Source organism: Acomys russatus, chromosome 26 (genome assembly GCF_903995435.1).
Source record: "Acomys russatus chromosome 26, mAcoRus1.1, whole genome shotgun sequence".
Lineage (NCBI taxonomy): Eukaryota > Metazoa > Chordata > Mammalia > Rodentia > Muridae > Acomys > Acomys russatus.
In genome coordinates, this window is record NC_067162.1 from 46,658,545 (window position 1) to 46,799,862 (window position 141,318).

Here is a 141,318-nt window from a genome sequence, read left to right on the forward strand (position 1 = left end):
GGGCTGGCACCCCACGTCTTCAGGAGGCCCACATGCTCCTCCTGATCTTGACCCCAGGGTCCCGCCTATGGCAGGGCATGTGAGGACAGTGACACGACGGTCTCTGTCTGGCAGCTCAGCCCTCCTGACCAGGGGCTATCGAGATGGCTGCTAATGAGAAGAGCAAGTGGGAATTCAGAGAGGTTGCTGATTTCCCCCAAGGACACAGAGCTGGCAGGAAGTGGGGGTTGGGAGGTGGGGGAAGCGTGGAGCCAGGGCCTCTAGTGAACTCTCTGGATGGCTACAGACCTGAACTTCCGAACGTACCAGTGGGATCCACAGACACTGGCTGTGCTCCTACTGGTGCACGTGAGTCTGCTTCCCTTCGGCCCCACAGATGTTCCACTCGGCACCTGGCCTGGTGGTGGTTCCTAGAGATCCTCCTCATGAGGAACAGGCCCAAGACAGAGAGTGTGCATCCACCTAGGCATGCACCCCATGAGGTAGGAGTGCAGGACAGAGAGTGTGCATCCACCTAGGCATGCACCCCATGAGGTAGGAGTGCAGGACAGAGAGTGTGCATCCACCTAGGCATGCACCCCATGAGGTAGGAGTGCCACTGTCCCTGTGGCTTCTCTGCTACCTGAGGTGCTCAGCTGGCCAAGGCAAGGGAGCTTGACCCCAAGCCTAGGGCCCAGGCTGTTCCCAATCTACCCTGGCCTCGGTGAGGAGGCAAGACAGGTAAAATAGTGTAATGGTTGTGCCCAGTGTGCTCCACCCACCTCCCATGCCTCTTTCTGCGTAGGCTGGTTGCCTCGTCCAGCCTCAGTTTCTCCACTCTAGTAACTGGCTTCAAAAATTCTGGGAGGATTCCAAAGGGCCTACAGTTGCTCAAGTCCCCCTGTTTGGGGCTGGTCTATGGGTGGAGCTATCATCACTTATTGCAATGCTTGGTGTCCTGATGCCCCCAAATATGTCTGGTGCAAGCATGTAGGGCAGGGCGAGACCTGACCTTCAAGGTGTGTGTGTGTGTGTGTGTGTGTGTGTGTGTGTGTGTGTGTGTGTGACATTTGACCACAGGCTGAGGTAGCTAGGGTCAAGCTTGCTGGCGGGTGACAATGTGGTCCTGGAATCTGCCAGAGGCGTCTACTCCTCCTCCCCCTGCCCTGTGCTGGCACTGTGGTTTGTTTCTGCATCATGAAGAAGTCAAGGCGATGACTCAGGAGTAGTGCTGGCTCCCAGAGCCAGGAAGCCTCTGCCAGAGGGTGGCCAGAGCTGGTTTTCAGTGCTAGGTTAAGTAGGGGCTTGGTCAGGGCCAGAGACCCGGACTTTACCAACGTGACTGGACAAATCAAGTTAGCCACTCTGGCTGGGCCATGATTGCCCTGGAGAACAGAGGCTCAGAACTCCCATCCCTTCCCAAACACTTCATGCTCGGGTAGAAGGCAGGAACAGAAAGGCCCATGCTCTGCAGAGCCTCTTTTCTGCCCCTCAGGTATATGTGTGTTCCCAGCCTCTTCTCCCACTGTCAGGAACCCTGGCCCTTGTTCGGAACTGACAGGAGGAGGTAAAGCTACTAGAGAGGGGCCCAAGACATCCATGAGGACCCCATCACCCTGAAAAGCCCCATAACTGTATTACTGTGCTCACATGACTGATGTGTAGAGCCAGAGGAGACCTTGCCCCAGCCATCCCATGCACACTGAGGCCTCACAGCATCATTATGGCCCCATTGTGCCAACCTGAACATCACCAGTCAGTCACAGGTAGGTGTGGAAGAGGGTGCAGGCTTCCTCCAGAGGACTAAAGACAGCACAGGAGCCTGGAAAGAGCCAGCAGCTGGCAGCGCAGAGGAGCCCTACCTTGCTTATGGCCTCCTGGGCAGTAGAGCAGAGTCATAGGCCTCACATCTGCCTGGCTCCAGGAAACACAGGGCCCATCCACTAGTATGGCTGTGGCAACAGATGTAGGCACCAGTGACCTTGTCTACTGTGTCTGTAGCCTTTCACACATATATATGCACACACATGTATATGTGCACACATACACACACATATGTATGCACAGATACACATACACACGCACAGGCATATGCCCGTGCACACACAACCCTGCTCGTGTATTTTGAAATCCTGGTCTTTCTTAAAGTCAAAACAGACACCAAAGGGAAAAGAAAGTAATGTTTTCCAAGGTCTCCAGGGTAGGGACTCCAGCAGTTGGACTGGAAAGCCCAGGTGCTGGGGCACCCCCTCTCTCACAGTTGCTCAGACCCTTCCTGGGTGTTTTCTGAGGAGCAGGAGATCCGGAGTCCCCAGGCCCAGAACGATACTGCAGAAATGTGATCAGAGTCCAAGAGCTGGGGTACAGGGCAAGGTGGGGGCCTCCATTCACATTTGGAGCCATTTGTGGCTCACTCTCACGTGCCAGGCTGAGCAGTCCCAGGAAGATCAACTTTGCTCTGCAGTTCACTGCAGCTCAGAGCAGATCACAGGTGAGTTGTTCAGCTTCCCAGGAAGCAGCCTTGCTTTGCATGATAAAGGTGTTCCCAGGAGCAGTGAAACAGGAACTTCAGAGTAGCCCGTAGACCCACTGTGGGGGGGTGGGGGGGGATGGCCGGTGGAAGGGTTCACTCTGACAGGGCCTCTTTCCGTGAAGGGCCTTCACTTGGTCCTTTACAGTTGAGAAGCCCACACACCCGTGGTCAGTGACCTGGTCCATCTCAAGTGGGGAATGGACCCAATGATCCTATCTCTCTGTGGACCTGGGTCTGTGAGCTCACGTCTCTGCATGTGCATGCCTATGGAGGCCAGAGATCGGCCGCAAGTGTCATTTATCAAATGCTGTCTGCTTCATTTTGGGAGACCGGGTCTCTGGTTCGCCCTGGAATTCACCAAGTGGGCTATGCTGCCTGGCCAGCCAGGCCCAGGGATATTCCTGGCTCTGCTTCCCTAGCGCTGGGGTTTCAAATGCACCCCATATCTTGCTTTTTACCCAGTGTTGGGCTGTCAAACTCAGGCCCTCGGGTAGAGCTCAACATATTTTTCTTTTTTGTTGTTGTTGTTGTTGTTTTGTTTTGTTTGTTTGATTTTTCAAGACAGGGTTTCTCTGTGTAGCCTTGTCTGTCCTGGTCTCACTTTGTAGACCAAGCTGGCCTCGAACTCACAGAGCTCCGCCTGCCTCTGCCTCCAGAGTGCTGGGATTACAGGTGTGTAGACAGAACCTGGCTGAGCTCAACAACATAACCTCTTCCAGTTTGGGGGGCCTCTGGCAGGTCCCTAATCGTTGAAGCTTAGGTTCATATGTTGAATGCAGCACTTGGTCAGGAGATCTGAAAGGAGCCTCTCCCTCTCTAGGGACCTAAATGGCTCTGTCCCTCCTCACTGTGTTTCAGTGAGGCCAGTCCCAGGCTGGATGGCGGCCCAGCAGGAAGCCACCAGGGTGTGTGACTGCAAGCTCCGCTTCCATGACAAGAGCCCCCTGGACATCCACTCCATCAGCGCCTTGGAATGTCAGATTTGTGCATATTGTTGCGGTGTAGGGTAGGGGGGCACTCAAGCTAGTTTCCCCTAAACAGGTGCCACTTGTGACCCCGGCCCTGACCTTCTGGGCCAGAAGCCAGAGGAAGAGGTTTAGATGCTTTTGGTGTCCCAGAGACTGGGAGGAGCGAGGGACGGATAGAGCTGCGACTGGAAGCCACACGGTGGAATGGTAGCAGCCTGTTCCAAAGTTGCGCCAAAGCCAGGCTTTCCGCCCAGCGGCGTGCCAGCTGCAGGACTGGCCAAGGAACGTGGAGGGGGGTTGGTGGCCGGGGAGAGAGTTTCCCACCAGGCCGGCGTGGCTAGGTGGATCCCATGAAACCAACACCTAGGAAAAGCCGTGCTAAAAATAGCCGGGGCGGGGCGGGGGGCAAGCGTGTAACCCAAGCCGGGCGCTGCTGTCGGGCTGCGCGTCCAGCCTCCGCGCGAGCGCTGCCCGCGGACCGGCCCGGGAGGCGGCCCTCTGCTCGCACCCCGCCCCAGGCGCAGCGCGGCGGCTCGGTGCCCGGCGGGCGGGCGGCCGGGGCGCTGCGGGCGGGGATGAGCGCTGGGGCTACGCGGGCCGGGCGCGGGCGCCCCGCGCGTCCCGGGAACTGGAGCTACGCGCGTCCGGGGCGGAGGTGAGTGCGCGGAGCTGGGGTGTGCGGGACGGGTGCGGTCACCGAGCTGCACCCAGGGCACACGGCCGGCCTCGGGTTCCCACTCACAGACGAGTTGCAAGCGCCAAGCACCGAACTCGGGGCGGCCCGACTGGGGCTGAGAGAGTGGTTGGCGATGTCGCCAGTCGCTTTACGAAGCGCAGAGCAGGCGTCGCCAGAGCCCCGGGGAGTCGGAGCCACGGGGCTGCGGGAGGTAGCTCATTCATTGCGACTTGGAGGCGTTCGTCTGCTACCCACCCGCCGGTCGCTCAGGACACCCTAAGGTCCAATGCTGAGGGCAGGATGGGGTCCTGCTAGGGGATTTGAGGGTCGTCACGATGTTGCTTCCGCCAGGAGGCCCATCGCGCCCCCACCCACCCTGTGCTTTGGGGTAGCTCCGCTGGAGGAGTCCACGGACTTAAGCTAAGCGGACCGCGGGGACACTGCGCCCCTCGTGGCGATGGCGGGAAAGGGAGGGTATCGGGATTCATCCGGACTTGCTGTGGCCGCCCAGACCCCGTCCTGCACCCTGGACCCTGGGATGGAAACAGCGATGCACACAGGACACAGTGGAAATGAAACGGGGCAGCTGGGCTGCTAGTGGGGCTCCGCTCCAGCAGAGGCAATTGACTGTTTCCCTGCGGGGCCCTTGTGAACGGACTGTGTGGGGACTGTGCCACGTGTTACTACTGCGTTTAATCTTCAGTCGCAAGATGGGTGGAACCCCATGCTCTATATGAAGAAAGTGAGGGTCAGAGTGGCCTGTGTTGCACAGCTGGAAAGCAGCGGAGGTGCTGACAGTATGTACCCAAACTGCCAATTGACTCTGGTCCAGTTGTGCTTGGTAGAGGGACAAAGGTGTGTCGAGGCCTCCGTGTCCTCCACTGTCCCATCTGTCTTGACTCAGCCAACACCCAAGTCCGGAAAATAACAAGCCAAGCAAGTAAAACGCATGGGCGTATTGACAGGGCTAGTCGGGGAGAGCAGGAGCTGGCCACGAGTCCCTTTAGGATGGCAGCTTTCTGCCACAAGCTTGGCCTGGCCGCTCCCAAACAGCTGGGCAGAGCCAAGAGAGCGTGTCTTCCTTATTGTGAGCCAGAGAAGGGCAGCAAAGGACAGCTCAGGGTCCCTGCGAGGTTCAGCCTGCGAGAGCAAGTGAGTGAGTGGGCTCCGGTCTGGTAGTATCCCGGAACACTGTGGAGGCCATCAAGTTCCAAGATTTCAGAGCCAAAGAGGGCTCTGAGGTCATGAACTTACAGCCCTTATCAATGCTCCAATCTCCACAAGGCTACACCCTCCAGGTCATTGGCTGCCTGTATGCCTGTGTGCCTCCAGCGATGGAGCCAGAGCCAGCTGTCCTGCCACTAGTGGAGGATCTGTTTCAGTGCAGCCCAGAGCTCTCAGCTGTCAGTCATCTGGAGTGACAGGCAGCACATTAATCTAACTCACACATCTGCCACTTCCCACCAAGTCTTTAGAGCGTACTTTTTTCAACTTGGCACTGCAGGCCAGGAAGCGCCCTGCCCCCCTGCTCTGAGAAACATGGCCTGGCTCTTGCTCTGCGTGCCCCTCACCCTTGCTAAGTACCAGCGTGGCCTGGAAGCAGAGGCCAAGCCCCACACTAAAACTCTTCTGCAGCCTGGGCTTCTGGGCCAGCCCCTCCCACCTCTCTTGGGAAGAATTCCATTTCCGTGTCTGCTTCCTCCTCTAGAGCTATAGTAGAAGTACCTCCACACAAGGGGACCCAGGCTGTGTGGCCTAGGGGACGTCACTAAACCTCTCTGGGTCTGGGTAGCAGAAAAATGGGAAAGACTTGGGAGGTGTAAGGTTCCAGCTGATGGCCTACGTGGAGACAGGTAACCAGGGATGCTCTCGCACCATCCACTTTTTCTCTTCCTCAGCAGCCTTCCACCCGCCACCTTCTCCTATTTCCTCCTGGAACTCCTAGGCAAACAAGAATGGTAAAGAGAGGCCTCGGTGCAGCCCTGCGTCCCACCCCTGCCCAGGACACTCCCTTCCCTTTCCTCTCGACATACACCTCATTCTGTCCCTGTCCTCAGTGGCCATCACCAGAGCACGTGACACTGTATCCCCTCCCCCCAAGGGAATGGCTCTCCCAACATGGTCCAGCACATCTCTAAATGACACTCTGCCCCTCCTATGACGCCCTCAGGCAGGAGGAAGATTCCAAGTGGGCTCTAGGTGTTGTGTTGGGGTGAGATAGCCATACCATGACCAGGAAAGGTTTCTTGGGCCTCTTCCTTTCTATTCACCCCGGAGGCAGCTGACGATATCTAGTGTTATCTTGCAGTCCTGTCATGAAGTCTGCCAACGCTCCACCGTTTCCAGTGGTAGAGAACTAGGGCAGTACGGGTGCGTAGGGGTTCGCCGCACTCGGGTCCTTTGCTCACCAAGCCCCCAGGGCACCTCATCTTATAGATCAAAGCCTCCACGTTGGCCCCATAATGTCTGTGATAATATGCGAGCTGCCCTTTCTGTTTCCAAGGACTGTACTCAAACTAGTCAAACTAGTCACTGCCCAGAGACCCAAGAAGCCAAGGCAGCCATCATTTCTGACTTGGGAACCCCTCCTCAGGCATTGTCTGTTAGCTACAGGGTCCCACCATGGAGGTACCTGGCCTAGCTGTGGTCAGCTTTGAGTTCCTATCTCCAGATGTTTGTCAGCACTGATCTCTGCTTTTGTCTCTGTCTGTCTGTCTGTCTGTCTGTCTGTCATCTGTCTGTCTCTGCCTCTGTCTTTGTTTCTCTCGCCTGCTGCTGCAGCAGCAAAAGCTTGTACTGAGTCCAAACTGGAGCAAGTGTGGCTGGCAGAGCGGAGCTGGGGCTGTGACCTGTCTTTAAACCATATGCTTCCATGTCCAGCCTGGCAGGATTGAAGTGGTCTCTGGGAATTACACTGTTGTTTAGGTGGAGCCTGCTCTAGGGAGGCAACGCCCAAGCTAAGCTCTGCTTACGAGCGAGCATGGAGCGGCTAAGGGAGGCTTATCTGAGGACACTGGCCATGCACCCAACACTCAGCCATCCTAGACGTCTCCCCTGCACCCCCGACACACACACACACACACACACACACACACACACACACACACACACACACAGTCTTTCCCATCGCCAAGCACTTAAAGGAAGAGGCATCCACTATCTGCTGGGAGCTGGCATCCGTGTTCTCTTCTTTTCCTCTATGTGACTTTGACCCCACCTCCACCCCATCCACTCAGTCCTGTTTCTTCCAGATCAGAAGCACAAGCCCATGGGTGAAAAGCATATGAGCTTAGGGGCCTCCAAGCCCCGGGCCTACTTTCATCTCTCCTGGCCTTTGCAGTGTAAAAAGATAAGGACAGGCTTGGAGCCACGGTCAGCATCAAAGTGACCAGGAATGGAAAGCTACCCTGCCTACCCCCTCCCTGACCTAGGTAGGACCCAGAGTTACTGAACAAGCTATGCAGCTGACTGAGAGACCAAAGACAGGTGATAGCTACGGTGACTGGCCACACATCAGAGTCACCGGAGGCGATGCCCAGGAGAAGGCTGAGGAAGCTCCCTCCTCCTATCCCGACTCCTCCTGCCAGTGCCGGTGCCAGTGGCAGAACAGAACGGGGGACATTCTGTCCCCTGGCTGCCTCTCATAGCGTCTGTCCTGTCTTTGGCTGCTCTAGGGCTGACATGTCAGCCAGCCACCTAACAGAGTCAACATTCATGAGCAGCCCTCAAGGCCCTAGCCAGCTGGGGCACTGCATAATGTGACCGTTAGGAGCGCCCCTGAGCGGCATTTTCCACATTCCTCGGGGGCCACCCAGCCAATGTGGCCTTAGCCCTGTGTAAACAGGCTGCTCTGCAGGACCTGGATGTGGCCACTGGGCACCACAGGGCCAGAAGCATGGAGTATTAAGACCATGGCTGCCCAGGCCAGGAGCCAGGCTGCTGGTCTGGTCTTGGAAGAAACAGTTCTTTTGGCAGAGGCTGGGGTGGAGGCTGGGGTGGAGGCCGGGGTGGGCACCATCACTGTCCACTGCAGCCTACAAGGCAGGGGAGTTTTTTTTTCCCAGTTACCACACAGCATCCTTTCAAAGTGTAAAGATCTGTGGGCTTTACTATGCTCACAGAGCTGTACAATCGCGATCGAGTTCTAGAATGTTCTACCCCTCCCTCAGCTCCCCCCAGCCTCCAGCAACTGCTAATCTCCTCTCTCTACCTCTGTATTTGCTTATTCTGGACATTTCATGTACATACCCTCATGCTCTGTGGCTTTCTCTGTCTGGCTTCTCTCACTGGATGTCACGTGTTCAGGGCTTGAGGGGGCGCCTCTGTTTGAGCTCTGGGCTGTGCCTGGCTGGACAGTGTCCTGAAGTGGGCTTCACGTATCCATCACTGCAGTAGATGTGTGGTCATTATGCATCCTGCTGCTGTGGATATTTGTGTTCAGGTGTTTGTGTGGGCGTATGTTTTCATTTTTCTTGGGTGCTCTTTAGTGCAGGCGCTGAGCCCGTGGCCGCTCACGAAGAGCCACCAAACTTTGTTCTCCATCGTGCCTGAGCCATGTCACACCCCACAAGTTGGTGATCAGCAGGAGCCATTTACCCCTCCTGAGGTTGAGGGCCATGGACTCCATTGGGTAATGCATTGTTCAGCCTTGGCTTCACACTCAGCCCCAGATAGAGACATCGGGACAAACAGAGCAGTAGTCAGGACCCTGAACCATGTCTAGGGGACAATTCTGTCCTGCAGGAGACTCCGTCCTGTCCCTCCTGAGATGCTAGAGCCTCTACTTTCTCACTTCATGTGGGGCTGCGCTCTGTGCAAAGCATGCAGTGTCTTGCTCGTGGGACCCTAAACTACCCAGAGTCCTGCAGGAGCCTGGCTAGAACATGATCAAAACCCACATCTTGCAAATCTTTCTTGCAGCCTTCTTCAAGGGAGCTGGCTGCTGACTAGGGTCACTGTGAGTTAAAGACCGGGACATGTCAGACCCTTGGGGAGCCCCTTGATACTGGTTCTGAGTTCCCTATTGAGTGTGGGAGATCGTCTTGCCCTGCACCTAGAAAGAGGCTTTCAGAGGTCAAATGAGCCATTCAAGCCTGTCTCAACCCCAGTGGGCCCCTCCTCCCAACTTGCAGACCTCGCCCTGGCCCTGGAATGCAATCAGGAGAGGCAGACCAAGTGGACAGGATTCCTACAGCTGTTGGTGGGACACTTGTCCCAAGCTACCCAGTGATAAGTAATGGTGGTCAGAGGGACCAGGCCAGGATGCCCAAACCCCTGTGGGCTCTGGACAGGAGGCTGCCACCGTATCATGTATTCCTACTGATGTGGCCAGCACAGCATCTCAGGTGGATGGGAACTTGACAGAGGGAGGGCTGGCCTTGCATGACAGGGCCCTAATGATCCAGAAAGAACCTGGGAGCCAGGCTGCACCACAGGGACAAGTGCTGTGACAGTTCACTGTGCCAGGGACACAGGCTGGCGGACGGGGGGGTGGGGGCATGGGACCAGCACCACAGTGGGCAAGATGAAACGTACTCCAAGGTATTCCTGGGAAATGCAGGGAGAACATGGACAGCCTGCCTTGCTGCCTGTGCCAGCGCACACCAAGTAGCCCAGCGACTTCCTTAGCTTGAGGACTCAGAGAGTGGCCAAGGGAAGGTGCTCAGGCCAAGGTCTGCAGTAGTGGCGAGCCTCTACCTGAGATGGTTGTCTTCCCCAGAGCAGGCTGCTGTTGTCCTGTTTCATAGGTGAGGAAACTGAGGAAGAGAAGGTGAAGGGACTTGCCAGGAGAGTCGTGTCTGCCATCAGGAGCCCGGGGGCCTGTGCGTGCTGCACACGAAGCTCACACGTAAAAATTACTCTACAAAGTGCTGTTCCAGCAGGTACTGGCCCAGTGTGAGGCTACCAGGCCTGTGTTGGGGTTTACCACACAGTGCTTGCTCTGAGGACATCAGGTCAGGCCTATGGTAATTGTACTGCTCTGGCCTGAGAATAGGACATGGCTGAAGCTGGGACATACTTTTTCCAAAAAATATGAATGTCTATTTACTGTGGGGGCTGTGTGTGTGTGTGTGTGTGTGTGTGTGCGCGCGCACTCGCGCACGCACGCGCATGCACACATGCACATGTGGGTAGTCAGACGGAGGTCAACATCAGGTATTATTCCTCAGTCACCATCCACCTTGCTTTTTTGAGACAGGGGCTCTCACTGGCCTAGATTTGTCAGCCCAGCTAGGCTTGCTGGCAGGGACTCCACCTGTCACTGCATCACCTGTGCTGGAATTCCAAGCATGTGCCACCATGCCTGACTCTTCTTGTGGGCCCTAGGGGTAGAAGTCAAGCTCTCAGACTCACACAGTAAGCGCCTTTCTGACCGAGTCATCGTCCCAGCCCTGGCCGTTCATTCTGCCTGCTGTACATAGAACAGGGTCTTGTTTTGTGAGTTGGTGCTGGATGATACACTCTCCTTATTCGTCTGTGATTTCCCCTTGCCGTTCTATCCGCTCGGCTCATGGCTGTGCACTGAGAGCTTCCAGTGCCTTCCCCGGCTGACTAACATCCTCAGGGTTCGCTCAGGAAACGCCTGAGCGGCTGGTTGACCAGGAGCAGGCTGAGGTGTATCCCTGGCCTTTTGGGCAGGGAGCTAACAGAGACCAAGAAGACAGTTCAGCACCTGAGGACCCAGGACAGCCTCATGGAGCTGTAGGTCTCTGAGCTGGGTCTTGAAGGAGGACTGAAAGTTTGTCAGGCATTCATAACAGGACAGAGGAATCCAAGCAAAGGAAGCAGCACGTGCAAAGGGCCACATGTCCCTATGGCTCACCCCGAACCCCCGGTGTCCTTGTCCACAGCTCCCATCTGTGTCAGCCCCACAGGCGCTGGATTCTTGGTGTTACGAATCAGCAAATGGATTGGAGCTGTGGGCTCCCGATTGCCCGCTGTCTGTGAAGCCCCAGCAAAGTCATACCTGTTGAGAACCTAGTTCCTCAGTTTCCCAATAGAGAGACAGGATGTAGCAACTCTGGCAGAGAGGTGTCCAGAGTAATTCTGAGTTCCAAGGGGATAGCACTGGCACCAGGGGAAGGGAGGGACTCAGAAGTGTTGGAGATCAAGGTCAAGTCACTCCAGGGGAATTTAGGGAGCATGTGTTAGGAATGTGGCCATCTTAGCCCTGGCATCCCTGGTTCGGGTCTGCCTCTGGGTAGAGCCCTTGGAATAGCATGCCTAGGTGTCTGTGGACTGAGAAAAACCTCCTGGGTTGTGCTGTCTCCCTTGCCGTCCTTGGAACATCATGATCAGCCTTGGGTCACCCTACCAAATGAAGGAAGCCAGGCCCTGCCTCTCATGCTGACCGGTACTACTGCAGAGAAGGGTTAGGAAGGAAGCCAGGCCCTGCCTCTCATGCTGACCGGTACTACTGCAGAGAAGGTTTCCAGGTCTGTATCTAATCTACAAGTCTCACCTAGAAGGAGGAGAGGCTTATTACAGCCACCTCGGAGGCTTTCCTGTGATCTGGGAATTCTTAGAATATCCAAACACTGTGAAGGCTCTGCTCAGAGCTGCTCAAAACACAGCATAGTATGCTCAGACGACCCAAAGGCAGAAGTCGTGGGTAACCTGGACATGACTGAGCTAGCATGGTGCCTTTGTTATTCTTTTGATTTTTCTCCCCCGCCCCCTTTCTCAAGTTCCCAGACTATGACACCAGTTGAGGGCTGTCACTCTTCAGAGTTAAGGACCCAACCAAGGCCCGGTGCAGAAAGACTTTTGGGCGTGGATGTGGGATGAGCCGGGAAGTGGGTGGACAAGTTGGTCCCTACAATCTCAGTAAACATCTGGCCACAGGGCCCAGCAGGAACCTGACCTTGTGGGCACCACTCGGCTGGCAGCTGTGACCAGTCTATAAATATATTCTGAACTACACCAGCCCACATGCATTCCTGCCTCTGCACCCCCAAGTGCCCTCCCAGCGGAAGACAGGCCGCCAGGAGCCTTGTGCCTGGCCAGGCAGTCACTCCTGGGGAGTCGGAATATGTCCACCCTGGGGTCAGCTCAGGGCTCGCAGCATCCGATTGTTATCGGAGTACCCACAGCCTGCCCAGCACCGGCGTCTGCATTTAGCTTGAGGAAAGGCTCCCGTGCCGGCAGCCTGCTTTTCTTGGATGTCTAGGCTGTGTTTATGCCAGGCTGGAGCCTGGGGAGTAATTAGAGTCTCCAAGGGACCTGCCTGCTCTGGGTGGCCGGGGTCTGGGCACCAGTGCTGGCAAAGCCAGGGACTCTCTTGAGGAAAGGAAGGGTAGGCTGAACAGCCAGCATTCGACAGGAGGAGCCTTGAAGTGGGGTCAGCCCTGAAGCTGTAGGCTTTGTTGACGTATATTACCTCTTGGCGCCTCCTGATTCTCCCATTCATCCAGAGGTCACAGGCCCAGCCTTTTTGAACAGGGTGAGGCTGGCAACTCTTCTGAAAGCCTGTGCACCCTGTGGCCTGGTCCTAGAACCCCATGTTATTGTCCCCACACACACAAAAAATAGATCTGGCACTCTGTTACCAAAGTCTCCCTCAGGGTTATCTTAGGTACATGTGTCTAGCCAAGGTGAGCAGGGATCCCAAAACGTGGACAGTGCTGGCCTCGGCCAGGAAGGGTTACAAGCTCACTCTCACCAACTAGGCAAGATGGATGTGAGATCCAGTATTCTTTCTGAAGTTTGAGTCGCCGCCTGAGGAAAAGAAGTAGGTGGTAGGGCCTTGACATATGTGATCTTTAACCAAAAACTACTATATTTCACATGAAACCTGTATTTTTCAATATCTGAGATATATTTTCTGAGTTTTTGTTTGTTTGTTGGGTTTTCAAGACAGGGTCTCTCTGTGTAGCCTTGGCTGTCCTGGACTCACTCTGTAGACCAGGTTGACCTCGAACTCACAGTGATCTGCTTGCCTCTGCCTCCCGAGTGCTGGGATTAAAGGCGTGTGCCACCACTGCCCGGCCCATGTTTTCTGTTGTTTAACTCCCAGCTTCAACGGCAAGGATGTGTTTGTGTGTGCTGCATCTTGGGGGCCAAGGCATGATAGAGGCAGCAATGAGGAGCAGACCTGGGGCACACAGAATAGATAGCTCAACACTGGCCCTTTGGGCCGTTGCTAGAGTTGTCCCTGTACAGTATCCCCAAGACACCGGCTGTGCATTGTCGCTGAGTTGGTTCTGAAGACCAGGGGACTCAGGTGTTCAGAGTCAGAGGACTCTCCATCTCCCAGAGGGTGACTGTGATATCTAGAGCACTGAACACACTAGAGTCTGCTCAGTGCGGTTCCTCTTGCAGTCGGTGGTCACTGCAGACATCCATGTGTACCTCGGCCTTGGCCCTCTCCGCAGACGGCCCGCCCTCCCATTCTCCAGGCGCCTTTACTTTGCCTCATCCTCTGCAGCAGCTTCGCCTGGGGCAGCTTCTCTATTCTGAGATCTGGACTTTACTGTCACCTTGCTTCATGCAGCTTTGAGGTTCCCTCCCATGGTTCCCCTGGGAATGAGCTGTCCCCAGGAACCTTTCACCTGGAGGGAGTTTTAGAAAGGAGAAAGTTTCTCTTATGATTATGGTAAGCCTCTTGGGGAGCTTCCTGGGTGGGTAGAGACATACACCTCATACATCCTTGTAAACATGTGTAATCATGTAGCTATGTGTCATGCATGTTATTACATAACATGTAACCATATGTGCATGTATACACTGTCACACATTTGTTCTATACATTTATTTGTTTAGTTTTGGTTTCTCAAGACAGGGTTTCTCTGTGTAGTCCTGGCCGTCCTGGACTCACTTTTTGTAGACCAGGCTGGCCTTGAACTCACAGTGATCTGCCTGCCTCTGCCTCCTGAGTGCTGGGATTAAAGGAGTGCGCCACAACAGCCGGCTTACATTATTATTATTACTGTGTTACTGAGTGTGCCATTCTTGGCTATACCAAACATTGTGTAGGACTTTGCCCTGATTTTTGGTGTCTGTCCCCTCATAGTCACCCTGTGGCAGATGATAGAAATAACGTGTCAATTCCCACTTGGGAAACAGAGGCTGAAGTGAGATGCTCCAGGTTGTGTGACCCGCAGGCAGCAGGGTGGCTACCAATGCATAAACTCTAATGTGAGTCTCCTGCACTCTGCACTGGGTTAGCTGCAACCCTGCAATGCTACTGGTGTGCAGCACCTGGGGCAGACTGCAAGCACATCAGCTGCCGTCATTGGCCTGGGTCGGCTAAAAGCCGGTGCCACATCAAGAGATCTCTTGCTTTGTCTTCAGCACTGTGCCCGAATGCCACAGCCCTGGCTATGCAGGTGGACTTGGCATGGCAGAGTGAGGCCCTCCACTGAGGGCAGAGCAGAGTGAGGTCACCTGCTGCATGGGGTCAGGTTCCCGCATTTGGCATGTGGAGGTTCACACCAAGCTCATCTGTCATTTCTAGGTCCTGCTGTACATGTGACCCTGTTTTCTTTCTCTCTGTGACCCTGCCCTTTAGTTGGCTCTCCTTGTACTCAGGGCTCAATTCTGCACCATAGAAATACAATCCAGACACCAGAGAAGGGCAGAGACTCTTTTGAGAGCCCAAGACTCATGCGCTGAGTGGGTTTCACACAGAGGGACATCCAGGCTCCCTGGCACCAGACTCAGCCACATCCGTTGCCTCTTCTTGTACCTCTTTCTGCCTCTAGTTTCCAGGGACCCTCTTCAGAGTAGCTCAGCGACCACATGCCAATCACCTAGTCTCCAACACGCATGCTTTTCCACAGCGGCTCTAGGCCATTCTATCCCTGAGACCTGCAGTGTGATCCAGGGTGGGTGTGTCCCCACATCTCTAAGGCTGTTGTCTTGACTAATATGGCTGCCAGGGAAGAGGCAGTGGTGGGGAAGAAAGGCTGGGTGGTGAACCTCAATCTGGGGGCGTGAGGCAAGGGCGTGCCTCTGCCAAAATGACCACCCTGTGTGCATGAATCTTGCATGAATACACATGGGAGTGTGAGGTAGATGAATGGAAGGATGGCAGTGAGGAAGACCGACAGGTGATAAGACATAAGTGAGGGCACACATTATTACATAGACAGCAGAGAGATAGATGATTTTTTTTTTTTTTTAATGTTTAGTAGTGGGCTCCTCTCTGTGAGACTCGGGAGATTTGAACAAAGGTTTCATGGCCTGAGAGTTGAGTTCCCACCGGAGAGGCCTGGGCCTGCACCGCAGACCTGTGGGAGCTGTGTGGACATGGGCACCAAACTCAACAGTGGTACAGGTGCCTGCCAGAGGCTGCTGCAGGGGCCACAGGGTTCCCAGCAGCTGGATGGGCAGAGGCCTCCATTAGGCAGATAGACAAAGCCTGTTAGAAAAGATGAAACAGGAGCCATAGGGTTTCTGTCTGTAAAGAGAACACACAGGAAGAGGGCCCTGTACTCATTGAGGCCTTTGACCCTAGCACCTATGGGTGATGCTGCGACCAGCAGCCTAGCTCTGTAGCCTCCAGCTCTTTGTTGTATTTTTGTTTTGTTTTGTTGGTTTTTTGAGACAGAGTTTCTCTGTGTAGCCTTCGCCGTCCTGGACTTGCATTATAGACCAGGCTGGCCTCGAACTCACATTGATCCACCTGCCCTGCCACCACAGCCGGCACTAGCCTCCAGCTCTTTGAAGTGGCAATGGGTCCTGGGTCCTCCTCAGTACCATCCCTGTGTTCACGCCCTGGAGGAAGGGCCTCTGAGTGGGCCAGGCGTGGGTACGGAGCCTGCAGCACACTAGCATTTGGCGTGGGTTCTGAGCCCTGTGGCCAGGTTGGCTCCCATCGCGTCCCCACTGGCCATCGTTCTAAAGAGTGCAGGGACTGAGAAGATGTCCAGAGTCTGTTTGTCCTCTATGCATAGATGCATAAATAGCATGTGACCATCAGTCTCCCGTGTCCGTTGGGCCCACGGGAGAGCAGCCATGTGCTGCGCCACTGCCCCTCACTTATGCTCGTGTGTGCTGCACTCTCTGGCCGTCTATGGCCCGCAGATGTAGAGAGCCCCTCACCCTCTAATATACCATCTTCAAGGGACCATCTTTCATCATCAGAGATGTGTTTAGTGTTATTCTCCTGTCACAGGCAGGAAGCTGCTGTAAAGGGACACAGTACAGCCATCGGCAGCTCCTCGTTCTCTGCAGTTTTGGGTTTCTCTGCTCTTGCCCAGACACACATGGGGGCTGCTTGCAGTTGCCAACTGGCTGGGTTCAACTCCCTGGGGGGCATTTGGGGGACTGCCAGGACCATCCACACCGCCCCCCTCCCTCTAGATGAGAGCAGGAAGAGCAAAGCCCCAAGGCCCAGGCTCTGATGATATCACTTCCTCCTGTTTATGTTGGTCAAAACAGGTCAGGGACCAGCCTGGGTCCTGGGAAGGGGACACAGTCCCTGTCTTGATGCGAGGTGCCACTCACCCTTGGTGTCCCTCAGTTCAAAGATGGGCCGGGCAGTGGTGGCGCACACCTTGAATCCCAGCACTCGGGAGGCAGAGGCAGGCAGATCTCTGTGAGTTCAAGGCCAGCCTGGTCTACAAAGCCAGTCCAGGACAGTCAAGGCTACACAGAGAAACCCTGTCTTGAAAAACCAAAAACAAACAAAAAAAGAAGATGGAAGCAATAGATTGAAACATGGTTAGGTAAGGAGCTCTCTACAGCAGTCTGGGGGCCACTGATGGCCATGCACATATGTAAGGTGCAGCAGCATGGCAGATGCCCCCCCATAGACATGGGAACCTGATATCCACCTTGTCCATGATGGCTGTACTGCCCCATATCTGTGCATCTAACAGTCAGTGCCTTGGTGGGGGTAACTACAGCAGCAGCCCTTCACCCTTCCCCTCACTGAAGCCTCAGGATGGGTAAGTGGAAGCTAGGACCCTGGGCAGCAGCCCCCTCCTTCACTGCCCTTCCCCAGGGCTCTGCCATGCTGGGCTCGGCAGATGGGCAGATGGGCCCCTTCTGGTCCCTGCTTTGGCCTCAGGTGGCAGAAGCAGGGTAGCGCTGCCCCAGGGAGCTGGGTACTGTGGTGACCTGCTCCTGTACTTCTCTAGACATGGACTCTTCTCCAAGGAACCCAGAGATTATGTCATCGCTGCCTCAGCAGGGATTAAGGCAAGAGTCTGCCCAGGTATGGCAGTGGATTATGGGGACAGGGTAGCATCTGGGGGGCATCCTTTTTGTGGGGTCAGGAGGCATCTAGACAAGCCCTCCTGTCACTGTGTTCCAGGGCCATCACTGAGGCTCAGAGTCCACAGAGAGCCTGACTTGTGGGCTTGAGAACCTCAGCTAGACTCTGGTTCTCTTCCCAAGCCAGGGAGGGACCCTGAACCTCCGCCCCTTGATAGGATGGATGGATGATGTGACCCTGAGACACAGCCTTTGAGATCTTGCACCTTCCAGCCCCACCACCAGCACTCCAGAAAAAGCTGCATACACCCAGGACAGCAGCTCACAGTGTGGCTGAGGAACGAGCCAGCCGGGCAGCTGCCGCTCTTTCAGATGGAAGAGTGAGATACAGCGCAGACAGGCCAGGGCCCAGCCTCAGCCTCTGACTCCCTGGGTTACCTTCCTGTCAGCCTGCCAGTCCAGGAAGGAGCTTCATCTGGGCTGCTGCTGGTCATGGAACCTCCAGCCCAGTGGCCTCCTTGGAGCCTGAGATCCAGCTATGTCAGGGCAGTCCCTCCTCTCAGCTGTGAAAACAGCCAGGGCATCAGGAGGGAAAAATCATTCCAGCCCTGCACAACCTCTAAAAAGAGGAGCCGGGCTTGGTGACACACACCTTTAATCCCAGCACTTGGGAGGCAGAGGTAGGTGGGTCTCTGTGAGTTCGAGGCCAGCCTGGTCTACTGAGCTGGTACTAGAACAGCCAGGGCAGATGGAGAAAACCTGTCTCAAAAGAAACAAAAAACAAACTAACAAACAAATGTGTATGTGGTGTGGTATAGTGTGTACATGCAAGTGTGTGTGTGTGTGTGTGTGTGTGTGTGTGTGTGTGTGTGGTATAGTGTGTGTATGCGTGTATATGTGTGTGGTGTAGTGAATGTGTGTAGTGTGTGTATGGTGTAGTGTGTGTGTGTAGTGTGTGTGTATATGTGTGTGATGTACATGTGTGTAGTGTCTATGTAAGCGTGTGCATGTATGTAGGCATAGACGTAGAACATGTAAGTAGGTGACCACCATCTGCTGGGCACTGTGCCAAGCACAGCAGTGACCCCGTCCCTACCTCCTGGAGCTTCCTGCTGATGCAAACTCACCCTAGTCCCTGTGAACTAAGGACTTGCTCCTCTCCATGCTGAGGCCTTTGCGTTGTGAGGAGACATTGCAGCAAGACTGCAGACTCACAGATGCACAAGAGGACTTTGGGGTGCCTGTTGGGAGAGGGTGCTATGTAGCCATGTTGTATCTGAAGAACCTCATGGAGATGGATGTGTCCCTGCCTCAGTTTACCCTATGTAAGTCTATATTTACCCCAGCTTTAACTCCTTGGCAGTTGGCGGAGTCCGTGCCTGCACCAAGCTGGGCTCATCTCTCAACGGGCTCCCCTAACCACTTCATTTTACCAGAGGGGAAACTGAGGCTAGAAGGCCAGCCCAAGGACACTGATTCTGTTAGGCTCTGCTGACCAGTGGCTGTCTGGGAACGGGAACGGGAAGCCCTTCCCTCCAGGGAGACAGCAGCAGAGACTACCAGCCACACACATCAAAACGCAAAACTATGGCGATAAGAGCGGAGACAAAAGCTGGAGATCACGGAGGAGAAGCCAAGGGAGGACCAGAGAGGACCCAGGGCCCGCGCCCCCCCAGTTTCCTGCCTGGTATAGATCTATGGCGAGCCAAGGATCCACTCCTAAATGTGAAGTGAATGTCTCCTCTGTCTGTCCAGCACATGCCATGGTTTCTCCAGAACAGTCCCTGAGGCCCCAACCTAACTGGCCAAGTCTTTGCTGTCTTAACTCAGTTTGATGGCTTCTAAACCGCTCTGGACTGGTGCATGGCCTGGACATGTCTTACACATGTCCCTGGAGATTCACTTGTCTTAACTGAGGTTAAATCAGGCAGGACGGTCATGGTGGCCACTGTCCCACACACTGCGGCCCCGCTGCTGTCTCAGGAGCGGTGGGAGACGGACTGGGAGATAATGCTGCCATCCACACCACTACAGTCCCAAACAGTGAGAATTGATTGCAGCAATTCCGAATCCTTCCAGAAACAGCCAGAGCTTTCCCCAGTAACGGTTGATCTCATGTTTTTACTGTAGGCCATTTTTAAACTTGCACAAAAGCAGCCATAAAGGTGTCACACGCCCCACACCCAGCCACCAGACAGGCAGGTAGCACAACCCAGGCATCTGACTCCATCAACCTGTGTTCCTGGCTCGCTCTATATTGTTAAAGAACATTAGAAATGCCGGGCTATCTGGCTGTAGGAAGGCTGTATCACTGTAGGCGCTCCTGCCAAGACAGCAGGCACCCTTCAGGGCACAATGGGCATGGGAGATGGGGCTGATGGGTGCGCTGACAAGCCACCAGTGGGAGTTAGTCATCTGAGCAATTTCAACTAGAGCAGTTTCGTAGTGACTCTGTCCTGGGACCCTTTCCTCAGCCTTTTGGAGAGAGGGGGGACCACGAGAAGACCCTACCCCAGCCACAAGGGCACTCACACATGTCCAAAGCATAGCCGAATGCACTTACCAGGTGACTTGAGCCTTCCGGGTTTGTGACTGTGGGGTGCAGCACAGAGGGATGCGATGGAAAGGAGGTGCAGACCACCAAGGTGGGGCAAGCAGGTATCGAATGAGTGTGGTTGTGAGGCAGCCACATGGATCTGTGACACAGGCCAAGGACACAGCAGGACTGCCTGTGAATCCTCACACAGGTTCAGGTTAGTTAGACACAGGGAAAAAGAACCCAACTCTAAGTGGCTTAGAGGAAAGCATACCGTTGGCCCAGACAGCCTGGCCATGGGGGATTCCTTCAGGTGTAGCTAAATCCAGGCGCTCAAACATGGCCTGAGAGGAAGGATTGAGCCACTCCCCAGAGGAAACTAGAAGTGTTGCTGCCAGGAGTAAGAAGATGGGAGAGGGCACAGGGACAGATGTACACAGCAGAGGGCCTTTTACGGCCACAGGGATGTGCCAGGTTGCATGGAGCGCAGAGCAGTAGGGACCCCAGGCCAGAGCCTCGACTGCAGACTGGCAGCCTGAGCCACACTCACCCATCACGTGTTTGCTTTAGCCCCTGTAGAAGCCTCTGTAGAAGCAGGAGAGATGTGTCAAGCATGATGTGGGGCTAGGTACGGATGCCTGTCAGGTGGCCCGGGGTCACCAGCACTGTCTGGTCCACTCTCACCCAGCACCTAGGCACCCTGGCCCAGTGGACCTTGCTACAGAAGGCATCCAGGTCTGCAGTGAGACTGCTGACCATAATCAAGGCACATCTGGGCCTGCAGACTCGAAGGGATTTTTAGAGCCCCCCCCCCACCACCAAACATGTGCAGGAAATGCCAACAGATCTTGAGGTCTCCAGACCCCAAGGCCAACCCCTCTGCACCTCCATGGCAGGGAGCTACCTCATCTGTCCTGGCCCTGGCCCTGGCCCTTCCTTCTAGGGCCTTCCCTCACCCCTTGTCATTGCCCAGGCTAGACCGGCCCTCTCCCTTTGGCCCCAGAAGCAGAAAAGCCGTGCAGCTCCATGTGGCCCTGTGTTCCCCGACCCCCGCCCTGACACACCCCAGAGCTTTTGGCAGCTGGAGAGCGCTAACGTGGCTGCATGGCTTTGGGGGACTTTGAAGGAAACTAATTAAAACCAGCTGAGATGTGGGAACTGGGAGGTGGGGAGCCAGGGGCGCTTTCCACAGGATGTGGAGGGTACAAAGGCCCTCGCCATGGCTCATTGCCTCTATGTTGTGGTCAGGGAGCCTTGCTGGACAGATGACCCACCTAGTCCACCTCAGCCTAGCTAGGGGTGAAACTGGCAGGGATTTTCCTTGTCTGAGGTAGGAGGCTGACTACAGGAAACGGGCAGTTGTGTGGTATGTTTTAAGGGCCATTGCGCATGTATGTGCATATGTGTCTCATGCGACTGTGTTCCTAAGTATACTCTTGGGGTGTGTGACTCTCAGAGTGGTCCTGTGTGTGTGCCTCAGTTTACCTTCTATCCAAGGGTGCCCTTGCTGCATTTGCTCAACTGTGTGCTGCCCTCCTTCCTGAAAGGATCTGTCTCCAGGATCAAGGCAAGCCTCTCAGCTTTGTCAGCCAGCACTGTGTTCGCAGGGCTCTGTGGAACATTTGGCCCTTGGACTTTAAGTTATTCAAGTGTTCCCTGCTGTGTGCCTGATGTCCAGGGAGGGTGATGTGATGAGAAGACCTCCCCCTCCCCCAGTGATCACCTCCACAGGCACTGACTGTCCCCTCCCTAACTGTGCACACCTGGGCAGCAGAGAGCTCTGACCGGCTTTCGTGGCCGGGGTCAGAAGTGGTGTCCGTGTTGGTTACACTGCCACTTCACTGACCACGGAATCTGACAGAAGAAAAAATTTCAGGAAGGAATGGTTTCTTTTGATTTACCCTTGCGAACGGTCCCCTTCTATGGTGGTGGGAGAGCCTGGCAGACGGCTCTGTTCTTGCGGTGGGAATATGCAGAAGAGGCTGTCCACACCCGCCATGGGCCCGGAAGCAGAAAGCACAAGAACCAGGGGCAGAGACAGCCAGCCTGGCCTGCTTTGGAGATCCACTTCTACTAGCCAGGCCCCACCTCTCGGAGTTCCCAGAACCTCCCAAAAGAGCTGGACCGAGCACGCAAAGCATGATTCTATGATGGAGTTTCAGATGCAAGCCACAGCAGCTTCCCTCTGTGTCAACCCTGGTGGGTCTCCCCTTAGTGCAATGTGGTGTGCACCCCACCAAGCCAAGAGGAGACTGGCTGCCTCCTCAGAGCCCCAGGTGTAAGAAAGGCAGTGCTGAGCAGGCCTCAGCTTCACAGCCAGGTCCAGACTGGCCAGAGCCAGGGCGATCTGACATACCCATGTCCCTGATGGGAAAATGGAGGGTTGAAAGGAAGTTTTGTCATTGTTGTTTTAACTTGAGCTAGGCATGGTAGCACACACCTATAATCCCAGCACCCAGGAGGCTAAGGCAAAGAGAGTTCCATGTCAGCTCTAGGATTTAATGAGACTGTCTTGAGAGTGTGCAAGTGTGCATGCCCATGACTGTGTGTGTGTATGTGTGTGTATGTGTGTGTGTGAGAGAGAAAGAGAGAGAGAGAGAGAGAGAGAGAGAGAGAGAGAGAGAGAGAGAGAGAGAGAGAGAGAGCGTGCGGGTGGGGGGTCAGAGGGGGAAGGGGGAGGGAGGGAGAGGGAATCTCATGTAGCCGAGAAAGACCTTGAACTTCTGATCCAGCAGCTTCCAGTGAGTGCAGGGATTAGAGATGTGCACCACCACAACTGGGGTTTCTTTGGGGGTGTTTTTTAAATGTGGTTCTGAGACTCAGACCCAAGGCTTCATGTCCGCAAGGCAAGCACTCTACCAACAGTGCCCCAACCACAGCCCTCCACTGTTTTAAAATCACCCCTTTTGTTTCCCTCTAGTGCTGGGCATGGGACCCAGGTCCTCACTCATGTGAGGCAGACACTTTACTACTACACCCTGGCCCCCAAATCACTTTCCACTCTGTTTTCAGGCCCATTTCTGCCACCCTAGGCCAATTGGGATAGATGACTATGCAGACCGTGGCGAAGCCACAGCCAGCATCAGTGAGAACTGTGACCTGCTCAATGATGTAGTCCCACAAACTCTCTAAGAGGCAGGACACTTTTCAGACGTGCTTGCAGGTGGCACATGAGGCTCAGGGAAGCTGAGTGGGTTTTCTGTGGTCACAGATCAAGAAAATGCAGGGCCTTCTTTAACCAACACCTACCAAGAAGGGTTGATGGCACAAGTGCATGGGGCCAGGACTCTCTTCTTCGGATTTTCTATACTCAGTGCCCTGAGCGACAGAGATTAGACATCAGGTTGTTACTGCACCTGTAATGATCGGCTGCTCTTGGTGTTGGCATGCGTGTGTGTGTGTGCACGCTCGCGTGTACACATATGCGTGTGTGCATGTATGTATGTATGTATGTATGTATGTATGTATGTGTGTCTGTCTGTGTGATACTCTGCCTCTTCTATACCACATGCTGTGAGGCCACCATTGGTTAGAAGAGTTCTCAGAGGGCATCCTGCCTCCCTCCTGTACTCACACCCCCTTGGACAGAGAGTGCCAGAGACAAGCTCAGTGGCTCACTCCCTTTTTCCATGGTTGTCAGAAAGCTCCTCCCGTAAAGCTTACTCTTCCAGTTCATGTCCTAAGCACCTTGTGTTGGTCCTCATGAAACTTGCTTTGGCATCTTTTGGACAGAGAGTGTGAGGATTTTAAAGAAACAGTTGGAATGAAAGGATTAAGGAGTAGGGGGTAAAGTTGCCACAGAGGGCTGTTGTGAGGGCAAGCCTCAAAGTGGCCAGCTGACTAGACATCCATCCTGCAGTCACTTATAAAGCACCGATGTGTATTCACAGAGGTAAACCATAAACTCCCCGCTCTTTCATCTGCCTCTCTGCAGCCTCCTCCTCCTGTTCACGGGTTTCCAGGATTGCCCTGTCCTTTGACTGGGTCCTTCCATGCGGGACTCAAGCTGGGCCCCATCCTCTTCACCCAGCTCCCAGGCCTCTGTGCACCCCAGCCCAGCAAACCCCCTCCAACTGGAACAGAGAAGAAAAGGAGGAGGAGAAGGAGCTGTTCTGGCTCCAGCCAACACAACCCTGCAGGCCATGGAGCTGCCTGGGAGATGAATGTTAGCCTTATCCAACAGCACCCCATTTCCCTCAACTGGGCCTCCCTGTAGCCTGCTGCTGGGAGCTGGGCTGAGCCTAGTGAAGGGCATCCCTGCGAGGGCCCTCTGCCTGAGTGGGTCACATGACCCATGACCACAGAGATGTGCCCTGGAGCTGGGGGCCCAGACTCAGGTCAGTGTGCTGGGTGAGGAAATTCCTGGCTCCACAGTGGCTCAGTTTCCTCGCTTACAAAAGTGGCAGGGCCTTGGAGAGCACCCCCCCTCAAGAGCGAGAGTGGGTGCGTGAGACCAGGGCTCAGCTATACATTCTGTGACTTCAACAAGACCCACAGCGGGCATGCAGGCTGGAGCACGCTAGGGCATGGGGAGACCCCAGTGGTGAGGAGTGGCCTTGTGGTAGGAATAAGACAGATGGAAACCCTGAGGAAGGGGTGGGGAAACCCCATGGTGTGGAGGGAGACTCACAGTGTGGATGACCACGCAGGTGCAGGAGAGGATTGCCGTAGGTTCTGTGTGTGCCGTGTGCGCATGTGCCATGCACCGTGTCTTGCATATGATCCCTGGGTACAGGGACAAAGCCAGCACCCTGGAGACAGATCTGGTTGAACAGGAGGAGCATGCACAGGCTGTGTGGCTCCACTTAGGGGTCTTCACTGTTCACTGGCTGTGTGAAAGGCCTTACGCAGCAGACAGCAGGGATAGCCTGAGCTGCCGGCAGCTTGACAAGACCCAGTCCCTGCCATATCCCCAGAGCTCACCCTTACAGGGCCTTTCCACAGCCTTCTGTGCATCCTTGGGCACATTGCGGGGCCTCTGTGAGCTCTGCTGCATGGGCAGCCTACAAGGTGCTTCTCCAATTAAGGACTTCCTGCACCAATAGTGGTTGTCAAAGTCCCTAGAACTTTCCAGGATGTGGCATCCTGTTTAAACACAGGAGGCCTCTGAGCCAGTGAGACTAATCTCAGCCGCAGCAATGTCCCATTACTGAGGCCGAGTGTATTGTGTGGGTGAATGAATGGGAGCGTGAGTGAGTGTGTAAATAAGTAGTGACTTTGTATGTGAATGAATAAGGGAGTGAGGTAGTGAATTAGTGCAAAAATAGAGTGAGTGTGTGAGCAAGCGAGTGAGCAGGTGAGCGTGTGAATAAATGAGTGAGTAAATACATGAGTGAGTGTGAACAAGCTAGTGAGCAGGTGAGCGTGTGAATACATGAGTGAGTAAATACATGAGTGAGTGTGAACAAGCTAGCGAGCAGGTGAGCGTGTGAAAACATGAGTGAGTAAATACATGAGTGAGTGTGAACAAGCGAGCGAGCAGGTGAGCGTGTGAATACATGAGTGAATAAATACATGAGTGAGTGTGAACAAGCGAGCGAGCAGGTGAGCGTGTGAATACATGAGTGAGTAAATACATGAGTGAGTGTGAACAAGCGAGCGAGCAGGTGAGCGTGTGAATACATGAGTGAGTAAATACATGAGTGAGTGTGAACAAGCTAGCGAGCAGGTGAGCGTGTGAATGAATGAGTGAGTAAATACATGAGTGAGTGTGAACAAGCTAGCGAGCAGGTGAGCGTGTGAATAAATGAATGAGTAAATACATGAGTGCGTGTGAACAAGCTAGCGAGCAGGTGAGCGTGTGAATACATGAGTGAGTAAATACATGAGTGCGTGTGAACAAGCTAGTGAGCAGGTGAGCGTGTGAATAAATGAGTGAGTAAATACATGAGTGAGTGTGAACAAGCTAGCAAGCAGGTGAGCGTGTGAATACATGAGTGAGTAAATACATGAGTGAGTGTGAACAAGCTAGCGAGCAGGTGAGCGTGTGAATACATGAGTGAGTAAATACATGAGTGGGTGTGAACAAGCTAGTGAGCAGGTGAGCGTGTGAATACATGAGTGAGTAAATACATGAGTGAGTGTGAACAAGCTAGTGAGCAGGTGAGCGTGTGAATGAATGAGTGAGTAAATACATGAGTGCGTGTGAACAAGCTAGTGAGCAGGTGAGCGTGTGAATACATGAGTGAGTAAATACATGAGTGAGTGTGAACAAGCTAGCGAGCAGGTGAACGTGTGAATAAATGAGTGAGTAAATACATGAGTGAGTGTGAACAAGCTAGCGAGCAGGTGAGCGTGTGAATGAATGAGTGGGTGAACACGTGAGAGAGTGTGAAAACGTGAGTGGCTGCATGGATGAGTGGGTACGTGTATCAATGAGTGGGTGAGGGTATGGGTGTGTGAATCGGCTTGGGTGAGGACAGCTGGACCTGTGTGCCCGACGAAGGTCACCCACAGCAAACCACAGGCTGAGCCCAGACAGACAGGTTCAGCCCACAGTGTTGTTTTGTTCTAGGTGAATTCATTGCCAGGCTTTAAAATGGGGAGGTTTCTCTTTAAAACTTGAACTTCAGACTTTTCCTGAAAAAACAGGATGCCTGCCCTGTCCTTAGCTTCCACCAGCAGCCAGGCTAGCACAGCACCTACTGACCCAGGAGGGCCTGGGAAGAGGGGGCCCAGGGTACAGAGAGCCTAACCTGTACATCCACAGACACAGTGGTAGGTGGGACATCCTCACACTCATTTCCTCCAGCAGATGCTGGCTATGTCCTTTGTCCCAAGGAGTGCCCCTGGCACGGGAAGACACAGCTGTGCCTGCTACACAAAAATGTCAACCCTCAGAATGCAGTGGCAGAACAAGTAGCCAGGCCAACAATTCTCTGTTGGCAAGAAAAGGACAGCAAAGGTCAGTCACCCAGAGAAGGCGAGTGGCAGGGAGGTGAGAGTTCCCGGAGATGCGTGGTCTCAGCTGGTGACTTGCACATAGGGACCCAAAGGTTAGCAGGAAGCAGGACACACCTGCAGCAAGGCAGGACACACCTGCAGCAAGGCAGGACACACCTGCAGCAAGGCAGGACACACCTGCAGCAAGGCAGGACACACCTGCAGCAAGGCAGGACACACCTGCAGCAAGGCAGGACACACCTGCAGACATACCAACACCCACAGCATCACCTTTCCTTCCTTCCCCAACAGTGGCCCCTTGGTGGCTCTTGGCATTACAAGCCTTGGTAGCTGGTATATCCAGCCTTCTCAGGGCGCAGGACACAGAGGAGCCACGCAGACAGCAAATTACAGGCTGGGTGGAGCAGCAGCACTGGGAAGGGCTGTGGTAAGACCGGAAGAGCTGGCACAGGGAGCTCTAGGCTGTGTGGAGCCTGCTTAGGCCTGGGAGAAAGGACGTGGTGACAGCTCACCCTGTCCACCTATAGGCCTGGGCCTCTGCAAAGTCATGTATGGAAGGGGTATCCGCAAGTAGTGGCATTTGTGCATGTGGTCAGGCTAGCAAACCCTTGCCTATGGGTGTTAGGAGCAAGCCAGTGTCAGGGCTATAATCATGGTAGTAGGCACCTAACATGGAGAGGACTGGGGGTAAGGAAAGGGGTTCAGAGTCAGTGACCCAGCTGAGGAGTGTGTCTGGGAGCAGAGGGCAGCCTTTTTGTTTTGGCTTTTTTGTTTTGTTTTGTTTGTTTGTTTGTTTTTGCTTTGTTTTGTTGCTGTGCAGTCAGAAAAGCCCTGACTATGAGGGAAGGAATCCCTGGGATCTCAGAGTCCTAGTGCCACCCTCACCCTGGCCCCCACACCCTGTGCCCTCAGATCCCTACACCCCACCCCAACACCCCATGCCCTCAGACCCCCGACAGGAATGGCAGAACCCCATGTGGTGGAACCCTACACATGAATGTGAGCTATCCAAGAGAGCGGGGCAGCCAGGGCAGCCATGGGTGAGAGGTGCGACTTCTGGAACAGAGTGAAGAGGCAGGTCTGGCAGCCAATAAGCAGGAGCACCTAGGGGTTTTAGGGACAGGCCCATGTGACTCAGCAGGATCAGAAGGCAAGAAGGCAGGCTGGAGAGATGGCTCAGTGGTTAAGAGCACTGTCTACTCTTTCAAAGGACCCTGGTTCAATTCCCAGCACCCACATGGCAACTCACTATATTTTTTTTCTTTTTCTTTTTCTTTTTTTTTTTTTTTAAGAAGGCAAGAAGGCCACTGGGAGAGGAGAATGGGAAGGCCCTGTAATAGGGATTCAATATGGGAGGCCGGAAGGTTTCCTCTGCTATCCCAGGTGGGGGCCTCCTGTCACCAGTGTTGGCCATCTGGGGAGGACATTCTGGTCAGAATCAGCTCTGGGCATGAGCTTCAGAGTTACAGTGTGCTGGACCACTCTTCCCCAGGCTAATATAGTCGGAGGGCCACATGTGACATCCCGGACCTTGAGACCAGTGCCCATTACAACTTAGCAGGAGCCTTGCTTGGAGTGGGCTTGTCGGCACACAGTCGGTCAGCGCTCAGAGGCTTCCTTCCTGGAGCCAGGGCACATAAGTAGCTCTAAACAGTGCCAGCCCTCCCACCTGGCCTCCACACAAACTCCTCCTCCATCTGCTGACCCTCTCATCCTCAGGCAACTAAATTATAATCACACTGGTTCCCCCCCCCCCCAAAAAAAGGGGTAGACAGGATCAGGCCTGAACCACAGGCAATCCCTGGGGGAGTGTTTTAGTCTCATTCCTTGGGACACATGTCCCTGCCCATGTGCTGCCAGTGTGAACCTCAGGACAGAGACAGGCACAGATGATTACCAGGTCACATTGTTCCAGAGGGGGGACTCTTAGGGACTGCAAATACTGTCTCCCGTCATTTACCACAGCCAGCCTCAGCCCCCTCACCAGTGACCTTGTTTGGCTACAACCCCAAGCCTGCAGGAAGGTCGAAAGGCAGCCCAGGCCACCTCATGCCCACCCTCTCGCCGTGTCACACACCAAATCATCATGCATGCTTCCTACTGCAAGCCCGGGCCCAGCCTAGGGCTCCAGTCTCATCACCCCAGATAAGGCCACTGAGAGAGGCAGCCAGTATGGTCATAGAAGACACCCTGGGGTGTTACCCTAGGTGCTGGAGCTGTGGAAGGCAGATGAGGCCTCCTCAGTGAACAGCTATCCATCCAGGTAGAACCCAGGCTGTAGGTGTCCTAGAGCAGGGTCCACGATGGCCCAGGACCACAGAGCCCAAGGATGCTCAAGATGGCTGTGGGAAATGGTACAGGGGCCAACCTTTGTATTGACAGGGAGAGATGTGCTTGCCATCGGGCACCTCTGGACACAGGATTAACCTCTGCTCCTTGATGCCTGAGAAGCATGGGTGACTGGCATGGGCCTTGGAGAGCCAAATCTTGAGGTTGGGCTGTTACAGCACTCACTGTGGACAGGAAGGACTCCCTAGACATGTTAGTGCCTCGTCTAAAGACTGCTCCTGGGAAGCTGTGGAGTTAGCTGAGGACCCTGGGTGCAGGTCACTGAGTAAGGTCCCAGCAGTCGTGGGTACAGCTGACATATGGAGTCTGGATGAACACCTCATCTCAAGACCAGCATCATGCCTCTGTAACACAAAGGGATGAGGAGAGGGTGGCCGATACCTGCCCTTGCCCTACACCAGCTCCCAGCTATCTGGGCAGGTGTGTAGCCCTGCCTTCAAGCGGGAATCCTGCCTTGCCCACTGCTCTACCTCCTTGTCATCTTGGACAACATTAATGTCTCCTCCCCACTTACTCCCTTATCTTCCTCCTGCTAAAGGATCTCAAATATGCACCCTGATAAGGCAGCACAGGCCTGGCTTCCCAGCCCCTTCCCAATGCCAGCCTCTACTTTCCCCCAGAGTAATTAAGATAAATGCAGCCGATAATGCGAGCCGTGTTCCTAAGCGCACCCTCTGGGCCACATCTCAGATATAATTTTACCTGCAGAGGTTTATCGGAGTGCTCCGGTAACAGTTTGTAAGGAAAGCGGCAGCGTTTGAAGAAACAGGAAAGGGGAATGGCTGAAAGAAACATCAAGGCACTGCAACTGCAGCCCCTCCCTGGGACGCTGGGCAGCCCCCGGGCAGCTCAGCTCTGAGAGAAAAGCCATGCCCCGCCCCTCCAGGGATGCTGGGGCCAGCTGGGGATCTGGGGTTTGGATCTCTCCTCTAGTTCAAAAGGGGTCCTGGCCTGCTGAAACCCACACCAATGCAACAGCACGGAGAGGCTTTTCCAAGAGCTCAGGCAGGGAGAGCCCTGTTCTTGCTGCCTTGTGGTCCTTATATCTGGACAGGGAGCCAGGGGCTGGTGCCCTAGGGTGCTGATGCAGGAATGTGGGTACAAAGACCAGGACAGGGCAGATGGGAGTACTTGCCACAGGCTGAACAAGGGACCAGCCAGGATGGAAAGGGTGAGAGAATCCAAGTGCTGAGCCAGAGACCCCAGGCGTTGCTGGGTGCCAGAGAGACAAGGCCACATGCTGCCTGCTTTTATATCACTGCTTGACAATGTTCCCAACTGAGTCACCTTGGCCAAGTCACGGGCCTCTCTCAGCCTTTGTTTCCAACATCTATAGCTGTTTGTTGCCTGTCTTTCCTGTAACCTGGAAGCCACAAATCAATCACACCTCATGCCTGCCTGGTACAGCATCTGGTCCAGATGGAGACTGGTGGATGGTGGATGCATGCATGGGTGGGTGGGTTGACGGTCCATGGTGGATGCATAGATGATGGATGGGTGGTAGATGGACGGGCGGGTGGGTGAATGATAAGTAGGGGGTGTAGATTTGTAGGTGGGTGATAGGTGGGTGGATGGGTGGTAGGTGATGGATGTTGGGTGGGTGAATGGAGTTCTCTGTGCCTCCTCGCCAGCCTCCACCTCTTCCAGCCTCTGCTGCCCATCTCAGAAAAAGACTTTGGCCAAGCTGTCTAGAGCCTAAGGCTGTGAGATGCATTTGTCCCTCCTGGGCATGTACCACAGAGCAGCTGTCCGCTCAGCAACAACAGTCTGAAACAGGTCCTTAGGGTCTGGTCAACCCTAGGATCAGGAGTGTAAGTGTGGCCAGTGTCCCACAAGGTTGCAACCCAATGTTCTTGGTGACAGTCTCATCAGAGGCTCACCTGGGGCCCCACTACCGAGGCGATTCCTCACGTGTCAGACCTCAACTCCTTGCCGTGTTTTCTCTCCAGACACTCTCTCTGTCAATTCCTCAAGTGTGCAGTCAGAGAGCTGGGCTACGGCCTGCACAGGGAAGCCCAGTACCCTCACTGCGACAGGACCTGTCCCTTAGCCAGCTGCTGTGTTCAGGCAGCGGGGATGAGGTCAAAAGATAGTTAACTACTACATTTTTTTTTTTTTTTTTTTACGTTTATGCCTTTAGCTTGTTTGTTTGGGGAGGAACACATGCCACAGTACACATGTGAAGGTGAGAGGAAAAATTTTGTAGGAGTTCACTCCTTCCACCCTGTGCGTTCCAGGGATCACACTTGGGTCACCAGGTGTGGTGGCAAGTGCCCTTACTTGCAGCCGTCTTGGCAGCCCCTGTCTGTATTTACAAATGTATATCTCTCCAAATTGGTAGTCCCGCAAGCCACCTCCATTCAGGTCACCTTCGTCATGTGCAGCGGCTGCCCTGCATCCCTGAAAGCTCTGGACCTGGGGGGGCCATGAGGGGTACTGATAAGTAAACTAATATGAGATTGTGAGTGCTGTGGGGTAAGTGGGCACCAAGGCTCACGTGCAGTGACAGCGAGTAAGGGGCAAAGCGCCACTTGGAGACTTGCTCAGGAGCTGCGCACACTGGCTGACAGCTAGCTGAAACCACGGCACTGGGCAGGCTGGGATGCTCAGTAGCTGGAGTGCAGCTGCAGCAGAGTAGTTTGCACCACCCACTGCCGTTTACTCTCCCTGTTTCAAGACACATCAGAGAGAAGCAATACGCTCCCTTGGGGCTCCCAGCTTATGCAGGACCACGTAAGAGTCCTCTGGAGAAAACAGAACGCCTCAAATTCTAACACACTGTCCTCTCTCTTTGCAGCCAAGAAGGTTCCGTCCTCCAGGCGATTGTTCAGAAACCCAGTGAGGGGCCCCAGATCCCCAGGTATGTGATGCTTATGGCTAGAGTGGGTATGGCCAGCCACCGCTGACTGGAGGCGGTACGTGTCCCCAGCACACCCGCTCCTGTCTCCTGCTCAGACAATAACTGCGGGTGCTAACTGGATCCCCCAAGAGTCTTCTCCTGAGCCAGGCTGCCTGGAGCTAACAGGCAGTTTGACACTATAGCTCTGAGCAGGGTAGAAGGTGGCATCACCTGAGGGACCCTGGAACCTAGCAGACCTTCAGCTCTGACAGCTCCTGGGGAGCCACCTGTGGAGCTCAGTTCTTCCCTAGAATGCCTTCTTGAAGCTAAGAGGTTCACTAGGAGCCCCAGCTCCTCCTCAGCCCTCTACAAGGGCTCCTATTCTTAGGTGACAGTGTCACCCATCAGGTAGGGACTTCCTGACAGACCCTGGATGCTTATGTCCCCGCATCTGCCACCTAACCGCTGGGAGTTTCTGGACCCAGTGTGATATGGCTAAGTTCTACAAAAGATTAGGAGGTGCCCTTTCACTAGCAGTGAGGCCTTAGGAAAATTACCTAAGCCCCTCACCCATCATCAGAGGTGACAGAGCAGTTTTGACTGACTGAGTCGCTGTGAGGACTCAGTACAGGGTGCAGTACAGTGCTGGTATCACCATCATCAGCCCGTTACATAACTGGTCAACAAACAAGCCCTTCCCAAGGCCCCAGTTGTCCATGCCACTGAGGACCAGAGAAGGGGAGGAGAGCCTCCTCCAGGTAGGTAGGCTGGAAAGGAGCCTAGATGTGGCAGAGTATGAAGTCCTGTGCTGTGACCTCGTCATCTCCTCCATCCAACCCCCCCCCCCCCCCCCCCCCCCCCCCCACAACCAAGAAAGAGTACCAGGCACTCTGGGCTTCTGTGGTTGCTACCCAGCATGAGGGGTATGCTGCCCACTGCTGGTGGACAGTAGAATTGCATCTACCCTGCAGCTCTGGGACAGGCCTGCCCTAAATTAGTGGGGGCCTTTCATTCCCAGCAGGTAGCTGTTGGGACTCCTCTGCAAAAGCAAGTTGTCTTCTCTGATATTCAGACCCCTCTCCCTTTCTCATTCTGTCCCTCCACTTTTCTCTATACCACCCGAGTATTCCTGACTCTGTTTCTCAGAGATCCTGCTGCCCAAGCCAGTCAGCCTCTTTTCTGAGATGGGGTCTTCTGTTACAGCCACCACAAGTGACTGCTGCTTCTGGCCTCCACAGGAGGCTACAAAGTCCAGCATGGGACCCCTGCCCCTCCCCACAGCAGATCCAGCCACCACGAACCTGTAACCTGTTTGTTACCTCTTCTTGCAGGCGCCACACAAAACCATGAGGATAGGCTTCCGTGAGCCCCGACAAGGGGTGAGGATGGCCACCCAGCCCATTACCGGGGCCCCTCCTCCTACCACTGCATCCTCCTAGCACCCAGAACAGCGGGGCCATGCCAGGAGAGCGGCCCCCGACTTTGCCCAGAGACTTACAGCCCTGCCAAGTTGCCAGGAGCCTAGGGTGCCCCTCTCAGCACCCCCTCAAGGACCATGGTTCTGCCAGCAGGACCACCCAGGGCATGAGAGATGATGGCAACAAAGCCCAAGGTTCCCCTGAGGCCCAGCTGAGTCAGGCCAAAGAGGTGGAGCAAGAGGACCTGCTACTGAGGAGGCAGGCCCCAGCAGCACGGAGCTGTGCACAAGCATACTCATGGCTGCCCAGCCGGATGGAGAACATTCACCCACAGCTGCACAGCCTAAGCACTTCAAGGATCAGGTGCGTCCTGGATGAACCACCTAAGGACCTGCAGCCTGAAGGTCCCCAGGTGTCAGAGACCAAGGCCTCCCGGGGCCAAAAGACCAGAGCCCGCCGCAGGCCCAGTATCCCAAGGGCTGAAGCCCTGCCCTCCCCAGAAGAGAATGGCTCCCAAAGGTGCTTTCAGGAGGCCCCTTCCAGCTTTACCTCCACCAACTGTACCTCACCAAGTGCCACCCCTGGGCCTTTGCCCCGGCGGGCCCCCCAGAGCAGTGGCACCAGCCCCCATAGGCCTGCTTCTGGCACTAACCTCCAGGCCATTGGGACCAACCCCTGGCCTCCTGCTGCTGAAAACAGCTTCCCAGGTGCTAATTTTGGGGTCCCCTCTGCAGAGCCCAAGCCCTTCCCTGAAGGCAGCAGGCCTAGCAGCCCTCAGGGGGTCTCTGTCCCCTACCCTTTCTCTGTGGAAACAGCCCGTGCAGCTGGGACAGTGTTGTTCACCTTCCAGCAGCCCCTGGTAGCATGGTCTGAGGAGGCCCTGGGTACAAACCCTGCCTATCCATCCCTGCCCTGCAACCCAGGCCAATCCAGGGGTACCAGCACTCCCAGTGATATTAGAGGTGCCCTCTCCCCACCCGGTGCTGCTCACTTGGTCCCAAGCCCCTTCCATGATAGTTTGCACAGAAACCTGACCAAAGGCCTTCCTGAAGGTTCCCCTCCCACTCATGATGGACTGGGGAGCCCCAGGGCCCCCCCAAATCCTCCACCTCAGAGGCACTTTCCAGGGCAGGGGTATGGAACTAATGGGGTTGGCACCAGCCCAGCGCCTCTGGACACAGAGATGCCCACCACCCCTGGGCCACCACCCACACATCTGCCCCAGCTGTGGGATTCCACGTCAGTCCCTTACCCAACATCTACCCTGGGCCCTGCAGCTGCTGCCAGGACTTCCTTCTTCGAAGGCCAACAGCTCTGCCTCTCCCAGAGTCCTCCCTTGCCCTGGTCCCCGGTGCTTGCGACCCCTGGGCCAAATTCCCACCAAATGGGGGCACTGAACCGCCTGACATTCCCCAGAGGGTCTTCTGAGTGGCAGGGGGACAGCCAGGGAGCCCTAGGTGCTTTGAACACAATCCCCAGGCCTGGGGAGACACTGTCAGCTCTCAGGAGCAGCCCGGTTCAGCCAAGCAGTTCCCCAAGGCTGCTAGCCTATGGTGGGATGAAGGACCCTGGGACCCAGCCTCTGTTTTTTGGGGGAACCCAACCCCAGGTGTCTCCCCAGGGGGCCCTCAGCCTGCCCCCACCCAGGGTGGTGGGAGCCTCTCCCAGTGAGTCTCCTCTTCCCTCACCTGCAACCAACACAGCCAGCAGCAGCACCTGTTCGTCCCTGTCACCACCATCCAGTAGCCCAGCCAATCCCAGCTCTGAGGATAGCCAGCAACCTGCACCCCTCAGGCCCTCAGCCTACTTCCTGCCCCCCACCCAATCCCAGGAGACCAGCAGCCCCTTCCCTTCTCCAGAGCCCACACACGCCCTCGCCACATGCTATCAGTCAGAGTCTGCCAAAGCCTTCCCTGTCCCCACAGAGGGGCCAAGAGCGGAGGATGCCTTCAAGGGCCTGGAGGGAGCCCCACTCCCCCACAAGAGCCCCTCATTGGGCAGAGACAGATTACAGGGCTTTCCTCCAGAGCCACCACCATACTCTGCCCAGCACTTCTCCCTGAGCAGTGCCAGCCTGGACCAGCTAGATGTACTGCTGACCTGCAGACAGTGTGACCGCAACTACAGCAGCCTCGCAGCCTTCCTGGAACACAGGCCACTCTGCAGCCTGCTGCTAGCCAAGACCAAGGATGGCTCCCTGCAGCCTTCAGGGCTGCCCACACCCGCTACCACCTCAAAGGCGTCCACCGATGCACACCTAGCCTTGCCTGAACAAAGCCAGGCTACCCCTTTCCTACTAACCAGAGATGACCAGGGGGACAGCAAAGATGACTCCCTGAGAACAAGCTTCCTGCCTGGTCTGGCTGTTACTCCCTTCCCACTCCCCAGCTCAGACCTTGACATGGAAGATGATGTCAAGCTGGACAGGCTGATCACTGAAGCACTCAACGGTATGGAGTACCACTCAGACAACCCTGAGATAGACAGCAGCTTCATTGATGTCTTTGCTGATGAGGAGCCTTCAGGCTCCAAGGGACCCAGTTCTGGGCACCCCCTCAATGCCCAAGTGGGACCAACTCCCAAGAATGGTACCGACCCCCATCTCCCATCCAAAGCTGCTATGCCAGAACCCCACACTCTCCGCGCTGGAGACAGGGCCTGCCCAGCCCGAAACAGGCCCAAAACCCGCTCCCTGGGCCTGGCATCTGCAGAAGCTGATGCAACCACCCTCGTCAGGCCTCAGAGGAGAGGAAAGCAATTCAAGTTGTTCCGGAAAGAGCCAGGTGTGGGCAAGGTCACTGACAATCCCACCAGAGCCGTCTGCCTAAGGCCAAGAAAAAAGAGCCACTGTGCTGAGCGACCCAGGCTCCAGGGTCAGAGAAGTCGGGCTCGCAAAGGCCATGCGCACGCAGACCACGGCATCCCCAGCATCCCCAGAGCCACCTCTAAGGAGACCAGGAGCTCCAAGTACCTGCAACTGCCTGCTGGGAAGGACCCCAGGAAAAGGAGGGGGCGGGGCGGCTCCTGGAGCAAGGAGCTCATCCACAAGATAGTACAGCAGAAAAACGGGTGCCACAGGCGGCAGGCACCACGTAGCCAGGTCTCCCATGGCCCACTGCTGCCTGCCAGACCACCCACCACCCAGGAGGGCAGGCTCGAGGGTCACAGCTGTGCCTCTGAATCCGAGGAGGAGGAGGAGGAGGAGGAGGAGGAGGGTGGCGAGCAGCAGCAGGATTTGGGGGCGCCTGCCCGAGGCTGTTCCCGCCACAGCCGCCAACGGTGGCGCCAGGGCAAGAAGAGGAAGAAAGAAGATTTGCCCCAGAACCCAAGAAAGGTCATGAGGCAGGAGGGTGGTGAGAACAAGGGTTCTCCTACTCCAAGAAGGATGCACAGCCTATTGCAGAACTTGGATGTTAGCGAAGACCCAGACCCTGTGGAGAGAGGCCCTGAGCATGCCGATCACCCCACAGAAGCCCCGAAACACCCTCTAACCCAGGAGGAAAAGCGTGCAGTTCCAGGCTTCCCCCAGGAGGCCAAGGAGCCTAAAGTTGCTGCAGAGTTACACCCCGATACCACAGAGCTCGGAGAGAGGTCCAGTTCCCCAGCCAGTTGTGGTGGAAAGAGCCCCAGACCCAACGTTCCAGTGCCAGCACAGGTCGGCAGCCCTAAGTCATCAGTGAGCCACCCTGAAACACTACCGGGGAAGAGCGTGCCAGAGCCAGATGCCGGCTGTCTGCAGGGTGCATCTGGATGCGTGAGATCCCCCGGGATGCATACTAGTGAGAACTCCTCCGCTTGCCAGCCTGGAGGGGGCCTGGTACCCATCGATAAGATGGCAGATGCTTTCTACACCGAATCCAGCATCCCAGCTTTCAAGAACTCTAGCCCTGGCTATGACTCTGACCACTGTGACAGGCGCTCTGTAGGGTGTTCAGCTGCCAAAAGGGGACCCCTGCCTAACAATGACACCCTCTGTGAATTGCTCCTTGGACCCAAGGACCTAGCCAACTGCTTCCCTGAAGACATGTACGCCAAGCCCTTACCTGTGGACACACAGCCTGCCCGCAGCTGCTACCTTAGCCAGGACAGTATGGAGACCCTTGAGTCTGCACCACCAAAGAATCCACCCTACCCAGCTGAAACAGACCCAGGCAAGGTACATTCGCCACTGACCCTGGAGTCCATGTCTCTGTTCGCAGGGCTGCCTGAGGATGGATTCGACCCACCACTCTACGACAGTTTGTCTGCAGACAGGGTCACCCATGTGCCGCTGGTGTGTACTGACCCTCTCCCCAAGAAACCTCTGGCAGATCCTCTCTATCCCCCATTCTTGCTGCTGGAGGAAGTTTCTCCGGTGCTGCCTGGCCCCCTCCCTAGCCTCTCCAAGGGAAAAGCACTCAGCAAGAAGTGTCCCTTTGAACAGATGGTGCTTCCCAGCCCCGCCCCTGCGCCTGAAAAGGGAAGCGAATGCAGTGTTATCCTTATGAGCAATCTGTGCGGGGATGAACTGGAGATCAAAAGATTGGTAACTGAACTAGAAAGCCAACTGCAAGGGAAAGGGGGTGCACAGGGGCCCTTGGGAGAGCCCGAGGTATCTGCACCTGAAGGCAAGATGGACCCAAGCCCAAAGCAGGCCTCCCTGCTGCCCACACCTCAGCCCACCTCACTCCAGAGGGAGCCAGCAGCCAACTTTACAGGTCTTGAGGGATCAAGTTCACGGCGGGAAGAGGCCCTGAGGAACCCCCAGAAACAGTGGTCCTACCCAGCCTCCTGCCACACAGAAAAAGCAGCACCTCCCCCAGACACCCAGGAAGACCTGGGTTCTGGGGCTCCGCTCAGCCCTGCAGGCTTCACACTCAGTTTTCAGGAGGCCATCACCTCCAACACAGACAGTCAGGTCCCCCTAAGTGACCATCTGCCTGCCTCCAACAAGCAACGGGCATCCATGCTCCATGCTGAGAGCTTGGCCAAGAACGGCCCAGACCATGAGCTTTTGTTTTCTAAAAGTAATGACGCCTCTGGGACGCAGGAGAATGCCCCACTGCTGCTCACTGGTAAACATACAAGAGGACGTTCTCCAGAACCCTGCAAGGCCCAGGGGCCCTGCCCAAGTTCTGCTGCACCAGGATTCAACAGCCCCAATCCCCAGCTGGCCCTAGAACCCAACTTGATGTTTACAGATGATGAGGACGTCACCTCGCCTCCAAGCGCCAGTCTCAGCCATGACTCTAAGGGACACTTTGAAGACCCAGCAGGGAGTCCCACAGGAGCTGTGCTTACCAACCCTATTGCAAAGGCTCCTGGCTTTAAGGGTGAGTCTGCATCTGCAGGGGCCTCTCCACTGTGTACGCTCCAAAGTGGCAGGGCTTGGGTTCATCCCATGCCAGAGCCTCCCTGGGTGCCCAGTGTCCCCCTGGGACAGAGGCTCCAGGAACCAGCCTGCTGCCCCTTCCCTCTGCTCCAGGGCCTGGAACCTAGAGGCAAGAGTGAAAACCTTCGGCCTGCTAACCCCGCTGCAACAGAAGGGGCCAGTGGGAAGGAGGGCTCCTCGGGAGCTGTAAAAATGCCAGCTCTTCCTGCAGGCATCCGAAAGCAGCTGAGACCCAAGGCAAGAAGACATCTGGGTTCACCAGGTCAACCTAAAAAGACCAAAGGCCAGAATCAAGCCAACAGGCTTCGGACTAATAGCTGGGGGAGCCTGGGGGACCCAGGCACACTCACCAAGGTCAGTGCCTGTTTGGAAGCTAGGCCGGCCAGGAGCAGAGGTCCATGTCAGGGGAACAGAGCAGCCCAGGGGCTTAGGAAACAAGCGCTGCCCTCCACAAGCCCCTCCCATCCTGATGGCACATCTTTGGTTTGCATCCTGACAGCATTCCCTCCCCAGATGGGACCTGCAGAGAGAAGCCCAGAGGAGGCAGCCAGCCCACAGCTGTTTAGCCAGGAGAATCCAGCTCCCCGCAACAGGAACCTGGCCATTTCCCCAGCCACACATACTCCACTTGAGTGTGAACTTGAGCAGGAAGACCCTGGTGGCAGAGCCAAGCCTACTGGGCCACTAGCACCTTCCTCTCACAGAGACCTACCCAGCCCCTACCATCAGCCAGTCTGTCCTGTCTTGGTGCCTCTGGGAACGGCCAGTCATAGCCAAGCCACCAAAGATGCTGGGCCCCCACCAACCCCTACATCATTGATGACAAGCAGCTGTGGCTCTGAAGAGACTTTATCCCACTACTCTCTGCTGGGGACTAGCAGTCCCAGAGGCCCTCCCTTGGGCCTACTTGGCTCCATCAGTTCTTCAGCCTCTGTAATGCTTAAGAAGGACAGCCCCAAAGGCATCACAGTAAGAACATTAGATGATTCTGGAAAAGAGGAGCTGAGGACATCTCCTGCCCATGCCACTGCTCCTCCCCCAGGGGTTCCCAGCTCCCCAAAAATGACTATCAAAGCTGCTCCTCTGACCAGCACTCCCCCCAAAGATGACCTAGATTCAGGTGAGACACTTGACGTGTCAGACCTGCACTGCATGGGAGTCCCGTCCCTCAACAGCTCAGAAAGGATGTACTCCTCAGACCCTTCTTTAGGGCCCCAGGGCAGAACACCCTGCTCTAGCCACAGGGAAGAAGACCACAGCACTGGAGCTGTGCCCATAGAACTTGCCACACTGGGGACTACAGGACCAGATTCCCAAATCCACCAAGAAGATGAGGCAGGAGCCGGCAGCGAGCAACAGGACAACCCAGGAACACCTGGGACAAGACACTGCGATGTGACAAAGGTACCCAGAGCCGGTGCCCAAGGTGTGCCCATGGGCCTCCACTTGGCTCTAGCAACTTCTGTGAGGTGCACATCCAGTGATTTCAGGCCTGACGCTCCTCAATGCCATATCAGTATCTCTCATCGCCCTCCCCAAAGGGGCCCCTTCAGTCCCCAAGACCATAAACGGAGGAGGCCTCGTGGCTTGAAAAGAAAGCCCGAGGCCACAGAGAAGACCCCAGCTGGGCTACCCATGACCTGCGAGCTCTGCTCAGCCTCCTTCCGCTCCAGAGCAGGCCTAAGCCGGCACAAAGCCAGGAAGCACCGGCCACAGAGGGAGCCTGGATCCCTGCTGGGCCCCATGATCCTGCCAGCTTGCCAGCCTCCAGATCCCATGACCCAAGCATGCCAGACTCCTGGGAAGAAGAGCCACAAAGTGTCTTGGAAAGAAAGACTAAATGACTCAGCCCTGGGCCCCGGCCACTCTTCTGGACCACCTCCCCTCCAGGCCTCGACAACACCTAGAGACACCATGGGTTCTGATCCTGAGCTATTGAAAAGGACCAGTGAGAAATCTGAGGGAGCTGGGACACCAGGCACTCCCCTCAACCAGCAACCACCTGCCCCATGCCTGATTGAGCAAGGAAAGAGTGCAAAGGTTCCAGCCTCAAAGCCCAGGAGACCAGACCAGCTCCAGCCCAAACAGGCAGAGATGAGGGACCAGAGGCAAGGTGGAGAGCCTGCTAATTCCCCCAGCCGCCCAGAGAGGAAATCAAACGGGAAAGGGGGGGTGAGAGTGAGGAGGAAGAAACATAGTTCTGGAGACACTACTCACGTGACTTCAGACAAGCAGCGCTCAGATCCATCATCCGCAGATGGCCATCATCTCATCCCTCCAAGCCTCTCACCTGAGAGAGGATGCGGGGCAGCTGACAGGTCACCACCTCCTCCCCTGACAGTAGCACCCAGAGCACTGGAGGTGGCTGATGACATGAGCCCAGGGGCCCTGTGTACAGAGGAGTTGCCAGCACAGAAGGTCCCCCAAGAGTGGCGAGACTGTCAACAGATGATACAGCAGGAACATCCAGTGGAGCGGAAGGCAGCCTGGACACAGTGGCTATGGGGACCAGGAGAGACCGGGGCACTGGACATTGGTGGAGAACCATCACGGGCTGTGGAGAGCCATCCTGTGGGGGACAACAGAGGAGCCACAGGCAGCTCAGATGGAGGTACTGGGAAAGGGACATCTGACTTACCTGACAGCACACACAGTCCTGAAGTGGACAGCACCATCAGCAGCTCCCCTCAGGGTCCTACCAGTGACCCGGAAGCCCAGAGCGGAGTCCAGGGGTCCAAGGGCACCTCTCCCGAAACCCCCAGCCCAGGTCAAAGGGAACCTCCAGACTTGTTTGACGATGAGGTATCCTTCTCTCAGCTTTTCCCCCTGGACGGCCGCCTCACTCAGAAGAACCTACGAGTCTATGGGAAGCGCTGTAAAAGACCAAAGAGTCCACCACCAAAGGAGCCCGGCCCCGAGGTGGTAAATAGCGCCTTGCTGTGCTCCACACGCCTGCCCACAGACCTCAGCGACTCGGGCTCTCTCTGCCTGTCCCGCGAGGAAGAAGACCTGTGGGATGACGAGCCCGAGTCCCTCCTCCTAGACGGGCTCCTGAGCAGTAAGCCACCTGGCCTTGAACCCTGGACCCCCAGCCTCAGCCTGTGGGCCCTGGAACCCAACAGGGAGGTCAGCTCCATGGAGGAGGAGCCCTCCTGCCTCACCACCGAAAACCAAGATGAGTGGTCAGAGGCCATCCCTCAGCTGCACATGGTCCCAGAAGCCTGGCGAGACCTGGCGCTGTGTAGCCCTGCCTGTGAAACAGCCTCTTCCCTTGGAGACAGGAGCCCAGAGCCCCCCAACCTGGAAAGAGAAGATGATGACAGGCTCCCCGGGAATGACAGCCCACCCTCACTTTACATGAAAGACTTTGAGGTTCTCAGCAGCCAGCTGGAAATACAAGACCTGTGCTTTCTGGGACCCTGTGATGACCTCGCCGACCTCCCCAGCCCAGGGGTCCTAGACTTCCCAGCCATGGCAAATTCACAGAGGCCTCCAAACAAAAGAATGGCCAAGCGAGCCAAAGGCAGAGCCCTGCCAGCAAAGGGCAGGAAGGCTTCCTACAAGTGCAAGGCATGCTTCCAGCGTTTCCACAGCCTGGGCGAACTGGATCTTCACAAGCTGGCACACAGCCCCTCACCGCCCCCAACATGCTACATGTGTGTGGAGCGCAGATTCAGCTCCCGGGAGCTTCTGCGGGAGCACCTGTGGGAGAAACACGTGCAGGGCAAAGCTGGGCCATGGGCCTGCGGCATGTGCCTGAAGGAGGTGGCCGATGTCTGGATGTACAACCAGCACCTTCGAGAGCACGCAGCGCGCTTCGCCCGAAACGGACAGGCGAGGCGAGCCTTGGGCGGGGAAGGCACTCTCACACACTTCCTGAACAGCATTGTGGAGCAAGCAGCCAAACCCCAGAAGACCAAGCGCTCAACTGGGGAGGTTTTGGAACAGGAAGGAGAAGCTGGGAAGAAAATCCCAGGGAGAAGGGTAAAGCACAAGATGCTAACCTCAGCAACCCCCAGCCAAGATGGTGCCTCGGTGTCACTCAGTGAGTCAACAGAAGGAGGCAGCCAGTCCAGTCTGACCAGCAGCCCTGCTACCTCCTCTGGCTCCGCCAAGACACCCCCCACTCCATCCCCAGACCTTTGGTCCCACAGTGAGTCGCTGCCCCAAGCTGTCCCTGTACACGAGGACTGCAAGGACCCCTCCCGTGACTGCCACCACTGTGGAAAGCAGTTCCCCAAGCCCTTCAAGCTGCAGCGACACCTGGCGGTGCACAGCCCACAGCGTGTCTACCTGTGTCCCCGGTGCCCGCAGGTCTACCCTGAACACTGGGAGCTGAGGGCGCACCTGGGCCTGACCCACGGGGTGACAGAGGAGAGGGAGCTACCACACGTGCCTCTCTATGCCTGTGAGCTCTGCGCCAACGTCATGCATGTCATCAGGAGGTCCTTTGTCTGCAGCTCCTGCAACTACACCTTTGCCAAGAAGGAACAATTTCACAGACACATGGACAAGCACCTGAGGAGCGGCCAGCAGCCCTTCACACTCCGAAGTGTTAGGCGGCCCGGGGTTCCTAGGAGAAAGACCCAGGTCCCTCAGGATGCCAGTGAGAGGCACAGGGTGGTGGTGCCCTCCAGCCCCCATGAGCTCAGCACTGACAGAATCCTACCCACAAGAAGCATGACTCCAAGTGAGGGGGAGGGCTCCCTTCCTGCGGTGCCTCTGCTCTGTTCAGAGACAGCTCCTAGCCTCACCCCGAAGCAGCCCAGTTCTCAAGAGAGGCCTGTGGACCAGGAAGACCACTCACCCAGAGGGGACAACCCACCGTTGAATGGCCAGGACCTCCCACCTCCATCTCTGTCTCCTTTCTCAGTTGCCTCAGCTGAAGGTACAGGTGGCTGCAAGCTGGAGAGAGCCGTGGAGAAACCAGAACATGAGGCTTCCTCACACAGTCTTGAGCCATGCAAGTGGCAGACTGTGGTGGGGAAAAAGAGGGCCCTTCGCCTCTTCTCAGGAAAACAAAAGAACACAGACACCCAAAGCAAGTGTGCCCCTGGATATCCCCCGGGAGACCCCTCCCCGCTCCTGAAGGAGAGGCTAGTGACCACATACCACATAGTGCCTGAGGGGAGAATAGAGGGTCCCTCCCAGAAGGGCAGTGCCACCAAATCAGGAGCCTGCTCCAGTACTCCCAAGCACAGATCAGCAGCAGCCCCCGGCAAAGCACCAAAACTCCCAACACCACCCAGGAAACCTATAGGGATGGCGAGCCCGGTGTCTGGAGAGCTGGCCTTGAGTCCTGAGGACAAGGTAAAAACTGGCACTTCTAAAGCTAAACTGAGGCCCAGCTCTCAGAACACTGGGGGGCTACAGCCTGGTACTCAGACAGGGGGTGGCAGCCAGCCCCAGCCAACCAGTGGGCAGCTCCAAAGCGAGATGGCCTCCACCCCGACTGAGCCCAGCTCTGGTAGCTGGGGGAGCTCCACCCCTGACCAGCCCCCACCTCCAGCCCACACCAAGGGCAGCACCAGGGAGCCCGGAGAAGCTGATCATCAGGTGGGCCAGGTACATTCAGGTCCCAGGGAGAAAAGAGAAAACAATGAAAAAAAGAAGAAGCCCCAGGCCCTTGGACTGGCTAGACATGGAAATACAGGGAATACCGGGAGAGGTCCTTCAGTCCCTGACAAGTCATCCAGGGCTCCCCGAAAGCAAGCAACTCCCAGCCGAGTTCCCCCTGTCAAGTCCAGACCCAGTGGCCAGCTGGGCAGGACGAGGCCACAGCCATCAACACAGCGGAAAGGGGACTTGGGCCACACTCCAGAAAAGGGCTCCTTCTCCCAGGCGAGACCCCTGTGCAGGCCCTACAAAAGAGTCAGAGCTGCCCACGGGGTTCAACCCAGGGAGCCCCGAGACCACCGGACTGCAGAAGCCCAGAGTGACCTCCTTAGCCAGCTGTTTGGGCAGAAACTGACCAGCTTCAAAATCCCTCTGAAGAAAGACAATTCCCAGTGACCTACAGGAGAGGACCAAGGGAATGCAGCTGGTGGCCTCTCTCCAGGCCTCCAGCGTCAGGAACAGCTTGGTTTGAGACCATGTGTTTGTTCTCTGCTCCTGACTTCCATTGGAGAGCGGAGCGTGTGCTGGGGGACCAGGGCTTTCTGCTGGAAGGATGGGATTGAGGGGAGGACCAGCCGCGTGCATCTGCTTCCTTGGTACCAAGTGCGTGAAGAAAGTGGCACATGCCATCACTGCCACCATACCCTGTTGGCCAGGTGCCTCAATACTATAAGACTCGCGTTTTGAAGGTTTGCACAGGGCATTCAGACAGACAGTGGCCTTGCTGCCATTGCTAAGATTCCAAAGTGACCTTAGAAATCACATGGGAGAGGACCGCGCTCTCTACTTGGGCCATTTTTGAGCCACCTGGTCTTTGAGAGCATGGCAGGACCATCCCCCCCACCCCCCCAACCACAGAGTCACGATGGCCTCCAACTGCACTGCTAGTGTTTCCAGCACCTGGCCCCTATGGGGATCCAGAGAACACCGCTCCTTGGGCAGTGCCTCACCCCACGGCCCCTCACTAGTGCCTTCCTCCCTGCCCCATGGGGCTCCGACTCTAGGTCCCAGAAAGCCTGATCCAAAGGTTCTGGTGCTATTCCCATGATGTAATGTGAATCCAGGCTCCCTGGTCTTATTTAAACCATGGGATGACTAGGGTGGGGAGACCTAGCCAGAGAGGCTGCAACCCAGGACTTGAGAGAGCCTCGCCTGTCTCCCCAGTTAAGCTCCAGCCCCAGGGTCCCAGCAGTGAAGGGACCCTCAAGGCTGGGGCTGTGGGTATGGTATGTGCACTGGCACGAGAGCCTGCCAACTGCACACCTGCCGACATAGCGTTGTGTATCAAGTGGGCGGAGGGAGAGGCTCCCTGTTTCTCCTAGGAGTCTCAGAGATTCCTGGCTTATTTTGTTGTGTGGTTTTTAGCTTGGGTGCAATGTGAGTGTCAAAAGGTTCTATTTTGACATTTTAAACAAGACCAAATCAGGCCCAAACTGCCTCCGTAGAAGGTGCTGGGGTCTTTCAGAATGCCTCTTTCAAATGGCTAAAGACGTGGGCAGGGGGCCCCTGAGGTCGTACTGTAAAAGTCACAGCTAACTCGTCTTTTCAAATATATTCCCACTATTTTCGCAGAAACCTCTTGGCCGTGTGGTGTCTGTCCTTGTTCCTGCTTCTCCCTGGAGCCCAGGTGTGGCCCAAGAAGCATGTGTTTTGATGGGCATCTCCCAGGGCCACTGTGTGCTATGACTCAAGCCAAAGTTGTGGGGACACTCAGGATCCAATATGGATTGAAGAGAGACGGGAATCCTCTATCTAAAATGCATTTAGGAAGCCAGGACAGTGGGTGAGGTGGCACGAACAGGACCAGGGAAGGGTTTGGCCATACAGGGCCCTCACTAGTAGTGTTTGGGCCAGGATGCTCAGGGGAGTGGCTGTCTGGGCTGGGCCTTAGAAAAGGTTTGACAGGCTCCAGGTCGAGACCCAGTGAACCATCCTGTCTTACTCTTCCTCTCAGCAGGATTCTGGTAGTGCCTTGGTTAGCAGCAGCCTTATCACTTCGGACTAGGGTCGAGTTATTGGTCATGTCACAGACTGATGGAACTGTGCCTTAAGAGATGACTCTGAGGGCGATTTCTTGGAGCTGTCTAGGCCATGTTCAGAGCTTGCTAGGAGCACACCCAGCCCGGTCATATAAGTCTACTCCTATGTGTGCGAGTGTGCGCGCGCGTGTGCGGCATAGCCCTAGCCTGACCACCAGGTGGCAGCATACGCCCAAACAGGGAGCCTGACATGCCACCTAGGCACAGATGCATCCCTTGGGCACCACGGAGCTAGGCCTCTCCAAACACAGATGCATCCAACGGTCGGGCACCGGTGTCTACACCAACAGACACACACTGCACACATGGCCCACACATCGGTGTTCACACATGTGCAGGCAATCTCTGAAAGTACACCTTCTCAGCCCGCAGGACACATTCCCACTGCCCACACGGCAAACAACCCTGATGCGTGTGATTTGGGATGTTTATCTGGCAGTCAGCCATGAGTAGGTTTCCTGAAGAACACACTGAGAGCCAGGAGACAGTGAGCCACCCAGAAGGGTGACCGCTGAAGAGTCCAGGCCCTGAGAAACATTGGGACCACTCTCACACAAACCTTTCCCTCGTCCTTAGGGAGAGCCACTTCAACCCCAAGGCTCCGAGGTCTCTCCTGGCTGCCATGTCCCCTCAGGGGCTGCCACCAGGGAAGAAATAAGCAGACTATAGCTTCCCACAGCATCTGCCACAAGCCTGCCTAGGGAGGAGGGAAGGAGAAATGACTGTGCCTAGGGTCAAATGGAGGGCGGGGGACAAACTTGGGAATGTCACCTGGGGACTGGGAAGCAAGAGCTTCAAGAGAGCCACTGGCTGCAGGACTATCACATTTGGCACTTCTATGGGCTGAGCCTGTCACCAAGCCCGTCGTCTCTGGAGAACTGAGGCTGGAGGCTCAGGGAAACGTCTGTTGCTATGTCCGGCATGCCTCCAGGGATGGAGCTGACTGGGGTGGTGAGGACATGAAGAAATGGCAGACACATACAGACACACAGGAAGAGCTGGCCTTAGGTGGTCTGGGGTCTCTGATGGAGGAAGCACGGCGTGTTTATTATATATAATTGAGCAGGGTTATTGCATACAGCTGTACAAGAGGGCAGGGCTTGTGGGGTACAGCTGGGTGTAGGAGGCAGGCTCAGCTGGTCTAGTAGAGGCAGTCTCTGTAGTGGAGCGGGGCTCGGGCCGTAAACACCCAGGGGGAGAAAGCTACGGTGGGCATTCTCCACGCACGTTGTCAACACCCACACATGGACCAGGAAGAGAAGGCTCTGCCGTTTCCCTCTGATTCTGAGACTTAGCCTTGCTTATGTGGGCAACGCACATTCCCTCGGCACCTCTCACACTCAGACCGCCCTCTCTGCTCCCCACAGGCTGCTTCCCTGGCTTGTTGCAGCACATTGCAGAATCTGTGTTCCTGGGCCTAGGGATGTGTAGCCAGTGTGGGAAGAGTTGAGAGAGCAGAATCGGCCAGGCAAGATGGCTCCGTGGGTAAAGGTCCTTAGTGTGCAAGCCTGCTGACCTGTGTTCAATCCCCAGAACCTACATAAAGATGGAAGGCGAGAGCTGACTCCGTGTCCTCTGACCTCCACACACATGCACTCTCACACACAACAATAATTTAAAAAAAAAGAAGACAGACTCCACAAAGATACCTTTAGGATAATAGAAGCTGCCTGAGTATGGGTGGGTGTTGGCTCAATTTTCTTTTTCTTTTTTTTTTTTTTAAGATTTATTTATTTATTATTATTTATACAGTGTTCTGCCAGAAGAGGGCATCAGATCTCATTACAGATGGTTGTGAGCCACCATGTGGTTGCTGGGAATTGAACTCAGGACCTCTGAAAGAGCAGTCAGTGCTCTTAACCTCTGAGCCATCTCTCCAGCCCAAGGCTCAATTTTCTTAACCAATATATTTTATTAACAACTTAGTGACCGAGCATACGTCACTTATAACCCGACTAACCAAAACAATAGGAAATGAGGATTAATGTACATAATAACAAAACTGTAAGGATATCAGTTCTGAGGAACGATTCGCCGGGCGGGAGCCGCAGGATTTCTTCTGCTGGAACCTGGGGTAACCAGAACCCAGAACCTCAGCAGGAGCTGGAGCCCCGAAGCCTTCCCTCGATCCGTTCTCTCTAGGAGCATCTTCAAGTGCAGCGACGAACAGCCAAAACTATCCCAAGTCTCCAAAAAGAGCCGCCTCTAGGTCTGGCTTATTTATATACCTCCTCCCAGAGTCTGTTCACGGGATCTTTTCAGCTGGCAACAGTCAAGCTCCGGCACAAGGTGGTCGGTCTCCTAGTGGATTAACATCACCTGTTCTCTCACGAGACTGGTCCAATCCCTCACTTGGAATCCTAAAAAACAGGTTTATCTCTCCTTCAGGAGGGGGCAGTCAGATGCTAGGCGCCCATGGCTGGGTTCCTTATAGTACTTCCATGAGGCATTGAGGCTTATAGATCCCAGAGGCCACAGAAAATGGACACCTGGCCATGCTATACAGCCAGGCAGACGCAGGTGCAGCACGTAGACTTGTCTAACGTGCAACAGCTAAGGTGAGTGATCAGGATCTGCCTCAAGCCACAGTCCCCAGTCCCCAGGGGGTAGGACATCACAGTCAGGCAGACACAAAGAGGCCCTCCCAGTTTGCAAGGGAACCCAAGGTCACAGGCCACTTTCACACAGAACACTGTCTGCCTCCCTGGGTGTTGGCACGGCCTTAAGGGTAGAAGGTCAAGGCCTCTGGTCTCCAGCCCTATAGAGGCAGGGAGAAGTGGCAGGAGTAGTCCACCTATGCCCAGAGTTTGCCTGGGAATGGATAAACAGCACCTCAGTCTCCGTTGTCCAAGACCCACAGTGCTGTTTCAGGGGCCCCAGGAAGAGAGCATCTGATTCTGCCACAGTGATAACGGCAGGATCCGGCTGTTTCCTCTGGCCCTAAATGGACATCGTGCTCCACACACATCCTGCCACCCTGGGTTCCAGCAGCTTTCTCCTCAGCCCCAGGTCCAAGTGGAAGCTGGCTGGCACAGCATGTTTGGATCTCATGACCAAGCCTTGCACTTAAATGGGCTCTGTAAGATCTCAGAGAGGGGTCTGGGTGTGGTGGCGCACGTCTTTAATCCCAGCACTTGGGAGGCAGAGGCAGGTGGATCGCTGTGAGTTCAAGGCCAGCCTGGTCTACAAAGTGAGTCCAGGACAGCCAAGGCTACACAGAGAAACCCTGTCTCAGAAAACAAAACAAAAAAAATCTCAGAGAGGAAATGGTGTTTGCGAGGCTCTGGGCTTGCTCCTGTGACCAGCACTCACTGCTAAGAGAAGGCAGATGAAACAGCTGAGGTGGTCCCCACTGCTCTGTCCTCCTCCTACAGGTCTCAGAGTGACCACGGTCCAGCAGGCCAGGATGGGCCCCTCCCATGGTGTGGAACAGGACATAAGAAAAAGGGCATCCCTGCTCCCCTATGGAGAATGGGGGAAGGGTGGCTCACAGCAGCTGCAGGCCCAGAGTAGTTCTGAGACCCAGCCAAGTGATGCTGGTCCTCTTGTTCCAACACTATTATGCTGCGTGAGGGTGATTGGGGCTAGCTTTGCTCTTGAGGTCCTGTTCCAAACAGACTGTTAACTGCTTCCCCCAGGACAGCTATGGGTGCCAGCAACCCTCCTTCCCTCTATTGGAGCACAGCTGAGGCTTGGCAGAGCCCTGGGGACGCAGGGACTCTGGCCATGCCTGCAGCCACCCAGAGAATCTTGGCTCTCATTTGCACCAAGGGCTGCTCAAAGGACTCCATGACTGCACCCTGGACACATGCTCCAGTGTGAAGCTGTCTCTCTGAAGGGCCTTTCTGGCCCCTAGCAACGGGCTATCTTTCAACCTGGCATATTGGGAGGCGGGGTCCTGTCTTCTGCTTGAAAATAGCAGTTTGTTCCCCCAACATCTTGTCAGAAGCCACTATGGGAGTCTCACCACAAGAATATCCAACCTGGCTGTCGTAGCTGACCGTGACCTGAGTTCCTTGGCACCTTGTATCCCATAGGCTGCCATGCTTAGAGTATGGCTGATGGCCCTGGATGTACAGCCTTCATCTGCAGCTGTTCCCACAGCTGGCGCTGAGTACCCCACCCACACATGCTACTCCCTGTGACCATCACCCAGCTCAGTCAGAGCTGAATGCAGGATTCAACATGGGTGCTGGTTCTGGGTGCTGGCTGGCTGAGCAGGTCCTGCTTCTGCGCCACTGGACCCTTCCCCCACTAACTCCCTTCCCCCCTCCCTCCCCGCCCTACTCCAGCAGCTATAGTAAGCTGAGGTGGCTGAATGCCTAAGGATTGCTTCCTAGTAACACCTGCCTCAGGCCAGTCCACTGCCCAAGGGTTTAACAACCAGGTATGCCTGGCGCATGTCCTCGCTGACTTCCCATTGGCTGAAGCTGGTCTTGTGGCCAGAATGCAGGCGGTCCTAAGAGGACTGAGTTGAGGGCTGGGAGGTGTGGCCTACTCAGCCTGCCCCCTCCCTCCCCCCAAATATCCGGCTCCCTCCCTTACCTCCCAGTCTCTATACTAGTCATTTTATCACTGCCTTCCCCTAGCCACAGCTACAGTGAGGAAAGCCTGTGAGTCAGCTTTGAGTTGCTACAACACCATACCTGAGGCAACCATGCAGATAGAGACTCACAATTAGCTCATAGCTCTGGAGACTCAGGGCAGGCAAGCACCTGCATCCACCCATTTCTGGAGGGTAATGGGTGAGGGGGCATCCATGGCAAGAGATCATAGGAGAAACAAAACTCACATGTTAATTAGGAGCAGAGAGAGACCCGGAAGGGATAGGGATTCCCTGTTCTTTTGAGCACACATCCCAGGGACCACAGGGCCTCTACTGGACCACAACTTGGAAAGGTCTCTATACCTCCAAACATTGCCGTGTGAGGGGGGAAACCTTCGAACATAAGCATTAGGGGGAGACAGCATCCCAGCACCCCCATGACATCCCCCAGCTATAGTGTTCCCTACTTGGCTTCCCCAAAGGACACAGCTCCCTTTGGTGTATTCTACACCCACCCACTGCATTTAACCTTCTGGGGCTGTCCACAACCGTTGCCATGTTACCGTCTTTCAGGGCTCTCCTCTGCCACCTTCTGCATCTGACTTTCCCATGTGGTCCACACCACCCATTTTTTTCCATCTATTCCCGCCCTCTTTCTCTAACCTGCATCCCAGTGTCAGGGATGTCTAAGGTTGTCACGGCTTAATCTCAGTACCTCATCTTGTCCCATCACCTTTTGTGGAGAAGGAGGGAAAGAAAGAACGGAGGTGCCATGGAAGCGGGGAGGGTATGAGAGGAAGGAGGGGTGAAGCAGACGAGGTAGTGGTGAATGTGCAGAAGGAAGCAGGTCCTGCTGGTGACGTGTTCTCCTGACCTTGAGCTCAGACACAGGCGATGTCCAGGGATGGGTGTATTTCTGCCCGCACCCCTTAGAAGTCACATGACAAGTGGCGTGGAGGGTGGGTCTTGGCTTATGTTCACAGTACCCAATGACAGCATTGAGGCACAAGTTTGTGGTCCCTGCCTGTCAGGTGGCGTGGCTTGTTAGAGACCTTGGCTGTGTACATGACCCTGGAGGCCGAGTGGGAGGGCTTATCCAGCTGGTCCAAGTCAGCTTTTTCTCCTGATGCTGTTTTCTGGCCTCTGTAGTGGCCAAGAACAGGAACAAGGCCTGCCTAAGCCCTCTCCCCAGAGCTAGTCAAAGCCAGGAATAAGCTGCCAGAAGCCCACACAACCCAGCCAGCCAGCTGGCCAGATGGGGGAGCCAGCACTACTAGGCCTGTCTCTTTCAGTGGCCTCCCTATTCCTAACTTAATTTATTTTGACATCCTGGCTGCCATTTGACCTCTTCAGGGCATCACGTGGTGTTTAAAACTCATTATCCTCCATTGAAACAGGAAGTTAATTAAACCCTTCACAGAGCTGGCGCTGACATATGTCAGGATGGGCCCTTGGCACGGCTGCTGGGTGTCTCCAGGGCCCAGGATGACTGGCAGTAGAGGAAGAGAGGCCTGTTCCAGGCAAGGGACAGGGGAAAGGCCTGGGGCTCTCCCCCAAAACAGCATTCAACATCCATTCTAAGGCCGAGCGTGGACATTTCCCAGGGGGAATCCAGCTCTACCCTTACCTGCTGTGCAGCTCCAGGCATGTGACGTCACCTCTCTGACCCTACATCTATCCCCCTGGCAAATGGTAATTTCATCAGTTACTCCTTCAGAAGGCTGTTCTGATAAATGCGTGGACAAGGCAGTGAGTGCTCGGCATGGAGGCTGGTACAGTGTGATGCCTCCGGGACACACCCTCCTTGTCAGTGCTAGTGAGAGTGACTAAAGCCTAGTGCTGAAGGGCTGTGTGCAGCTTCCTTACTAACTGGAGAGGAGAAGAACAGGGAAGGATGCCCTCAGGAGAGGTGAGAAGGGCGGGGCCAGGCAATGGGAGGGAAGGGTGTCCACAGGACCCAGACAACTAATGCAAAGGCCCTGTGGCTACGGGCCTTTGGACCCGTTCAGAAGTTAAGGCAGGGCAAAACCAAAAACCAAACCAAAACAAAACAAAAAAATGGGGTCTCACTCCAGGCAATCCTTGAGCTCATGGCAATGCTCCTGCCTCGGCCTCCCTAGAAATGAGATTAGAATGGGGCACCACATTCAGCTTAAGACAAGCATGTGTGCAGTTAGCATCATGGCTCTCGGGAAGGGCCCTGTGGCTTCTGGCCTCTAATGGGGATATGAGTGGAGCTGGGGACAGCGGTCAGGATGATAAGTAAAGGAAGCCTAGAGGAGACGGGGAGACCACCAAGACAGAGAGAATCTGAGCCACCGCGAGTTGAAGCCACTGAGATGGGATGACTGTAGTAGCAGTTGGGGCTTGAAAGGGACAGAGAAGCCAGTGCAAACTGTCATCCTGTAGCAGCGGTGACCTCTGGCCCAAGGCCTATTCCCCACATCTATTTTGGCCTCACATAGTGATAGCTGCATGCTCACCCCTCCCAGCTTCTGTGTCAGCACGTCTCCCATTACTCTAGCCTGAGCATCCTCTTTGTCTTTGTCCTTCAAGGTCTAGCGTACGTTTCTAAAACACACTTGGAGTCTCTTGGTTATAGTCCAAAAGCCAGTGCAGGGGTGAATCATCACAGAACCCACCAGGTTAGAGGAGCCAGCCATGGGGCAGAGGAACTGGCAGGACAGGCTATAAACCTAGAGCCCCCAGGGCTGGGGGAGGGCGACTGAGGTCTGAGGAGCCCTGGGCAATTGTAACCCACTTCCACCACCAGCTGCCAAGGAGGAATCCAAACCCCTGCCCAGGGTCCTCCCCCCCCCCCCCCCCCCCCCCGCCCAGAACAACAGGAGAGGACCCAAGGCAACTGGACCTGTGTCCAGCCCAAAATTCAGCAGAGGACTCTGGGTTGCTTCCTAGGGCCACATCCCAGCTGTCTGTCTCTTGAGCCAGGTTCTCAGAAGGCTCTGGGCCTGTCAGCCTCAGTTTCTGCATCCCTGACATCCCTGGGCCATCACCAGAGCGACAGCTTTGTATGTCCTAGGCACACTCTGCTGCCTTCTGCCTGACAGACGCCTCATCCACCATGCCAGCCAAGACAACCCTGAAGGGGGCTCAGAAAGTGATGCAGTGGCAAAGCCTTCACCCATCCCGTGTGCCCAGAGTGGGTGCTGGCACCCTTGGCACCTCTCAGCAAAACTGAGGACCTGCCACTAATTCTCGGGTCCCAGGGAGAGCAGGAGCCCCTACAACCACGGCAGGGCTTCCCTGCTCTGGACACAGAATTGATTACCAGGCCCTTGACTGAAGCAATCCTGTTTCCCTGCTGGCTCTGGCCATGAACTCGCCACTCCCAGTAGACACTCAGAGGTGGGGGAAATTGGGGCCCACAGTGGGAGCCTGTGGAAGATAAAGGGGAGGAAGGCAATCAGGAAGCTGCAAGCCTAGACAGTGACAGGACTTCCTGCAAGGCACAGAATCCTGGAGGACACATGGCCCCTGCTGGGAGGCTGTATACTGTCACCATGCCAGGAGTCTTCACTTTTAAACAGGAGCCTCATATTTTCAGTTTTGCTCCAGGCCCCACAAATGATGCAGCTCGTCCTGGTTGGCAGGCTCTGTGTTGCTGGGTGAGATAAGTCCGTCCTTCTGTCCCAGCCTGGACTCTGTATACATAGCATCATACAAGTAAATCAGGTCAGGCAAAGAAGGGCCCAGAGAGATTCCATCTCACTCTCCTGCATCCCAGCAGACATTACTAATCAAAAAACAACAATTTTCTCTCATGACTCTCAGAGTCCCACTAAACACAGATCTTACCCAGCACCTCCAGCCTAGGGGCTACTCTCTTAGTACCCAGCTTCTCACCCCTACCCTACATGCCAGCCTCTAGGTACCCCCCCAGGACTCCCAACTCCTAATCCCTGGCCTATAAAGCACCCTTACCTTGAGAAGATGCAGTGTCCAAGGAAACAGACAAGAGATATGCCTTGTCCAGTGTTATATAAACATCTTGGGCCCCTAGACCAAGGAGACCCAGCACATTTTTGGAGTTCCCAGCTATAGGACAGCTCCTCTGGGAAGAGCTGGGAAGCTGGGCAACCTTGTGCAAATCTTTGGATCCTGGCCTTGGTATTCCCGTATGGCCAACACAGAAGGGGCAGCACCCTGTCCCACTAAACCAGTCCTGCACAGGGGGCCTACACTGGTTGAAAATGGTGGCAGGAAAGAGGCAGCCACTCTCTCTTCTTTGCAAGGACCTCAGTAACAGAAGCTGAAAGGAAAGCAGGTCTCACACCCAGAACACCTGGTACCTGGCAGCTGGCAAACTTCCAAGGGGACATGGATGGTGACAGTTGTACCAGCTGAAAACTGTCTACCAGGTAGGTGGGGGCCAGGTGTGTCCTCTCTGTGGAGACCTTTCTGTTCCCCTGTGTGCCATGAAGAAGGGCAGTAGACACCAGTGTCAACCTTTTGGATGAAGACACCCCCGCCCCCAGCTGTGTGGTCTTCAGCATGGCCCGTTTCAATATCCTCAAAGAGCAAGAGGTACCTTCCTGACCCAGGTCTGGAGCACTCTGCAAACCTGTCTGCTTGAGCTGAGAGAACGGGAAAGCTGGGGGTGTTGGGGGAGCACCTCCTTGGCAGATGTCCCCTGTCGCCTTCGCTGCAGTTAAGCAAGAAGGCCAACTGACCTCTGGCTCCTTCCGGACTTCCGGGCAGGTCCGAGTTCAAGAGGGAAAAACTTGAGGTTCCCCACTACATTAGGCATAAGGCTGAACCACTTGAGGCCACAGCCATCAGAAGCTGCAGACAGATTACAGGGTTGCTGCTTCCAAAAGTCTCAGACTGAAGCCTCCTTCCGGATCAGAATCTCTGTCCCACTCCAAGCCCAGCACAGCGAATTCTGTGTCCAGGCCTCGGAATCCGGACCCCACTGCAGGCTTCCTGAGCCGCACAGCTGCAAAGGGTAGCACAGCTTACACCGTGGGGGCGGAGCTCTCGAGAGGAGGGGCAGGGCCGGACAGGCCAGGGACCTGGGCTGCTGAGCTGCTGGGCAGACCAGGTCTCCCAGTCCTAAAAAGGCCTGCGGACATAGCCTCAGGAAAAAGGAGCTAGCGAAGGAGGCTAGAGGTTTACCTAGATCGGAGGGTGGGAATGCGGGACAGGGCGAGGGGAGGCCTGGGGCCAGCCCGGAGGAGGTGAGGACTGGGCTGAGGATCCAGCACACTTGGTTGGGCAAGGCCGGGGTTGGGGGCGGGGAAGGACCAGGCTTGCGAGAAAGATTACAGGAAAGAGGCGGAGCCAGAGAGAGGGGCGGGGCTGCGAGGCGGGGCGAGGGTAAGAAAGGACGAGACGTGGGCTGAGCCAGCGCTGGGAAGACCGGACTGTGGGCGGGGCCAGCACAGGGCGGCCGGGAATACAGGGGCGGGGCCCGTGGGAAGGAGGAGCAAGGGGCGGGGTCGTCGTGAGGACCGCTGAGGCTGTATTCTAGAAGGATGAGCTGAGGGGCGGAGTCAACATGAGAAGTGTAGCTGAGGGACAGGATCAATGTGAAGAGGTCAGAATGAGGGACAGGGTCAATGTGAGGAGGACGGCCTGAGGGGCGGGATCGATATGAGCTGAATGGCTGAGGGGCAAGAGCAATGTGAGGACGAATCAGAGGCAGGGACCATGTGGGGAGGACGACTGATAGGCGGGGTCAGTGTGATATGGTGGCGGAGGGACAGGGTCAGTGTGAGTTGGTGGGCTGGGCTGGGCTGGGCTGGGCTGGGGGGCGGGGTCAACTTGAGGAGGACGGGCTGAGGGGCGGGGTCAACTTGAGGAGGACGGGCTGAGGGGCGGGGTCAACTTGAGGAGGACCGGCTGAGGGGCGGGATCAATGTGAGGCGGATAGGCTGAGGGGCGGGATGGGATGCGAAAGGAATCGACTGGGGGGCGGGGCTAACGTGAGGAGGACGGAAGAGGGGTGGAGCCCGCGCCGGGAAAGAAGGTCAGGCAGAGGCTGGTGAGTACGCGGAAGGCCCAGCAAGCCGAGAAGGGATGAGCAATAGTTTGGGGCGGGACCAGCGGGAAGGGGGCGGGGCCAGCCGCCAGCTACGCGAAAGCCCCGCCCTCCAGGCCAGCCTGCCGGGAGCGCCCTGGCGGCAGCCGCCCGATCGCCGCTCACGGATTGCAGGTTCCATTGAGAAAAGCTGAGCGGCGGCGGCGGCGACTGCGCCGGAGCAGAGAAGCCGCCACCAGCCCGCCGCCCGCCGGGCACACCGTGCGCCCGAGCGCAGGGCCGTGGCCTCGGACCTCCGCGGCGGCGCCGGCGGCCCACGCGCGGCGCGGCGGGCTGGGGGCGCGGGCCGAGGCAGCCGTGGAGCCCACCGGCCGGGGGCATGAGCCGCCCCGCCGCCCCGCCGCGCCCCTGCCGCCCGCCGCTGCCCGCCAGGGGCTAGAGGCGGCCGCCGCGAGGGCGCGCGGCGCCGGAGACATGTCCAGGAGGAAACAGAGCAATCCCCGGCAGATCAAGCGTGAGTCAAACTTTGCCCGCGGTGCCCGCCGGACCCCAGCTCGCGCTAGCCACCCTGCGCCGTCCCAGCGCGGCCAACCAGCCCCACTGCGCCCGCGACCTTCACCCCGCGCCGCGCCCCCCGCGCAGAGTGCCAAGCACGCCGTAATCTAATCTCTGCCGGCGGGCAGGGCCCCCGCGTCTCGGCTTGGGCACCCAGGGGGTCCGGGCTTCGGAGAGGGTGGTGGGTCCCGGGAGCCGGAAGGAGAGTGGCTGGGGGCGCGGCTCAGGCAGAGCCGGGCCACCTCGCGGCCTGCACCTCCCCCGCATCTCAGAGATGGTGCGGCGATAGGGCGGCCCCGATCTGGGCTCAGATAAAGTTTAAAATATTCCATTCTGCAAGTCCCATCCTGATAAGATCGCTCTGTCGGGACGGGCTGAAATTGTGATCTTATCTGGCGCGCTTGACTCTCCCAGGCTTTGTATCTAGAGGCAGAAGGAGAAAGACCTGAGAGTAAGGGGAACGCAGGGCTGCGGGGACCGGCCGGCGCCCACCGCAGCGCTTTGGCTGCAGAGCGGCATGGCTGCGGGGATAGGTGGTAGAGGCTGCTGCAACCAAGGCGCTCGGCACTGGCTGACCAAACCCCCTTATCCGCCTGGGCTTTGGAGTTTCGATCTGACCTCTGCCTGTTTGGGGACATGTGGAGGTCTGACCCACCAAACTGCCCCTAACAACGTTACGCGGGCAAATGGTGCCCTTGTGTGCCCATGGGCACCTCTTCTTCCACCCTCGCATCCGAGTGGCTATTCTGAACCAGCCAGGAACCTCAGGGACTCGAGCGTTGTTCCTCCGTACGTCCAAGTTTCTCGCACTTTCCCGAGGAGGGCAGGCCCTGTTGTCTTACCTCACCCATGCCCCCACAATAAGAACCTCTTATGCTCCCTGGGCCCCCAGGTTGCGGGGGCCACTTGGCTGCACTAGAAGCGAGTAAGCACACAGGAAGAGCTCCTCCCCACGCCACACCAATAATAACTTCGCGCCTCTCCCGACAGGGCGCGGGGCTTCCTCCCTGGAGCTTCCCCTGGCGGGAGGGACAGGTCATCTGGGCTGCCCACAAGGTGACGGGGAGGGGGGTAGTGTGCATCCGGCTTCCCAGCTCCAGACGCCTGAGCTGCCTCCTCTACTTACGTGACAACTGCCACCAGGACCCAATGTGCGTTTTAGCTTGGAAAAGTGTCCCTCCTACTGAAGTCTCAAGGAGAGGGGCACGAGGCAGGAATCTGGGTTCTGGTAACCCGACTCCCCAAATGCGAGCCGGACCTGTTTTCCGAAAGTCGCCTTCTAATCATGTCAACTCAAGTATTAAAGCCACCCACAGGTCCCGATCTGTGCTGGTTCTCTGGTTTCTTTTTCCCCTCCTCCCCTGTGCGCCTCTGCCGGGTTCTGTTCTCGCGTGTGTGTGTGAGTGTGTGCGTGAGCGTGTGTGTGTGTGTGTGTTTCAGCTTGATGAGAAATTCAGATAGCTAGGGCAGAGAGATCTCAGGTTGGGAACGGATCGCTAGCACTGATAAGCCCGCGGGAGCCCAGCAGAGACCAGCCCACTTGGGTCAGCAAAACCCCGCACTCTGAGAACCAGGACCCGGACTGTGCAGGAGAGCCCCTCCGACCCCCTCACAGTGCCCCATGACTTGAGCAGAGGAGGAGAGCAGGCCTGGGGGGGTGGGGGGGCGGGCCCCTGAGTCCTCCCTGCAACTCGTGGCCTGGGCTCCTCCTCCCCCTTGCAGATCTAAACGCGTTAAGATGTGAAGGTTGATTGTCACCAAGCGGAGGCGCCGGCCCGCCCGCTCTCAGCCCAAGGCCGTGCGTGAGGCCCTCACAGCTGTGCGCCTGCTGCCCTGCCCTCACCTGTGGCGGGTCTCAGGGTAAGAAGGGGAAGCAGGCTGAGCTCTAGGGGCCGACGCCCTCCACGCCCCCACCAAAGCTGGGTTGCAGCTGCCCGCGCCTCTGTGCGCCTTTTGTTCTGCGCAAAGATAGATGTGCCGTGCTGATAACGCTTGCAACCGATGGCGGCCGCGATAGCGTCTGCGTTTATTAACTTCAAACGTGGGAGAAGGGGGAGGGTGAGTCAGGAGCGCGGCCTTAGCCGGCCAGATGGCTACCATGATAGGCCAGGCCCCTGGAGGGGGCGAGGGGCAGGGTGTAGCACCGGACCCCCGGTGCCCCGGCCCGCCAGCTTTCCTCCCGCCTAGTCGATGTAAGCTCTGATAAGTGGGGGCCTAAGCGTGGGCCAGTCCGCCCAATGGCGATTGCCAAGAGTGATAAGAGGCCTTATCTAAGGCCACCAGGCCCCGCCGGGTTCGAGGCAACAGCAGTGTGGGGGCGTCCGGCAGCAGCAGGGGGCCCGGGCAGCCTAAGAGGTAACAACAGGGGGAGGGGTCCTTCTGGGACACTTTCCCCAAACACAGCTAATTGGCAAGAAGTTGATCTTCCCCCTGCGGCCAGTGGTACAGTCCATCAAAATGAAAGAAAACTGACTAAGTGCTGCCTGAGGGAAGGGAAGAGGACGCCCGCCCCTCATTCCAATTAGGTGGCACTCCGAGGCCAGGGGCGGTTTGTCACCTGCTAAGGGTGGTTTCCCCTGATCTTGCTGGGTTGTTCTTAGTTCCTGGCAACCCTTAGGTGTTACCCGTGTGGAGTTTTATTGAAGGAAATCTCGAGGTGCTTTCCACCGACTGCCTGCAGGTCCACATTGGAAGAGATCTGTATAGATCTGCCTGCGCAGACAAGTGGTTATTGAGAGCTCATTGTGAGTTGTGTGCAGTGGAGTGTTTATTGTGCTCCTGCTGTGTGCAGTTCTGTATTTAGTGAGTGCCTGCTGTGTGCTCTACCCACAATATGAGCAAAGGAGCAGAAGAGGAGGCACAGGCAGGTGAGAGTCAGGGGTCACTTCCCACTTCTCAGGAGCTGCCCTCTAGACCATCAGGAATAGCCAGCCATGGTTGCACTTCCACTGCTGGTAACCTGGCCTCAGTTTCCTGCTTTGGAAAATTGGGCTCTTTGGGAATGTGATGTCAAAGACAAGGTGCCAGTGAGAACCAAGTCAGGAAGGTTCTAGCATGCAGGGCTGGCCTCAGTTTCCCTCTCTGAATTAAGCACTCAGGACTACAGGGAGTCCCAGGTCAGGCAGGAGTTAGTCATCCCAGAAGCTAAAAGACCTAAATCGCTGGGCACAGGCTTGGAGGAGGAGTCTAGGGCTCGCTGTCCCACCTGGTGCAGCTGCCCTGTGTCTGAGGAAGTGTTTTCACACATTCTTACAGTTCAGTTAAGCAAATTATTGGTAGCCACAAGATGACTAATTCACTCCAAGCTCAGAAGCCATCTGCTAGCTCCCTCTAACACCTCACACCCGCCCACAGGGCCAATGGTGCAGACAGCAGGGACAGCCCCATTCCTGGGAGAGCCGGGGTGAAGACCCAATAGCAGCTAGGTAGTTTTAGCTACACTGTATGGACCTAGAAGGGACAGTCTACACAGAGCGTTTCCACTCCCCTTTGTAAGTATAGGGGGGCAGAGGGGTCCTGCAAGGGTTTTGGTGGCCCATGGCACCCCCTGGAGATTCCCTCTGCCTCTGTGTCAGCGCTTTGTGACAGTGTCTGCCATCTAGAACTTAGTGTGAGCAAGAGACTAAACACTGCTCCCTCAGCTGGGCGGTGGTGGCACACACCTTTAATCTCAGCACTTGGGAGGCAGAGGCAGGCAGATCGCTGTGAGTTCGAGGCTAGCCTGGTCTACAAAGCAAGTCTAGGACAGTCAAGGCTACACAGAGAAATTCTGTCTCGAAAAACAAAAAACAAAAACAAAACAAAACAAACAAACAAACAAAAAAAAAAACCTGCTCCCCGGAGCCTTGATCCTGCTGTCCCAAGTCCTGACCTGGTCCTTGGTCCTGCCGTACTAGAGCGCAAGCACGGAGCCTATACAGAGAGCACAAGGCAGGAGGCACTCTGTGGTAAACCCTTTCTTGACTCTCTGGAGCCGAAATGAAATCTCCAGTGTCCTCTGGGCCTTCTGATCCCACCTGCTAGTGGCTTTCCCACCTTCCTGGAGCCCGAGGGGACAATAGATGGACCGTACGGGCAAAGACAGCAGCATCACTGGTCATGGATGACAGCCAAGTACTCACCCTTTGCTGGCCCTGAATGAACCAGCGCAGGCCCCACGCTCCCATCATTGGCCCTGCAAGGGAAATGAATGAGTGCTAACAGATCAGCTTTGTGTCCCAGAAAGCAGTGAAGCCTAAAGTGGATGCTGCCCCTTGCTCTTGGGACCAGGAACCCCATCAGGGTATCTCACTACCCTCTGGCTTCTGTCTGCTCCCAGGCCCAGTCCTCAAGCTTTACATCTGAGCAGTGGGCCTATGGGAGGAGTGGAGGCCTCTGCGGTCCTCTCCCAGTGCCTCTTGCCATCCTAATGCTCATCTCTGAGATGCCTCAACTCAAGGCCAGCCCCTGGGGAAGCCTCATCTAGCCCTACCTACCCTGGCCTGAGCCTGGGACCCAGTCCCTCTGGTCCAGGCCCCTCCCCGGAGGTCACAGGAACCCAGTATGGCACCGATTTAAGTGGGTCAGTTGGGGAGAAAGGAGGAGGAATGTGATGCCATTAATTGTGCCCCTTATCTCCTGTTTCTATGCCAACCAGACGGTCCCGGGGCTTGACGGCTCGTGAATAATACTCCAGGCCGGCCTATCTGCCATCGACAGGCCTCACGGAGGCAGCTGTTGCCTCCCGATTGGTATCACAAAACCCATGGACTCAGCCCACATGGAGGTGCCTGGCCATACTCAGGTCATGGCTGGCTCCTGCCCACCTGCCCACCATCCCCCTGAGGCCACCTGGAGGTACTTATGGTCCCTGCTCCCATTTCTCAGATGGGGAAACTGAGGCCATAGCCACACATCGCCTTGCAGACCTTCTCTGGCTGAAGGTGTGGCAGAGTGAGGGACAGCAGCACCTTCAGGAATCCTGTCAAACACACCCCACCCCCTCTGATCTGTCAGGCCATGTGATCTTGGCAAGACCCATCCCTTTGTGGCTCATCAAGTGTCCTTAGTGGGGGAGCCAGTCCATACGTAAGAGCTCAACTGCCTGCAGGCTACAGGTGCATGTGGCCCCTCAGTGGAGTAGGGGCAGCTTGTACTCCAGGAGAGACATGGAGAACTCCGTTCAGGCATCACCAGCCTCTGTGCTTTTACAGGGCTGCTCTGAGGCCCTGTCCCTCATACTCTGGGACAACTTTGCTGTCACTCAGCTCCTCAGGCTTCAGAAGAGGAGCCTGACTCCATCATGTCCCAGTTCTTGGGCCTACCAGAGCCAGATATTTGCTGGGAAGGGCTTATTGCACATAGGGCCGTGGGAGAGGCCAGTTATGAGAGCAGAAACCTTGCTTTTCCACCCACAGTGTGTGTGTGTGTGTGGGGGGGGTGATAGTACCTGTCTCCAAAAACAGCTGTGGTCCCTCCCCTACTGCCCCCTTCCCTTTCCTCCCCCACCCCCCTCGTTTCCTTCTCTTCCTAGTCAGGTCCGGTCTGTGGTTTCCAGCTTATCCAGGATGGGGCATCCCTGTCCCCAAGCTCCTTCCCGTGAGATCTCTCAGCATGTCACAAATAGGGCCCTCTGACTTTGGCCCACAGATGTAGGGTAGATGTGAGGTCCTGGTACTGTCATTGCTGGCCACCCTCTCCCTCCTGCGTGTCCCCACTGGTTTGCTAAGGGAGCCCTTGGGCTGTGCAGCCCTGGTGTGTTGCTTTGCCTTCTGTGAGCTAGTGATCCCTTGTCAGAGAGGACAAGAGTAGAACCTTCTGTGACCTTCCTTCACACACCTCTGTACTCTGTTGTGGTCTGGATCCAGGCAACCAAGTGGAACCCTTGGATCTCCCAGGATAGTGCCGGTTCTACAAAGAGCTGGTATCCTGGTGACGGAGAGAAGGCTTGGGCTGAATGGGGGAGCGGTGGGGGGGCATCAGCATGGGGGAGGCCAAGGAGCTGTCCACGGCATGTAGAGTTGCCTGAACAGAGCCCTCCATGTCTGAGCTAGAGCACAAGCCCTCGATGGGCTACCTCTACCCCACCACTTAGGTGGGAGTGGTATACAATAATTACTTAAGGAACAGCAGCCACTCAGAGTAGATTCAGTCAAAAAGACCCTTGGTGACGTGATTCCCATTACCTTTGAACTCTAGGCTACAAGCTAGCCTTTGCCTAGAGCCAGACAGCCAGAGCGGGGTTCCCCATGAAGAGCAGCAGCTCAGCCTGGCTTCTCAAGAAACCTGTGCGTAAGTGACCCCCACACACACCTCAGTTTCTACTTGCAGACCCTAATAAGAGCACCTCCTTGTTAGGGCCATAGGGGGAGCTTAGAGGTGCACACTGAAGTGCTGGGTGACGTGTTACCAGGTAGACACTGCCAGTCTTGCTGGCTTTTGATGTTGGCATATGCAGAAGCCTGGTGGCCTTTCCCCGGCCCTGTTATGGCTGAGAACATCAAGGCACCGCAGGGCCAACTGCCACAGAAGCCTGGTCTGTAGCCTGGGTGGAGAGTCTCTGAGCAGAAATCTGTAGCCCACAGGCTTAGCCCCACCATCTTGCGTGTCCCTGGATGGAGCCTGTCTGCAGGCTGACTTTTCCTTCCCTCCTCAGCAGCCCTCTGGGCAGGAATGTGACACTGGCCATAGGCAGAGTTGGCCAGACACAACAGCAGCCCCCCCCCCTGCACACACCTCAAGTACCCCTTGTTCCTTGCCTGCTCCAACTCACTGTGACCTCTAAGCCTCAGCTTTTCCATCTGGAGCGAGTGGTGGTTGCGATGTGGTATAGGCTGGTTCCTATTGCCTGGTCAAGGGCTGCAGCGGACCCTGGCGGCATCACCCACCACACTGAGTGTCCCTGGCTACACAGTACTCTCCCCACATGCCTAGGCATCTCTCTGGGACTTCCTTAGGTTGGACTTCTCCCTTTCACACAGAAGAAATGGAGGATTGGTGGGTCTTTGTTTGTTGTTTGTTTGTTTTCCCACAAGAGTTGGAATATCAGAGAGGCTGCCCCAGGGTCTCACAGGCATGCATGGTGCTCTCACTACGGAGATAGAGCCTGCCTGGCATGGTATGTGCAGTCCTGTCTGCTCCTACCGTAGGGTGGGTACACTATAGGCCTCTTGGGCCCTCATGTGTGTCTCAACGTACTGAGCCTGTTTCCCCGCTACACATAGCACTATGGGTGCCTACCTGGTGGGAGACAGGGATTAAAGAGGAGACATGGCCTCGAGAGCCAATGAGGAGGGAAAGGGGTCATTGTCCTCTTCTCTGTTGCTGATGAACAGCTCTCTGCAGTTCTGTCTGCCCGGAGACAGTTCCACCTTGCCAGTTTCATCTGACATCTGACTTTGAGCCTTACAGTTTTCCCATCTGCCCCTAGGCTTGCTTACACTACTAGCCTTAGCTGCCTACTCTCTCACCCTAGGAGGAAGGAAGCAGCCCAGGGCTAGAGGTCTCAGATCCTCTGTGCAGAATTGCATTGCTGTTCAGGGCCAAGGTACCTAGCCCCACCTTGCTGAACTGGCCCCTGGTGAGGGCCAGGGCCTGCAGCTACCCCTCCAGGACCCCTCTGGCTTCTGGCACCCGGAGATTTGTGATGGGAGAGGAGACTGAGGCTGAAAGCCCTGGGCACCACTGGTGTGGGTGACCTCATCCAGTCTTTCCAAACTCAGCTCAACTTCCAGGCGTCACCTCAAGCACATGCTAGTGTGTCCCAGCCCAGCTATGTTTCTGCTCCCTACCAGCCTGAACAGACCTGGGCTCGAGGCCCAGATGGGGAAACTAAGGCTTGGAAAGTTTGAAGATCAGATCAGGGGGAGAGCCACCATGTGGCTGTTTGGGGTTGGAGAGGACAATGGCCACTGATTGCTGCTGGGGTTGGGAGGCAAGCCCAGAGCCTGAGGCACTCAGGGTAGGTCTCCATCACAAACAGCTCTGGTCTCAACATTGCTCCCCACTGTGTGACTTTGGGCCAGGGTTTTAGCAAGGATCAGAGTTGCAGCAGACTGGCTTTAGGCAGTTTGCCTTTCCACTTCCCAGGCCACCACAGCACCTCCTGCCTTGGTCTCCCCTATTGAGTCCCACACCTAGCTTGACCCAAGCACAACTGCCCAGGGACAGGGGCATCCCCATACTCCCAAGGCAGAGCCTGGACAGTCCATCGGCACCAGGCCTTCACCTAGTTGGCCAGCCAAGCCCTCTCCTGGAGCAACCGCAACCTGGTCCTCCCTGCACTGTCTCCGGTCCGGCCTCCTCCGGCGCAGGTTTCAGCCCCTGTGATAACTCGGAAAGTTGAACTGGCCCCATTACTGCACTGCGATGGTTGGCAAGATACGGCCCGATAATGGAGGAGATACCCACGTCTCGGTGGCCAGCGGCCTGGGCTCTCGCCCATTAACATTCCCCACCAGCGATCCGCGCTATCTCCTCTCCTTCTACTCCTCCCGCAGATAAGAATGGAAATTCTGACTTCATAGCTCACTGATTAAAGTGTCTGGATTTCTTGATAATACACAGATAAATTATGTTTTTGAAAAGGAAGGTAGGGAGGAGGGTGGAAAGAAGGGGGCCCTAGAGGGGAGCCTGTGGCCAACTCTTAGGACATGGCCCTCCCAGCCTCTAGTCCAGGCTGGTAGCTACCAAATGTCCAGCTGCTGAAACTGCGGCCAGACCCAGTTAGGCCCAGCAGGCTCCATTCAGAGCAAACTGTGGTACAGAGACTCCTAAGCCATAGGGCCCAGTCTCTAGGACTGATGGCAGCCCCCTACCCCCACCCAGCGCATGCACGCACACACACGCACGCGCACACACGCACGCACGCGCGCGCGCACACCCCTCGGGCAGATCTCTGAACCAACATGGCCTTGTTTGCACAGCCGACATGGTGTCTCTGCAACCTCACCAGGCAGCTTTGCCTGTGTGCCCTGCTGCCCCACAGTGGTGCCTAGTTAGACCGTAGGTGGCTCAGTAAGTGTCAGTGTGTCCATGCAAAGCCACTCCTACCAGCTGTGGGGGCCCTGCAGCACTCAGAAGCCCAATGGGCTCCAGGCCTGTCCTTAGTCACCGTGCCTCCCGGCTCGGCCCAGCTGCCACTCGTGACAGGCAGCACCCAGATGGGACTCGGGTGCCATTGCAAGCTTGTCTGGATAAAGCTGCCTCCTTCAGCTGATCCGAGATCCTCGCTGATGGTGTGATGCGCCAAGATTAGGGCTGCGCCAGGCTAATCCTCCTGCTGAGGGACAGGTAAGGCAGCCATGGGGGAGTGAGGCACCTGCTGTGTGAGAAGAGAAACCAAGGTCTGTCAGCCCTTGGGGTGGTGGCTGGAGCCAAGCTGGCCACACTGGCAGAAAACCCTGCTGGGCCCAGGGCAGTGGGGGCACTCTGCTCTTTTCCCTGTCCTGTGTATACAAAAAGCATTCCTGAGAACTGCAACTCAAGAATCCCAGAGATGGGACGGCCTGAGGAGGGCAGGGACTTTCCTGTGTGGTCATGGGTCTCCCCAGGTATAATGACCCCAGTAACGGCCATGCTGAGGACAGCTGTCTTGACTGAGCTGTGTATACACTTGAGCTTATCCTGTCTGTGGCACCGAGTCCTCCCATTGTCCCTCATTTCTCTTCTAATGACTTAGGTCACACCACACAGGGCACTCTGACCCAAAGGCTCTATCCAGATCTGAGTGTCCCATCTACCTGGAGATTCTGGGGTATTTGCAGCTATACTCCCACTCCCCACCCCCACCCCCATGTTTATAAAGGGGCCTGATCCCTCCACCGCAGAGGGACGGTGTGGACACAGAGAGGGCAAATGCTCAGGGTTACCCAGCTCCATCCATGGATCAGTGCACACTGGCCTGGCTAGCCTTGAACTCAGAGACTCTCCTGTCTCTGCCTCCCAAGTGCTGGGGTTAAAGATGTGCGCCACCATGCCTGGCTAAACTGGTGTGTCTTTACTCTTGCTTATTGCTTGTAATTGTTCCATTTCCCCTCACAAAATAGGCTCCTTTGGTGAGAAAGTTGGTTTGAGGGGCTGGAGAGACAACTCGGTCAGTAGTAATGTGCTCTGCACACAGTGTGGGGACCCGAGTTCAGATCACTTAGGCCCTCATAGAAAGAAGCCAGATGTGGTAGTGTGTGCCTATAGTCTCATTTTGAGGATGCTGAGACATATTGCCTCTGGGCACTACTGTATCCCTCTTGCACAAACAGCTCCCACAGGAGTCCTTGCTGAGGTGTCAGGCTCAGGGTTTCTGACTACCGCCGCCTGGATGATTCTAGAAGGTTTGTCTTTGTCATCCTGGGTCATTATCCCGGCCACTAAGTTATACCTGGAGTGTCACAGGATTCACACACTGAGCCACCCAGCTCAGGGACATGAGAAGGGGATTAGGGTCCAGCCTGCTCTTCACCCTTCAAGTATCTCCCTGCTCTAAGCCTCAGTTTCCTTATCTGTATGTAAAACAGGGCTATGGGTGCTAAGATTGCCCTGCAGTCCTGGGCCTGCTCTTCAGAACCTCCATCCATATTCTCTGGCCCCGCATCCAATAGCTGTGCCCACCACATCCTAATCAGGCTGCTAGCCTCCAGGCCAAAGAAGTACAGAAGGGCTCTCAGCTCCATCCTGCCCTGGCTGTGTGACCTTGGGCCAGGCAGGTCACTTCACGGGGTCTGGCTACCTCACACATGAATGAGTGTCCTTTCAGGTCCTTGTGAGGAGCTGGTGAGACAGAGCTTGGAAACCCTGGAATCCTGGCAGACAATGGGACCCCCCCACCCTCCCGAGTTCTTCTCAGAGCCTGTGTCTCCCTTTCTGCCTGGTGCCTGGAAGAGAGAGGCCTCCTCCTTAAGCTCCACGGGTGTGGGAGGGAAGGGGGTGGGTGTGTTCCGCCCTCCCAGGCCCCCAACAAAAAGAAGAAAGAAAGGGAACCCTGATAAAAAGAGCGATAGGCGCCATGCGTGGAGGAGCTGCTATCGCCCCATCTATCTGCCTGCTCGCTTGCGGTTCTTTCCCCTTATCTCACCCCTCCAAATGCCAGGAACAAAAGCATTGCAGGCTTACACATATTGCCAAGCCCATGGCCCAACTCAGGGCCGCCAGGAGAGATGGCCCTGAAATCTATAGTGAAAGTTGAGGCTCCCTTGTCATTTTGCAAAAGGAAGACCCAAATGGTCCATTCTGAGACATGGCGGCTGAGATGGAGTTGTCCGGGAATGGGTGCCTAGGGGTGGGAGAGAGCCCACTGCAGGTCTTGCATATTGGCTGTGTGACCTTGGCTTCAGTTTTTTCCCTCAGGTGCTCAGGATGGATTTAAGTTGCCAAAGATAGGTTTAGGGGGGCCTGGGTAGGGCCAGCCTTCCCCATAAAGTTTCTTCTGCCTGAATCTCTCTCGGGTCACCCAGAATCTAACACTTCCCAGAACGCCCCCAAGACCCAGTCCCACCCTTTCCTCCCCCTGAAAACTCCCAAGTTCTCTACTTCCTAGGCCCCCAAGAGCAGCACCGCTGAGACCCCGCCCCTAGAGCATGCGTCCCTCCCACCACTGTCCAACCCCTACCAGCAGCCAATGAAGATAGAGCGTGCAAATGAGAAGACTTGAGACTCAGGGATTGGCTAGCGTTCCAAGGAGAGGGGTGGTGCCTTACCTTAAGTTGAGAGTGTGTACCTGTCCATCTTAGACCCACAGGATGTAAGTCCTCCAAGACTTCTGAGCCTTTTTCAAGAACCTCGTATTTGCCTTGGACAGGCTAGCCTTTGAGAAACCTCTGCTGACCGCACACCCTCAGGCACCAGGACCTAGGCACTCCACAAACAGTGCCGTCAGCTCCCGTGCCAGCTGCGAATGGGGAGGTGAGACAGACAGTAAAGGCTGGCAGCTCCCGTACCTCCCTGCAGACCCTACCCATGCCCCTGCTCCCCATTAACTCACTAGGAACCTTGTTGGCCAGGACTCTGTGTCCCCAGGCTCTGGTGAGGACACCTCAGTTTCCTAATCTGAGAAAAAAGGGGGGAGGGGAGACACCCAGTCCCTCAGCCTGCCAGGATGGTTCCTGGACCCCTGCTCTGCCCCAGGCCTCTTGCTTTCCCACTAATATCATGAGGCCATTCTAGAGTGGCCCGTTCCATACCTGTTCTTTTCAGAGCCTGTAGAGGTGGGACCCTGATCTTGCCTCTAATTCTCTCCACCCCTCAATGTATTATATTGCAGAATTGGACCCATAGTTACAGTGTGGGGGGGTGGCGATCACTGGCTCCCCCAGCACCGTCAAGCCTCTAACCTGACAACCACAGGTATGGGTGTTTTGTTTTGTTTAACGTGTAAGTGTAAAACAGTGGTGGGACAGCCGGGCGGTGGTGGCACACACCTTTAATCCCAGCACTTGGGAGGCAGAGGCAGGTGGATCACTGTGAGTTTGAGGCCAGCCTGGTCTACAAAGTGAGTCCAGGACAGCCAAGGCTACACAGAGAAACCCTGTCTGGAAAAACCAAGAAAGAAAACAAAACAAACAATAACAACAACAACAACAACAAAACCCGTGGTGGGACAATGTCCACTGGAGAGCTTGGGCTGACCCCTAAGTGAGTAAGACTCAGGAGTGACCTCCTGACCTCAGTCCTGGCCCCCACACTCTGGGTCTCTGTCACCTGTTTTTATAAACTGTGTGAGGGTCAGAAGAAGCACACGCCTGTACTATCCCATCACAAGGCCTTCCAGGCCGCCACGCAGTGTCAGCCAAAGGGCCTGTCTCACTTGGGCAGCTCCGCCCTCCCTCAAAAGAACAGGGTGTATATTGCTGGATAAAAGCTACCTGCACGGTTTCTAGATCAGCCTTGCTTGTCTTGGGAGGAAAAGGAAGGAGGCAAGGAACTAGGAGTCAGGTTAGTCTGAGAAGTCCTGAGGGATTAACCAAGCGCTCTGATACAGAGCCGGGCACTGATGGTGTTGGTAAGGATGTGAAAGACCATTAACACAAGCCCTCGTGTGTGAGAAGAGCACTAAGAGGATGGGGTATTCACAGTGGGTTTGGGCTAAGTGCTCAGAGCACTGTGCTGTGCCTGGTGGGCCCAGCCCAGCCTGTTGAGTGGAAGGCTTGTCACACAGGAGCCATCCCTTGCCGAGCAGCCATCTGCCTCCATTCCTCTGACCCGTGTGCCACTCAGCGACTGCTCCATTAGTGAAACCTGCTCACATCGCTCAGCTCTTATCGGCCATCTAGAGAAAGGATCACGCCAGGCCTCAGCGCCCATCTCCACCGGTTTGTTTCCTTCTCTTTAGCTCCAGGCCCTGAGCTGTGGCCTCAGCCGCCCCTACCTGGCACACAGCCTCAACAGCCCCAGACCCCATCCTAGCACAGGGCAACCCCTCCCCCCCTCCCCCGCCCCGTGGGATGACCATCCTCAGGGGCGGGGCCCACAACTCCAGCCCCTGTGGCATCCTGGGCCCTCCCCCATGCAGCCCCTCCCCCAGAAGCTGGTTCCCGGAGTGAAACAATCTTGTGTAATCTATCAGTGGCTATCAGGCCCATCGAGGGGAGGGACGGGAGTGGCTGGGCCTAGAGATGGCGCCAACCTTTAGCGTTGATAAAGTTTCCGAGTTCAGCTGTGATGAATGTTGAGTAAGCGCAGGCCGCAGATAGGATGTGGACTTGGCAGGCCCGAGGCTCCGGCTGAAACCAATCTCTCTCTATCAGCCAGGCTGGGCTTTCTCAGGCCCCCGGCCCTCTTCCCTCCTCCTAGCTTCTTTTTCTCTTGGCCTGTGCCCTACCCAGGCCCCTGTCCCTAGGGACAGGTTGAGGACCAGCTTGCTGGTTGGATCTGCCCTGAGCTGGTTGGATCTGTCCAGAGAGAGGAAACAGGCTCAGGCCAAGGGGAAGATCCTGAGGGAGCTCACAGAGATAGCTGTTGAAACCTCAGGACGCAAGAGCCCAGGAGACACCCTACCCTTGACAAGTCCTAGGTCCTCAGGCTTGGGGCATGGCAGTGCTGCTCACTGTACCTCAACTAAACCTCCGCTCCCTCCCAGGCCTTTAGCCCTGGAAGCTCAGCTGGAACTTTCTTTGCTCCCTCCCCAGTCTAGGTTTTCCTGTACATACTACCTGAGTGTCCCCCCCTCCCCCGGGGTATTCTCACTTTAGCCACCTTCTCTGAGAAGCCCCAGTACCCCCACACCCCCCATGGACTGAGCCAGCCCTCCCCACCCCCCATGGACTGAGCCAGCCCTCCCGACGTACAGAGGCCTACATCTCTGCTCTATCCCAGACTCAATGCCATCTCCTGTCTGCACAGTCAGCCCCCAGCCAGAGACGGGCCCAGCCTGGAATGTCCTGATCCCTCCAGAGCCTCTCCATGCCCTCTTCACCAGGGCTCTGGAAAGTCAGATGTGGGTCCCCGGACTTGGCAGCCCAGCTAGGTCTCCATAATGTATGTCCCTGAGTAGCAGTGCTAGCAACTACCATCAAGCCAGGTTGTGGCTAGGATGGCTGCTTTCTGCCTCAGTTTCTTCATCTGTTCATGAAATTCACATTCCTGCACAGTGATGCTGGAAAGGCTCTGACAGACCCAAGTGAGCGGTTGAGACCAATGTGCGTGTGTGCACGGGGAACTGGGCTGAAGGAGGTTATCCAAAGATTAACAGTACACCCAGGAGGGGCGCAGGGGACACCCCCACGGAACAGAGGGAGGCTGTGGGTCTAGGAACAGACACAGGGCCAGGTGTGGTCAGAAGCAGAGGTGAGGAGGAGGAGGGATTAGGGAGGGAAATGGAGGCCCCACAAGGGGAGCCACAAGACCTTCGTTCTAGAAGCCTCGTGGACCTGTGTCTGAATCCTACTCAGTAACTCTAGGCAAGTCCATCCCTGCTTCCTATCACCTTGACCCGGGATTGAGGAGGGCAGGAAAGAGGCCTTCCCTTTCTGTGCCTAGTTCCCATACTTAAAGCAGGGTAGCACCAAAGTGGAGAGCTAATTAGAGGCAAAGCCATTGGAGTTAGAATGCTCAGAGATCCAGCAGCCCTTCCTCATGCCAAAGGCCGGGCCAGAGGCCTTGGCACTGCCTCAAGTCACTGTTAGCATGTGAAGCCTCTTGAAGCCCATGCCTGGGGCGCTCAGGTTCCTGGAGGCTTCCAGAGGGCCACCCAATTCCACAGCAGACCAGCCAGGGCAACTCAGGGCAGTGGAGCCTACCACGTTCTGCCCACTGCATCAGAGCTGGCTTCCACATGAGGGTTGGAAACAAGAGTGGAACAAATTTCCTGGTGGGGGAGAGCGCCAGGCAGCGCACACCCTGGGTAGGTTCACAGCTGTGTGAACCCTGGGCCGTCGGGGATAGGCAAGAGAAGGTGATTGATGGCAGACATTTTCAGTGACTCCTTTGAAAGTTTTTGGAACCAGTTTGACCCCAGGTCACTGGAGTGTGTCTCTTTTCACGAGACAGCATCGCACAGAGCTCTGCATTTTTTCTGGACTACACGTCTCCCACCCACACCCGTTGTTTTCAGTAAAGATCCATGCCTTTAAAAGCCAAGACACGGGGAAAAGCCTGTATTTTACTGTGTGTGAATCATTACCTCAACAGGATCGTTCTAGTGTTTGGATGCTGAGGTCAGTCTGGGCCCATGTTTACTGGAATGTGGGTCTTGATTCCCCTGCGTGGTGCCTCCGTCAGACTGCCTGCCCAGTGACTAAGGAAAGTGTGTATCACCTTCCAGGATGTCCTGAGCTCCACGTCCATGCCAACTGAGGTAGGCCCTCCTGATGCTCACCGCCAGGCACGGAAGCAGTCAGCAGGTCAGCCACCCAAGACCAAAACAGGGTGGAAAGAATCAGGCAAGACATGGATGGTCATAGGACTCCGACTCCTCAGAGAGAGAAGTGAGCTCCCCACCCTAGGGGCTATGGGCGAGAAACAAAGTGTACTGTTTAACCCCTACGCCACTCACGCAGTGAACAGCATTAATGTCCCAGTCACAGACTCCAAGATGGTGAACTCAGCCCCAGTTTGACTGTGATCACTGGGAACCCCAGAAGGCAGACATACTTTGCCTTCCTCAGGCAGGATATGTGCTCAGGTGAACAAGCAATGCTATCTGGCCAGCCCAGTTGTAGGCAGTGGCCCCTCCTGGCTCTCTGTGACGGTGTCCTTCCTGTAGCACCCTCATTTCAACCAGCACCGTTGAACTGTCTCTTTGGCACCTCCCCAGTGGCATCCCAAGTTGAGGTTGGCCTTGAGGTCAGGGTTGAGGCCAACACTGAGCTTCAAGTGGCCCTTTGCCCTTCTCGGGCACACACTGAACACCTGCTAAGCCTCGAGGGCCACAAGGGTCTCTGAACTTGTAGTGTGGAACTCTGATAAGCTGGTGTCCAGGAGGAGACAGACCACCTCACCGAGTGTGGGGACTCAGAAGGAGAAGAGTCCTCAGATAGGCTGAGGGCGGGCAGTGGGGAGCTCAGCACCCAGTCAAGGACAGGTTTGGGCACTGGTGACAGAAGCCCTATGTGGAAAGCATGTAAACTGGGCATATGCTGAGGGGTCTGGACCTTCCTTCACTGGTAGGACAGCTTTGGGCCATGTCCAAGAAGTATGGCCGGAGGTGAGGGGGACTCAACTGTGAGAGCCCTACCCCACAGCGCTGTGTGTGCATAATGTGGCCTGAGATGATCCTGAGGACTTGAAGCAACAGGGCCTGAGCTTTCTCCAACACACCCTTCTCGGTGCTTTTTGACTGGAGTATCAGCTATTAGAAATGAAAGTGAGGGGCTGGAGAGATGGCTCAGCGGTTGAGAGCACTGACTGCTCTTCCAAAGGACCCGGTTCAATTCCCAGCACCCACACGGCAGCTGACTATTGTCTATAACTCCAAGATCTGACACCCTCATACAGACATACATGCAGGCAAAACACCAATGCACATAAAATAAAAATAAATATTTTTTTTTTAAAAAAAAAGAAAAGAAAAGAAAAGAACTGAAAGTGAAGCCAAGCCTGTCTGAGGAGCTTGGACTATGTCCTGGACTACAGCTCTGGATACCGTGTACCTCAGTCTCCATGCCCTAGGACTGGCTAGATTAGAACACCTGCGTAGATGGGGCCTGGATTCCATCTAGTCCTGCTGACCAGGACCTACTGTCAGTGACGAGTAGGCTAGCCAAGTAGTAAGGCTTCGGAACTTGGACCCGAGATACAGGCCCTTAGACTGTATGGTCATAATCCCCACTGGGCTGAGTCTGGTGATGCTAAGCACCCTAAATTCAGCCCCTCAGGAAGGGCAGGGCTATCTTGCCGCCTGTCTGTCCCCACCATGGCCCAAGCTGCCCGCTGCCCAGTGGTGGGAAAGTCTGTATCTGTTGCTATTTTCTCTCTGCTATCAGGGCCTTATCTGGCAGCTGGGTCCTGCTGGAGGCCAGGGTCTCCCTCCTAGCAGTGCCAAGCCATTCCAGGGAAGTGAGGAGACTCTACCAACTAAGGTGGGGGGGCATCCTAATCCTCCTGTTGGCACCCCCCACCCTAGCCCTGCAAGGGACAGCAGTTGTCGCAATAGACCCAGCTGCGCTCCCAGCCACTATCCCATATGGCTGTGTGGACTCTGGCCTCCACAAGAGGCTGCCTTCATTTTCTGTGAGGGAATGGCCCTGCCTTGCTTGTTCCTGGCCCCCCGCTGCTTTTTCCCTGCTCCTCTCCCACCCCCCACCCACCCCCCAACCACAAGGAGCCTCCTCTCTGGTCAGTCCTTGCCACCTCCTCCAGGAAGCCTCCTCTCACGGCACCCCTCCTCTCCCTGTTGGCCGTACACATTGGCACCTCACTTTCCTTTGGGGAAAAGAAGTTCAGAAGCCTTGCCTCTGGCTCCTGGTCCTGAGTCTGGCACAAGGGCATGGGAAAGGTTTGGTGAGGGGATCAGTAAGTGTGAAAGAGGATGAGACAACTGTGTTGGGATGAGCTGCCTGTTCTCTGAGATCTGTCAGCCCAGGATGGGCAGGCAGCTGTTGAGATCGTCTTTGTCGCATCTGTAAGAAGGGAGGAAAGAACCTCAGGGTGACCCTAAGGAAGGACCCCATGCCAGGCAGGCTCCAATGGGCTCCGGTGACTCCAGCTGGGGTTGGAAAGGTGGGGTGCTGCTGTGAGTCTTACAGGGGTTCCTATTCCCACGTGGTAGTCTGCAGGGGGCTCACCTATGGCCAGAGTCCTACCTGGACCAAGGACACCCCTCCATGTTGCCTGGGGGACACAGACTGAGTGAGGGGTTCAGTCCTTCTTCCAGGACCTGCAGTGACTTCTATATGGTGGTCACAAAATGGCCAGCCCCCGCTCCCCCATTTCAGTGCTGCTCAGCAAAGCTGGGAGAGGACTGCACTCATCTTCCTCACATGGATGGGGGACTTGGAAGGCAGTGGGCATCAGCCTGCCACACAGAGCCTGTCTCCATAATTCAGTTTTAAAGCATGAAAAAGGGAGTTGATGAAATTCTGCTATCAGCTCCGAGCCAATATGCAAAATATCTCACCCCCAATCAAATAGCTATTATGTTTTCATTCCCAAGCGGCGTCCGGCTTAATGAGCAGGAGACGGATGGGCGCTTGGGTGTCTGCTCCTTGTGATAACCAAGGGGCTCAGGGCACGATGGGGGCTGCTCCTGGTGCTGCCCTGGCTGTGGGTGACCCCCGTGGTGGCCTGTGGATGCCACTGAGAAGTGCAGTCTCGTACTCAGACCTCTCCAACCTGGACAGTAGCCAGGGGACAGGACCAGCTGCAACCTGGGTGTGGGTAACAGGAGGTGTGGCTGGAGGCTGTGCTGAGGAGACATCCTTGGCTGGTCAGGTCTGGATGTGGTCCAAGTTCCTTCCTCTCCTTGCAGCATCCACCTGTCTTTTCCTTGAGGGTCATTGGTGTGCTGTTCTGCCTTAGTTGGATGGGCCTCAGTTTAACCCATCTATGAAGTGGGTGTGACCCAGACTTCCCTCTGAAGAGGGGACCGATCGGCTGCTTATGACTTTAGATAGGACTGGTCTCAGGTTTGCCACTCCACACCCTCACTTTTCTTTGCCCACGCTCCCAGGCACCCAGTCTGGCTCACATTACGTATTCTGTATTACCTCTACATACCGAGATCTAACCCATCGTGAACCCTCTGTGCCTTACTTTCCCCATCTGAGTCAGGGCCGGAAGATGACCTCTCGAGGCTATGTCAGTGGGAGGGGCTAAGGAAGGACATTTGTGAAATTCTGAGCCAAGGCCCTTTCTTGCACAGTTTGTGTTTAATAACCACTTTCCCCGTCTCCTGGCCCTGTTGAGCCATTGGTGGCAGTAACCAGGGACAGCTAGTGTTTGCAGAGCACTGTCCCCCAGCATCCTAAGCTACGCTCTGATAGTGCTGGCAAGCTATTCTGGGATACTGCAGCTGTGGTCGGTTCCATTCGTAGCTGAGGAGACAGTGTACAGAGAGGTAGAGCAATTTGCCCGAGGTCACAGAGCAAGGACAGTTTTTATCTGTCATTCTGTCTAGTTGGGGACAGTGAGGTTCCCCAAAGGGACCCTAGCATAGGACATCCTGGGGAGGGACGGTGTCCAGCCATGGTTCGAGGATACCCCTGTCCTAAAGTGCCACATTCCCCCTTTCCTGCGCTCCATAGCCTTCACTGGTCTAGGTGCTCAAGAGGGCCCACTGTCAGCTTAGGCTCCATCAGAGCCAACCGAGGGCTCAGAAAGCCATAGCAGCCCCAGGCAGGAGTGTCACAGCGCATCTGAGGGCTCACTCTGTTTGCCAGTAGTGGTTGTCTCTTGCATTATCAGAGCCATTTTAATTGTTCTGGAACTGAATTAACAACATCAGAGTGAGCCGCCTTGCAGCCGGGCTTCTTTCTCCACGCTTATCCACAGGCTTTGTGAGGAGCGCTCGCCTTTGTTCTTGTAAATGGAGGAACATCCCAGCTCCAGGCGCCTGGGTGTGGGAGATCCATCTGGGTGGGCACCAGGTCGGGCTCTGCAATGTTACTGGAGACGGATGCTTCAGCTTGTGCCCTTCGTTGGCCCGTCTCAGTCCCAGAGCTCCTGAGAACATTTGCTGAGACAGGCAACTGAGACTCCAGGTGCCTTCCTGCCCCTGGGGAGGCATGGCGCCCTACAGAGGGAGGTGCGTGGGCCTAGGCAGGACAGTGTCCAGCACTCTGAACAGTGTCTCGACTCGGGATGGGCCCCCGCCACAGCACTGTTTTCCAGCTCTGGTACAAGGTTCTAAGAGCCAAAGCATGTGTCCACCCTGCCCTAAGTCTGCCACTGTGAGCCTTTGCCCTGTTTCTGAAAGGCCTGAGCCCTGCATGTCACCCTCCGTTTTTTTTAGCAATACGGCTGGGACAGATTCTGGGAGGCTGGGTCTAGAACTAGTACCCACAGATCTGTAGCTAGGAAACCCCATCCTGAGACTTGTGATGGCACGTCAGTGCCCCAGGTTAAACATGGACTCCCTCCTTTGCAGACCTCAGAGGGAACCGTGGCGGGACTCTGCCTGACTGTTAGCTTTCACTCCTGCCCACTACACACCATTGCAGATTGATATCTTCTCCCACACATCACATCTCTTGGTCTCATCCCCTGCACTTGTCCTTGTTCCTGGTTTTTTGGTTTTGTTTTGTTTTCCTGCCCCCCAGGAGCCACAGGCAATGTCCAATGACATGAGACCCCCTGCACCCTAGAATGGTGTGTGGCCATCTGAGGCCAGAGTGAGCAGGATGGTATGGACCGCGGTAGTGTGTCTGGCATATAGCTACCATAGTCCTTCAGACACAGAAATCTGCCCCACCCCCACCCCACCCCATCTGAAGGACTGCTCTGGACACCTGGTCCCAGCCTGGCCTCTGCTCCATCCTCATGGGCCCCCACACCATTGACATGACGATCACCATGGGTCACACAGTGCTTCCGTATTGGGTGCAAGCTGACACATGTTGACAGCGATGGCCCTGTCACAAGCCTCCGGGTCTCCCACAGAACCCCCATTCCTCCTGAGAAGGTGCATCCCAAGCCATGGTTCTGGGGGAAGGCAGGTTACATTAGCTGTAAAAGGCTGGGAACCCCTAAGCATCTAAGGGGTGCGTCCTAGTCCACCCCACTCTCCCTGCCTGAAGATACCGGCCTGTGTCCAGAAATGGCTGTCAAGTGGCGAAGACTGTTGCTCAGTTGCTAGAGCACTTGTCCAGCACACTCAGAGCCCTGGCTGGATGCACCTGGTGTGGCGCTGCATGCCTATAATTGCAACAGCACTCAGGAGGTAAAGGGAGGAGCCTCTGCTACATAGCCCAGTGGTTCCCACCCTTCCTAATGCTGCAACCCTTTAATGCAGTTCCTTGTGTTGTGGTGATCCCCCGCCATAAAATTATTTTCATTCTACTTCATAACTATAATTTTGCTACTGTTATGAGTTGATGTTCTGTGTTCTGATGGTCTTAGGGGACCCCTGTGAAAGGGTCATTCAACACCTCCACCCACACACACACAAAATTAAAGGGATTGTGACCCACAGGCTGAGAGCCACTGACGCAGTAAGTTCAAGGCCAGCCTGGAATGCAGGAGCCCCTGTCTGAAAGACAAAATCAAAACCCAAAGATGGCTTTTGCATGCCTTCTGCCGCCTCCTCCGCCCTGGGGCAGACACCTTCCCTCAGGTGTCCTCAGGCACTCAGACACGTGCCTTTTGGTTTATTTTCTCTAGTGGCCTGAGGCCTCGCTGCTGTGAGACTCAGGCCCCTCCCATGCCAGTAGGTGTGGCCAAGACTCAGGCTCTTCCCCCCCCCCCCCCCCGCCCCAGGGGCCACAAAATGACAGGACAGGTGTCCCCTGGAAAGTGTGGCTGAAAGATCATGAACTAGATCCACACCCACACCCCCCACACCCCACCCCCGGCTATGTGAGGGTTTCAGCTGGGCCTCAGTTCTCTGTCGTCCTGATTCCTGGAATGACCTCATCGATTGCATCACTCCTAACCAGTGCTTGGAAACTCTGGGAGTCTTCACAGAAGCACGGGGCGCTTATTCCAACCTGCCATCTCCCACTGTAAGGTGGATGCCCAGCCCACACTGTGAAGGGTACTTGCATCCTGACTCTGTCCAGGAATCATTCATCCGCCATGTTTGTTTCCGTCATGTTTTTGCCCAGTGTAGTGAGCACAAGAACTCTCCCTTGGGGAACTCTGGACCAAACCCCAAGTGTGGGGTGGCTTGACGTATGGGACCTGAGAGTTTTTCCTGCAGGAAGCCAGAAGCAGACACATGTCTGCTGTGTGGCCCTGTGAGTCTATGTGTGAGGTTGTGAGGCAGGTAGGCCATCTGAGCCCAGAGGACCCTGTGTTGATTTCTGTCGATGGTCTGTGGTTGGGAAGGGCTGAGACTCTTGTCATGGCAAGAAGGTTGTGCAATACCTGGGGAGGGACAGACAACACAAAGGGCCAGGATAGAACGCGTATCAAGTGACCCCAGAGCTTAGGAATCATTGTGGGGTGGGAATAAACACAGGGTGAAGCTCTCATGCTCAGTGCCAGGGGACCCAGAAGGTGTCATAGCCTTTGTCTCAGTGGGTGGCTGGCCCTGCCCTTGTCCCTGCTACCCACTCTACCCAGGCACCAAGGCTGAGCATGTGTGGCATGTTGTGGCCTTATCCAGAAGCACCTCGTGATTTTCCTGGGGCTCATGTCCACAGGTTCCCTCAGAGACATGGAGGCTGGAGAGGAAGCCCAGGCCATGGACCTCATCCCCATGGAGCAGGAAGCCGCAGCCCCAGAGCCTCCAGCCATAGAGGAGCCCCCGAGTCCACCCAGAGTGGGTGAGTATGCAGATCAACATCCTGCCTGGAGCTCACAGAGGACAGAAGGCCTCAGCAGGCAGCCAGTGCCCGGTGCCCTCCAGCTGGGGGAGGATGGGGGGGTTGGCTAGGGAGGGGGTGGAGTGTGCTGCAAGAGTTTGAGGTCCAGCCTCAGGCCCACACTCCAACAAGGATCTGACCTCGGTCTGGGTTTAGCCTCACCCCACTGTCACATCACTCCATTTTTTCATCCACGTGACCTCCTCAGACTCTACTGGGCCATCTGGTTGAAGTTTTCCAGGTCAGTGCATTTCTGAAGAGCTAAGGAGAGGCCACAGAAGGAAACCCCACAGACCCCCTTACTACCCAAACTCTAGGAGGCCAGGTGCAGGATGTAGGGCAATGAGACTTCAGATGCCCCCCTGAGGTCCTGGGAAGAGGGACACAAAGAGGCCAGCACCATGCCTGTGTTTTAACAGCCACCGAGTTCAAGAGGGATGGCCGTGTGCTCTGGGGTACCCTAGGGATACCTGCATCCTGACCCAGGTATCCTGGGCTCTATCTGCCTGTGAGTCTGCAGCTTTGAGCTTCAGGAGCACTCTGCTCTGTACCCATGAGCCTTTGCTCCACTTGCAGCCCCAAACTGCAAGGGCATGCCATTCCATATCTGCTGGTCTTTGTGGAGTCTGAATTAGCCCCCACTGGCCTCTTCCCACCCCTATCCCAGTGCTGGGGATTAAGCCCATGACCTCAGGCAGTGCTAGGCAAGCACTGTACCATCAAGCCACACCCCAACTTTGCTTGACAGCCTCTGATTGGACAGTGTAGCTATTGGGCCACTTGGGAGGATGGTCAGCTGGTGTGACATGATCAGGAGTGAAGGAGAGGCAGGTGGAAACCTTAAGCAGAGATCCCAAGGAACCGCCTGTGCTGTACGCGAAGAGGGCTGGTATTCTGGTGCCAGCAAGTGTACAGGGAGGCAGAGAGACAGGGCAGATGGCAGAGGACGGACAACAGAGAAGGTAGATGGGGACAGCAAAGAGGACAGCAGGCCTGGGCAAATAGCTCAGTCAGCAACATGCTTGCCACACAGGCCTCAGGCCCTGATTTGAGCCTCGGCATCTCTGTACAATCCAGGTGTGTGCTGCCTCTTATGATCCCAACCCTGGGAAGATGGGCACAGTGTGTCCCTGGGGTTCACTAGCCAGCCTGGCCAGATTGGTGTGTCCTAGGCCAATGACAGACAGTGTCTCAAAAAACAAGGTAGCAAACATCTAAGGCAGGACCTCCAAGGTTGTTCTCCACCACCACACATGACGAGGTGCGCGCGCGCGCACACACACACACAAACACAAACATACACCACACAGTATGCAGGAGAAGGAGGAAGAGGATTATTAAGGCAGGACAACACAGATGACAGGAAGGGGATGACAGAGAGGACAGGGGGACATCAGAGAGATCTTCAGGAGTCTGAATGTGGAATAGATATTCCAGGCAGTCCTTCATCCACGAGGGCTCCTCGCTGTGCACCCCACCCGTGTATCCAAGTCTCTGATTAAACGACTGCTGCCCGGGGTCCTCCTTCCCTTTCCATTCCAAGCCCAGCACCCAGCCTGAGATTCTGGCCTTTCCATGGCAACAGTTCTAGGGGTCAAGCTCTGAGTCCCATCACCCTCGGCTCCCCAAGGACACTGCCCCAGGAGTGAGGTGGCAGGTGCCAGGCCAGGCTCCAGTCAGGACCGTATTCAGTGGTTACTGTTTTCTCTGCTTTTCCTGGCATACATTACTGAGAGGTGAAGCTGTAGCTGGGCCTAGACCACCTCTCCGCCTCAGTTGTTTCTACTGGGTGGCCTCCGGGAGAGCAGGTGCCATTCTCAGAGACTGCCACCTTATCACCCTCGCCATCAGTGCTACCATCAGGAGCTGCACTAATGCAGCCAGTGGCCAAGCTGCCAAAGGGCAAGTGACTGGCGGCTGCTGGACTTTGACCCATGGCTTCCCGGGGAGCTGGCCTTTATCTGATTGGGGACCTGGGCCTGCTGAGGGGGTAGGCAGGTGGGGCCCGGGAAGGATCTGGGACAAACAGCCAGGCCTGCACCTGGCACCGGCGGCCGTGATAACACGGTGATGGGCGCGATAACGGCTCAAGAGCGTATCTGACGTTCAGGCGGGTCCAGTGCGGCTCCTCTCGGTGGCTGGAGCTCAGATGCCAGCCACTTTGATTTATAGCCAAAAATAATAGGACTTTTATACCATGGGATTGATTTATTTGATGTTAATCACAGCCCTTATCGCGGTATTAATAATCTGCTGGTCCCATGACGTCACCCAGGGGGCTTTACAGGAGCTCATCGATCGGGGGCCACACTGGTTATCTGGCCCTGCCAGGAAGGCAAACATGCCCTTTGGGCTAGAATTGGTTGCGGGGCTGGTGGAGGGGCCCAGCTGTTGCAGAGACCAGTGAGCCAGAAGCCACAGGCCTAGGTACACTGGGTGGGCACTGGGCTATGACAGGTAGCAGCTAAAGGAACAATTGTTACTGCTGTATCAGCAGGGGCTGAGGGCTTTACAAGGCTAAGAGGGAACCTGGAGTGTTAGATAGGGCAGGAGGGCAGGTGACTGTGTGCCCCTTAGCCTCAGTTTCCCTCCTGGTCACAAGCTAGCGCAGCAAGGATGTGACAATGTTTTCCTCTCTACAGATGTGAGTCCACCGACAGTGCCAGCACCTCTTGAGTCCCCTGAAGATCCTGAGGATATGGAGGGGCAGAAGTTGGAGATGAGGCCCCAGGATGAAGAGAAAGAGGAAAAAGAAGAAGAGGCAGCCCTGGCTAGTCCCTGGAGTGGGCCAGGTAACCAGGCTGACTAGCCCAGTACAGCAGTGCTGTGACCCCAGGGCAGCCTTGTTACAGCTTTCTGGGGCAGCTGGGGACTAAGCTATTTGGGATCTTGGGTCCTTGGAGACCACTGGTGCGCCCGTCTGTGTAGTTGGCCCAAGCAATGTGGTCTGAGTTGGTTTCTAGCGTGCCCATGCCCAGAGCCTGTAGTGTAGACAGAAGCATCTGGAGGGGACTAAGAGATGATAGCAGAAACAGGTGCCTGGAGGGGGCGTCTAGAGGGTGTGTCTGGAGCTGCTGATCTGAGGCAGATGCTTGGGATTCTAAGCTGATTAGTGTCCAGATGGGCTGAGGTCTGTCTGAGTTGGAGACCTGCTCTTCCTGGGGGCTGCAGCTCATATGAGGTTCCTGGTTACCGTCTGCCCCACAAGCCAGCCAGGCCTTGGCACATCTTCAGGCAGTGTGTGCTGCTCGTCGCAGACCTCACAGGTCCCAGCATATGGCAGTCATGGTACCCTTGGCTTCTGATAAGCAGATGCCAGGAGCACGGGGGGGGAGTGGCGGGGGGCAGAGGTTTCCAGGGATCTTACTGAGGGCTGCGAGCCACTGTGCAGAGCAAGTAGGAGAGGTGGGATAAGTGGTCCTCAGTGAAGGAGGAGGTGATGGATGCTGAGCACGTGGGTGGGCAGCAGATGTGCTCGTAGTTACAGAGTGTCAGCTGTGTGTGAGCACGGTGTCGTACGTCACAGCCAGACTCCTGCAGATAGAAGACATGTCAAGAGTCTTGTCTTGCTGAGGGATCAGAGAAGGCTTTGCCAGGGTAGAGACTCTGTCCCTCTTCTGGGGAACTTGGGAACCAAATTGGAAGGGGTTAGAAATAGACTCTTAATGGAGCAGATGGACATTTCGGTGGGGTCCTAAGGCATTAGAAGAGTGCAGGGGTCGATTGGTGATGTCTGCTACCAATGCAAAAGAAAATGAGTGGCGAGTATAGCTAGGGGGTGCACACTGGAGTAACAGCCTGAGGCCAGAGGAAGAGGGGTGACCTAGAAGGCCCCAGAAATGGGAACTGCACCTCGTGTGGAAATTGAGTCCATTCATAGTATGCCGCATGGCTGGTTGTCCCAGCGCAGTCACTTCTGCCACCCCTTAGAACACCAGCTGCTCAGCACACCTCACAGGGCTCAATCAAGGTGACCTCGCAGAAGTATATGGCAAGGATGTCCACTGCTTCTGGAGTGCCTGGTGGCAGTTGGGCACTGACCCAGGGTCCCATCTCAGTAGAGACCAGTGTCCCCAAGATCTTAGTACCATGGTGAGAGTAATTGCACTAGATCACGTGAGCACCAGAGCCTCTTCCACTTACAGGCCACTGCCCAAAGCCACGGAACTGGGAAGAGCCTTGTGTTCTCAGACTGCCCAGCTTCTATCCAGCCCTATGCTGACTCAGTTTCTCCATCTAGAAGAGGGTCTGTGAGGACTAACTGTGCACCAGGAGCCCATGTGGGTCTCAGATCCATGTCCACAAGTATGAAGTGGACAATACCTGCTGGGCATGGCAGGATCCTGTGTGTCTATGCACCTCAGTGGCTTCTAAGCACACTGAAGGCCTGGATGGTCCTCACATCACCCTCATAGGGCCAGCACAGTGTTACACCCAGTTCAACATAGGGCAAGGAAAGGCAGGCCACATCACTGACTAGGGACTGTATCTCGCAACAGAGGTCCAGATATGAGGTCATCTACAACAGTGTGGATTACCCACTGGCCTTATCCACTCCTTTTCTTAGACGGAGAAGCTTACAGCTTGCCCTGCCCCCCATGAAGGCCATACCCCATGGGCTGTGGTTTGGGGTCAGGGTGCACCCCAACATCCAAGTTATTTGCATCCTCAGGGGCCAGGCACTGCCCTATCAGCTCCCACAGATAGGAATTTCTGTGCAGTGGGCAGCGATGGGGTTGATAAGTGGCCACTGGCCAACCGCCGTGGTAGCCATCGCCTATCAGCTCCCGCACAGGCTGTGCTTATCACCCAGTGGGGAAGCTGCTGGAGAGGCGCAGGGGGCTCTTATCTCCAGGGCCGCCCAAGCCTGTGATGGGGTTGCAGGGTTAAGGCCTGAAGGCAGTGCCCAGTCTGGTGACAGATGACAGATCAAGTGGCCACTTTTGCCTTGTTGGTTGCCTATGGCTCTTCCTGACCTCTGGTCTGGTTTGTAGCCCCCTCGCCCCTCCAGCAGGTCCCAGCACTCACCCTACCTGCAGGGACACTGCCTGAGAAGTGTCTTCCACTGTCCCTCTCTGGAGAGAAGGTATAGAGCTGGCTTGGACTCTGGTCTTCCTCTGGCTTTGTCTGACTCAGGAAGTCCCTGAGCCTTTCCCTATCTGCTGTGCCTGAGGTGAGCACTGGACCATGACAGAGGCGAGAGTTCAGGGCTGGGATCTCCAGAGAGCTCTACCCATACTGGACACCATCTGGGGGCACTCAGCACACTCCTCTCTAGATGAGTCCGGACTTAAATAGGCCCTAGAAAGTGGCTGTCACGGAGCCTGACCTTACTGCTTCTTCATAGCAACTGTACATGCATGAGACAGCTCATCTCCTGATGGCCCAGGCCTAGAGCAGATGAAGAAAAGCCCTTCAGGAAGGCTTGGTGTTTTAAAGTGTTTGCCACATGCACACGAAGGCTGCTGCTTCCTGTAAATGCCAGTGGACTAGCAGCCCGCCTGGAGTTTCAGACGGAGACAGAGGATCCCTAGGGCAAGGTAGCAGGTAGTCCTGGCCATAATTAGTGACCTCTGCTTGAGAGACCCTGCCTAGGTGAATAAGGTGGAAGAGTGAGCAAGGATGACTCCCAGAATCACCCTTGGGCATACACACATACACACATACATGCACACATACATGCATGCACACGCACACACACACACACACACAGATAGAAAAAAGAACCCCAAGAAGCCCCCACTTGCCCCCCTAGTTCCCATGCTGGGCATCACTGGGATGCCCAGGAACACTCTCTTGACTGCTGCAGACCCAAGTAGAATGCAGCCCCAAGGCCTGTAAATCACCATCACTGTCCCGATCTCCTGCCTCTGTCGCTGCCTCTAGCTTCCCCCTGCCCTGCTGCTTGGTCACTGTAGCGTTCCGAAGTCTGAGTAGTGCACGATGGCGTTTTCGTCCATTGTCACGAGTTCTGTCTTGCCAGATACTGGCCACTCTGTTCTTCAGTGCTGCTGCTGTGAGGGGCAGGAGCCCAGCTTTGCTGAGTGGCTGTGGGTGGACCAATGACCTCTGGACCTCGGTTCCATATTCTTTAAAATAGAGATGGGCAGAATCGCTGTGGCCCTCCAACTTGTCACCTACTGGGCAGCTGGTTTCCCTCACACAGGGGTGCAAGCAAGTTCAGAAACCGCTCCTGCAGCTGACTTTGCGCAACACAATGGGCGATGTCCAGTTGCAGCTCTGATGGCCACGCACTGCCCAGAGTCCTGCTTTGCAGTGACCCCACAGTGTGGTCTCAGCCCTGTTTTCTGAGCAGTGGGGATGAGTAGCCCCATGTAGATTATAAAACCCAAGGTCAGTGCCAGGACAGTACATCTAGAGCACACGTGACAAAAGCCCACAGTGCTTGGCAGGATGAGAGAGACCTGGGTAGGCCTTCGTCTAAGGCATGCTGTATCTCGACGTCTGGGGTTTGGAGATGCCAGAGAGGGGAAGCCTACAAGAAAGGAACAGCCATGCAAAGACCCAGAGGACTTGGAGCTTAGCAGTGTATGAGCCAAGAGAGAGTAGAGTCGGAAGGGGGCTGCAGCCCTGTGGGTTTGGGTCTCAGCCCAACAGGTGAGGGGAAGATAGGAGGGATTGGAGCGGGGGGGGGGTGGGGGGGTGGGGGTGGGGCTTATGTACCCCTGACACACAGCAGGGACACACCCGGGCCTGATGGGCTGCAGACCCGTTCAGGTCGGTTGTGTACAAGGCTCAGGGATGCCCTTGCTGAGCCCCAAGCCTGGCTTCCCGGGGCTCTCGGCTGAGTTCTTGCTGGGAAAATTAGAGAAGGAGGGAGTCTGAAATGACCTTGTGTGCAAGAGTGATGGGGGTTTCAAACCCAGCCATTGCAGATGGCTCAGAAATAGGATCGGAAACCTTGCATGGCTGCCTTGCCGTGGGATGTGAGGACCTGTCCCTGTGCTCCGTGCCACCCGATGTCATCCTCCTTCTATCACCTTCCCTTAAAGTCAGGAGGACATGGCTTACAAACACACCAGCTCTGTCAGGCCCTCTGGACCTCCGGGCCCCCTGGCATGGTCTTAAGCAAGTGGCTGAAAGGAGCAGACAGGCCAGGTCCTGAGGCTCCTGTCTGTCAGGTATCACAGACCCTCTTCCTGGGAATCCCTCCAAGATGGGCCTCAGCAAAGGAATTGACAGGCCACTCAGTTCCTTCCAAAAGACTCCATAGAAAATTGGGGGATCTGGCACACAGAGGGATCATGGCCTTCCCAGGTCCCCCAAAGGTTGCATGCATGGCATCAGTACACCAGCTGTGTGACGTGTACCTGTGCCAACAGAATGGCACTCCAGCTGTCTCTCTACACCCCCCCCCCCCCCGCCCAGTGTCTTGTCCCTGACCCTCACCTCTGCGGGTCTGACTCTGTAGAGACCCTCCCAGAAGACTAGGCTGGGGTTGGTCCTCAAGCCCACTGTGCTTGCTTCCTTACATGGATTCAGGCCAGTGAGCCTGTAGGGGTTTAGGTGGCTTTCCTGCGGCATCGAAGTGATTGAAGGGGTGGTCCTGGGCTACCTAGCACATTCACATGGTACTGGTGTGCTGAGTATAGCCTTCCCACGTCACCCTGAAGTCCTCTTGCCCTTCCCTTTATGGCCTGCCTCGACTCTGCTCCTGGATCCTGCCCTCAGAGAGCGGGGACCAGAACAAGCTCCACGCAGCCTGGGGTGGTGGTGCACTCCTTTAATCCCAGCACTCGGGAGACAGAGGCAGGCGGATCTCCGTGAGTTCGAGGCCAGCCTGGTCTTCAAAGAGAGTTCAGTATAGCCAAGGCTACACAGAGAAACCCTGTCTTGAAAAACAAAACAAAACATGAGAGTGGGGCAGCTTCCCCATACAAGGTGCTACATCAAGGTCTGACAGCATCCTGAGGCCTGGTGAGGATGTGGCAGAGGAGCGAGCTGGCAGGATTGAGGCAACATCTTCCCACGCACATTGTGGGGAGGAAGTGACTATAGAATCCTTATTGGAGCACATGGTCCTTGGGACCTGAAAATCTGCCTTGCTCCTGGCTCCAGAAACCAAGCAGAGCAGGGAGGGGGAGCCCTGTGGTTCCTTACAGCTGAGATCAAGGAGCTCACTGACCCCACAGTCCTGGCCTGAGGGAGCCCAGAGCCAGGCTGCCCACCTAGGGCAGGATATAGAGGCAAGAAAGGGTAAACAGGACTGTGTCTCTTCCACCCAGGAGTTTCTTGGAGCCCAGAACTCTTTCCAGGATCTATTATGAACAGTCAGCCCATCCCAGCTTCTGGGGGCAGGGCCAGGAAGGCTGGCCATGTACCAGGCCAGTGTGTGTCCCTGAGCAGTGTCAGTCGGCCTAAGTGTCAAGGCCAAGTGGGAGAGCAGGTGGCCAGCACTGGAGAGGGACCCCATCTCTAAGCTGATAATTAGGATGGAGGGAGGCATTCAGGCAGGGGTCTGGAATGTGCAAAAGTCCTGAGGCATTGGGGTCATGGTGCGATGGAGCCTTGGGGCTAGGGTGAGCATGGGGAGAGATAGTGCAGGGCACAGACGGGTCAGGGTCCAGGTTATGAGCCATTGACCTTGTCTTGTCCTGGTGCTAGAGATAGACTCCCAGCTCTCAAACATACTAGGATAGCACTTCACCTCCAAACCACACCCAGTCTCCAAATTCTTGGCTACACAGTGGAGATGCTGAAAGATGTCCGGGGCATTTGATCAGCTGCCTAAGAGAACAGATCAGAGTTGGGGCATCCCAGGGTCTTGGGGTAGAAGAGGCTGCTGCTGCGAGGTGTTAGCCATTTCCTGTGGGAAGCCCTGGCCAGATCTCCTGCAAAGGGTCCCAGGGAAGCAAGAGATGGGGTCCCCTCCCTCCCATGGAGCGGTAGCTTGTTATCTGGACTGTGTCCGGCTGACTAATCTCACAAGCCCGGGGTTTCTGTGTGAACCTCAAGGCCTGTTATCTGGCGGCTGAGGCAGGACGGCTTGTCCTGATGGACAGCCTGGGAGATGGGCCGATAGCTGGCCATGCTCCCCTCCCCACGACTGACTGTCTGGCATGTGTGGGTGGGAAAAATCATTCCAGCTATTTTGCGTTATCATGGGGCCTGGTGTGGCAGGCGATAGGTCTATTTGTCTAAGATTAGTCAGTGGGGGAGGGGGCACTGGTAGATGATAGGGGTCACTTTAGGGTCAGCCTCAGAGAACAGCCCAGCAGCTGAGAGCCCCTTTGAAGGCTCTTGTTTTTCTGAGACCCCAGGGTTGCTATGAACACTCTAAAGCTACGAGATGGGTGAAAAGACCTAAGGAATCTTTACTATCAGGCACATTCTTCCTGAATAGTCTCTGAGTTATCTATCTCCTGGGGCAGGCACCCTCAGGGGCTGGAAAGACAGGAGGATGGCCTTGCTGTCACGGGATGTATTGAAAACACCGCCACCCCTGTTTCCAAGGCCAGAGACAATTCTAGATGGTGTTGGAGTGGGGCTTCTAAGCCAGCACACCCAGGAATAGTGTATTGGGGCAAAAGACACCATGAAAGGCTTAAGCTGAGTGTACACAAATGGACTTAAATGCAGGATGAAGAGAAAGGAGCCTCAGAGGTAGAGGGGGCCTCATCAAGGCAGTGCTAAGTAGGTGATTTTCCTAGAAACAAGGTTCAGGGGTCATAGCCTTGGGTCAGCATGGGCCATGGGAGGATGGATGACAGATGGAGATGGACATCCTGGCTATCCACTGGTCTGTCCACATGAGTCCTGGGCTAGCTATGGCTCAGATTCCACCTTGACAACTGTCCTTGGTCCCTGGGAACTGCAGGGGAGGGGGCCTCACACTAGTAATACTACATAGGTGACCCATCAAACTGCCCTCCGCCTCCTGCTGGCCCCATCTCTTGCTTTCAGACGCTGAGCATCTGGGACATGACAGATCTTGGGGGTTAACAACTCCATCTGAGCAGTAGCTGGAGTGGCAGCCAATCACCAAGGGATAGACACGTAGCTGCAACATGGAGACAAGGCCAGTGGTTATGCACTCCAGTGCCCAGGATTCTCACGGGGCTCTTTCTGACACCTGATGAGTGGCCTCCAAGGCACAGCTGGTATAACAGCATCAGGAGCAATAGGGGACCAAGTATGCCAGGCAGTTCTGCTCTGGGAGCAGATCCCACTGGCTGCTGCGTGGGTACAAACAGAGCCCAGAAGATACGAGACTACACTATGCAGGCAGCAGGAGGCACTGCAGCTACCCATTACAGATGTAGAAACTGAGGCAGACAAGCAAGATGGGCAACTCTGGGGAGGACTGAGCAGGCCTACCTCTTGTGAGTGTCCATTACCTACCCTGATGTCTCTGCTCAAGGAGCTCTCAGTGGACAGTGTAGGCAGAGGGTAAGTGGACAGACAGCAGGACATCCAGTGGGAAATGCAGGCCTAGAGGGGGGCCCCAGGCCTAGCTGCCCACCACATGTGCCCTACTGACCTCACCCCCTTCCGGGACCCGCTGTCTGTGGCCAGGGCAGGCTATCTTGGTGGCGGCGCTAATCAAGTTGTTTCCTTCTCCGCCCTCCCACCAGCTTCCTGCCCAGTTAGCAGGCCCTGCAGCTGGCCCAGACATCAGCCAGCTAGGTCCCAGTCTTGCCAGGGGAGTTTTAACCACTGCCTTCCAGCAGTTTCCCTCTTGTCCCCTTCCTGGATCTAAGGTCTACATGTCATTTCAACCTCAAGAGTCATGGCCTCCTCAGAATGGTGGCCACGGGCCTGCCTCAGGACCTACAAAGGATGGGTTGCAGTGTGTGTGGTAGGGGACAGCTATTGTTATTGGTGCCATGGTTGATGATGCCACCCGTGTGGTCACTGCTGCTGCTCTGAGCCCCACTGCGGTGACTGTCTTTAGCCCTGGCACCGGCTTACTAGCCACAGGTACCCTACTTAGCAGAGCCCCCAGCACTGTGGCCATCACTGGCAAGTCACTCTTGCTGGCAGCACCACCACAGGCGTCAGAGCCAACTCAGCTGCCATCCAGCTCTATCTCTTCTCTCATTCTCATACCCCATCCTGGCCAGAGCCACAGCTGCACCAGCTGTTTCTACCATGACCACAGTACCTAGTGGAAATAAGACACGGGTCTGCGGTGACCTTGGGTCTGCATCCTCTCACTTCCATGGGTAGCAGTGAGGCGCCTCAGCCGGGAAGCTGCCCTTTCTCTGTGGGATGTGGACAGAGTGACTGCAGTAAGGCAGAGCAGCAGAAGTGGGGCAGACTTGCGCTTCCCTGTACCCATGACTGGGATCCATACAGGCCCAGGTACCGAGGCAGAGTAGTGAGACCCGCAGATACTGGGACACGTTCCCTCCCCTCTCTTGGTCTTACCCTGACCCAGAAGGGAAACTGAGGAAGCTCTGCTCAGTTGTGGGTAGCACTGCCCTCATGTGAGCAGCATTTCTCTGAGACGACTCCCCCGCCTTGCCACTGGCTGTGAGACCCAGCATGCTGCCTAGACTCACCCAGACTCAGGATGGGAGCCGGGAAGCAAGCCCTCACCCTCTCCCTGCCAGCCCTGTGACATCGCTTTTCTTTGAGAGGCACCCCTTCCCCATAGCCACGATGACTCCTTATTTATTTATTTATTTATTACCTCTCTATCTCTGTGCGTAACTTTTGATTTCCTCGCTGCGTTTTTTCCATTATGGAGGCGGTGGACGCAGCCGATAAGATCGGTCCCCAGAGATGGGACAAAGGGGCCGCCGTCGGCTCGAGAGCTGGTCATATCCTGCACGCAAGGGCCCAGCGCGGCCTGAGATGAGGCGAGATGCTATCATACCTTATTGTGTCTCATGAGGGCCCTGCCCACCCAGCCCTGCCCCCAGCTGGGTTATCCAGGTCCTCTGCAATCACCATAGGCCTTGGATTCACCCTTCAATCCACTAAGCCTCCATGTCCCCTGATATGACTGGTGCTGTGGGGTATATTGGGCCGCACTAACCAAGGCCTGCCACGGCCCCTTCTAAGCAGGGACTTGATGGGGCCCTGTGAATTTATCCAGAAAGACCGTGAGTGTGGACTGGAAGCCAGCGAGGATGGCCATTGTAGTGACGCCAGAGGACATTTTTGACCCTTAAGAAAGTCTCTACAAGAGCTGGGCAGTGGTGGGGTACACCATTAGTCCCAGCGCTCGGGAGGCAGAGGCAGGTGATGTCTGAGTTTGAGGCCAGGCTGGTCTAAAAGCAAGTTTCAGGACAGGCAAGGCTACACAGACAAAACCTATCGTGAAGGAAAAAACAAAAACCTTTCTGAGAAATGCAGACTCCATAGAATACTGTTAGAGACCCCTGAGCCTGAGATAGGCTTGACCTGGGCTCCACTGCCCCTGACATGGAGCCACCAAGCTGCACAGTCTCCTACCCCTGCAATTGGCTAGTTCTGCCCGAGTTCCCCCTGTCCCCAGGCCGACCCTGAAGATGCCATGTATTCTAGATCAGATGCAGATTGTACGAAGGTGGGACAGGTGCCCCGGGACCACAGGCTCCAACACCAGCCATGCTGGGTGCCCAGTTCCAGGGTCAGCAGGGAGCTGCCGCAGGAGACACGTGGATCTAGGGTAGGACCAGCCTGCTTGGTTCTCCCCTTTTCTGAACACACAGCAGTCCCTGCCCTCGCCATGTCATCCCCCTTCCCTTTCCCAGTCAGGGAAGCTTGAGGAAAGACAGAGCCAGATCAGACGCTTGGATCTGAACTCCCGATGTCCCAATGTGACCGTAGCCCCCAAGCTGACAGAGGCTACTGCAGATGGCTCTTCTGAGAGGAGATGCTAACAAATCCCTAAAACCTCCTTGTCTCCCAACCCTCACGGTGCCTGACTCACCCTGGGGTGGAGGCCTAACACCCACAGTGGCCGGGAGTCCTGTAGCCAGGGCCTCAGTCTCCCCACTTGCACATACCCCCATTGTAGGGGCCTCTGGTCTGTGTGCTCAGGCCCTGAAGCACCAGTGTGCTCTAGATGGTAGCTGTGTCCTGACATACCGGCCTCTCCCTCACCTGCCACTGGCCCCAGGAGGTGAGTGCTGTAGGCAAGGCAGGCAGCTGTCACTCCAGGTAGGAGAGGGCTTAACCTTTTCACCCTTAGCAACAGCAGCCACTTCCCAGACCTTCGCATGCCCTCCTGCCCACCCTCTGACCACTTAGACCGTGACACCAGAGGACAAAGAAATGATGACAAAGTGGATGGGTACGCTGTGCTGGAGCCAGGTGAATCCAGGCCCTGACCAGACTAGAGTGTCCATGCCACCACAAGTAGGCAGGGAGGTGCGGGGGCTCTAAACTGATGGGGCTTCCTCTGTCTCTATCCTGGGTGAAGACAGCGGAGCATCTAGCACAGAGCTCTTAGAGAAGCCTAGCAAAGACATATCTGTGCTCCAGGGCAAGCTGGAAGCCATGACTCTCCGTCTCCTCAGGGATGTGGGGTGGGTAGGAAAGAACTCCTTGCCTAGACATGGCACATAAGCCAATAAAGGATCTGTGTATCTGTTGAAGGGGTAGTGGGTGCTTAGGTCACTGTTGCCATGGTTGTTCGTGCTGGTCTGTCTGCTTTGGCTGTGCCCCAAAGGGACAGAGGTAGTGTCCCTCTCCAAGGAGTCCTGGCTCCAGGTTCTGTAGGAGTGACCTAGAATCCTGGCTGACTCTAGAGGAGGAAGGCGTCCCTGGACCCATTACAACCTGTAGATTCACCTTCTGTCACAGCCAGCCCTTACCCCAGAACAAGCTCAATTAGCCCAGGTGGTAAGAGGCCCCCACAGATCCCTGGAAGGAAAAGCCCCACCCTTCATAGCCTCCTCTTCCCAGGTGGACCCAGATCTGCCATTAGCAAGGGCCAGGGTTCAGCCGATAAAGGCTGTTTGTTGCTCCATGTCAAAAAAATCAATACTCGACAAGCACGGCCCCAGCACGACCAGGGAGGGGCCGTAGGCTAGAGGGAAAGGGCAGGACTTCAGCACCTAGACCAGCCTGCCACCCAGCACCAGGGTTTGGGGTTCCCAGTGAGTGACCCAGACCCCAGGCCAAAGTGACCACACACACATCCTACCCTGCACTTTTTTTTTTTTTTTTTTTTTTTTTTTGTGGACAGGAAGCATGAGGCTGCCCTTTTCTTCCACGGGGCCACCAGAGTGGTGGCTGGACCTGAGGTGGAGGCTGGATGGCCAGGCAAAGAAGCTCACAGGGGCAGGGAACAGAAACAGGGGGTACCCTTCCACCCCCTGGGACCAGCTGCCCCTTCTCCCAGGCACAACACCCTCCTGGCTGTGGGACATGTGATGCTCAGAATGTCCCTGAGAGCTGGCAGTCTAGGGAGCTAGACACCTGTTAGCTCTGAGGTTTGAGATCAGTGAGGTGAGAGGGAGGGCACTCAGGAACAGCATGAGGCTCTCTCAGGATCTAGTGCAGCACCCTGGACCAGCCCACCCATCCTGTTGTAGATGCTGCTCTGCACCTGATTGTCCTAGAACCGCCCTTTGCCACCTTCTCAAGAGTGGACATATGTGGTTCAGAGCAGAACTGCTTCCCGGTATGAACTGGCCACATCCTTACAGGACTTGGACCCACATTTCTGGTGGCCTCCAGTCATCCCAGCCTGGCCAGAAATACCAAATGCTGTCAGAATCAGACTATAACTAAAACAGCTGGCGGGTCCCCACTTTCCTAATGGCTTGCAACTCAAGGTGCTCTTTGAGGTCAGAACTTACCCCCCAAGGGCAAGGCAGAGACTTTTCCATTTCCCTTGGAGCTCACCCCAGCCCTCAGTGCCTCTGCTTGTGTCCACCGTGCCTGGTACTCTGCAGCTTATCTGACTGGTGCCATCCTCTCCCTCTGCAGAATGCCTGGCAGAAAGTTTTTCCATCTCGGCTGTGCCAGTGGCCACAGGCTTTAGAGTCCCTGTCCAATACCTGTGCATGAGCACTGGGGCCCTGCTGGGCTTTCAGAATCATTTACTACCCCTGTTCCTACTCACACTCCTATCTGTAAGTGGGAAATGTGGTCAAGTTCTGGCATACCCAGCCTCCTGATACAGGGGGGTTGCTGTGAATGAGCCAGTATCACCTGGTTGGAGTCATGAGTATCGAGGTCAGAGGGAGCTGGCTGAACTCTCCTTACTGGCAGGGTGACCTCAGGAAAGTCCCTTGACCTCTCCAAGCTTGCTTTCAATGCCCCTGTCTTCCTTAAAAATTGTTTAGCAAACAGAGACTCTTTCAGTAACCAAGCGAGGGCAGGCCTAACACACAGCACCCCCCCACACACACCTTTGACAGGCAGATTTGTCTTGAGTGTGACTTGATCCAGAGAGCACATCCCAGCCGCTCTCCAGCCCTCTCTCATCTGCTGTGTGACTCTAGGGAGTCGCTTGCCCTTTCTGGGCCTTGGTTTTAGTGGGAGCAGATGTCCTATAGGCCATACACTGTGCCTACCCTGCTCTGTAATCACACCTGCAGAATCTTCTAGACCCTGCCAGACTAGGGCTCCCCTCCTTCCCCATTCATGTCTTATTCTTTTCTTTACTGTGACTTTTATCAAAAGCAAACAGCGCGATCCTTGTGATAGGGGCCACTCCCCAGCTGCCCTGTGGGAGCCACAGGACGGGTTGGTGGGAACGATTGGGCTGATTACATAAGTTGTGCCGGTGGTGAGCCGGTGGGCACCCACATACCAACCACAGACCCCACAGGGCATGGTGGTGGCTTTGGGTGGTTGGTTTGGTGCTCCAGAAGCCCTGGCCATTGGCACAAGGGGTCTGGCCCCATCTGAGCTGAGGAAGCCTCTTGCTGACTCTGCTACACACCGCAGCCTCCTGTTTTAGACTTGCAAGCCAGTCACTACCCACATGGGAAGACTGGGGTGACTCAGGTACTATCATAAGGGCACTGTGAGGTCAGGATTTAAGAGTGACCATACTTGGGGAACCAGAGAGGTGGGCCAATGGTTAAAAGGACCCAAGTTTGGTTCTCAGACATTGATTGTGTCAGGAGGCTTCAGCCCCAAGGGGCCTGACACCCTCTTCTGGCCTCTGTGAGCACCTAGATAGACACATGACATACATATACACAGACACATACACACTGTAAATAAAACATTTAAAAAGGAGTGGTCACCCTTGGGGATGAGAGCTTGTGGAATTTGCTTAAGATCTCTGGGCCCCTTCAGGACTAGACAGTGCTGTAAGTACATGCCACCGAGGGAAACCACTTAGGTTTCAAGGTAGAGCTGGGACCCAGGGACCACAAGTCAGGTCTGAGGGACTCCCAGGCCAAGGGCACCACCTGGGAGTGTAGTCTCAGCACTGTAGTAAACATGGCCCCTTAGCCTCAATCACAGACGCAGACTCTCTTTTTTTTTTTTTTTTTTTTTTTTTTTTTTTTTTTTTTTTAATATTTATTTATTTGAGTGCTTTATCTGCAGAAGAGGGCATCAGATCACATTCTAGATGGTTGTGAGCCACCATGCGGTTTGCTGGGAATTGAACTCAGGACCTCTGGAAGAGCAGGCGGCGCTCTTAACCACTGAGCCACCTCTCCAGCCCCAGATGCAGACTGTTTAGGATGATATATGAGCACCTCTTCCACAGCACTGTAAGCCGAGGCTCCGGCAAGACAGAACCACAGACTTAGGGCAGCTTCAGGGCTCGGCCTGTTGGCTTGAACACCAGTTATGCTACCCAGTGAACCCCAACAATGGCTAGATCTATCTCTACCTCCAGCCAGCCTCCAGCTGAGGAGGTAAATCCTGGGCTTCTGTTCCTGGGGAGAGAGTACCCTGGGGGGCTGTGCGTGACTAACATTGTAAACATTGTTCCTTGAAGATGCTTCTGGAGAATGCAATTAAGTCCCTGCACGTGTTCTTTTCTGGAAGCAATGTGTGCAGTTGTTTACCTGAATGAACTAGCCCTTGACCCAGTGCTGGACCTGTAGTGACAGCCTGGTTCCTGTCAAGGGTCCATCCAGGGAGCAGAGGGAAACTGAGGGCCAGACCATTTCAGAAGCCAGCCGCTCCCTCCCACCTCACCCCTCAAACGGGTCCTGAGGTCGTAAGTGTGGTAAGATGCCACTTACAGGCACACCCCACACTCTCTCTGAGCCTCAGCCTCCCAGGTATGCCAGGAGGTGCCCTGCAAGTCACGCCTGGTGCTACAGCACAGGAGATGGGGGCCAGGGTTCATGTTAGGATTGCAAATTTTAAGAGACAAAGGCACACCCTCCATTTCTCCAGCTGAGGGGACATGCGGCCAGAGCCTGAACCAGGTTGGAACCCACCATGACAGCCCACCATGGTCGCTGCCTGTGCCCATGAGGCATCTGGACAAGACCTAGTTCCTGGAATTCCCCAGAGTAGAGGCTGTGGACCCAATCCCTGGCCCTAGACACCCCTCAGGGTTCCGTGAGAGCTAGCCTGTGCCACAAACCCAGAGACTAGATTATGCCGCATCCAGCCCAGGTTTCCTGTCACCACTGTTGAGCCCCACTTTTTCTAGAAAACTCTTCCCAGCTCCATGCCTGTCACATCTCCCAGTATGGCATCCCAGCCGTAAGCCCTGGGCTTTTCTCCCTGTGCCCTCGGTCTCAGGGTCCTTGGAAAAGGAACAGCTTCTCCAAGCCCCACTTTTCTTGTGTTGTTTTACTTGCTAGGAGCATGGCTCTGCGGGGTGCTAGCACTCTTTTGGCTGCAAGGGGTTGGGGTAGGAACTAAGTTATCTAAGTAACTGAATGTTGACTGTCACCAGAGCTGCTGCGCACAACTGCCCTGTACAGGGTGCCAGGGTGAGCTGGGGCTGAGATCAGCTGCACTCCCCTCACCAGTCTGCCTCAAGAGTCACCCTCAAACTGCCTGACCTGGACCCTGAACCAGAGAGGTGTGTTACCACAGTGACTGTTGTACATCCCCACCTCTCCCAGGCCTCCCCCTGGTCCCTGAGTGCAAAATGGTGGTGCTGCCCCCCTGAGAGAGCGACCACAGGCCTTATCAGCAACCAGCCCTCTCTGGTGGTGTGTGATACCCAGAGGATGGGGTAGCTGCCATGGGAAATGCCAGCCGTGCTCTTATCTGGAAGGCTGGGCCATGGCCGTGAACTCTGATTAGGGTGCGGGGCCGTTTGCTGGTGGGTGAGCAAGGGGTGGCACCGACTGCCTCCTTCCCCATGGGGGCTGAAGCCCAGGCTGTCCAAGAGAGCCTAGTTGCCACAGGTGGCAACATGGATGGGTGTGTCTGTGGATCTGTCTGTGCCATGCCACACCCTCAGTGTGACCTGCATCAACTGCCTCCCCTAATTTGTGAGGACACAGCTTCAGAGGAAGGTATCCCAGGAACAGGGAGCTCCTGACAGGGGCCAGGCCCCGTCCCCCTAGGAATGTTCTAAACACAGAAGTTGAGCGGGAGTAGGTGACTTAGCTGTCTGTACCAAGGTCCAGGGACACCCTTCTCAGGATAGGACTTCTCTGTCCCCTCTCTGACACATGGGTAGGATTCCAGGTGGCTGAGCTGTAGGCATAGACTCTCAGGAGAACTCTCTAATTCCATTTCTGTCCTGAGGGCCATTATTTGGGGACCAGAGACATGGGCACCCAAACCAGGGGAGACTGGCAGGTCACTGTCACAGCAACAGATAAATGGCCCTGTAGTCAGTGCCAGGTTTGGATCCTGACACCTGCTGCCAGCAGTGGGTCTCTTAGGGTCCCAGTTTCCTCATCCACACTGGAAGTAAACTTCACAGGGGCCAGCTTCTGCATCCTTCTTAGGACATTTGCCCAGACCTTGTCCCTGCTCCTATAGAGGGCACTGACCATTGTGGTGTCAGCTTTGAGCCATGCCCTCTGGGGCAAGGAAAAGTGAGGGAGGGGGGAGCCAGGGAGACAGCCCTGCACCAGGACAGTGTCCTGGGGTGAGCGGCAGAGGACTGGTCTGGTTTATGAAGGGTAGAGCCTGCCTTCTGGCCCCCTCAGCCCCTCTCCCACTCCCAGGCTGATAAAGGGGCACAGGCCTCCTTGGCCTCCAGTCCTGGTCCACTGCCATCTTATCAGCCTCGGGAAGACAAAGGCCTAGTTACAGCTCTCCACGGGGCCTCCTGGCGTATTTACACCTTATCTGCACCATTAGCTGGCCAGTTATCTGATGATCGCGCCCATTAAGGCCACAGCCTGCCTGATGGGGCTCCAGGAAGTGGGGCCGCCACAGCACTCTGGCCAGGGGACTAGGCCAGGCCATGTGAGGCCTCCATGGGCTGGCAGCCTGGGCAGCAAGCTGACAGGGCAGAGTGTGTGTGGCCTGGGGAAATACCACCCTTTGAGAGAATGACCACACTCTCCCACATCCTTTAAAGAAATGGAGGCTCAAGTAGGGCAGGTGGCTGGCCAGGTGTCCGTGTGTCCCACAGCTAACACCAATTAGTACAACCAAGGGTCTCCTTGTCCCAGCCTGCAGGCCAGCAGCCGTCATCAGAAGTTCTAGAAGCCCCATGTGCCACACCCTCTGGCTCTGTCTTCTCCATCTGCCTTCTGTGAGGATACTGTCTTTTATTTAGAACCACCTGGTAATCCAAGGTGATCTTATCTCATGATCTTTAATTTAGTCATGCCTGCAGTCCTCTTCGCACATGGAAGGGACATTCACAGTCATGGGTGATGTCTTGTGAAGGGCCACCATTCAGCGTAGCACACAAGGTCCCTGCATGAAATGTGCAGCACACACACAGGTTCCGCCGACTGTGACCAAGGCTATGGTATGGCCAGCCTGTCCACCTCTCCATGGTGTTCCTGCCACCCAGTGTGTCCTCAAAAAAAGGGCAAAGGCAGTGGGGCGTGGTGGTGCATGCCTGTAATCCCAGCGCTCAGGAGGCAGAGGCAGTCAGATCTCTGAGTTGGAGGCCAGCCTGGTCTACAAAGTGAGTCCAAGGCTACACAGAGAAACCCTGTCTCAAAAAAGAGGGTGGGAGGAGCAAAGACCCTTGAACCAGGCTAGAGTGGGGGCTGTGGGACAGAATGGGCTGGGGCGGGGGGTCACCAAGCATCCACCTCACCTGACTTGTTTCCTTTCAGAGGAGCTGGAACTGGCACTACAGGAAGGGCAGAGGTGTGTGCGGGCCCGGCTGAACCTCACTGAGGGCCTGTCATGGGGCCCTTTCCGTGGGAGCATCCAGACCAGAGCCTTGACCCCAGAGCGGGAAGAACTGGTAAGGAGCTAAACCTTGACTGGCCAGCCAAACCTCTTACTTTTCCTGAGGGGCACTTTGGTGGAACCTGAGGAGGCAAGAGTGAAAGGAAGAGACTTCCTGGGAAGCCTCTGAGGGGGTGATATAGTGCTTTGGAGGTCCCAGTGGGGAGGGGCTTCCTAGAAGAGCAGGAAGTGTCACCCAGCAGAGAAGAGGAAGGAGGTCCAAAAAGAGTAAGCAGCAAGGAACAGGGTGCCCACGGAATTGGGAGGGAAAGTGGCCAGGCAGGGCTGGGTAGCAGCAGCTTCAATGAAGGGGAGTTGCAAAAGGTAAGAAGTTCCTTCCCACACTGGAACAGGTGCTGGGGTGGGCATGGCTTTCCGGCACTGGCTAAGCTTTCTCACCGCAGCCCTGCGCAGAGGTTTCCTAAGGCAGCCTCCTTCCCGACACACTGGCTGCACCGTTTGTCTTGGACTTGCTTCTCAGGCCGCTTCTGTTATGGCAAGTGGGCCTGGCTTCCTCCTGATGGACTATGTGGGATTCCTTTTGAAATCATTTCAGGTGGAAAAGGACCCCAGGACACAGAGGCCGAAGTACAAAGAGGACAGCCATGTAGGCAACCGATGAGCAGGGGGTGGAAGGGCTTGTGTGATGTCCAGAGACATCTAATGGCACAGGCCTGGGCTAGCCCTAGGCTTCTTGGCTAGTCTTTTCAAGCCTAGGATGAGGTGTCTCCTTGCCAGAGTTCTGTGGTGTAAGGCCCTGTTTCCTGATGTGGCATTGGGTGTGGCCTGATCCAAGATACTCACTGGCTGGCCAGCTGGTCTGAGGGCCCAAGGCTGCCTTCTTAGTGGCCTTTGCAGCTGAGGCTGAGACTGTGGGCTGTCTTTCCCCAGCATCCGGAGGCCAAGATGCTGCACACACACGTACACACGATCTCATCTTCGGAAACATCCCAGGAGCACAGACCGACACACAGCGTCCACAGGCAGGTGGGGGTAGGGGAGCAGCAGACAGGTCCCTAGCACAGACCACTACTACTCAGAGCTTCTTCTATCAGCCATATGAGATGACTCAAAATCTCTGTGTTGGGATAGGCTTTCTCGTGTTGAAAAAGGCTCAGTGGGTTCAAATGTGCTACCTACTGAGGCCTGTGGCCTGGCCACACCCACCTTTCAGCCACCAGGATTAGTACACTTGTCTCAGGCTGTCCAGTAACAACAGGAGCTGGCTCTGAATAGAGCGTGTCTACCTGGGGCCTTCCACTTGCTATGTCCCGGTCACATTCCTTCCTGCTCAGAGCCACAGGCAGGTCACATGGAACCCAGAGGCTTCTTTCAGGCCTAGGCCTACAGAGAAGACAGGCCAGGCTGTGCTCTGTGAGCTACAAGTTGATGCCTTTGCCTGCTTGCAGCTTTGTAGATTAAGTGAGGTAGGCCTGGAGTGGCACTTGACCCTGTCCATGCTTGGTTCAGACTGAGGAAGGAGACTGGCCTAGGGAGGGATGACATGATGCACAACACAGCTGATTATGGCCCTGGAGGAAGGAAGTCAGGCCATTCAGAGTGGCTCTGCAAGGTTAGCGTGTCATCATGTGCAGTGGACAGCAAGTGACTTGGAGACCATTGGCACGGGTTAGTCAGGAAGAGGAGTCAGCATGCAAGCAGGAACCTGGAGCCCCTGTCTCTAGACTCCAGTCAGGGAAACTCACATGTAGCAACAGGAACAAAGGCAGGGCTGCCCAGGGCCTGGTGTGCCCTGTGTCTATCTCTGTACTCTTTGGGGTGGTCAGCGTAAGCTGGGACAAATAAGGGTGCCCCAGGCACACACCACACAGCATCCTCCCCCAGCCCTAGTTGGCAGGCCATTGTCCCCGATTTTTAAATTTTATTTTATTTTTCTCTCTCCCATCTCCTGTTTATTCATCTGTCCATCCACCCATGCCAAGAGAACAGCTTCCAGGAGTTGATTTGTCCTTTCTACCTTGTGGGTCCTGGGGATTGAACTCACACTGCCAGTCTTAGAGGCAAGCATCTTTGCCCACTGAGCCATCTCGCTGGCCCCAAATGTCCCCATTTTTATTGATGACAGAACTAAGGCTCTGAGGCTCTGGGCCAAGTCACCAGGATCCAGAGAGCTAAGGAGGACTAGAACCCAGCCCTGCTGTGCTCAGTCTCTTCTCCTGCCATGTGCAGACCACCCCTTTCCACAAGAGCCCCTGTCCCTGCCACCCTCTGCACCTAGTTTGTCTCCTGGCATAGCTCAGCCAGGGAAGGTGGCAGGAAGGTAGAATCCCCACCCAGGTGTGAGATGCTAGCCAAGCAAGTGCAGCCACAGGCCTGTGAGGCTTGCAGAAAGGGAGGAAGTGCCTCCCTCACTCCCCTCTATCTCACAGAATTAAATCCTTGATTAACCCTTATCTCCCCAGCAAGGCACTATCTCCGCCTTGGCGCCAAGCGTCCAGACACACGGTACAGATGATTGATTTCTGAACGATATGGGCGCCTTTGCGATACTTCGTTTATTGTCTAAATATTTTTGCTAACATTCAGCGGGCTCTTATCGAGTTGGGCTGATGGGTCCCAGTTCTCCCCGCAGCCTGAGGAAGAAGTCGCCTCCTGCCCCATGGTCCTATCAGCCGCCAGGCAGTTCCTCCTCTCCCCTTAAAGAAGAAGGAGGGGGACACATGTAGATATGGGTCCCCCGGTTCCTGGGCTTTTCTTAGTTTGGGGGCTGCTCACCGTGGTGACAAGTTGAAAGGGAAATCTCCCACCCACACCAGATATCCAGGGTTAGTATCCAGGAAGGAAACTGAGTCACACAGCCCTGACTGGAGAGCTGGTAGTCTCGACTCTATCGCTTGATACTGTTTCCATGCCTGTAAAAGATGACAGTTGAAAAGGCTTGTTAGGGTCACAGCTCAGAGTCGGGGAGATGAGGATGCTAACACAGACGGGTGGATTGATGGTGGATAAGTGGATGGATGAGCGAGTGAGCACAGAAGGTCGGGTGAGTGGATGGTGCACAGATAAAGACCGGGTGCATGGTTAGATGGGTGCTAAGTGGGTGATGGATATGGATGCGTATAGAGTTGGATGGAAAGACGAGTACGTGGAGTTTTGGTGGGGGAATGCATAGTGGATGGGCCGATGGGTAAGTGTGTGTGTAGACATGTGTTCACAAACGGGTACATGTGTGGGTGGACAGATGACTAGGTAGGAGGTAAAGGGGTGAAGAATGGATGGGTGCATAGGTAGGTGCGTGGATGGATGGGTGGGTGGGTACATCGATGAATGGTGAGTGCACGGCCATTTACCTCAGCCTGGCTGTGCTGGTTCTACCTGTTTATTCTTCCCCTCGGCTTACAGTGGCCGTGAGGCCAGGGGAGGGCCCATGACTGCTGAGCATGGTGATGGGCACAGGAGGAAAAGACCCTAGGGAGACTGAAGCGGGACCCCCGTCTGGGTCTGGCCGTCACATGGCTTGGGCTAGTATGCTCTTAAGTGTGGGGCCCTCTCACCTGGGGATAGAGCTAAGGAGTCTAGGCTAGACTCACCTTGGGCCCCACTCTAGCTGGGACTCAGGGGTCCTGGGGGAGCATGGTTTTTATCCTCCACATCTCTGTGTAACAGGAAGGGAAAGGTGCCCAGGAAAGGCTTCTACTCTCCAGGACAGGGAGCCAGTGGTGGGCACTGCTACTCTACCCAGACAGGGAGGTACTATGTTTGAGCCCTGCTTTGCTAGCCTGCTGAGGCATCCCAAGCCCCGCCTTAAGGAGCCTGCTGCCTAGCCTTAGGAACCCCAGCTGGAAATGGCTGTCTGATGTACCCTGACAGCAGGCAGAGACTCCCACAGATATGCCCTGGGTGCTACAACCTGGTGTCTCAGGTACACTGGGGCCACCAGAGGCCTCAGGCAGACTCTGCCTCAGAGATCCACAGGACCCTTGGCTTTTACTCCATCTGCTGCTGACCTCCTGTCACTCCTGTCTCCCCTTGGCTCTTCTCTTATTACGTCACGTCTCGCATTATCGGGCCTGGGACTACTCCGTCCCAGGTACTTCCATATTTTTGTTTTGAGATTCTGAACACAGATTTGCAAAGACCTCTTCTCTAAGGGAGATCACCCTCACAATCCTGGTGACATCTGTGAAGCCACCATTCTGCCCACTCCACAGAGATAAGGATAGTTAAGTGGTATCCTTTGGCTAGGTCACCAGGCGGAAAGTACAAATGGACTTAAAAGTCTAGGCTTGCTGCTGGCCTTGTGGCCACCCTTCTCCCTGCTTCACTTCCCCAACTGCTGTGGTAGAAGCTTAGAAAATACCTCAAGTTCCCGCCTCTCCCAGGCTCCTCCACCTGCCCCTGAGCCTGGGTAGCTACAGCTTCAGGCCCAACTACAGCTGGCTCCAACCTTGGGCCCTGAGATAAAAGGCTGGGGGCCCAGAGGTGAGCCGCAGGGGTCTATCCCACCCACAGGGAAGGATGGCTGGCAGGGATGGGCACGAATCACACACCTGTGACCTTGCCTGCAGGTGACCTCTGCTCTCCTGGGTCAGCCACTGAATTTCTCAACACAAAACCCAGTTAACAGCAAGCCCAGGCCTGACACTTGCTGGTCTCTTGTCTCCTATGGTGTCTGTCCCTTGATAGGCCCTGGTCCCTTCCTCTCTCCTATTTACCGTGTCCCTAGCACCCGCACACAGCTGGCTTTCAGGGCCTATCTGAGGGGTGAGTGTATGAATGAGTGAATAGGAGACTAGGGTGGGGCCTCTCAGACCTTGGCTCTTGTCCTATGTGCATAGTCTGGGGTGGGGGAGGGGGCTCAGCCCTGCAGCTATGAAGAGGGTAATGGGCCCCTGTGGAAGAGAAAGGAGCTGCGGTCACTGTGGAAGATGAGTGGCTCAGCAAATTATTTTTCTTTCTTTCTTTCTTTCTTTATTTATTTATTTATTTATTTATTTTTTTTTTTTTTTTTTTTTTTTTTTGGAGACAGGGTTTCTCTGTGTAGCTTTAGCTATCACTTTGTAGACCAGGCTGGCCTCGAAATCACAGAGGTCCGAGTGCTGGGATTAAAGGCATGCACTACCACCACCTGGCTGGGTCACGGGTTGATGGACCAGGAGAGGGTCCCAATTGGAGTCACCCTCTGACCACAGGCCTCGGCCCTGGTTCTCCACCCCATGGAGACCTGGAGTCCAGGCAGCAGTGTGGGATACCATTCCTGGGCTAAGTGCCCACCTGAGAGGTCCTACCTTCCCTATGAGTGGCTTCATGAGTTACACAGCAAGGTTTGGGCGCAGCCTCAGATAAAGTCATCATAGTGGATGGTGTGCAGATATGGTTTCCGACGGTTACCGGCCCACAGAGTTGAGACACTGACCTCTTTGTTTAGTGGAACAGGAGCAGGCTCAGATCCACAGGAGAATTTAAAGTGGCTGACGTCATCCTAGGCTGGGGCGGGGGGGGGGGGGGGGGGGGGGGGGCGGGCGGGGGGGAGTTGGAGCCAGGAGGGAGAGAGACAAATGACTTGAGGGGCAGCAAGTGTGGTGAATTCCAGGGCCCTTCTCTGACCCTGGACACACCTATACAGACTGAGTGGAGCCCGGGCCAGGCAGGGAGCTGGCCCAGGATGCCAGGTGGGCTTGAGCTGAACTCCTTTCTCTGGAGCTTGAGAGACCAGACAGGAAGAAGAATTGAATGCTCAAGCCCTGTCCGAGCCCTAACCTATCCTGTCAGGGTGGGATGACAGGCCCCCTGGAAGCAGAGAAGGGACCATGGATGGAGGCCCGGGACATCTGTTTAGGGGCAGCCAGGATCTCATGCCCTGTTTCCCTGGGGAGTTGATGTGATGCTCAACAGCAGCCTTTCTAGCTCCCTCCTTGCCCTGCTCCCCAAGGTTGCATGCACCCCATGCCGCAATGCTGCGGGGTGGGGAATGCGGTACGGTGTTCCCTGCACTGGGACCTCCACAGAAAAAGCAGCTTATGCAGCGTCAGCAAAGTGGCCTGTGCGCGCATGTTTTTATCATGCCGTGAACATGCTGCTCCAGAGAGCGATAAGCGTTAAACCGACCGCGAGGCTGTCAGTCTCAGTTTGAGGGTTTAGAAATATTGGGACGAATAATTAGATTTCATATCGTTACCACAGCACCCATCAGGATCAGGCAGATTAATTTTCTCACCCTCCTCCGCTCATTAATATTCATTAGAGACGTGGAAGGCTGAGGCAGGGAGGGCCGGGCAGTCACTGCGCTGACAGCCAGCTGCTCAGGCCTGGAACAGCTAGGCTATGGGAGTCACAGGTCCTCAGTGTGGATGCCACCCCTCGTGTGCTACATCACCCCTGGGGTTTGCTCCCAGCTGTCCAACTGTGACCTTGAAGGCACACCAATCCCCTGCATCCCTGGGAGTCATTAAGAGTGAGACACGCTCCTGACAGCAACAGACCTGAAGCAGGCTCTTGGGTAGAATGTGCTCTCTCAGTGGACATCTGACAATTGCCAGCCTGGTCCAGGACCTAAGGCTCATACCTGGGCCTGGAGATACTTTCCTGGTCATGTCATCCTTCAAGCAGCACATAAGTAAGGCAGCCATGGCCAGGTTGTGCAGCTCTAAGGGCTTCCTCCATGCCCACACTCATCTGTGTCCAGGGCAGGAAGGGCCACAGAGAGGGGAATGGCCTGCCTGCCCCACCCCACTCATCCCACCTGAGAGCTGGTAGCAGGACAAGGAAGAGTCCACAGCCACTTCACAGCAGCTTTGTCACATGGGCCTCACTCTGCTGGTATATAGGAAACTGAGGCCAGAGGTGCAGGTGTCACCTGCCAGGACTCTAGGGTTCCCTTCAGAGCCAGCTTATCTCCACTCTCTGTTTCATGACAAGCCACGTGGCAGCAAGCAGGTGACGTGGAAACCGCCCAGCTGGGCTGTCATGACCTCATGGTCACTGGGAGTCCCTAGCTAGTAGGCCTTATCTACTGGCTCTGTAAATGCCGTGTGAACGTGGTCTCTGAAGAGTTGGCCCACAAGGGTCACAGGAGAAATATCAAACCTGGACTAGCCCCTGATGTTTGGCCCCGGAGCCCCTGTGGACACCACACACAAGGAAACCCAGGAATGCCAAGCACAGCTCTGGTAGGGTGGTACCCCACACAATCAGCAACCTGTTTCTCCTCCTATTCCATCCAGTTGTTTATCTTTCCTACCCATGAGCCAATTGCTGTGAGCACCACAGAGGTTCTTAAGATCCATAGCAGTGGCTCTGGGCCTTGAGGTAAAAGTTCACGCCGAGCAGGTGTCTGATTAAAACAGTGAGTGGCTGACAGAGCAACACAGGGCATGCTCTGTGCTTTCATACATATGCCCAAGGAGCTGGGTCTAGACACTAAGATTTAGCTCCACAGGGGGAAGATGCCCTGGATGGCAGCACTCACCCACCCTCCAAGGACAAACAGGACTGGCTTCTGCTGCCCCTGCCTGCCTGCCTGCCTTCCACTGGCTGTGTCATCCTCCACGTGAGATTAAATCCCAGCCCAGTCTTCCAGCCTGGGCTGTGCTGAGACATGGCCACGTATACTTCCTCTGCTGCTGGGCTGGGAGCCAGGGTGTAGGGGACAGGAAACAAGCAACTTTGGTGGCCCTGGGGGCACTGAGCCGGACCTCTTTCCTTCCAGGTTCAGGCCAAGCTGCAGAGGAAGTGTGTGGCACAGCCCTAGGCTGGACGCTTTCCCCCCACCCCCTACCCTTTACTCGGCCTCAACTTCATTGCCTATATGCTGGCAAAGAGGGCATGGAGTGTCGCCTACTCCATTCCCTTTACGCGGCCTCAGCAACACAGCTGGTCTTGGGCTGGGGTGGCCAACTACAGGGAAGAGATAGTCCTGCCAATGGGTGGACAGAGAGGAAAGTTGAAAGCTCTACTGTAGGGGGATGCAAAGCTGGTGTTCTCTCTCTCTCTCTCTCTCTCTCTCTCTCTCTCTCTCTCTCTCTCTCTCTCCATTCTCTCTTGGGAGAAACTGATATCATGGAGCTCCCTGCAGGTATCTAGCATCCAGCAGCTGTGTGGCATGGGCCATACCCTTGGTGGCAGCAGCTCCACTGTTGTAGAGAGGGAACACACATCTGCAGGCTCTAGACTCATAGCTGCGTGCCCTTGGCCACACTGTTTGATCTCTCTGGACCTTTATTCCCAAGAGAGACTAATGCCTAACCTTGGGAGGCAGAGGTCCCTGGTGTGCTTCCCAGTATCATAGTATCTCAGCCCTATGAAATGTCAGGGTACTGACCACAAGCACACAGCAGAACCCTAGGTACTCCTGTGTAAGCTGACTCTCTCCCGTCCCTGCTCTTCCCTAGGGCCCAGCTGCGACCCTGCTGGTGGATGAGGCCTGCTGGCTAAGGATGCTACCCCAGGCTCTGACAGAAGCGGAAGCCAATTCGGAGATCTACAGGAAGGGTCTGTGTCTCCGCTTGCCTCCCTCCCCTCTAGGGTCTTTTGGGGGGGTGTCAGTCTGTCTAGCCCAGTCACTTAAAGGGACACCAGCCTATCTGGGTAACAGTGACAATCAAACTGCTTGAGAGCGCCCAGACCCCATCTGAGAGGATGATGGGCAGGCTTAGGAGCTGCAGTCCCAGGCAAATCACATCCGCTGGCACAAGAGCTAGACGGGTCGTCCAGGCCCCTCGGTGGCCACTGGGATTGCTGCTTCTCTACCTGCTTAGGTAGAGGCTGAATGCTGAGGGATTCTGGGGTCCACCGAAGGGCAGCAACCTGAGGCCCAGCCTGGGTTCTGTTAGCCCAACTGTGTTCAGACCCACACCCACCCCTCACTGGTTGTGGGACTTGGGTACATGCCTTGCCTTGCGGGTAGTTGCTCCATCGAGAAAATGGGAAGAGGCTGTGGCCAAATGACTCCACCCTGATTGACCCCCTCTGTTCAACCTTCTAAGAGTAGGGGATGCTGGGGCTGGAGAGATGGCTCAGTGGTTAAGAGTGCTGCCTGCTCTCCCAAAGGTCCTGAGTTCAATTCCCAGCAACCACATGGTGGCTCACAACCATCTGTAATGTGATCTGATGCCCTCTTCTGCAGATAAAGTACTCATATACAATAAATAAATAAATTTAAAAGAAAGAAAAAAAGAGTAGGGGGGTCTCCCTTCAGCTCATCCTATTTGCTAAAATGGTCTGGCAGTTTTGTCCTTGAAGTCAGCTCCTGAGTAAGCCCTCAGTGGAAGCAGAGCAACTTCCAATGGTTTTGAGAGCTGTGGTCTCGTGCACGCGCGCGCGCGCGCGCGCGCGCGCGCGCACACACACACACACACACACACACAGCGTGAGTGAGAACTTTGGTGCTTTCCTACAGGGCAGAGGGGATCATATTCCCAACTCTATCAAAGGGTGGTCTAAGGACCAAGAGAGCATCCAGAAGGCAGCCTGGACTAGGAAGGAACATGCCCTAACACCAGATTGTATGCTGGCAAGCAGTCAGCCATGTGCTTGCCCTAGCAAGCCTGCCCCATTCTGCCTGAGTATGCTGTCCAAAAAAGAGAAGGGTCCTTATAGGGCTGGTGCTGATAAAAGTGGCATGATCTTTGGCAATCCGAGCCAAGCAGACAGGGTCATAATGACGACAGAAATCCTATGGATTTTGATGAGTACTTTTTTTCCTCTCTCACCCTTGCCTCAGTAATAGGACTTACCCAGGCTTTACAGGACAGTTCAGCTCCTACAGCTGCCTTAGGACAGACATACTCCCCTTTCTTTTCCCACTTTCCTCTGGGAGTGGCCACTGGCTTGGGGCGGAGGTGAGCAGTGTCCCTGCCCACACACCTCATTAGGAAGTTCAGCCTCAGGGTTCCAGGCCAGGAGGAAGGAACTGCTGGCCCAGGACACCTGGGTTTTGTTGATTGAGGCTGCCCTCTACAGGCTACTATGGGAACAGCACCTGGTCAGTTCCCAACAGAATGAAGGACTGGTTCTTCTTGGGGCCCCTGCATCAGGTTACCACGCTACACAAGACACAAGATCCCCCCAATCATCTCTGCCAGTCCATGTCCACTCTTACAGGAAATGGAACGGCCCCTAGTCCTTGCTCAGGCACAGGATAGCCAGCCACTTCCTGCCATTTGCCTGGCCTCACCTATCCCTGGCAGCACAGTGGGCCCTAGCGTGGGAACAAAGGGAAGGGGCCCCCATTGTAAGCCCAGAACCCTTGGTCCCAGCATCATAAGTGCCTGTACCCTACAGATGACGCCCTCTGGTGCAGGGTCACCAAGGTGGTGCCTTCTGGTGGACTTCTACACGTGCTCCTTGTGACCGAGCCCCACGGTGCTCCCCGACACCCTGTGCAGGAACCAGTAGAACCTGGAGGCTCAGCCGCAGTGCACACAGACATCCAGCTGCTGCCCCAGCAGGCTGGCATGGCGTCCATCCTCGCTACCGCAGTCATCAACAGTAAGTATGTGACACCCTGGGGCAGACTTTGGGTGACACTCAAGTCAAAGATCAGGGCTGGGGCATAACATAGAGGTTCTGGGTATTCAACCTGTAAGAGGTCCAGTTTCTTAACACACGCGCGTGGTGGTGGGGCGGTTGGAGTGGGGTGTGTAAGACACTGTACTGAAGGACAGTACCCACCTAATGCAGAGTAGCCTGGGTGCTAGAAGACAGCACACAGCTTCCAGGGGATCGGGGTGCAGGTCCCATGAGAAGCATACAGTGGAAAGAGAAAGGGTTTTGGGGCGGGGTATGTTTGCCCTAAGGCACCAATAGGAACTGAGTCCCCAATGCAGCCACAAGAAAATCCCCAGAGCCCGGGTGAGTCCTCCAATGAGACAGGGGTGACCTGGGGGAAATCAGTCAGAGATCCCATTTCCGGTAGGACCCTAGCCATCAGGAACAGGATGAAAGAGGAGCGAGGCTAGCAACCTCCAGCACCTCAGCTTGGAGCCATCATGGCCAAGGGTCACAGGCCAGTCCCTACTATCAGGTCGCCACTATTAGCCTGTCCTCATCTCCACTTCCACCCCCACCAGAAGATGTCTTCCCTTGCAAAGACTGCGGCATCTGGTACCGTAGTGAGCGGAACCTGCAAGCTCACCTGCTCTACTACTGCGCCAGCCGCCAGCGTGCAGGCTCCCCCGTCTCAGCGACTGAGGAAAAGCCCAAGGAGACCTACCCCAACGAGCGTATCTGCCCCTTTCCTCAGTGCCGAAAGAGCTGCCCGAGTGCCAGCTCGCTGGAGATCCACATGCGTAGCCACAGCGGTAAGTGCCCCGTGCCTGCTCCTGGCCTCGCTGCCCTGGCATAGCCAAGGGCTACACCAGAAGGGTGCTCAGGAAAACCTACTCTGCTACCATGTACCACGCAGCTCCACAGCCTAGCACAAGGCTTACCTGCACACTTCCTACAAGGGCTGGCTGTAGGCCTGGATCCCTGGGAGGCACGCGCGGCTAATGCTGAACTAAAAAGGGCCTGGGTCCAGAGTTCCTTCCTTGTCACTGGAATCCAAGCCAGCCCCCTCATCTCTCTGTTCCAGGAGAGCGCCCCTTTGTGTGCCTCATTTGCCTGTCAGCCTTCACCACCAAGGCCAACTGTGAACGCCACCTCAAGGTGCACACAGACACACTCAGCGGTAGGTGGGCTGGAGGGGGTCAGGTTGGGATCTCCGGGGCTATACCTCAGCCCCAAGAACCTGACCACAAAAGCATGGTCTGCAGGTGTCTGTCACAACTGTGGCTTCATATCCACCACAAGGGACATCCTCTACAGCCACCTGGTGACAAACCACATGGTGTGCCAGCCAGGCTCTAAGGGTGAGATCTACTCACCAGGGGCTGGACACCCAGCAGCCAAACTTCCTTCAGGTAAGCAGTCATATGGGGGCTTCCCTGGCCCTCTGATAAGGGGGGGGGGGCTTATCCACAGGCAACACATGGTGTTCTTGTCTGCCTTGGTCCTAAATTGCTTCTGCCTGCCCTATCCTACCTAGGGCCTGCCACAGGCCTGACTTGCAATCTGTGTTCTTCTAGACAGCCTGGCAGGCTTCCAACAGCACTCACTGATGCAGGGTCCCCTGGCTCCTACTGACAAGGTACCCACGCCATCCTCAGGACTGGACAGTAAGGCCTTGGCTGAAGTCACCAATGGAGAGACCAGAGTGTCCCCCCAAAATGGGGGCAGCAGCGAGTCTCCTGCAGCCCCTAGGACCATCAAGGTGGAAGCTACAGAGGAGCCTGAAGCTGCCCGTGCCTCAGACCCGGGAGAACCAGGTCCCCAGGCTCCCTCTCGGACGCCTTCGCCACACAGCCCCACGCCAGTCAGGGTGAAGAGAGAACTGTCCAGCCCCACACCTGGCTCCAGCCCGGGGCCGGGAGAGCTAACAGTGGCTGGGACGCTCTTCCTGCCCCAGTATGTGTTCAGTCCAGACGCAGGCGCTACCGCCGTTGCTACAGCGCCACAGGCCTCAGAGATCCTGGCTAAAATGTCGGAGTTGGTGCACAGCCGGCTGCAGCAGGGCGCCGGGAGCTCCGGTGCAGCGGGAACGCCCACCGGCCTCTTCCCGGGGACTAAGGGCGCCACGTGCTTTGAGTGCGAGATCACTTTCAACAACATCAACAACTTCTACGTGCACAAGCGCCTCTACTGCTCCGGCCGCCGCGCGCCCGAGGACCCGCCCGCTGTGCGCAAACCCAAGGCGGTCATAGGGCCGGCCCGCGCGCTTCCAGGTGCCGCCGCAGAACCAGACGCACCACGGTCATCGCCGGGGCCCGGGCCGCGAGAGGAAGAGGCGGGTGGCACGACCACTCCAGAGGGTGAGGCCGCCGGCCGGGGCAGCGAGGGCAGCCAGAGTCCCGGCAGCTCGGTGGATGACTCAGAGGATGATCCCAGCCGTACTTTGTGCGAGGCCTGCAACATCCGGTTCAGCCGCCACGAAACCTACACTGTGCACAAGCGCTACTACTGCGCCTCACGCCACGACCCGCCACCGCGCAGGCCACCCGCACCCACGCCGGCTCCGGGACCCGCGGCTCCGGCACTGACAGCTCCGCCCGTGCGCACGCGCCGGCGTCGCAAGCTGTACGAGTTGCCCGCAGCCGGCGCCCCGCCCCCCTCGGCAGGCCCCGCCCCTGTGCCTGTTGTGCCCGCCCCTACAGCTGAGGGGCCTTCTTCTCCAAGACCGGCAAGCTCAAGTGCCGGCCCCGCCCCCACGCCCTCTCCGGGACCCGTCCCCGACGGCCCCATAGACTTGAGCAAGCGGCCCCGTCGCCAGACTCCGGATACACCTGCTGCTCTGCCCGCACTGGCGGACTACCACGAGTGTACCGCATGTCGCGTAAGCTTCCACAGCCTCGAAGCTTACCTGGCCCACAAGAAGTACTCGTGCCCCCACGCGCCTTTGCGCACCGCCTCCCTCTGCCCCTATTGCCCGCCCAACGGGCGCGTTCGTGGCGACCTGGTTGAGCATTTGCGCCAGGCACACGGCCTGCAGGTGACCAAGCCTGTGGCCAGCCCGGGCGGTGAGTCTCGCACACCTGCCGAGCGTGCTCTGCGTGACAGCCCAGACGGCCGATCGCCACGCTCCCCATCCCCTGCTCCTGAGAACACGCCTTCTGACCCGATAGATCTAGGCGTGCGGACGCCCTGCAAGGGCCCGCCAGTACCTGCTCCTGCGCCTGGTGGCGGTGGCGGTGGCAGTGGCCACCGCTACTGCCGCCTGTGCAACATCAAGTTCAGCAGCCTGTCCACCTTCATCGCACATAAGAAGTATTACTGCTCCTCTCACGCCGCCGAGCACGTGAAGTGAGCCTGCGGGACCGCACCACCGGACCCTTGGCACTTAATAAAGACGTTTCGGTGTGTTAAGTTCGCTGGCGGGCCGGCCTGTTGTCTTAGATCCAGTGGGCTTCGGTCCATACCCCAGCCTGTGCAGATCTGCACTGGGCACCTCACCCCGTTCTCCAGGACCTAGCCCACTCCAGGGGCTCAAGCAGCTCAGAGCTCACCGCAGCCCTGCCACTGTGCACGTCCAATTGCAGACCAATAGGGAGAATAAAACCTAGTACTTGCTGAGTCTTCAAGGAAGGGTACCTAGTCCTAAAGGGCCCCTCCCGTCACAACCCCGGGTGGGTACCTGTGACTACTGGGTTTACCACCTGTAGTCTGATGCTGGCCCGCCTGCCAACCGTGGTCTAGCTTTGGCCTCCTTGCTTGGTCCCCTAAGAAAGCAAACGTGCCTGTCCTCCAACCCTGTAAGTCTTAATTAACCAGCAGCTATGGAGGCTGAACGTGAACTCTGAAAGTACCTCTGGGGACTTGGGGCCTGCTGGCCAGTTTGCCTCTCACCTAGCCCTCTAATGAGCCTGGATTTACACAAAAATAAATGCTCCTAAGAGACGTTCGCAGGCCCTGCCCAACTTACCACAAGGGGTACAGTAAACGCCACACCTTTCTAGTAGGAGTTGCCACACACACACACACCCAGGTCAACTGGAGCCCAATGCGGGTTGGCTTAGCAAGGGGCCCTGAGAAGTGAGGCAGCTTTACAGTATGCACCTGAAGTTGCTTCAAGGCGGTGGAAGACCTCAGTGGGGAGATGGGCCGATGGGTAGAAAGTGCTTGGATGAGAGAACACCCAAGGTGGCCCCCCAGCCTCCCCCTTAAGCCCCATGCCATTCACAGATGTGGAGTTGAAGACAAGGCCTTGTACCTCAGGCTCACCGGATCTAGTCCTGCCTTGCCTCAGTTTCCATGCCTGTAAAACAGGACCGAGAACTTGGGGAAATGACCCTGTGTCTGTTGCCCAGGCTGAGCTGCAGGTCAGGCCTTACTTCCTGCCATTTACCGTCCCCACCTTAGGAGAGTGTTGCTGTGGCCCTGGTAAGACCTGATCTTGAGCAATCCTGTGAGCTTCCTATGGCCCCCACAGTGGGGTGCTAGACCCTGCAGTTTCCCACAGTGTGTGGACAGTAACCTGCTGCTCACCCCTGGCCATGTGCTCAGTCCAGGTACCTATGCTTAGAATACACTCAGTCCCGGCAGGCTTCCACGGGTGTCACCAAACCCTGGGGGCCCTCAAGCCCACTCTTCTCTCCCTGAGATTCCCTTTGCCCAAGGTTTCCAACACCTGCTCCATGGCCTGTGCTCCTTACAGATGTAGCCACCACAGCAAGACAGCCGACTAACACTTCACATACCTCCGCTGGCTGCCCTGCCCCTGGGTGACTGAGCTCTACATGAAAGACCTGTGTCAACCTCCCTTTTAAAGATTCCCAGGGGCGACCAGGCAGTGGTGGCACATGCCTTTAATCTCAGCCCTTGGGAGGCAGAATCAGGTGGATCTCCGTGAGTTCGAGGCCAGCCTGGACTACAGAGCGAGTTCCAGGACAGCCATATCTGTTACACAGAGAAACCCTGTCTTGAAAAACACACATACACACATACATACATAAGATTGGCAGGGTCTATGGGCCACTGGGACACCCCTGAGTTTGTCACAGGTCTGGCAATGGCTCTTCGCTCAGGCTCTTGACTTCCTGCCCAGAGACATTATCCCTAAGTTTCTCTGGTGCATAGCCCACCCCCAAGTATGACCGCTCTGACTCGTACTATAATGATAAAGACACCTGCCCCACATGCTGCGCTTTTTTATACATCGAACTCAATGTTCGCCTACATCCCATAACCCCCAGTCTGGAACATTCTTCCAGGCGCCATCCTCATCTCCCCCAGCATGCCATACTCCCTCCCACCTTCTTGATGCTCATGTCCAAGGACTGGCCTCTGGCCTCAATCTCCCTGTAAGCCCCTCCTTTGCCTTCACCTTGTAGGCGTCCACTGCAGGAGGGGCAGGGACTTTCTCTGGTCCCATGCCAGAAGCCCAGCCTGTTCTGTCTACCTTGTTGCACAGCTACGGTTCTCCATAGTATCCCCAGGGGACTCCCCTCTGCGCATGAGCTTCCTACCTCTCGGTGGGCCTCCTGCTACATTAACACCGTTACAAGGGGCTCTTTTCTAACCCTCCTGCCCCTCACGGCCTGGCCTCTTCCTGTAGAGGGGGACCCCTATCCACGAGCTCATAGCCACCAGGCAAACTCACTAGCCACCTTCTTCCATACCCAGCAGCTGGTCCCCAATCACAGACTACAAGGTTAGCCACCGTCACCCTCCCAAATGGCCTGCCTATGTCTACCTGCCTCCCAAGTAAAGCCCCCGTGTCACCTCCTATGTGACATCGTACCATCCTCCATTGTTTCCAGGGCTTCCAGTCCACCATCTCCAGCCACCATAAGTGTAGTTGTCTGTGCAGCCCACGCTGTAGCCACTGCTACGATCACCACTGGGTGGCTAGGAGCCTGTTTCCTTCAGCCTTGCCTGTCACATTCCTCCTATCAAGATGGCCTCAGATCATCATGTCTGCCTGTTTTCGGGTACCCTGCAAGCAGGACAGCCTCCCACCTTCACCCCAGTCCTCCCTTCACAGTACTCCGCTGTGCTGTGGGCCTGTGCTGGCCAAGCTGCTGGCACCAAGGCTTGATGGAGTCCATCTGCCTTCCCACCACCTCACTACCTCGTGATGCTTGCCATACCAACACCTGTGAGAGGACACAGAGAACTGCGCGGCTCCCTGTCTCTCCTCTCTGCCGTGTGTACAGCGCCTTGCCTCCCCCCATGCACTGAGATTGTTCCACGGTTAGGGCAGCAAGGCTCAGTGATGCTGAGGCCCTGCCAGAGCACCTCTGCTACAATTAGACTTTAGCCAAGTTGGCCGGCCTGCCTCCCAACCCTGGGGATCATAAGCACTGTCTCCCCAGGCCCAGTATAGAGCTCAGCCCTGTAGAAATCCACCAAGCTGCCCAGGGAAGGGCTGAAGTGTCCCCCCCGCCCCACCCCTCGTGCTGCTGGCACTGTTTCCCCACTGAAAACCCTACACACGTGTCCTATCGAGGCAATGTGTACCATCTATTGGATCTTCTGGAGACACGCCCCCATCTAGCTCCTCCCTTCCCCCGCAGACCACGCCCCCGACCCAAGTCCTGCTCTTGGTTTCAACACTAATAGAGACTCAGGACAGTAGAGGGCAGTGACGCCTCGTGCAAACGCTTGAATGGCCTGCCAACAAGCTTAGTGCTGCGTGCCCAGCATTAAGTATATGTCATGACCCCTGAGGAAGAGAAAGGAGGGATGGGAAAGGCACCCCCACCACCCTTTTCTTGCCCCCATTGATGTCTCCCACACTCCTGGGAGAGCCCTGGGAGACAGATGAGCAAGCCTTGCCGCAGGCCTGGGAAGAAAATCGTGAGGCCAGTATCTGGGCCACCAGCAACTCCTCAAGGCTAGGAGCAGCGGTGGGAAGATGCTCAGAGGGCATACTTCTGGGTCCCGCACCTCAGCATTGCCTGAACACACACATGCACAAGGCTTCTAAGCACAGGGATTCTGGCCTGCTCGGGAACCTCCTTCACGTGGCCAGGCTACTGCACAGGTGCACGCTGTTAGCACCAACCTGGAAAGCCCCAGGAGCAGACATAGGGCTCACCTGCTGAACACACTTTCCTCTGCCCCTGGGTGGGGGGAGGGGCTGTGCTGGGAGAGGTGGAGCTGGACCCAAACTTTCACCCAAGGGAACCTGGCCCCTTGCATGGCAGCTCCACGCTGACCTATTGACATTTGCTTATCCTGGGCACGGACATCAGAAGCCTCTGCCCTTACCAAGGGCAGGGTACCCTGCACGGAGCAGCCAGGCAGCGGGCCCACTGAGGCACGCCAGCGGACAGCTGGGTGAGGCTTGTCCTGGAACTGAGCAGTGAGTTGACTAGGGATTAGGGGGAGGGAGGAATCACAACCTGGGTGTTGTAGGATTGGCTTTGAGGTCCAGTTACTCCAGGTTGAACCCCAACCCCAAGCAGTCAATGAGTAGGGGCTGGACAGACCTTGTACCCTAACTTCCTCCTGAAACTCTGGGATGGGCAAGCACAACTGGCTTCCCCTGAGGTCAAATGGCCTTATACATGGGCACATGCAACCAGCTTGGGTGGAACCCAGCCCCTCCCACCCATGTGTGAGGACCCTCCAACCACAGTGGGGCTCCCAGGTATTTCAGGGTGCTCTTCCTGCACCCTCACCTCCACTCCATAGACTCCTTGAGGCTTGGAGCCTCATGGGTCCTGTATGTGTGGGTAGTGAAGTGCCCTTGGGGACCAAGGTCCATCTACCTGTCTTCAGTGTGTTTTAGGACTAGGCACTTGTCAGCTACCGATCCACATTAAGTGGTTCCTACCATCTTGTTTCTGTTTTTTAAGCCCAATTTTAGTTACACCTCTATTTTACTTTCCTGCTTTCCTTGGGACTCATTATGTGTGTGTGTCCCCCCCCCCCCTTCCTTAGATTTTAAATTTTTATTTAAATTTGGATTGTTTTAGATATATTTTATTTTATGTGTGCGAGTGTCTCACCTGCATGTGGTATACATACTTGGTGCCAGGGTAGGTCAGAAGAAGGCGAGCAGTCCGCTGGAGCTGAAGTTGTGCATGGTTGGGAGCCCCCATGTGCATACCGGGAACTAAACCTGGGTCTTCTGCAAGAGCAATGGGTGCTCCTAACCACTAAGCCCTCTCCCCAGCTCCTGTTTTTTGTTTCTCTTGAGACAGGATATAAATATGTAGCCCTGACTGGCCTGGAATTTCATATGTAGACCAGGCTGGCCTCAAACTCATAGAGACCCACCTGACTGCCTCTGCCTCCTTGGTGGTAAGACTGAAGGAATGTGCCACCACAGCCTGATTAATTTAGGATTTCTGTGTCCTGATTTTTACATTAGGGGTTATTTTAACACTCTCAGTGCACGATACTATATCGTTTTTTGTTTGTTTGTTTTGTGTTTCGAGACAGGGTTTCTCTATGTGGTCTTGGCTGTCCCTGGACTCACTTTGTAGACGAGGCTGGCCTTGAACTCACAGTGGTCTGCCTGCCTCTGCCTCCTGAGTGCTGGCATTAAGGCGTGCACCACCACCACCTGGCATGATACTATGTCTGAAAGCCTAAACCTTTCCCTCCTCCCTGACAGGAACCGCAACATCACAGCAGCAACTGTGACAATATGTGGTTAGTCAGACCAGTCTGGCTCTGTAAGCTGCATGTTTTTGTTAATGCCGCTGCTGGTGTTGTTGAGATGAGGCCTGTTCTATAGCTCAGGCTGACCTGGCACTCACAACCCTTCTACCTCAGCTTCCTGAGGGCTGTGTTTGCTGCTAGGTGTTTTAGCATCTTGACCTCCATGGCAGCGTCTCTGAGTGGCCCAGCCCTCGCTCAGTGAGTCTCTGCCAGGTCCCCAGTGGTCTTTGCACACCCTTGTCTTTCTGATGTGTGGCTCCCACTCTGAAGACACTTTTCTGTTCATGCACCTATGATGACACTCCGGGCCTATGACCTCCTGCTGCCATGGGAAAGATGTCCCTGCAGGCAGAACTGCCTACCTCAGAATGTCACGCCAACCCTGCCACTTGTTCTGTCACTGGATGGTCTAATCCATGTAGAGCTTGGCATGGATGAGCTTGCGTCATCTGTTTTCTCTCTGCTGTTTGTCTGGCTTCCCTGCTCTTATTTCCCCCAGTTGGCTCAGGAGCAAAGCACGCCACCCAGCACATCCTGAACTAGTATTTTACTTTTACTGCTGCTGTTCACAAGGTTACAGAAAAGAACTGATGACAGCAGGCCCTCTGTCCCCGGTATAGTGTGCAACTTCTGTGGAAGGGTCCTATGGCTACTTTGACAGAGGTCCCAGGCTGGGGGCTTAAACAGTCCGTGTAGGTTCTGTTAACAGTCATGATTTACAGGGACCCAATGCTGTCACTGTAGCTACGGAAAAGGGTCACTAGAGAAGTTCCTGTCAAAGATCAGGAGATTCCTCCCCTTGGTTTCTGTTGCCTCTAGAACAGCGGCTCTCAGCCTGTGGTTTGAGCCTTTGTGAGTTGAGCCATCCTTTCACAGGGGTCCCCTAAGGCCACTGGAGAAAACAAATGTTGGCTCTGTTTTTTAACAATTAAACTTTATTATACAATCCAACTAGCTTACACAAGAAGGAAAAAAGGTTAAAGGGACAAAAGAGTGAACCACAAGAAGAAAAAAAGGTTAAAGGGACAAAAGAGTGAACCTTCCGGTAACTGTTCCACGGGAACGGGTCCTTAGGTGTCTCTCTGGCCCGTGTGCTGGTCCGGCCTGTTTGCTGCTCCACACGTGCCCAAGCCCGGGCTGAACCTGTTGTTCTCTCCTCCCTACCTGCCTGAGTCACGTGGGAAGGGCCGTCTCCTTCTCCCGTTGAGGGTCAATTAGAAAAACAATAGCCCAGTTGGGGTTCCCAGGTCTGCTTCCTGAATTCCAGGCCCTGGATGGCTCCACTCAGTCTGTCACAAGGTATTCATGGGGTGCCCCAAGGGTAAAGCCCGCCAAGACTGTTCCCACCTGTGACAAAGCTTAATCTTTCCCACAAACAGACGTTTACATCCTAATTCATAACAGAAGCAAAATTACGGTTATGAAGTAACAACAAAAATAATGCTATGGTTGGGGTCACCGCAACATGAGGGTCACAGCCTTAGAAAGGTTGAGACCCACTGAGACAGAAGCATCCGCATTCCTTAGGTAGCGGCCCCTCGCTCCTCAGAGCCAAGACTCCTCTCTCTCCCCTGCCTCCCTCCCCTTGTCACCGCTCACTCACCCAGCAGCCTAGGGCAGTTACCCCAACATCAGCAGAGGAGGAACATCTATTCTGCTTCAACTCAGTTCTCACCGAGGTGGGATGTAGACATCTCTGAGGTCACTGCCACCCACGCCTTTCTCTCTCTCTTTGAATACTTTTGCTGCATGTGTCTGAGTGGGCATTTGGGCACCCACATCCCCTGCGCAGCTAAGGTTCCCTGTGGTGGCTCAGCCCCTCCCTCCCGTTCTTCCCTGGAGCACGGCCCCCATTTTGTACTGAGCCTACAGCACCCTATCCTGTACCTGGATGACAAATGGCATTGGTGGCAGCTGCAGGAGCTGTGCGGCAGCCTTTTAGTTTTTTACTTCCTCGTTTTGTTAGAAATTTGCTTCCAAACTTCCTGTCAGTGCATTCATAGGCCCCTGGGCAATATGGTTGTCACATCAGGAAACCCAGGAAACACTACTCAGCCACAGGGTTACAGTCCCAGCTGCACAAGGGCAGCGGGGCTGAGCTGGGGCACACAGTGAAGTCCAGGCACTCTATAGGACTATACACCCACACTACTGGGGGGCACTGCAATGGCACAGAGTCTCCATTTCCCTTCACAGGGACAAGCCATTGTCCCCTCCAGTGTCTTCAACACAGCCTATGGGCAGGCATGGCTATATGTGTGCTGACACCTTGACTCAGCCAGAAAGCACCTGACCGGAGTGGACAGGGGTGTGGCTAGCTTGCTGCACTAGGTGAAGTTTCATCCCAGCTCTCCAGGACACAGCCCCAGCAGAGCTCTGTGTACCTCACTAGGGGTCTCTGCTCTTCGTATCCTGCCTTATCACAGAGGTTTGTGGCTCTCTTTAGCCTTCTAAGGACAGTCGTTCACTGGCCAAGGAGGGTATCGAGGCCTACACTGTGTCCCCAGAGCACTCTTTCTTCCCTGAGTATAGCCAAGGACAGAGAATCCAAGTGTTGCACAAAGTCCTCGGCGGTTTGGCTCAGGTACCCAGGGGTCGGTTCTTCAGGATGCATCCTGCCACAGCAGACGCTTTGGGAAGTGGCAGCTCACACAGCCCTATGAGCAGCCAGCCACTTCTCAGCAGTGTGGGTCTATCCTCCTTGCAAGGATGGGGAGAGATCCAGCACTCGGAACCCTCTGTTGGAATCAGCCTAGGCCAGGTGGGGTGGCGCACGCCTGTAATCCCAGCACTGAGGAGGCAGAGGCCTGTGAGTTGAAGGCTAGCCTGGTCTACAGAATGAGTCTAGGACAGTCAAGGATACACAGAGAAACCCTGTCTTAGAAAAAGGAAAAAAGAGCCGGGCGTGGTGGCGCACGCCTTTAATCCCAGCACTCGGGAGGCAGAGGCAGGCGGATTGCTGTGAGTTCGAGGCCAGCCTGGTCTACAAAGTGAGTCCAGGATGGCCAAGGCTACACAGAGAAACCCTGTCTCGAAAAACCAAAAAAAAAAAAAAGACGTGCACCACCACACCCGGCCAGACACAGAACTCTTGAGCCCAACCCCACCCCATACCCCTAGAGAGTAGCCTTTTTGTGCGGGCACCGGGGGCAGAGAGCAGCAGGAAGAGACAGCTCAGGCTCAGGCTCTCAGAAGAATGACCCCTTCCCAGGTGACTAGGGCAGAGCTGGCACACATGTTCTGGTGACAGATCCTAGGGCTCGGGAACAGCAGAGAAGGCAGCAGGTCCTCGGGATCAGACAGAGGGCCGTGGAGCATCTTCACAGCTCACAGTACCCAGTTCATTATGGCACCTCTGGCTGTACCCAGTTCATTATGGCACCTCTGGCTGTACCCGGCATGGCAGGACTCAGGTGGCTCCAGCTCGGAGGTTCTACAGTCAGTCGCAGCCCTACCAGCCTGCTCCTTAGTTAGTTGCCCTCACAGAGGAGGTTCTAGCTTCCCCTCCCGCAGCTCCAGAGCTGTGAGGCCAGCCTTCCTTCTGCTGGTCCCAGTGCCCCTGACCTGGCACCTCGCTCACACCTGATTGTGTGGGTAGGATTCCTGAACTCTTTAAATGAGACCCATGCCCAGGTGAGCTTGCTCACCAACCCCACGCTGGCCTCACTGTCAGGAATAACCCTCCACTCTGGACAGCCAAGAACCCCCCACACTCACAGTGGCTCCATGAGACCCTGCCTCAGATTCATCAGAAGATTAAGGGCCAGCCTGAGTGAGATCTTGGAGTTGGAGGTTTTTTGGTTTGGTTTGGTTTAGTTTAGTTTGGTTTTTGGTTTTTTGAGACAAGGTTTCTCTGTGTAGCCTTGGCTGTCCTAGACTCACTTTGTAGACCAGGCTGGCCTCGAACTCACAGTGATCCGCCTGCCTCTGCCTCCCAAGTGCTGGGACTAAAGGTGTGTGCCACCACCGGGAGTTGGAGGTTTGAAAGAGCAATCCTCAGGCTGGAAGATGGCTTGGCGGTTAAGAGCGCACGCAGGCTGCTCTTCCAGAGGACCCGGGTTCAATTCCTAGCACCCACATGGCAGCTCACAACTGTCTGTAACTCCTGTTCTAGGGGATCTGACACCCTCACAAATAGATATACATGCAGGCAAAACACCAATGTACATAAAATACAAATAAATAATTTTTTTATAAAAAGGACAATCCCCCAACCTCCTGGTCCTGAGTGCCCAGGCTTTACAACCCACAAAGTTGTCAGCAGCCACTTCAGGTCACACAGGATTCACTTTCTCTCTTTTTGTTTCCCCCCGCCGCCCCCCCCCCCCCCGCCCCACAGACACACTGACATTAATTAATGTCCCCAGACAATTTTTTCATTATTGGAACTAACAGCCTCAACATTTCTTTAAAAGCACATTTTACCACCCCAAATATTAGAAGGGTACAACCCAGAACAATCGGTAGCCTTTGGGGGCTAAGATGCTCAGTAACATGCTTGCGTGGCAGTGTGAGGACCTGAGTTTGGATCCTGAGCAGTAGACTCTGTAATTCCAGTGCAGGGCTGGGCACGGCCGAGGTGCTTGGTAGCTGGCTTGTCTGGCTGACTCAGTGATGTGCCGCTGGCTTAGTGATAGACAGTTGCAAAGAGTGAGGTGGGATGGATAGGATCCAAATCTACTGTATACAGGCATGAGTTTCTCAAAACAAAATTTAATATATTATATATAAAAGATAAGGCTGGGTATGGTAGTACACACCCAGGGTGCAGAGGTCCACAGATGTCAGTGAACTGGAGGCCAGCCTAGTCTACACAGCAAGTTCCAGGGCTGCACAGTGAGACCCTGTCTACACAGTGAGACCCTGTCTCAATAAATAAGTGGGTGGGCAGGATGGCTCAGTGGGGAAATGCAGTGGCTAGGAAAGCCTGGCGACCTGAGGGTACTCCCTGGAACCCACAGAAGAGTGGAAGAATACCAGCTGGGCGTGGTGGCACATGCCTTTAATGCCAGCCCTTGGGAGGCAGAGGCAAGTGGACCGCTGCGAGTTCAAGGACAGCCTGGTCTACAAAGTGAGTCCAGGACAGCCAAGGCTACACAGAGAAACCCTGTCTCAAAAAAAAACAACAAAACAAAACAAAAAAACAGTCGACGAATAAAACTGACTCCACCAAGCTGCCAGCTGGTTTCCACACTTGCGTAGTGGCCTGGGTGTGCCTGCATCACACGCATATAAAATGATGACAATAACAGGGAGGGGTGGACTGAGGAAGACAATTGTCATCAACCTCTGGCCTCCTTGTGCATCTGAGGTACACACACACACACACACACACACACCATATGCACATACATGCAGGTACACACACACACCATATACACATACATACAGATACACACACACACACACACACACACACACACACACACACACACGGCCTAGGACTTAGCTGTATCTTCATGACATCTGCCTCAGTCTTACTGTTCACCTTTTGCTGCATGGTAACAGACCTGACCCCACTAGCGGTGTTTTACAGAAAGAGAAAAGAAGGAGTCCAGTGGCGAGGTGTGTGGACAGGACTCTCCCAATGGGGCTGCAAGCAGGCAAATCGCTGCTTTTACCAGAACTTCTGGGTGACCTCCACAGCAAAGAACCATTTCGGGGTCCCAACTAAGCAGAAAGTGTTTCTTAGTCTAAAAATGGCACCCTCTCAGCATTAGTTTCACAAATGAATTATCATGTTGTCATTTTTTTTTTTTTTTAAAGACAGGGTTTCTCTGTGTAGCCCTGGCTGTCCTGAAACTCACTTTGTAGACCAGGCTGGCCTCAAACTCAGAGCAATCCATCTGCCTCTGCCTCCTGAGTGCTAGGATTAAAGGCGTGTTTGAGTCTTAACCAAGTAACTGTAGCTATAACTGTGTTAGCAAATACAGATGTGGTACGAGTGAGATGAGGATGTCCTCAGTCAGTGTGACAGGGATCTTTGCAAGGAGACGAGGCCACAGGGATATGCAGGGTGTGGCTGGAGCCATGGAGCTCCCAATAGATACATGGAGCCACCAGGACTTAGAAGAGATGGAACAAAGCCCATGGTCTTCACAGGAAGCCTGGCCTGCTGGGGCTTACATTTCAAACTCATGACCTGTATGCTGCAGGGGAAGAAGTGCTTACTGTCTCAGCCCCTGGTCTGTGGTCATTTGTCACAATAGCCACAGGGTACCCCAGAGCCTTGGAGTTTTCTGCCTTGCACTGCAGTTGCTCGGCAGGCCTTTATCTTGTATGTCAGAGGCAGGGTTACCAGAGACAGAGCCACCTCACCTACAAGCCTGGGTCACTGGAGGACAGTCCAGACAAACTCTGTAGGTTATCATAAATCCCACAACATATGGAAAGTGAGAAAATATCTTGCCAAATCCTTCATGTTCCCAATGTCACCACCGCTTTTATGTTGTGCGCATGTGGAGGCTGGAGGCTGTCTTCCTTAACCACTGCCCACCTGCTGTTTTTTGTTTGTTTGTTTTGTTTTAAAGTGAGTTCTTGATTTACCCATCCTTGTTTTCTTCTGTAAGATTTTTTTTTTAATGTGTATGAATGTTTTGCTTGCATGCCTTTCTGTGCGTTACTGTGTGTGTGCAGTGCTCACAGAGGCCAGAAGGGGGCATCAGACTCCCCGGAGCTGGAGTTAACAGATGGCCGTGAGCCTCTCTGTGCTTGCTGAGAACTGAACCCAGGTCCTCTGAAAGAACAGCAAATGCTCTTAACTGCTGAGCCAGCTCTCCAGCCCTGCCCAACTTGTTTTGGGTGTGTGACAAAGTCTCTTACTGAGGTCTGGAGCTTCCAGATTCAGCTCAGCTGTCTAGCCAATGAGTCTCAGGAATCCTCCTGCCTCTCCCTCCCTAACACTGAGATTACAGACATGCACCAACAAGTCCAGTGTTTTTTTCGTGGGCTCTGAGGGTCAGCCCTATGCTTGTGTGAGCACCTTACCAACTAAGCCAAGCCCCTAGCCCCTGAAGCCACATTTTTTAGGCATTGCAAATACAGGGCCCCACCCCCACACAGCCACAGCAAAGCAAACTAAATGGGCATTTGGGAGGCAAGGACGTTCATTATTCAATAAAGCTGTACAAACACACATCATCTCGGCTATAATGAGCAAGATTAAAGAGCCTCTAACCTTTCAATGAAAAGATAATTTATGCACATGTGGAATGGAATGCTGTGAGGAATAGAGAGACCTTCCTGCTTAGCGTTGGGGGAGGGTGGGTGGTAGAGTCAGTGGGTGTCTGCAGAGTGGAGTCTGCAAGCTCAAAGGCCTAGGGTGGGTGCAGGTGGGGACCAAGCACCCAGTGAGACGTGAGAAGGGGTTTCTTTTGTTCGTGATCTGGGCTGTGGGAGATCTTTAGTAAGGCCTTGAGAAAAAGGCAGAAACCAGAGTGCCAGGCAGCTGGTGGTGCCTGGAGTGGCTGGTGTGAACACAAGTGGGAACTGAGGACTCTTACATGTCGTGCCCGTGCCCATGCCCATGCCAGTGCCTGTGCCAGGCCTGTGCCTGTGCTTGTGCCCGTGCCTGTGCCTGTGCCCATGTCAGGCCTGTGCCTGTGCCCGTGCCTGTGCCTGTGCAACCCCAAAGCCCCGGTGGCTTTGAGAAAGGGCTTCGTTTTCCTCAGCCATTCCTCTTCCTCCTGACTTCCTAACCCTTTGACCTGTAGGACAATTTTCCCTACCACTTTCTCGCCCCCTCCTTATTATTCTGAAGTGTGTCCCCTGGTCACTGCTTCTCCCCAGGGGGCGTTTTCAGTGTTGTACCCAGTCAGCAGGACAGCACAAAGAACTCTGAATTCTGCTTTTCTTCTCGCCAACTAGAAATGCACTGCGAGGCTGAGCCCAGTGGCTGAGCTCTTGCTCTCCTCACACCTTGACCTTTGCATCCTGGGTCAAGAGCACCTTCAGGGCCAGCACAGGATGTGGGATCTTTCCTCTGACCTTCTAGAGAGGCCAGGAACCTGGATCACTTTCAGACGTTTCAAAACCTGTGCAAGTGCTATGTAGAGGCAGTTCCTACTGGACCAGCAGAGATGCCTCTGCACCCCAAAGCTAGTGAGACCTGGCCATGCTGGACTGTCACTCTTGCAAGCATAAAGCAGTGAGAACCAGGATAACATTGCTAAGAAAGACAGGAAAGTTTCCTCTCTTCCTATGGCCTGGGTTTTCTTCCTCTTCCTTCTCTTCCTTCTTGGTCTTGGTTTAGGTTTTTCTTTTTTTTTTTTAATATTTATTTATTTATTTATCATTTATTTATACAGTATTATGCCTCATTGGTGCCTGCACACCAGAAGAGGGCACCAAATCACATTATAGATGGTTGTGAGCCATCTTGTGGTTGCTGGGACTTGAACTCAGGACCTTTGGAAGAGCAGTCAGTGCTCTTAACCTTTAATCCATTTCTCCAGCCCCAGTTTTGGTTTTTCTTTCTTTCCTTTTTCTTTTTTTTTTTTTTAATTATTTATTTGTTACATATACAGTGTTCTGCCTCCATATACACCCGCATATCAGAAGAGGGCACCAGATCTCATTACAGATGGTTGTCAGCCACCATGTGGTTGCTGGGAGTTGGGCCCCAGACCCCTGGAAGAGCAGACAGTGCTCTCAACCTCTGAGCCATCACTCCAGCCCCCCCCCCCCCCCCGGTTTTGGTTTTTCAAGAGGGGGTTTCTCTGTGTAGCCTTGGCTGTCCTGGACTTGCTTTGTAGACCAGGCTGGCCTTGAACTTAGAGATCTGCCTGCTTCTGCCTCCCTGAGTGCTGAGATTATAGGCATGTGCCACCCCTGCCCAGCCAGCCTGGGTTTTCCCCTCAGAAAAACAGAAACTAGGATCTGCCAATCTTTGATGCAATGGGTCTCTTCTAGGGGGCGTGGCCTGTGTGAGGCCAGCACTCTGTAGTCTGCATATGCATCCATGTCACTCACAAGCCACTTAGGGGACATTAAGTGTCTCACTCCCTGAGCAGCCATCATCACAGTGGCACCACCTGGCACAGCATCTGTTCTGAACATGTCACTAAGAAGGTGGAAGCCAGAACTGGGCGGTGGTGGCGCACACCTTTAATCCCAGCACTCAGGAGGCAGAGGCAGGTGGATCATTGTGAGTTCATAGCCAGCCTGGTCTACAAGGCAAGTTCCAGGATAGCCAGGGTTACACAGAGAAACCCTGTCTAGAAAAACAGAAGAAGAAGAAGAAGAAGAAGAAGAAGAAGAAGAAGAAGAAGAAGAAGAAGAAGGAGAAGGAGAAGGAGAAGAAAGAGAAGGAGAAGGAGGAGGAGGAGGAGGAGGAAGCCTCTTCCCCCTTTCCCACCAACAAGAATTAAACTGTTTCCTTATTTTTTATTTCTCACTCCTATTTGCCCTTGCAGAGCCGACTAGAACACTCAAAGAGAGCTTAGTAGGTGCTCTTATTAGCATCTGCAGTTCCCAGAAGCTTCCGGGGAATGAGAAAGGCTAATATTCCTTCAAATCCCACAATGCCCGCACTGATGGCCTCTTCCAATTACCTAGGAGGCTCTAAGATGAACTGCAGGTGACAAACGGGGCTGCCAGGCCCTATGCTTAAAGGCTAATTACTGTATCTCTAGACAACACTTCTCACAGGCTGAATCTGCCTGTCTGTGGAAAGCCCTGAGCAAGCATCCTGTCTCCTCAGGGAGGATGGGGAGGCCATCATGTCATGGAATAGGCCAGCATCCTTCAGGGCAGATTCTGAGTGACTTGTGACTGGTGACTGGGTGGGCATCCCTGACCATGAAGGACCTGGAGCTTCCTGAGTCTCATGGGAGAGAAGCAAGGTGTTTTTAGTATGCGGTGATCTGAGAAGGTTCCAGAGCCCAAGCTTGGGAGCAGGCATCGTGGTCACCTGGCCTCCAGGGAAAGCATTCATAAGACAGGCTGTCCAAGCTTGTTCCAAGCACAGCTCATGTATATGTAAAAGGCTTTGTATAGCACAGGAGCAAATGCAGACATTTGTGTGTCTGTGTGCCATTAGGCCGTCCTGAGGAAGGCTCATGTCTACCACGTCTTTCTCTGCAATCTTTTCATTTGTGGGTCCTCTGCTGCCTCTCTAGGATGGAGCTTTTGCCACAAGTGAAAGCAGACTCTAATTCAGGGCCAGAGGAACCTCTGAGGTCTGCCCCATGCTTTTTATTCTTTGGGGTGCTCAGCATGTCCTGGGCAGCCTGGTTCTGAGTCAGGAGTCTACAATGTCCAAGCATCTGCACCCTTTACAAGATCCACGCAATGCTGAGCCTGCTGGCCCTGCCTCATCTTACTCCAGAGCCAAAGGCCACAGTTCAAAAAAGAAGAAAAAACCCAGCATAAGAGGACACCATGCCAGGCGTAGTGGTCCACACTTTTAATCCCAGCACTTGAGAGGCAGAGGTAGGCGGATTGCTGTGAGTTCGAGCCCAGCCTCGTCTACAAAGCGAGTCCAGGACAGTCAAGGCTACACAGAGAAACCCTGTCTTGAAAAAAGAAAGAAAGAAAGAAAGAAAGAAAAAGAAAGAAAAGAGGACACCATATGCCTAGGCAACACATACCAACCAACCAGCAACTTTACCAAACAAAGCATTCCAAGCCAAGAGTAGCCGCTGACCTCAAGGTCTACAGAAGAGAAGCTGTGGCAAGCAACAGCTGGACACACAGTAGAAGCACAGTGGTGTTGGGAGATGAGATGGTTTTGACCTCAGGTGTTCTGCTTAGCCATAGCCTGAGCTGGGTCCCACAAGACCCAAGTTCACTACTGGGTGAGCGCTACCAGGTACATAGCGCCAAGAGGCAAAGTCTCTGGGAGAGTCTGTCATGATGTGATTTTCAGTCCCACATTTGACAAAGCCCACTGCCCTGGGGTCCCAATAACTACTCTCCTGTGCACCGTGAGCAGCTCTTGCAGAGCCCAGAGTCTGCAGACAGCTGCCCTCTGTCGCTGTCCAGCTGAGCAGGCACCTCTTCCTCAGGCATCTGCAGACGGATGGCCAGTGTCTCCGCCCATACTTGAAGACAATCAGAACTCTGTCACTTCCCCATGCACAGTGACATTAGTGACTATGTCAGATATTAGTGACTTAGCCAGATATGAGTCGGACAAGAAGGAGTTAAAATTCAGGATCCTGTGAATATACCATCTTATAATGCACAGCTTTGTGGGTAAGGATGCTTTAGCTGTCTCCTGGGGTATACAGTAAGTAACGAGAACTAGATTCAATCAGATAGCCCCCAGCTGTGGACTGAACTATGTCATCAGCATTGCTATCCTGACCTCAATGGACTTGGCAGGACATCCTAGGCTGAGACTTGTGTAGCGCACTCAAGTTACAAGGCTCTTGGAGTTATCAAACTCCAGAACTCCGCCTCAAGAGCAGGAAAGAAAAGTTTAGGGCAGCGAAAGAGGCCCCCTCCTGCTTCACACCAGACAACTCCTGTCTTGACTGAGCTCCATTCCTTCAGTGAACTTTCATTAGGCCTGGGGGTGCAGCTCAGTTTAGCTTCCCCTACTGTCTGTATCCCTGTGTCACCTGCCAGCAAACTCTCCTGAACAGTCCCTCACTCTAGTTCCCCAGCATCATTTGCTCCCCTATTTCCTTCCTCCCTGACTTTGGAAAAGCTTGTGTTTCCTTGGTTCCACTTGGTTGAAAGAAGGAATCTGGGGACCATTCCATGTTCTCCCTGTGCCCCAGAACCCGCCTGGCACATATAGAGGCTTGGTAGGCATCGTTGGATGGGTGGATGGATGGATGGATGGATGGACAGACAGATGGATGGATAGGTGAATGGATGGGTAGATGGGTGGGTGGGTGGATGGATGGGTAGATGAGTGGATGGATGGATGGATCTGTGGATGGATTGATGGATGGGTGGATGAATAGATGGATGGATGGACAGATGAATGAGGGACCATGAGACTGCTTCACTCATCTGCTTTTTCTGTCACATCCTAGGTGTTTTATGCTCTTTTGCTTCTCGCTATGACTCTACCCCACATACAACCCCCCACCTGTACCCGGGAGGACCCCTAATCTGCTTCCTGGAGGACACGGAGCCCTTGGACCTAGAACAACTGCCTGGTACACCCTCGCCCTGCACATGAGACTGCCTTGTCTTCCGCCAGGCTTCCTGTGACAATGGGCCCTGAAATAAGATCTGCCTGATGAGCCCATAGAGAACCATGGTTGCCAGCAAGGGTGTGATGAAGAAGACAGCGAAGTCCAGCAGGAAAGTGGGCAGGTGCAGACCTTGAGACACCTTATAGACATATTCCAGGTGCTGGTTGTCACAGACATCAAGGTCCACCAGGAAGAACCAGAGTAGGCAATAGAGGGATATGGCCCCCCAAATACCTGCGACGATCTATTTGGCCCGGGCCATGGTGCACACAGTCTGTGCTCTCATTGAGTGGTAAATGGCGATGTACCTGGGGGACACAGTCAAGGCATGCTGGCTCTTGAGGCCACAGTACTGCTGCCGTATGTCTGAGACACTGTCCCAAGCTGAACCTTGTCTAGGTAGCAGGGGTGACAAGTAACTGAGCCCAAAGCCTCAGCTCCAACCAATGGCACAGCTGACTTTGACCCCAAAATCAGGTTTCAGAGGAGCTTGTGATAGTCTCTTTTATTTGCCAGACGTAATTGTCATATTGGAGCTCACTGCCTCTTCTAACCAGGCCTAATCCTGGAAGCTTCTAGCCTCCATACAATCTAATCTAGGCCTAGAATGTTTTCAGCCTCTGAGATTTGCTACTGAATAAACTCACCCTTTCTAGCTCTTTCTGAACTCTGGCTGGCTGGTTCAACCCAGCTGTTCTGGCTCAAACTCCTCTCTAAGCGGACTGATTCAAACTGGCTTCTCTCAGCTTCTGACTGAGTTGCTCTGCTTGGCCTCAGACTAACTCAGGCAATCTGCTCTAATCTTCCGGCTCCTTCTCGTTCTTTGGCTCGCTCTGTCTTCTCTTGTGTCTAGCTTGTTCTCTCTACAACCTGTCTCTGTGAAATTCTCCCGGTAAAACTCTCCCTCTGCGCTGCTCTCTTAAGTTGCCTCTCTTTTCTCTCTGTGTTCTTGTGAGAGTTGGACATACCCTATTTTATCATATCTTTCTCCTATTCATCACTCTGCCTGTCTCTCAATATGACATCACTTTCAAACCTGGATGCTTCCTTCCACAAACTAAGTTTACCTTCTTTGTGTGGTACTAAAGGTGTGTGCCAAAGGAGGGCCTGTGTTCCAGCCAGATTAAGGGTGTGTGGCACATCTGCATTCCAGCCAGATTACACAGACCTAGAAGGTCTTTGGATGTGATCAGAGGAGCAGTGTTGCTGGATTAAAATTCCTCTACAGAATCACAAGTTTACTATCAGCCTTAGTAAGTACCTATCTCTTTTAACTTTTAAAAAAAAGATTAGAGATGTGGCTTGCCTAGTGTGTGGGAGACCCAGGGTTCAATCCCCAGGAGTGGAGGATGGTGAGAAAGATCATCCAATTGCCTGTGTTCCAGATGGGAAACCTAGACATAGAGGAAGGCAGGGACTTTCCCTGATGCCCTATATTATTCTAAAAGCAGAACAAATATCCAGATCTGGGCTGGTTCTTCTATTACCTCATACTGCCTTGACGTTGGTAAGTGATTTGTGCTTGTTCTTTAATATTATTTAATTTTTCCCTTTTTTTAAATGTACATGAGCATTTTACCTGACTGTATAACTGTGTACCATGTGTGTAGTACTTGTGAAAGCTAGAGGAGGGCATCAGATCCCTTGGACTGGGAACCACACAGTTGTAATCTGCCATATGGGTGCTGGGAAGTGAAGCTATCAGGGCAGACTTTTGGGGGGATGGAGATACTGGGACAGGGTTCAGATGGGAAGGCCAAGAAAGGGTCAGTGTATGGATCGGGTGGGTGCATAGTTGAGAGGCTGTGGTTTAAGGCACTTGGACCCTCCACTGAGATGCAGAATGGGAGGCATGGAGGAGAGCTCTAGAGCCAGGAGGTGGAAATACAGCAGCCATCAGCAGGAGAATTATCTTGGGACACAGCTGCCCACTGCTGACTGCCAAGCCTGAAGCACAGGGCCCTGAGCCTCATGGGGTCTGGGTCTTCTATTTGCTGCTGGATGCAAGTGTCTGAGGCTCAGGACATGGCAACTCATGCGAGCCAAGTGGAGGAGATGAGTTTGGGTTCTGAGAACAGTGGAGCACCTGGCTCCTGGGGATGGCTACGAAGGAGTTATATTGGGATCCAGATAGGTCAGGTACCAACCTGGGTGCAAAATGGGGGTTCAACTTAGAATGCAAATGCACATACACGCTCCACATGACACATAGTACAAACCCCAGGCAAACATACCACACTAAATACAAATAGAACACAAGAAAAATTACACCCAGTGGACACAAACACACACATATCACAATACACAAAACACCCAACACACATACACATATACACCACACACCGTACCACACACCTCAATGCTTGCACCCTGTCAGTGTGGTTGCATACAGGCAAGTGCAGAGCCCAGCACGGCATAAACCCTAAGATGGCTTGGAGCAGGCAGCAGATGGCATCACACAGGGTCAAGTGCTTATCCACTTCTGCCTAGCCTGGTGCACAGTCCCACAGCTCTACTGTAGCCCCCAGGACAGGGACCAGAGCATCAGAACAAGGCAGGGCTCCAGGAGAAGCTGTGCTCCCATGGATGCTGCCTGCACACAATACGCAGCTGTACCCAGGACAAATGTCACACACAGCCTCACAATGCAGTACAGAGTGCATGTGTAGCCACACAGCACACATGCCCACACACACAGTGCTCCTGTGCCTACACATGTGCAATGTACCCGTTCACGTGGAAGATGCTTATACACACCTGAGCATACATCCAGGTATACACATGCACACATAAAAATTCAACCTTAGGCCAGGCGTGGTGGCGCACGCCTTTAATCCCAGCACTCGGGAGGCAGAGGCAGGCGGATCGCTGTGAGTTCGAGGCCAGCCTGGTCTACAAAGTGAGTCCAGGATGGCCAAGGCTACACAGAGAAACCCTGTCTCAAAAAAAAAAAAAAATTCAACCTTAGAATCATACTCAACACACAATGGCTGCCCACAAACTTTACCTATGTGTACAACATGTCTGTGTGCATACATGACATTTAGCCCTGATGTGCATTGTGCATGCCCTATGTACTTTGCTCACAGTACAGGACACACACACATACCACAGGCTGACTTCACACACACACACACACACACACACACACACACACACACACACACACACACCAGGCTGACTTTCCACAGCCCCAGCATATACACTGTCCTCTCTCACATGCCCACACAGACCATACACGACATGCCTGCCCTGTGGACATATCCACACAACCCGGAAATGCTTGAAAACCAGCCCTTTCTGGTTAGATGGAGCAGAGGCTCTAGATCTGCAGGATGTAGCAACTTCTCCAATCCCAGCGGTTCTCTTTCTCTGCAGTCAGCCGGAAGCTGGTACCCTGGGCCGAATCCAGAGACCTCCCAGAGCTCTTCCAGATGTGGGAGCCAGAGCTGCAGAGGTCCATCCCTGATGTCTCAGCTGTCCTGCAGATTACTCAGCGGAGACCACTATATACAATGTCCCAGCAAGACTGCCCCCAAATGCCCTAGACTCCAAAAGAAACATCTAAGGTCAGAGAACTCGCCCAGTGAAGACTCAACGCATTGTCCTCCTTCCAGGTTGGTTGGGGGCGGGAAGGAGAGGGGACAGAGGGAGGGAAGTAAGGAGGGAGGGGAAGAAGGGAGAGCAGGAGAGGGAGGGGAGGAGGGGGAGAGAGAGAACAATGTATGAGCCTCAATCATTCTGTGGAAGAAAGCTTTTATGTTCTGTTGACTGCAGTATTACACATATGCCGTGTGCACCTCACGCAGACACACACAGCCCTCTCAGCTTCTCCCAGCTCCTCAGCTTTTCTTTTAGCCTCCCTCTGCAGAGCCTGTGCCAACCTGCATCAACATTAGCAACCTAGGTCTCTCCAACAGGGGGTGCCCAGGAGGGAAAGCAGCTTGGGTGGGAGTGGTCCTTAGGAGTTTATCTAGATAGCAAGGAACTCTGCTAGCCAGCAGAGCAAACCTCTGCCTGACAGGAAAAGGACAAAGAGCCCACAGAGGAACCTGGGGAGTGGTACCAAAATCCCGAATGGCAGCTCTAACCGGGGCCCCGTGGATAAGCCCCAGTGTCCATGAGAGACCAGACTAGGTAGTGGCTAGCCTCCATCTGTGTGACTTTGAGGAAGCCATTATCCCAACTGGGTAAACACTTCCCACGCAATCTTTTGGGGTGTAGGAGAAAGCACCCACAGCACAGTAAATAACCGAGTTAGGAGACCCCAAAAAACTCTCTGGCTTCTCAGAGTGAACTTTGGTGGGCTTGGGCCTCAGTTTGTCCTTGGCACCCTCAGACGGAATGTTTACCTGCCCCCCTGGGAAGGGATTTTAGCAGCACGAGTGTAAGTTTTGGGAGAGCAATGATGTAACCCATAATATTCCATAATATGAGACACACTAATACAATGAAGTGGCATGGGGAGGGAAGAGGTTGTTTACAGAGAAAAATGTGACCCTAGGGGTTCATCCGTGTAGGGTTTATGGGCTGGTGACAAAGGGCTGGAGATAAATGAGAGGCGAAACCACCGAAGTAGGTGATGGAGAGGGTTTATGGGAGAAAATCCCAGGATGGCAGTATTCAGGGGTGGGGGTTATGGGGTGGCACACCAGCTTGATGGGTGGGGCTCACCTAAGGAGTGTGGAGATGCTTTGAGAAGAGAGACATTACGAGCCCTGGAGGCGGTGGCGGGAAGGGAGTTTATCAGCACACAGTGGCAGAGGCAGCCTGGTCTCTGCGATAGATCTTCTCAGAGCTGAGGTGGCAGCCTCAAGGGAGCGAGGGGGCAATTGCTGAGAGAGAGGAAGAGGTTGGCCCTTCTGCGTTGGCCTGAGACTTAGCATGGAAGTTAGAGCAAAGAGAAGGGTGAGTGGAGATTTCAGCCTGCACTTTTCTATGGTGAGGGGACCAAAAGGGAAGAGGGCCTATGTTAAACCAGTAACACAGAGCCTCTCCTGAGACCCCCCAAACCAGGACCTATGGGGAGGGAGCAACCCAAAAGTGTCAGGAGATACTCCTCAGGTCCAACCTCTAATACAGAAAAAGGGAAAAATGGACGCTCCATTGTGCAGACAGCGGCTTTAACAATGGCCGAGTGTGGAAGACTGAGGCCATGTGAATTCTGAGTGACAGGGCTTTTGGAACAAGGGAATACAGGGACCCATTGCTACCTGGCTTGGGACATGGGGCAGATAGGACTAGCCCAATAGCTGCTAAGTCAGAGAAGCTGAGCAAGGTGACTGCCTGTCCCTCCTTGAGACAAAAGCTTGCCAATATAGAGCGATGTGAAGAGATCGGTCTCTGGAGGGGTTGGCTCGTAGGGGGCCCTAGAGACACCTGGTTGTCTCTCTGTAGCTGAGGTCTCCTTGAACATTAGAGTATGGAAGACAGGAGAAGGGCAAGCCTTACTCAGTGAGCTGGGCATGTGGGAGTGGTGTGTTGGATGCCCAGTTTACAGGCCCAGTCAAGACTTTATTTATGGGAGACCTAAGAAAGATGGATTCAGCGAAGACTGTGAGACCAGTATGGAACATTGGTGGCAGTGCTGAGCCTCACAGTAGGTGCAGACTGGTGTGAACCAGGAGAGGCTTTGGCCCTGAAAGTACCTGCAGCTGTCCTGTTGTGTGTGTTTAGGGGGAAGGACAGAGGACTCCTGGGATCACTGGCTGTTCTAAGCAACCAATGGCAGGCATAAACAAGCCCGGACATACAAAATTTCTCTCTTCCTTTCTGGCAGTTCAAAACCCCAAAATTCCTCTCTACTTTAGGAATCTTGTTTCTTACACTGTATGCTATTCTGTTAATCTAACTACAAACTCTAACAGTTTATTTGGAGGTTGTTGGGAGGTCTCCACCTCACCTGTTATAAGTTGGGATCTTAAGAATCCAAAAGCCCAAGTGTTAAAAATCTTAGTCCCCAGGGACTTACCCTCCAAGCCTGGGACAGGGTTTCTCTGTGTAGAATACATGGGCCCCAGTGGACTCACAGTTACCCACAAACCATCAGGGTGGTGCTTTGCACAACACAATTGGGTGGTGGAGGATAAAACAATACAGGCGGCCGGATGTGATGGTGTCGTAACGCTGAGAGCTGTGGCACAGGCACTAGCCCTCTGTCTTGGGCCTGTGGAGGAGGTCAGGACTGGGGCTTCTTAAACTTTCTGCTCATAATCTCTTTGAAAGCCCAAGAAAATGTTACCCAACCTAGGTTTATAAGTACATAAAATATGCACTTAATCATGTACTGATACTATCAAGTTTATTTTTACAAAATTATTTGGAGCTTGCGGGGGTGGTGGTGGAATGTAGCTAAGGCTGGTAGAGTGTTTACCTAGTGTATGCTTGAGGCCTTGAGTTCAGTCTCCAGCACCACTTAAGCCAGGCGTGGTGGTGCATACCTGCAGTCCCAGACACTTGGGAAGGTAAAGGCAGCAAGACCAGAAGTTTAAGGTCATCCTTGGCAATATGGTGAGTTCAAGACCAGCCTGTGCTGTGTTGCGTGCAACTCTGTGTAAATAAACTTCTGAATATGGGGTAGGAGCTGACCCCTCATAGGTCCTTTGCCCCAAGTCAGTGGCTCCCCTGAAACCAGAAGTAAGAGAAAAAGCCAGCAGAAGCCTGGAGGTCTGGGGAGCCTCTGCCCAACCTCCCTGGGGTGAGAACCTTGTCTGAGGGATGTTGAATAAGGGTAGGTTGGATCACAGCTAAGCACAGAGGATAGGCAAGGCTTAAAGTTGACAGGACTGCCGGGCATGGTGGCGCACGCCTTTAATCCCAGCACTCAGGGAGACAGAGGCTGGTGGATCGCTGTGAGTTCGAGGTCAGCCTGGTCTACAAAGTTAGTCCAGGACAGCCAGGGCTACATAGAGACACCCTGTCTCGTAAAACTGAAAGAAAAAAAAGTCCCACACATTCTGAGTGAATTCGCCAGCCAGAATGGGGCCAGCCACAGAACAGCGGCTGGACTGCTCTGGTGCGCCCTCTGGTGACCATGTGATGAATCAACAGAACTGTCCTTTCTAAACTGCTACCTTCAGACAAAACCCCTTTTCAGCTACTTGACGAACAGCAAAAGTTGGCAAGTATGTATGGATATGTCCATTCATGTTTTGAGAATGTGGAGGCCAACATTTTAGACCTGGGGTTCCCTAACCCTGGAGTGAGGGTCCTGCAGTTTTTGACTTTACCTCCTCTGGGGTATTCAGGTAAACAGTAGGCAGAACTCCAAACCCACAGTGTTACGGAGCTGTTAGGGTCAGCTTGGGCCTTGCTGTCATATTAAATAAACCTCTTTTCAATGTTCTCCACTATCGCTTGTCTGCTGAGTTGGCCTGCTGAGGACGGTGACGGAGCCCATGTTGTTAGGGCTGCAAGACTCAGGCTTCTGACCCCATGTGCCTCATGTCCTGAGACGTGTGCTCAACACAGCAACAGGCTGGGCAGTTTTCAGCCAGGTGGGACCGCTCAGTGTACACTTTGCAAACTCTTTTATTTTTATTTATTTTTTTGGCTTTGGTTTTTCCAGACAGGGTTTCTCTGTGTAGCCTCGGCTGTCGTAGACTCGCTTTGTAGAGCAGGCTAGCCTCGAACTGACATCAATCTACCTGCCTCTGCCTCCCCAGTGCTGGGATTAAAGAAATGCACCCACTAAGCCCAGCACACTTTGCAAACTCTTAATTGTATACTTCTTAGGACTTATCACTTGTATATTGTCTCTCAGTATAGCCCACAATTTAGAAAGCCAGGCCCTTGGCAGGGTATGGTGGTACACACCTTTAGTCCCAGCACTCAGGAGCCAGAAGCAGGCGGATCTTTCTGAGTTTGAGGCCAGCCTGCTCTACAAAGTGAGTCCAGGACAGGCAGGAATATTACTCAGCAAAAACCTGTCTCAAAAAACCAACAACAAAAAAGAAAGCCAGACCCTCAAGCTCTCCTCCCTCCCCCTCCCTCCCCCTCCCTCTCTCCCTCTCCCTCCCTTTCCCTTCCTCCTTCCCACTCTCAAGCGGCAACTGTTTTCAGTGCTTTTGCCTTTTCAGGCATTTTTCACAGCATTCGTACTGATGATATTTTTTTCTCTGTGTCCAAGCTGTTCACTCCTGTCTGAACATGAACTGCTCATCTTCCCGCTGCGGCCTCCCAGCTGTGTGGGTTCTCGGCGTGCACCTCCACTCCTCTCCTGCTCATCTTCCCACTGCGGCCTCCCAGCTGTGTGGGTTCTCGGCGTGCCCCTCCACTCCTCTCCATGCTGATGCTTCCTGCCTTCTAAAATGAGCACACCATTTACATGCCTGGTGGCAGTATGTGTTTCACTTGCTCCACACCTCCGAAAATATCCCTGATTTTGCTTTGTTGTTGCTTTTTGTTTTGCAAGACAGTGTTTCTCTGTGTAGCCCTGGCCATCCTGGAACTCCCTCTATAGACCAGGCTGGCCTTGAACTCATAGAGATCCGCCTGCCTCTGCCCCCTGAGTGCTGGGATTACAGGTGTGTGCCACCGCTGCCCGGTTCATGATTATAATCTTTTTTTTTTTTTTGGTTTTTTGAGACAGGGTTTCTCTGTGTAGCCTTGGCCGTCCTGGACTCACTTTGTAGACCAGGCTGGCCTCGAACTCACAGCGATCCGCCTGCCTCTGCCTCCTGAGTGCTGGGATTAAAGGCGTGCGCCACCACGCCCGGCCTGTGATTATAATCTTACGTGAGCACGATTGTCCTGGTTAGTTGGTTTTGCGTTGTTTTTGTCAACTTGACACAAGCTTGGACTTATCTGAGAAGTGGAAGAACGGAGAAAATGCCTCCATCAGACTGTCTGCAGACAAGTCCGTACGATGAATGGCTGACGTGAGAGAGCAGGTGCCACCCCTGAGGAGGCTATACTGAGCAGCACTGTAAGGAAGCAGGCTGAGCAAACCATATGAGCAAACAAGTGCCCAGCCTTCCTCAGTGTCTCTGCTCCGGCCCCTGCACTGACTTCCCTCCACGACTGACTATAAACTGTTCTCTTGCTGTTGTTTTGTTTTCCTTCTCAAGACAGGGTTCCTCTGTGTAGCCCTGGCTGTCCTGGAACTCACTCTGTAGACCAGGCTGGCCTCGAACTCACAGAGAGTCACCTGCCTCCGCTGCCTCCTGAATGGTGGGATTAAAGGCATGTGCCACCACTGCCTGGCAGCTAGACTGTAAACTGTAAACTGAAATAAACCCTTTCTTCCTCAGATTGCTTTTGGTCATGGTGTTTTTGTCACAGCAAAAACAATAATCAAGCCAGGTGTGGTGGCATGGGCGTTTAATCCCAGCACTCAGGAGGCAGAGGCAGGCTGATCTCTGTGAGTTCGAGGCCAGCCTGATCTACAGAGTGAGTTCCAGGACAGCTGCGGGGGTGGTGGGGGGTGGGGGAGAGAGGGGGGGCGCTTTCAGGGAAAGAACTCAGGTGAAGACTGAGTGGTGAGAGAAGG

The 141,318-nt window shown here is 55.0% G+C and overlaps 2 protein-coding genes across 3 annotated transcripts; both read left to right on the forward strand.

Moving 5' to 3' along the window:
* The first annotated feature begins 31,885 nt into the window (after positions 1-31,885).
* Znf469 (zinc finger protein 469) lies at positions 31,886-44,805 on the forward strand. The gene is made up of 2 exons (XM_051168773.1): positions 31,886-31,965; positions 33,276-44,805. The coding sequence occupies exon 2, from the start codon at positions 33,403-33,405 to the stop codon at positions 44,743-44,745; it is 11,343 nt and encodes a 3,780-aa protein (XP_051024730.1). The 5' UTR covers positions 31,886-31,965; positions 33,276-33,402; the 3' UTR covers positions 44,746-44,805.
* A 12,589-nt stretch (positions 44,806-57,394) lies between these two features.
* Positions 57,395-114,561, forward strand: Zfpm1 (zinc finger protein, FOG family member 1). Of its 2 annotated transcripts, XM_051168638.1 has the most exons (10): positions 57,395-57,449; positions 80,197-80,319; positions 83,001-83,150; positions 100,452-100,585; positions 108,921-109,020; positions 110,812-111,018; positions 111,600-111,830; positions 112,103-112,198; positions 112,284-112,430; positions 112,596-114,561. In XM_051168638.1, exons 1-10 carry the CDS (start codon positions 57,410-57,412, stop codon positions 114,368-114,370), a joined length of 3,003 nt encoding a protein of 1,000 aa, XP_051024595.1. In that variant the 5' UTR covers positions 57,395-57,409; the 3' UTR covers positions 114,371-114,561. The 2 variants fall into 2 exon arrangements, with proteins under 2 accessions (XP_051024595.1, XP_051024594.1); XM_051168637.1 differs by lacking the exons at positions 57,395-57,449; positions 80,197-80,319 and having other exon boundaries at positions 82,383-83,150; positions 111,603-111,830.
* The last annotated feature ends 26,757 nt before the right edge of the window (positions 114,562-141,318 follow it).

What these genes read in the sequence shown, in the direction of transcription:
- Znf469 (XM_051168773.1), top strand. Translation starts at nt 33,403, where the DNA reads ATGCCAGGAGAGCGGCCCCCGACTTTGCCCAGAGACTTACAGCCCTGC.
- Zfpm1 (XM_051168638.1), top strand. Translation starts at nt 57,410, where the DNA reads ATGTCCAGGAGGAAACAGAGCAATCCCCGGCAGATCAAGC. An exon ending in TTCGGAGATCTACAGGAAGG is followed by an intron (nt 109,021 to 110,811) that starts GTCTGTGTCTCC and finishes TGTACCCTACAG; the next exon opens with ATGACGCCCTCTGGTGCAGG. An exon ending in GCACACAGACACACTCAGCG is followed by an intron (nt 112,199 to 112,283) that starts GTAGGTGGGCTG and finishes CATGGTCTGCAG; the next exon opens with GTGTCTGTCACAACTGTGGC.